Genomic DNA, 103,710 nt, shown 5'->3' on the forward strand with positions numbered 1-103,710 from the left:
GTTCAAAACACAGCAGGGGGGATTTCCTCTATTTCCACAGTCTGAGGCCCCAAGGGGGAAAGCCCATGGACGATAAACGCACACGTGCCCTAAAGAGTAGCTTCATGAGACTTCCCTGGGGATCCAGGGGTTAAGACTCAGTGCTTCCACAGCAGGGGGCTCAGGTTCCATCTCTGGTCTGGGGATTAAGATCCTGCAAGCTGGTGGTTGGAGAAGGAAATGGCAACCCACTCCAGTACTCTTGCCTTGAGAATCCTATGGACAGAGCAGCCCAGGGGGTTGCAAAGAGTTGGACACAACTGAGCAATCAGCGCACAAGCCGGTGGTGCGTCTAATAAACACACAGAAGCATCAGACACGCAGCGGCAGCCTGTGCGGCAGCCTGTATTCTAAGACATCCCAGAGCCTCCCCCGGTCGGAGGTGCAGCGCGGTGGAAGAAGGCTGATCCTCTGAATTTTGGGGGTGTGAGGTTGGGGTGTTAGTCACTCAGTCGTGTCCAACTCTTTGCAACCCCATGGACTGTAGCGCGGCAGGCTCCTTTGTCCGTGGGATGGTCCAGGCAAGAATACAGAAAGGGGCTGCCATGCCCTCCTCCAGGGGATCTTCCTGGATCCAAGGATGGAACCCCAGTCTGCATTGCAGGTGGATTCTTTACCGACTGAGCCACCAGGTTAGGGTGAGGTAAAGCTGAGCGGCTGGCACGCACGTGCACACACACACACACACACACACACACACACCAGAAGTAGGTGTGAAGCTGTGGGCGCCGCCAGGCAGTCAGAACACCCCAGGGGCCTGCCCAATGGGGCGAGGGCCCCGGAGGTGCCCTGGTGGAGAAGAACAGGGGCCAGCAGGGCCAGGGCAGGACAGGAGCCAGCAAGTATGAGGGACAGGTGCGGCGCGGGTGGCCTGGGGTGGAACCGCGACAGGCAGACTCCCACCACGGAGTCTGTCACCGTCTAAGTTACTTCTCCCTCGTGTCCTGGTCTGCTGCGGGCCTCCCCAGACCCATGGGGGCATCCCACGCAGGACCCGGGAGACACGGGCCAGGCCTGAAGGAAGGTTAGTCAGGCTGGTCATCTCTGCAGATAACACACTGGTCAGAAGCGATCATGCCCATCGGGGTGAAAAACGCCGGCGCCTGGTGGGAAAGGATGCGCGGGAGGGATGTGAGGCTCCCGGGCGGGCCAGGACCGGCCCACGGAAGGCGGACAAGCTGCACATCCCGCCTCGGCCAGGGTCAACCGCAGCCGCAGCACGCACGCTTTCCCGGTGACAGGAGCCTGCTTCCTTGCCGGGTACCCGGTTAACTTTGCTCTCCTCTGCCCTCCTGCAGACAAAATGTCTTTCTTTCTTTCTTCCTTTCTCTTTTTCTTTCTTTCTCTCTCTCTTTCGCTCTTTTTATATGTCAATTTTAAAACTTGGAGGGTTTTCATTGATTTACAGTATTGTGTTGGTTTCGAGTGTACAGAAAATACCAGCGTCCCTGGTGGCTCAGCGGGGAAAAGAAAAAAGAAAAAAAAAACCCGCTTGCAATGCAGGAGATCTGGGTTTGATCCCTGGATCAGAAAGATCCCCTGGAGAAGGTAATGACAACCCGCTGCAATATTCTTGCCTGGAAACTTCCATGGACAGAGAAGCCTGGCAGGCTACAGTCCATGAGGTCGCAAAAGAGTAGGGCACAACTTAGAAGCTAAATAACAACATTCAGTTCAGTTCAGTCGCTGAGTTGTGTCCGACTCTGTGACCCAGTGAATCGCAGCACGCCAGGCCTTCCTGTCCATCACCATCTCCCGGAGTTCACTCAGATTCACGTCTATCGAGTCCGTGATGCCATCCAGCCATCTCATCCTCGGTTGTCCCCTTCTCCTCCTGCCCCCAATCCTTCCCAGCATTAGAGTCTTTTCCAACGAGTCAACTCTTCACATGAGGTGGCCGAAGTACTGGAGTTTCAGCTTTAGCATCAGTCCTTCCAAAGAAATCCCAGGGCTGATCTCCTTCAGAATGGACTAGTTGGATCTCCTGGCAGTCCAAGGGACTCTCAAGAGTCTTCTCCAACACCACAGTTCAAAAGCATCAATTCTTCGGTGCTCAGCCTTCTTCACAGTCCAACTCTCACATCCATACATGACCACTGGAAAAACCATAGCCTTGACTAGACAGACCTTTGTTGGCAAAGTAATGTCTCTGCTTTTCAATATGCTATCTAGGTTGGTCATAACTTATCTTCCAAGGAGTAAGCGTCTTTATACATATATATATATATGAATAAACATTTTGTATAGAGAAAGAAAAAAGTTCTTTTCCATTATAGGTTATGATAAGATGAATATGGTTCTCTCTGCTATACAGTAGATACATCGATCTCTCTCTTATGTGTAGTAGCTGGCATCTGTTAATCCCACGCTCCTAATTTACCCTTCCCTGCCCCTCCCTTTCCCCTTTAGTAACCACAGCTTGTTTTCAATGTCTGTGAGTCCGCCTCTGTTTTGTATATGGACTCATCTGTATTATCAGTAATTTTCAGAGTCCACACCGTGATGGCATATATGACTTCTTTTCCTCTGTATGAGTTCACTTAGTGCGATATTTCTAGGTCCGCCCACGTTGGCATTTTTCCCCTCTTCTTTATGGCTGAGTGACGCTCCATTGTATGCGTCCACCTCATCTTCTTAAACCAGCCCTCTGCTGACGGACGCTTGGGTTGCTTCCACATTTGGGCTATCGCATATGGTGCTGCTATGGACGCTGTGTGTGTGCTCAGTCAGGTCGACCCCGTGGACTGTGGCCCGCCAGGCTCCTCTGTCCCTGGGATTCTGCGGGCAGGAACACTGCCGCGAGTTGCCTTTTCCTTCTCCAGGGCATCTTCCTGACCCAGGAACGGAACCCTCATCTCTTGCGTCTCCTGCATTTGCAGGCAGATGCTTTTCCACTAGCACCACCTGTGGACACTGGGGTGCATGAATCTTTTTGAATTAGAGTTGCCATGTTTAGTGTGTATCTGCCCAGGAGCCGGAGTCCATGGGGTCACGAAGAGTCAGACATGACTGAGCGACTTCGCTTTCACTTTTCACTTTCATGCATTGGAGAAGGCAATGGCAACCCACTCCAGTGTTCTTGCCTGGAGAATCCCAGGGACGGGGGAGCCTGGTGGGCTGCCGTCTATGGGGTCCCACAGAGTCGGACACGACTGAAGCGACTTAGCAGCAGCAGCAGCAGGACAGCTCCATTTTCGGTTTTTGAGGAACCTCCACACTGTTCTCCATAGTGGCTGCACCAGTTTACATCCCCACCAACAGTGTAGGAGGGCTCCCTTCTCTCCACAGCCTCTCCAGCATTTATTGTTTACAGACTTTTTGACGATGGCCATTCTGGCTGGTGTGTGGTTTGCCATGAAGCTGTGAACCTCACTGTGGCTTTGGTTTCCGTTTCTCTGATAATCAGTAACGCTGAGCATCTTTTCCTGTGCCTGCTGGCCGTCTGTATGTCTTCCTTACAGAAATGTCAGTTTAGGGCTTTTGCCCTTTTTTTTGGATTGGGGTTTTTTTTTTTTATATTGAATTGTATGAGCTGTTTGTGGGTAAGATTTCTTGAGACACCCAATCACAGGGTTTCCTCGGCTTCCTGACAACACCCAAATCCAGGGCAAGCTCTCTTCCTCTGACCCTGGTCAAAGTGAGCCAGTAAATCCAAAGCCAGTTGTAGCCTCTTTCTCACACCCTCTGCCTCATTTCCTGGCCACCGTGGCAAAGAACCACAGACTCAGGCACTTCAACAACAGAAGTTTATTTCCTGACCGTCCTGGAGGCTGAAAGTCTTCGACCAAGGTCCCGGCCCGTTTAGTGTCTTCTGAGACTCCTCTCCTTGGCCTCCAAGCGCCCTCCTCCTCACTGTGTCCCCAGATGGCCCTCTGTTGTGCGTGTGTCCTAATCTCCTCTTCTAGTGAGGGCAGCAGTCATATCCCACTAGGGCCCCCCTCTAATGACCTCATATTAACTTCATTACCTGGTCAGAGGCCCGTTCTCCAACTGTAGTCACATCCAAGGTGCTGAGGATGAAGACTTCAATGTGTGAATTTGGCGGGGACCCTGGGCAGCCCGTGGACTTCCCTGGTAAAGAATCCACCACCTGTTCGATCATTGGATTGGGACTCTCCTGGAAGAGGAAATGGCAACCCACCCCAGTGTTCTTGCCTGGGAAATCCCGTGGACAGAGGAGCCTGGTGGGTTGCAGTCCATGGGGTTGCAGAGAGTCGGACGCAACTGAGCGCTCACAGTGCAGTTCGCAGCACCCTGTCCCTTGGTCTGTGAATTTGGTGGGGACCCTGGGCAGCCCATGGACTTCCCTGGTAAAGAGTCGCCTCTCAACCCATGGTTCTCTCCCACTGTGATGAGTAGCAAACCCAGCTCATTCAACTGCGAGCAAACGTGTTCCTGGCAGTCTTTGGCTGGAGAGCATCATTAACAGCAGAAATCTGGTGCTGAGGAAGGGCAGCAGGAATTCTTGGTGGGCTTGAGGGAAGGAGGGAGGGGGATTCCCGTGAGACAGAGAGACATCAGCTGAACGCCTGGCACAACACAGGAAGAAGCATCTGTCTCAGACCTGGACAAAGAGGGCGAGGTAAGCAGGCAAACCAGCCATAGGCCGGCCCCCTTACCCCCATCTTAGCTCAAGCCTCCCCTTGGAAAACAGGGAGTGACCGAGCTGGATGCTAAGGGGACATTCTGATATTAAGTCAGGCTGGACGGTTGACCCCTTGAAATCAGGACAGGTGGAAAACCCCCAGATGGCAAGAAAAATGTAGAGTATCTGCTCCTCATATAGCGACGGGGGAGGAAAAGGGGACTCAGGCAGATGGAGTGTGAAGGCAGACAGAGAAGGAATGGAGCTGCTTCCTGTTCGCACCAAAGCCTAGACTTTTTTTTTTTTTTACTCTATCATTAAAAAAAAAAAAAAATGGGATTGCTTTATTTAAGTCCATCTTTTATTTTAGAACAGTTTTGCACTTCCAGAAAAGTTTGCAAGGATGGTACAGAGAGCTCCTATCCACCCTTGGCCCCCGTTGCCCCCACCGCTAAGATCTGACGTGGCGTGGCTATGGCACCCCCGTCACAGCGAGTGAGCCTTGGTTCAGGCACGGTTGTTGCCCAAGGCCCACGCTTCACCTCGAGCGCCGCGGTTTCCACCTCATGTCCTTCTGTTCCAGGCCCCCATCCAGGAGACCACGTGGCATGTAAGTCACAGAGTCTCCCGAGGCTGCCCTGGGCTCCAGTGCTTTCTCCCCTCTTCCTTGTTTTTGGATACATGTTGAAGGGGACCTGTCCAGTGTTTTGTAGGATGCTCCTCCCCCTTGGGGTTTTTTTTAAGTAACTTTATTGATTCCTTTGTGGCTGTTGGTGGGTCTTTGTTGCTGCGTGAGCTGTTCTCCAGTGGCAAAGGGCTACTTCTTACTTGCAGTGCGTGGGCGTCTCACCGCGGTGGCGTCTCTTATTGCAGAGCTCGGCTCTAGGCCACGTGCCTTCGGTTGCAGCTCTCGGGCTCCAGAGCGCAGGCTCAGTGGCTGTGGTGCTCGGGCTGAGTTGCTCCTCAGCACGTGGGATCTTCCTGGATCAGGGGTCCATGGAAAGTTTCAAATGGTCTCCTGCATGGGCAGGCAGACCCTTTACCACGAAGCCACCAGGGAAGTCCCTCCCTTGGGGTGTGACTGATGCTTTCCTCATGATTAGCCTGGGGTCCAGGTCTGGGGGAGGAAAACCACGGAAGTGTGAAGTGCCAGTCTCCTTACCCCCCATCAAGGCTACATGCTATCAACAGGACTGTGGATGCTGACCTTGAATTCCTGGCTGAGGCAGGGCTTGTGAGGTTTCTTGACTACAAACTTACTCTTTTTCTCTCACTTTTGTGCTGTTCCTTTTAGAAGGATGTCATCTCGCTGAACCCACACTTAAGGAGTAGGGAGTTATGGTCCACCCTTGAGGGTAGAGATTCCACATCAATTATCTGGGATTATTCTGCGCAGGGAATTTGCCCCGTCTCTCTCATCTATACATTACTTTATTCGATCAATTGTTTACAGCCATTTATTTCTTATTTGGGTTATAATCCAATAGTACTTTTTTGTGTTGCTGTAATTACAGCCCTGGGCTTCTCAGGTGGCGAAGCATTAAAGAATCCACTTGCCTGTGCAGGAGGCATGGGTTCGCTCCCTGGGTTGGGAAGATCCCCTGGAGGAAGGCATGGCAATCCACTCCAGTATTCTGGCCTGGAGAATCCCATGGGCAGAGGAGCCTGGTGGGCTAAAGTCCATGAGGTCGCAAAGATTCAAACAGGACTGAGCGACTACGCATAATTATGGCCTTGCCCTTTTTTTTTCCGCAACATTTTATCATGAAAAGTTTCAAATAGACAAAAAGGTTGAAAGAATGTTACATTGGGAAACACACACACACACACACACACACACACACACACACACACAAATAATCTACCTTCCATGGGATTCTCAAGGCAAGAGTACTGGAGTGGGTTGCCATTTCCTTCTCCAGGGGATCTTCCCAACCCAGGGATGGAACCCAGGTCTCCCGCATTGTAGACAGACGCTTTAACCTCTGAGCCACCAGGGAAGCCCAAATATTTCTTTGAGCCACTTTTTTTGGGGGGGGGGTGGAGAGGGATGGCGGAAAGAATACTGGAGTGAGTTACCATTCCCTTCTCCAGGAGATCTCCCCAACCCAGGGATTAAACCCAGGTCTCCCGCATTGTAGGCAGACACTTTACCATCTGAACCACCAGGGAAGTTATAAATTGAGCAAAGGACCTGAACAGACAAGGTTCCAAAGAACCCTACACAGTGTTACATATCAACAATATATCAATAAAGATGAAACACTAAAGAACGTTACACTGAATAGATAGACACCCACTACCTAGATGCTACCATGAGTATTTTGCTTTATTACCTATCTATCCCCCTGTCAATCCACCTTATTTACTTTTTGATCCATTTCTGACCCATTTCAGGCTTCCCTGGTGGCTCAGAAGGTAAAGAATCTGCCTGCAGTGCAGGAGACCTGGGTTCAATCCCTGGGTTGGGAAGATCCTCTGGAGAAGGAAATGGAAACCCACTCTAGTACTCTTGCCTGGAGAATCCCACAGACAGAGGAGCCTGGCAGCCAGGTGGTCGCGGAGAGTCAGACATGACTGAGTGACTAACATGCACTCTGATCCATTTCAAAGGAAACTGTAGACACCGCTAAACTTGCCCCCATACTTAAACATGCATATCATTAAATGGTTCTTTTTTTTTTCTTGGGGTAAAATTTGCAGCGAAATGCAAAATTTGCACAAATTTCAAGTGTGCTGCAGAAGAGAAGCCACCCTGTGCAACTCGAAACCTTATCAAGCTATAGAGAAATGACACATTCTCAGAAACCCCGCTCCACCCTCCTACCCGTCAGCCCTGTCCCCACCTCTACAGGCAACCGCTGTTCTGACGGCTGTTGCCCCCAAAGCTTAAGTCTGCCTGTTCTTGAGCATCATCTAAATGGACTCGTAACCATATGTACTCACAATCAGTCCATGAAACAGAAGAGTCTCCCAGAGTTTAAGTCACAGAGAGCACAGGCTAAACTCTTTAGCCAGGACCTGTCCTTGCCTTTCATCAAGACAGGCTGATCAGGAGGCCTTCCTGGAGGAGATGGCATTGCTGTCTCCCCAGGCTTCCTGCCTGCCTCTCTGAACTGCTCCTTCTCAGCCTCTTTGCAGGCCCATTTCTCTCCGCTTGCCCCTTCCACAGAGATGATGCTCAGCGTCTGGCTAGACCAGAGCTTACAAAAACCAGCCAGCTCCAACCCACGGACAGGTTTTATTTGGCCCACACAGTATTTTTTTGTATTTGAATTAGCTTTAACATTTAAAAGCTGAGGGATTTTGCTTTTAAAAATATCCGTGTTTCTGTCGTCTCTTGAAAATTTGGAACATCTGGCGGTGCGGTGTCCCACTCCCTACACGGCAAGAATTGGCTGGAACAAAGTAGCAACGACCTATGCTCTGAACACTCCCCCCATGGCGGGTCGGGGGCGGAGGCAGTCCTTACGCACCCAGGCCCTGAATCAGATGCCTGTAGAGTCTGAGATGGTACTGGGATGCTTTTTCAGCCTAGGAATGCTCGGGGACCACCCTGGAATAACCATAGTCTTTCCCAGGAGAAGCAGACCTGGAGAGCAATGGCAGGAGAAGGTCAAGGGGAACAAGTCAGAGGGCATCTCAAATTGCCCATTCATCAGCGTGTTCACCGTCCTCACCTTCATCACCACCATCTTCATCACCACCTTCGTCATTATCCTCGCCATCACCCTCATCCTCACCATCTTCATTCTCACCATTATCACCACCCTCATCCTCACCATCTTCATCCTCACCCTCACCCTCATCACCACCTTCATCACCACCCTCATCCTCACCATCCTCACCCTCACCCTCACCCTCACCCTCACCACCACCTTCATCACCACCCTCATCCTCACCATCCTCACCCTCACCCTCACCTTCACCACCACCTTCATCACCACCCTCATCCTCACCATCCTCACCCTCACCCTCACCCTCACCATCATCACCACCCTCATCCTCACCATCTTCATCCTCATCCTCACCCTCACCCTCACCATCACCATCATCACCACGTTCATCACCACCCTCATCCTCACCATCCTCACCCTCACCCTCACCCTCACCCTCACCACCACCTTCATCACCACCCTCATCCTCACCATCCTCACCCTCACCCTCACCCTCACCACCACCTTCATCACCACCCTCATCCTCACCATCCTCACCCTCACCCTCACCACCACCTTCATCACCACCCTCATCCTCACCACCCTCACCCTCACCCTCACCCTCACCATCATCACCACCCTCATCCTCACCATCTTCATCCTCATCCTCACCCTCACCCTCACCATCACCATCATCACCACGTTCATCACCACCCTCATCCTCACCATCCTCACCATCTTCATCCTCACCCTCACCATCACCATCATCACCACCCTCATCCTCACCATCCTCACCCTCACCCTCACCCTCATCACCACCTTCATCACCACCCTCATCCTCACCACCCTCATCCTCACCATCCTCACCCTCACCCTCACCACCACCTTCATCACCACCCTCATCCTCACCATCCTCACCCTCACCCTCCCCATCATCAACAGTCACTATTAACCCCCCCCACCCTCACCGTCCTCACCACATCATCACCAGGGGCAGACCCGTAACTGTCACCGCAGTCATTACCTTCCTGACCGCCGCCCCCAGCCACCACCATCACCATCTCTGTTATTTTTCCTCCCTGGTCAGGAGATGGGCAACTGCCCCCCAGGCCTTTCTCACCAATCCACAGCAAAATATTGGGGCCATGTGGGTGGGGCACCACCACCCCTTCCTCTGCCCCCCCCCAGCCCACCTCATCTCAGTACTTCAAGAGAGGCCAGGTATGGGACCCCAGGTAGCAAAATCTAGCCCAGCTCCAAAGGTGTAGGGGAACCCCTAGGACAGTTTCCTGGGAACCTAACTTCAGCAGTGACCGGCCGGGTAGTGGTGTTGAAGTGGCTGGGTCACCCCTGCTTCCGCCTGTATCAGTGTGACATCCGTGGTTTCCTGTTAAGACTCAGCAGACATAGTGGCTGGAAAAATACTTTATAAACTGTAAAATGAATGACAAGGGTCAAGGTGATCCTCACACACATGGAAGCAATGATTAATCAGTTTAGAGAGGTTCTTTAACACATGGGAGGCATCCTTATAAAGATGGGAAAGTGAAAGTGAAGTCACTCAGTCGTGTCCGACTCTTTGCGACCCTGTGGACTGTGGCCTACCAGGCTCCTCTGTCCATGGGATTCTCCAGGCAAGAATACTGGAGTGGGTTGCCATTTCCTGATCGAACCCAGGTCTCCTGCATTGGAGGCAGATGCTTTAACTTCTGAGCCACCAGGAAAGCCTGTAAAGATGGGAGGGGTCCCCAAATAGATGAGCAGGGTTGTTGTTCAAGTGGGAAGAATCCTTCTACGCTTACAAAGACATGCGGGTACACACTCCACTGTCGTCTGTACACAGTCATGCGGGTACACACTCCACTGTGGTCTGTACACAGTCATGCGGGCACGCACTCCGGAGTGGTCTGTACACAGTCATGCGGGTACACACTCCACTGTGGTCTGTACACAGTCATGCGGGTACACACGCCACTGTGGTCTGTACACAGTCATGCGGGTACGCACTCCGGAGTGGTCTGTACACAGACCTGTGGGTACGCACTCCGGAGTGGTCTATACACGTAGGGAGGTTTGTGTAGAGAAGCTGTGTCCTTATACTGACTTGAGTGGGAGGTTTTTCACCCAAATGGGTTACAGGTGAGAATTCGCTCATAGCAGTGATGAATTTTACCGATGCAACAGACCACTCTTGGTAACTGATCTTTATTTGTAAAACGCTGTGCAAATACTGGCGACCTAGATACGAAGGTTCTTCCTGAAGATAAAAGGATCGTGGAGCTGTAGGGTGATGCGACCGTACGCGCGGCCCTCTGCTGATGTCGCTGTTCAGCCCAGCCCCGCCGGGCGCCTCCGGGAGCGAGGCGGTGCCGAGCGCGGGCCGCAGGTGGCGGCGGCGCCCGAGGGCGGGGGGCGCGGGGCGCCGGGCTCGAGCTGCCGCAGTGCGCCCCGCGGCCGCCAGGGGCAGCACCGGGCCCGCCCGGCCGCGCCGCCCCCTCCTCCCCCAATCTCCGCCCCCCACCCCCTCCCTCCCCCCGCGCGCTCCCCCGAGCCCCGAGCCCCGCCAGACCCCGCTCAGCCCGCGCCCGGCTCCGCAGCCCAGGCGCCCGCAGCCCCGGCGTCGGCCCCGCGGAGCCTTCCCCCGGGGGCCATGGGGGCGCCCCCGGGCTACCGACCCTCGGCTTGGGTCCATTTGCTCCATCAGCTGCCCCGCGCCGACTTCCAGCTCCGACCGGTGCCCAGCGCCTTCGCGCCCCAAGAGCGAGAATACCAGCAGGTGGGAGCGGCCAGGGGATCTGTGGGGCGGGGGCTCCAAAGCTGCTGGGTCCCGCGGGAGAAGGGGCTGGGGAACGATTCCTATGTTCTCTGGGGGTGGGGGCCGGGCCCGGACTTTGGGGTACCCGAGGGAGCAGGAGCGTGGTTACCCGTAGCTGGAGGTTCCCCTGGGATGGGCGCAGGGAGCCAGACCCCCTAGCTCCTTAAATAAGGTGGGGGCTGGGGCCTGGGCCCCAGGGTCCCAGAGGAGGGAGGGGACGGGGGGGCTCGTGGATTCCCGGGTCTCAGAGAGGATGCCCGGGAAGCTGGCCTCCTGGGTCGTCATCAGAGGGGTCCACCGCGTCCTAAAGGATGACCCTTCCCTCCTGGCATCGGGGCAGTCCAGTTAAACACGTCCCAGTTCAGGCGGGACCCAGGAGACAGGCGCTGGCATGGTGGAGGGGAAGAGGCTGAGGGTTGCCGCGCTTCTGGGACCGAATCGAAGCCTGAAATGGGGCAGAGGGTGTGAGGGGTCTTAGGGCCAGAGCTGGAAAAACCACTTGGAGGTGCTGGGAGAGGAGACCTCCAGCCAGTCCCGGGACGGGAGGGGCGGGAAAGGGGGGCTGGGGACGAGGTTCGGTTTGGGGGCCAGAGGGTGGGGCCGGTTTGGAGGCTTCAGGAAACCAGGGTCACTGAGGAAGGGGGCCCAGCCTGGGTCACGCTCCACTCGGGGCGAAAGAACGGGGTCCCCTGACCCAGTTTAATTCAAGTCCTTGACTTTGAGATTAATGAGCAAGGCTTGGCTGAGCTGGGGGCGGGGCGGGGGTGGGGAGGATGGTGGAGCCTCGGGTGGGTCCCAGGCTCTGCCTGTGAGGTCTGGACCTCTCCGATCGGTCCTGGGAAGCTCCCAGGACAGGGGGCTGGGGCTTGGCAGCCTTCGGAAGGGGGGTGGGGGTCCCAGGAAAGCCGAGCGGGGATGAGTGCTGTGTTCTAAGCTATTTGGGTCATGGCTGGACTGAGCTGGCGGTAAGCAGCTCCTCCCCGCCGGCTCCCCGCCACCCTCTCCCCAGCACGCGGCGACGGCCGGCCACGCGCCCACGGCCTCTGGCTTGCCCAGCCTGGTCCATGGACACCTGCTTACGATCAAGCAGACCTGCCCACGCCGGTGCCCACGCCGGTGCCCACTTGGCCACCGCCAGAGGCACTCGGGGAGACCCACTGCACCCCGTTGTCGACATTCAGGGTGACAGCGCTGGGACCCACAGGCAGGAGGGGACATCGCCCCCTAGGGAGAGCATCCTGAGGGCACAGCTGGGAAGATAATCAGGGGCTGGGCGCCACTGTGCTGGGGGGACACACTCACACCCAGCCAGACACACATTCGCACACATGCATTCACACACAAACACACTCACATATGCACACATATACACCCATATTCAGGCCTCCCAGGTGGCGCCAGTGGTAAAAGAGCCACCTGCAATGCCGGAGACGTGAGACAGGGGCTCAGTCCCTGGGTCAGGAAGATCCCCTGGAGGAGGGCATGGCAATCCCCTCCAGGATTCTTGCTGGAGAATCCCACGGATGGAGGAGCCTGGCGGGCTACGGTCCATGGGGTCACACAGAGCTGGACACAACTGAGCAATTTAGCAAGCAAGCAAGCACACCCGTATACAGACACACGTTCTTTCAAGAGTCACACATGCACACATGTATATCACTCACATATGCACACACTCAGACACCCCTCTCTCTCTCACACACACACACCCTACCACCGCCAGAGACTGCTCACAGATTCAAGGACTTGTGCTCAGAACCACACAAGTGCACACAGATCACCCCCTCACGCCTGCAGAAGCAGGCGCTCCCACAGAGACACACATGCACACTCACCTACACGCCCAGCACGCACACCCCAGTGTGAGGACAAGGCAGAGCCAGGACTCAGCACTTGTGAGTCCAGAAGTCTGGGTGTGCTGCGGCTGCGGCCCCCCCATGTGCTGTGTGGCTGAAGGGAAAGCGCAGACCCTCTCTGGGCTTCTGGGCAGAGCCCAGAACGGCGCCCCGTTGTTGCGCAAGGCTCTTTGGGCTGCAGGCACGGCTCCTCTCCCCACCTCTGTCCTCCCACCTTTGATTCTGTCTCCATCTCTCTCTTTCCTCTGAGTCGCTCCTTCCTCCACCCCGCCCCATCCTGAGTCTCCCCCACCCTGCCTTTCTCTCCCCCCCACCTGCTCGGCCCTCACACTCTCAGCCTCCCCGTCCCCATCTCTGAGTCGTGTGCACACTGTCAGGGAGGCTGTCACGCTCTCCCCCCTGAGGCCCTGGGTGACAGACTCACTGCAGTGGGTGTGCAGAGCTCAGCCTTGGGGGAGAGTGAGCAAGCAGGGAGTGGGGAGGGCCAGCGGGAGGAGGGAGGAGGAAGCCTGCCACCCCCAGCCTCAGACACACCACCAGGAGCCCACACCCCCCCATACCAGCCCCCTGATCCCCCACGGTTCCAGGGTCCAGGTCTCTCCATGTCCTCGGATGGGGCTTCGTCCCAACTACCTGGTTTCTCTGGGGAGGAAACCGAGCCTCAGAGAGGGGATGGGCCCTCTGAAGGTCACACAGCCTTTGGAGGGCAGAGCGGAACTGGAACCCAAGACCCGGGCCTCTCAACTGGAAGTGCCCTCCAACCTTAAGTTGCACAGCCCCAGCACAGACCTGAAAACCACGGGGTGGGCTTGCCACTCATGTCGCCAGGATGCCCGCCACCTGCACTGAGATCTCGGACCCAGCGCATCCGGCCATTTGGGGAGGGTGCACAGAGCCCCTCTGACGCCCTGTCACCCCCTCCTTCCCCAGGCCCTGCTGCTGGTGGTGGCCTTGGCAGGCCTGGGCTTGGGCCTGAGCCTCATTTTCATTGCTGTCTACCTCATCCGCTTCTGCTGCTGCCGGCCCCCTGAGCCTCCCGGGGCCAAGAGCCCCCCGCCCGGGGGAGGGTGTGTCACCTGGAACTGCATCGCTGCCCTTCTCGTCGGCTGGTAATGGGGCCCCAGGGTGGGTGGGAAGGGGGACAGGGCTCCCCAAGCTCTCTATCAGCAGCCTTCCTGGTGGTATCCCAGCAGGGAGACTTGCTCTCCCATTCGATGGATGGAGAAACTGAGGCTGGGACAGGAGACATGACTTCCCTGGCAGGATGGGGTAGGGGCTGAAGGCTGGGCAGTCAGACTGCTGGGGTTGCTGTCTCTGAGTGGAATAGCGGTGTGACCTGCGGGAGTGGTATAACTCCTCCAGGCCTCAGTTTCCACATCTCTAGAATGGGCACTGTTGACACACCCACCTCCCAGTTGTGGTGAGAGTGAGTGAAATGTTCAGTGCCTGGTCCCCAGCTGGGATTGGTAAACGTGAACTAGTGATGTCATTCGTTAACTCATTGATGCATTCATTCAGCAGTTATTTCCTGAGTATCTACAACAGTACCAGGGGAGCCTGACAGAGCCAGACAGGAGCCCTGCCCTCATGGAGCCAGGGAGGGCCCCGTCAGGGACGGTAGAGGGATGTCTGTGATCCCGGAGCAGACCCAAGCTGGCCTGACTCCTTCCCACAGTGACCTCGCTGGACTCGAGTTGTCACGACCAGTTCTGAAGAGGGAGGCTCAGAGAGAAGCAACTTCTCAAGGCCGCCTGGGCCGCGTGGCAGGGTGCAGATTCAGACCAAAAGCCCCTAGGAGCGCAGGGCCGCCTCCCGGGGCACCAGCAGAGCAGAGAGGGACAGGACACCTGAGGAGACACTCTGTGCCCAGGGCTAGCTCTGAGCACGGCCCCTCCCGCAGGGCACCCCCTCCACCCAGGACAGACCAGGGAGCTCAAGATCTGCCCCTGGAGTGGGGGCTGGGGGCGGGCAAGGCGGCCTCGGCCAGAAAGATGGTTCTGCCACCCTGCAGGGAGCCCCCCACCCCTCGCCCCGTGCAGGGCTTTGGGGTGTGGGCAGGGGCGAGGGCTTCCTCCTCGGGCCCTGCAGAGTCAGGGTAGACAGGGGAGGTGGACAAAGGCCCCGCGGGGGAGCGGCACGGTGGCCCTGCGGCCTGGGAACAAGAGCAGCTTTGTGGGACCGTGGACAATGGGTAGTGGCCGGTGTCCGATCCCAGGGCTGGGGGCGGGGCGCTGGGAGCCGTGAGGGCGTCTGGGCGTCCGGGCCTCCTCCGCCCCAGTGCGGCCCTGGCTCCCCTCCGCAAAGGGCCACAGTGCGTTGGGGGTGGGGGGAGATTGGAGACCGTATTCAGGCCCCACAATGGAGCTCTGTCTGCTGGCAACTGAGGTGAAGGGGGGCGCCCTGCTTCTGGCCCATCGGCCCACATTCCCTTGCTTCCCTCCCAGCTGTCCAGACACTTGGGTCCCCAGGGGAGGGGGAAGGCTGGGAGCTCCAGGCTCCGGGACCCCCAGGAGGTGGTGGCTCCGTGGAACCCCCAGGAGGCAGAGCAGAGGATGGCTGGAGCCTGAAGGGACGGGTGCTGAGGACCCTGGATGTTTGGGGCAAAGAATAGAGGGGCTGCGGGTGGAGGTGGCAGACCCCAGAGGTGAGAACTCCCCACTCTGGGGCCGGGCACAACAGGGGTTCACTCCGGGGAGGTGCGAGTTAAATCTGGGGGCCCCCTCCCCGCCACCTCTCCACCCACCATTAGCATCACAATGACGTCCCTGGGCCGGGGGAGTGAGACCTTCTCGGTTACCTTGGCAACCGGTGGGGGCCAGGCTGGAGACGTTGCTTTCCCACGAAGGGCTGAACCAGTGGGATGGGGTGGGAGATGCGATTGGGTGTGTGAGGCGGGGAACAGCCCCCAGGGTCCCAGGACCGTTTGTGATTTCCCGTCCCTCCTCCTCTTAGCGCTGGCATTGGCGTCGGTTTCTATGGCAACAGTGAGACCAGCGATGGGGTGTCCCAGCTCAGCTCTGCACTACTGCGTGCCAACCACACGCTCACCGCCATCGACCACCTGGTGAGGAGACCAGACACAGGCCAGACCCCAGGCACACACCTGGCCAAAAGAACCCCCGTCCCCGCCCCCAGGAAACAGGGTCTGAACTCAGAGCTGAGAACCCAGGTTCAGAATGTCAGGTTCCAACATGCAGATCTCAGACTGCCCCCCCCCCCCCGCCAACGCTGACAGCCAGTCAGGGCTCCACGCATGGCAGCCTCAGAACCTCAGCCCAGATCTGGGACTAGAGACTCAAACCCAGACCCCCAGACTCACTGCATCCCCAGCCCTGGGCTTCAATGCACAGCCCAGACCATTCAGACACTAAACACCAAGACCCTGCCCTCAGGGCAGATCCAGGCCAAGTGCGAGGCGGGAGGCCTGAACGCTGAGATCCAGGACTCAGCCAGGAAGCCTCGCCCTGACCCCCACAACTCCAGGCGCGAGCCCGAGACCCAGCCCGACCTCATACCTTAGACTTCATGTCCAGTTGCAGCCCTGGGCCGCAGAACCCAGACTTGTGACCCCAGGCTCAGTCCTAGGATGCCAGCTTCATCGCAGCCCTGGGGCTCACCCGCTCACCTCTCTGCCTCCTGAAAGAAGCCACAGAAGCACGCACGCCAGACCACAGGCTCCTCCTTCACTTCCCGCATCCTCAGATGCCCTAGCGCCCAATCCCGGACAGCCAGCCCTGCTCACTCCTGCTTCACCCCCGCCACCCTGGCCCCTGCCCTCCCTCCCAGAGGACACCCTCCCCTGACTCCAGATGCCTCCCTTCTGCCCCTGTGCCCAGGTGCTAGAGATGGTGGAGAGGCTGGACGAGGCCGTGAGGACGGAGCTGACCACGCTGGAGGAGGTGCTGACGCAGCGCACAGAGCTGGTGGCCGCCGCCCGGGGCGCCCGGCGGCAGGCGGAAACCGTGGCCCAGCAGCTCCAGGGGCTGGCCTTCTGGCGGGGGGTGCCCCTGAGCCCCCTGCAGGTGGCCGAGAATGTGTCCTTCGTAGAGGAGTACAGGTGGGTGGCCTCTTTCCTGTCCTGGGTGGAGAAAATTAGGCAGGAGATGAGAACAGCAGGGGCTGGGGACAGAGGCTGGCAGTTTTTGGGGTGGGGGACGGTCATTCCAGGAAGGCCACATGGAGAAGGTAACATTTGAAGGAGGAGAGAGAACCAGTTATTAGGGTATCAGGCAGCCACTCATCCCAGCGGCCAGCACGGTGGAGTCCTCATCGCTTCGTCCACTAGGAATGATTTCTTTGGTTCATCCAACACCTGGGGCCCCGACCAGACGTCGGGGCAGAGAGACAGGGAAGAATTTGTCCTGGATTCTGTGCTCCAGAGGGAGGCAGACCTGGGTTGAAGCAGCCCATAATTTGGATGCCCACTGTGGGCATCAGACAAGCCTAGGTCCCAGTGAATTCAAGTTCTGGGTTGTGACCAAGTCCAGGGGCCACAGCTCCATTTCAGGGGGCTGGGGGTAGGAGTGTAGACTTTGCCAGGGTGAGACAGACCCACCATCTACAAGAAATAGCTGTTGGATACCCCCAAGAATCTACCTGCAACGCTGGAGGAGAAGGAGACGTGGGTTTGATCCCTGAGTAGGGAAGATTTCCTGGAGGAGGGCATGGCAACCCACTCCAGTATTTGTGCCTGGAGGATCCTTTGCACAGAGGAACCTGGGGGCTACAGTCCATGGGGTCACAAAGAGTCGGACACGACTGAGCAACTGCGCATGCGTGCACGTGTGGTCATGCATGCATATAAGACTGTCTGGCACTCGGGAGTCCTCCAGGGGACTTGGCTGGTTCTCCCAGAGGGAAAAGTTGGCTGTTCATGGAGGGTAAGGACAGAAGTGCCGCCTGTCCTGTACCAAAACCAGAGTGAGGCTGGAGCACGTGAGCTGTCAGTGGCCACATAGGGAACCTGGAGGTCAGCTGGAGCCACTGGGCCCAGCTTCCCCTTCCTGGAGACAGCCTGACCCTCCCACGGTCCGGGAAAGGAGTGCACAGTCAGTCCCCACGGAGGTCCGAGCAGAGGCTGCCGCGGAGAAGGTGGCGGTTCCCTTGCCACTCTGCCCACGTGGGGACCTCTGAGAACGCTGCTATTTATTGAGCGTCTCCCCTGGGCCAGCACTGCGCTGTAGCTTCACCGGCTTTATCCTCTGCAGTGTCCATCATTAACTAACACTGAATTTGTTTAGGTGCGCCCACGTGCTCGGCATGCTCCTCGGTGCTTTATGGGTTCTCTCAGCCTTATGACAGCCTTAGGAAGTAGGTGCTGCTCTTCTCCCCGAGAGTTACCAGTGGGGAAACCGAGGCCCAGAAGCTGTGGGCGGGCAGGAAGCGGAGGGGCTGGCGTTGCGACCCAGCCCATCTGCCTGCAGACACTGAGCCCTTGGGTTGTGCCCTGTGATGCTGGATGCAGGCCTGGGAACAAGTCCCGCTAAGACGCTGCAGCCTGGGGTGGAGAGGCTGGGGCTCCAAGAGGCCAAATCTCTGAGAGTGCCAGTCACAGGGCTCGTGCGTGGCATGGTGCGGGTGTGGTTACGGCGATCTGCCTGAGGCCCTGTGCTCTAAACAGTGATAGTGACCGGCCCCCTATGCACCCGTTTCAGAGATGAGCTTGGCTGAGGCCTGGAGACTGGGCATCAGGGAGAGCGCAGAGATCCAGGCAGAGGCGGCCCTCGTGGGGGTGCTGTCACCTTCTGCTGTGTCCCAGTCCGGGAGCCTGGACACCCGAAAGGCTGGGTTGACTGCTTCCGCCTCACCCCTGTTGCCCCCTCCCCAGGTGGCTGGCCTACGTCCTCCTGCTGCTCCTGGAGCTGCTGGTCTGTCTCTTCACCCTCCTGGGCCTGGCGAGGCAGAGCAAGTGGCTGGTGATCGTGTAAGTCCGGGTGGCCTTCCTGGCGGTGGGGAACATCCCAGGGCGAGATCCCACGGCGCTCTTGTGAGAAGGGCCGCCGTCTTTCCAAGGCTCACGCAGGTTTCATTCCCTTGTCCCACAAACCTCCAGAGAGTTCCTGGGGTGGGCGGGCACGTAGGGACACAGAGCGGCCCAGGAGGGGCTGGGGCAGCAGACTGTCCTTGTCGCAGGGAGTGCAAGAAAGTCCCAGAAAAGAAATAACAGTAATCATGCTTGTGCTGAGGACGGGGGTGATCACTGCCCCCTTTGGTTGCCATGACAACACCGAGACCCGAGGTGCTGTCAGAGGTCTGTCTGGCAGGCAGATGAGGGCAGAAGGCCCTTACGTGGTGCGTGGAATTAAGGACCACACTCTTACTGAAAGGTTCATTCTGTATGCCTGATACTCTTCTGGAACACTCGCGTTGACCTTACGAAGAGGTCCTTCCTGTCTCCCCATTTAACAGAAAGGGAGACTGGTGATCAGAGAGGTTGTTAGGTCACTTGCCCAGGGTTGCACAGCCAGAAAGTGCTGGAGCTGAGATTCCACCCAGGCCAGCCTATCCCACTCAGAGGAGCCCTTGTATCCTCTCTGGCCCTGAGGGGGGCCTCGCTGGCGCCCACCACCATCCCCACGCTCCCCTCTGGGGTGAGCAGGCCTGCTATTCCATCCAGGCTCTCCTCTGAAGTTTGGAGATGGTAAACATGGCGGGCAGTCTGGGACTTGGGGCCGGGCCTTCAATGTGACCCCCTGCAGGCACCCTTCTCGCTCGCGGACCACCCTCCAATGATGATCCATCCCCCCGCAAAGAGAAAAAACAGGAGGCGATTTCAGCCCTGGAGCTGAGTCCACTCCTGGGCTGAGCTGGAGGCTGACCAATGGGTGAAGCTGAGAGCGAGCTCCTGCGGAATTCAGAGCTGGGAATTGGGGCCCCAGGCCGGGCAGTCACCTTCCCACGGTCCCACAGTTCGGAGCAAGGCGGGGGCAGACCTGGGCAGGAGCTGCCCGCACAGGGCCCTCTCACTGCCAACCCCCTGCCCCCCACCCCCCAGCAGGGCCAGATGTTCAGTTTGACGTCACCACCTACAGGCCCACCCTCTCCCTGCCCACTGCTCTGCCCCTAACTGTTATCCTTTTGGCTCCAGAGGTTGGCGGGGGAGGGGTGGGGCTGTGAAATGATCTGGGATGGGAAGCGGTGAGGTGGGAGATTAGGAACCCCAGAACTCCAATCCCACCCCTCCTCCCCCACTACAGGATGACGGTGATGAGTCTCCTGGTTCTGGTCCTGAGCTGGGGCTCCATGGGCCTGGAGGCAGCCACAGCCGTGGTGAGCACCAGGGGTGGGGTGGGGTGGGGACAGGCACCTGGGCTCCAAGACTCCAGGGGCTGAAGGCCCCTGACTTCCAGACCTGGGGAAGAGGGGAACAGAGACCTCAGATCCTGAGAGACAAGACTTGGGAGACAGGCTCACAGGTTCTGCGGTTTGAAGCCAGTGTCCTAGGTGCTGAGGGGCGGGGGGCCTGGACCCCGGGGTCTGAGGAGGGAGGTCTGGGGGCCTGGACCCCCAGGTCTGAGGGGGGAGGAGGGGCTGGGAGCCTGGACCCCTGGGTCTGAGGAAGGGGCGGGGGCCTGGACCCCCGGGTCTGAGGGGGGAGGAGGGGCTAGGAGCCTGGACCCCCGGGTCTGAGGAAGGGGGCGGGGGCCTGGACCCCCGGGTCTGAGGAGGAGGGGCTGGGGGCCTGGACCCCCAGGTCTGAGGAGGAGGGGCTGGGGGCCTGGACCCCCAGGTCTGAGGAGGAGGGGCTGGGGGCCTGGACCCCCGGGTCTGAAGGGGGAGGAGAGGCGAGGGCCTGGACCCCCGGGTCTGAGGAAGGGGCGGGGGCCTGGACCCCCGGGTCTGAGGAGGAGGGGCTGGGGGCCTGGACCCCCGGGTCTGAGGGGGGAGGAGGGGCGAGGGCCTGGACCCCCGGGTCTGAGGGGGAGGAGGGGCGGGGGCCTGGACCCCCGGGTCTGAGGAAGGGGGCGGGGGCCTGGACCCCGGGGTCTGAGGAGGAGGGGCTGGGGGCCTGGACCCCCGGGTCTGAGGGGGGAGGAGGGGCGAGGGCCTGGACCCCCGGGTCTGAGGGGGGAGGAGGGGCGGGGGCCTGGACCCCCGCGTCTGAGGAGGAGGGGCTGGGGGCCTGGACCCCCGGGTCTGAGCGGGGAAGAGGGGCTGGGAGCCTGGACCCCCGGGTCTGAGGGGGGAGGAGGGGCTGGGAGCCTGGACCCCCGGGTCTGAGGGGGGAGGAGGGGCCGGGGCCTGGACCCGCCGGTCTGAGGAAGGGGGCGGGGCCTGGACCCTGAGGCACGTGAGGCGGGGGCGTGTCGGTCCGAGCCCCCTCTGTGCTGCTCTCAGGGCCTCAGTGACTTCTGCTCCAGTCCAGACAGCTACATCCTGAACCTGACCCAGGAGGAGACCGGCCTTGGCTCAGGTGATCACACCTCTGGGCGCACGCCCTGCATCCTCAGGCATCTACGCCTGGGGTGGGGTGGGGGTGCCAGCCCTGCCCAGTTCTGCCCAGCAGAAGCTCTCAGCACCTGCCCTGGCGAACTGGAAAAGAGGGAAGGGATAAAGACGCTGAGACAAGGGGTCAGGGAGAGGGGCGGGCTGGGCCACTTGGAGAAAGTGGGGAGCCCAGTTGGGTCAGGGCAGGTGCAGAAGCAGCGCTGTGGGGTGTTCAGAGCAGCGCGTTCCGGCTGTGGCTGCAGCAGAAGGGAGTCCGCTGGAGCAGAGGGAGTGGGGCCTCGGAGGGCTGGAGGGCTCGGAGGGCGAGGCCAGCGGGACCACAGGCGGGCCCTGAGCGGGGAGGATGGAAAGTGTGGCCCTGCCCCGTCGCCTGTCCGCGGGAAGGATCCCGGGGCTCACGGCCTCCCCGGTCTTCCCTCCCGCTTCAGACATCCTGAACTACTATTTCCTCTGCAACCAGGCCGTCTCCAACCCCTTTCAACAGGTGAGGGATGCGGGCGAGGGAGCCGGGGGAGGAGGGTGCGCCCGGGGCCTGGATCTAGGGACCCCGGGGTGGGAGGAGAGGGGGGGGCGGTCAACCGCTGGGCCCTCCTCCCTCCCTCCTTCTCGCAGAGGCTGACTCTGTCCCAGCGAGCTCTGGCCAACATCCACTCCCAGCTGCAGGGCCTGGAGCGGGAAGCTGTGCCCCAGTTCCCTTCTGCGCAGGTCGGCGGGCCGGGGGCTCCCCCTGCACCCCAACTCCCAGGCGGGGAAGGGGGCGGGGGCCTGGAGCGGTGGGCGGGGTCTTAGAAAGAGGCGGGTCACCGGTTGTGGGCGGGGCCTGCCTAAGGGGAAGGCCGAGGGCTGTGGGTGGGGCCCCGGGGCGTGGGGGCGGGGCCTGGATGTATGGGTGGAGTCTTAGGAAGGGGCGGGTCGGCGATGCGGGCGGGGCCCAGGGCGTGGGGCGGGCAGAGGGGCGAGGCCTGGTGCGGTGGGCGGAGCCCGGAGAGTTCTGGGATAACAACCCCATTCCCACCGCAGAAGCCTGTGCTGTCCTTGGAGGAGACGCTGAATGTAACAGAAGGGAGCTTCCACCAGTTGGTGGCACTGCTACATTGTCGTGGCCTGCACAAGGTGACCCCTGTCCCCTTCCCTAAGTTCTGCTCCCAGGGGAGCCTCTGCCTGGACCTGGAAACCTAGGCCTCTCCATGTGGCTTCCTGTCCCTACCCTCCACAACCCTTCCTCCAGCAAGTCCTTCTGGACTCCAAGCACAGCTCACGCTAGCACCTCTGCTCCCGACGGCGGCAGAGCCTCTTCCCGCTCCCCACAGCAGCCCGCAGCCTAGCGAGCCTTTTAAACGCAATCTGATCTTCTTCCTCCGCTTAGAAACCTCCAGCAGTTCCCCCAGCCTGCGGATTAAAGTCCTGGCTTCTCGCCTGACCTCCAGGGGTGCCTGTGGTTACCCCTGGCTGGTTTCCGGCCTCAGCCCTTTGCACCCCCATCCTCCCCGTCCCCCTCCCCTTCAGGGAGCGGTCATGGACCTCCCATCGCAGCGTTCCTTCCTTCCTGTACCATCTCTGCTGTAGCGGGGAGGGGAGGGGCGCCCAGTACTGCTTTTCAAACCACCGCTCTCATCTCCTCATCTCCTCGTGGTCTGAAGTGACCTCCTGGGGCTTGGTTACCGAAGTTGCCCCGGCGCTTGGAGCAGCGCCTGGCACTGAGCAGGCCGTCTGTCATTCAGGCCAGTTCCTGCTGAATGACTGAGAGTCCGGCAATCAGGAATCGCTGGTTTCTAGCGATGACAGCTGTGCCAACCAGTGTTTCCTGACCAGGCATTACCGTGCAGGGGGGGCAGGTCTACGCCAGTTGTTTTGCTAAAGCCTTCTTTTCAGTGTTGTTCTAAGCCAGGGATTTTTGCCCCGGGGGACAGTTAGCAGTGTGTGGAGGCATCCTTGGGGGTCTCAGGCCCGGGAGAGAGTGCTGTGGGCAGAGGCCAGGGGTGCACCCCCACCCCCCAACACACACACACACTGTGGAAACTCCGGGACGAGCAGTCTGGCACCCAATAAGGGCCAAGCAGCAGCAGCCCTTAGCTGTAGCAGTGCCGGGCGTGCATGGGGTGGTGGGTTCTCAGTGATGGACAGGAAGTCGTGACTTGGGGTTGTGCCTGCGGGTGTGATAAATGACAGTGACCTCAGCACCTACTGTGCACTGAGCGCTTTCCGTGACAGGGGAGGAAGCTGTGGCACAGAGGCGCTGCGGGATTTTCTCAGTGAGGCACAGCCGGGTGGATGGTCTGGGCCGTGGGCCCTGCCCACTAACCCCTCCCGTCTCTCCCGCCCCAGGATTATGGCTCAGCCCTGCGCGGCCTGTGTGAAGACACCCTGGAAGGACTGCTCTTTCTGCTTCTCTTCTCCCTTCTGTCTGCTGGGGCCCTGGCCACCGTCCTCTGCAGCCTGCCCCGAGCTTGGGCCCTCTTCCCACCCAGGTCAGGAGGGGAGGGGCTGAAGTCCTGGGGGAGGGGATGGGGAGCACCATTGAGCCACTGCTGGGGACCGCGCCCTCACGGGTCCCCCTTCCTGCTTCTCTGCTACTCCCCTTGTTGCACCCCAGTGACGACTACGAGGACACAGACGATGATGACCCTTTCAACCCTCAGGTACCGGACCCCTGGGTCTGAGGGAGGAGGGGCTGGGGGCCTCGACCCCCTGGTCTGACGGGAGGAGGGGCTGGGGGCCTGGAGTCCTGGTCTGAGGGCACACATCGCCAAGCCCAGCTCCCTAATCATGCCCTCCCCTGCCCACGTCTCCCTGGCAGGAATCCAAGCGCTTCGTGCAGTGGCAGTCATCAATCTGAGCCCTTTCTCCAGTCCAGACTGGAGCCTGGTCTCCGTCTCTGGTGAGTGTCTAGACTGACACCCCAGCTCCCAAGCCGGCCTCCAGCCCCTGACCACACCTCCCTCCCACCTCCATCTGGTCCGTTTTTGCCTCTCTCTGCAGTTCCTTCCCCGGCTGCCGGAGAAGACCCCACTAACCCAGCCTTACTGGGCTCCCACCACTAACAACGCCCTGGCCACGGACACCTTAAACAGGACTGCCTCCCTGCCCTGCCCTTCTCCGTGTCCTTAGCCCTGGAAGTAAGCCTGGGGAGCAGGCCAGGGTCTGGGGGCCTGGTGGGGAGAGGGGAGAAAGCCAGCCCCGCCACCCCTCATCCCTGGAGGGATGAGAGTGCCCTCCGGCCTGTGCCACACCCCAGAGGACTTAGGGCCCCTGCTCTCCACTTGCAGCACCCAACCTGGGAATGGGCTGATTTGAAATAAAAGGGAAGACTTTATTTTACAAGCAGCTGGGTCCTTATTTCTCCCTGATCTGGCCTCACAGTTGGGGGTGGGGGTGGGCAGAGAGCCCATCACCTCTGCTCCCACCTGGCTTCCTGGCTCCCAGGTGCTTTTGCTCCCGTCTCGATGCTGCACCAAAAACAACAACAACAACAACAACAATCCCCCCTCCCCGGCCCCCTATCTAAAGCAGCACAAGTGTCCTGATACAGAAAGAGACGCAGATCCCTGGAACAGAAGACAGTCTAGAAATAGATCTGAGTGTGTGTGTGTGTGTGTGACAGAAGACAGATCTCAAGTCAGGGCAAAAGGGACTGGTTTCAAAGGAATGCTGATATGATTAGCTTTCCATCTGGAAGGAAACAGTCTGCATACAATACAGGCAAAAAAAACCAAATGCAGACGAGTAAGGGGCTTCCCTGGTGGCTCAGATGGTGAAGAATCTGCCTGCAGTGTGGGAGACCTGAGTTCCATCCTTGGATCTGGAAGATCCCCTGGAGGAGGGCATGGCAGCCCGCTCCAGTGTTCCTGCCTGGGAGAATCCCATGGACGGGGGAGGAGCCTGGCGGGCTACAGTCCATGGGGTTGCAGAGTCAGGCACGACTGAGTGACTAAGCATAGCACAGCACAAGGGGACAGAAGTATTTCAAGAGAAAGGAGGAGACTCTTGTATCTTAGTTGTAGAGGGAGGGTGTTCAGTGAGATATCCTGAAGACAGAAACAAAAAAGTAACTTATTTGACAAATTGTGGAATGAGAAAAATACCATAAAGTCCAGAGGCAGATTGACAGTCTGGGGAAAATTTTTTAAGAAACAGTGAAATAGATAATTCTTCATACATATAAGCTGCAAAGTTATATCCTCAAATCAAGAAAAAGACCACCCAACATAAAAATAAGCAAGGGAGAAGACCATTTAACAAAATGGAAATCCCAACACCAGGGGACAGACTAAAAGGCATTCAAACCCTGATGATTAGGAAGTGCACTTTAAAACTTTGGGCGTCTCCGGTGGCTCAGTGGTAAAGAATCTGCCTGCAGTGCAGGAGACCTGGGTTCGATCCCTGTGTCAGGAAGATCCCCTGGAGAAGGGAATGGCAACCTGCTCCAGTATTCTTGCCTGGAGACTCTCATGGACAGAGAAGCCTGGTGGACTATACAGTCCATGGGGTCACAAGAGAGTTGAACACAGCTGAGCAACTAAACAAGTTGCTGGTCTGGTGTGAATGTCCATCTGTGTCTCTGGGAACACTGATGGGGTTACTCCCAATGCTGAGTAGAGTACTAAGGGTCATGTCCTCTGTGGAAAATAAACCAAATGTTCCCTCTTGAAAAAAGCCCCAAGGGTTTCAAGTCAAGGCCTGTTGGCCCAGAGCCCCAGATGCCCGATGTGGGGCCTGCCATGGGGGGACTGCTCCATGCTTGCTAATCATTTCCATCTTGAGCACTGCAAGGAATGTTCAAGAAAGCCCCTGATGTGTGGGCCTGAAGCTGGGAAAGAGAAATGGACCATGGTTTCCAAAGAGGGACACTGCGGCAACCCGCAGGTCGCTCGTGACTGTGAGCTGTTTGGTGCCCTGTTGAGGGGATGGCCTGGAGGCTCTTCTAGCCGCTTTGCTCTCAAATGCTGCCCTCTAGTGCCTCTGAGTCTGTGTTCAGAAGCCGATGCCGCTGGATGTGTTGGACCCTCACAGAGTACTCTGGGAGTCACGCTGCCAGATTTTCCGGGAGTCATCATTAACTGGGAAGCCTGGTGCCTCTGATGCCTAAGAGATTCCCTGTAATGCAGGAGACCCAGGTTCCATCCCCCCTGGAGAAGAGAACGGCTACTCACTCCGGTATTTGTGCCTGGAGAATTCCATGGACAGAGAAGCCTGGCAGGCTACAGTCCTAATCAAGGAAAAAAACCCATTTTGGTCTAACTTTAACAAAAGTGAAATCTATTTTCATTTCCTGGGCAAAGTGGTGAAATTCAAACAAAGTCTGCAGTTAACAATATTGTGTCAACGTTGATGTCTTAGTTTTAATCTTAGTTTTAACAAACATACTACAGCGTTGCAGGGAAACTAGGTGTAGGATAGGCAGGACTCTGAATTATCTTTGCAACATTTATTGTAAGCCTAAAATTGCTCTAAAACGAAAAGTTAATTTTAAAAGTGAAGGGATGAAAAAAAAAACGATAAACTGTGCTAATACTAACAAAATGACATGCATTATCCACAGAAAAGTTTTTAATAATAGGGAATCGGAAAGAAATCGCTGCTTCTTAACCACCACCTACTGCAACTCCAGTGGCCCACCCGTGAACTGCAGTGGATAATTCTATCATTCAGAATTGTGGGTGGGAAGAGGATTACTGAAAAGATTACTTGCAAGGAATCTACAGACAGGCCTTTTTAAATGGTGCGTGTGTGTGTCAAGTCGTGTCAGTCGTATCCGACTCTTTGAAACAGTCTACTATGGACTGCGCAGCTGTCTAGCGTCCTCTGTCCATGGGATTCTCCAGGCAAGAACACTGGAGTGGGTTGCCATGCCTTCCTCCAGCGGATCTTCCCTGACCCAGGAATCAAACCTGTGTCTCCTGGGTCTCCTGCATTGGCAGGCAGGTTCTTTACCACTAGCGCCCCCGGGGAAGCCCTTTTTTAAACGGGAGGGTCCCAATTCTTCAGGCGGACAAGGATGGCTTTTCAGGACCTGCTACCTGCAAGCATCCACAGACCTATCTCTTGACGCCAGGACCCCTCACTTCTGTTCCACCAGAGCCACCCCCGCAATCCCCAAGCTACGCCCGCTTCCCGCCCCTGTGTGTTTGCACACTTCCAGTTTCATTTCCTAGGGAAGTTCCCCTTTCCGGCCGGAGGCTGTTCTCAGGCCTTCTTTGGGTCCATCGTCCCACATCACTGCACGGTGGGGACTCTCAGAACTACTCAGCCCTACACCGATTTATACCTAGAAATAGTAATGGCTGCCACCAGCTGGACCAAAACAAGGATGCCTGGGAGGGCGCAGGGCCCGAGCGCTCTACCGGGCGTGTCCCCTCAGGGCCACCGTCCGCAGTCCAGTTTCCGCCTTGTCTTAAAACGTCCACCCCGTGGTTGCGTCACAGGAGGACGGGTTCTAACCAAGTTTGCGGCGTCTATTGGCTGCCCGCGGTGACGGGAGGCGGGGCGAAGCATCGGCGTGACGTCAAGACGCCGCGGTCCGGACGTCGAAACTTAAAGACAGGAGCCAGCCGGGTCAAGAGCACTCGCGGAGCCCTGTTGCCGTCGCTTGGAGCCGCCGCTGACGAGTCCCGGGGTCGTACGGCCGAGGTGGGTGTGGCGAGCGGGGGTGGCCGGGCGGGCGGGCGGAGACGGCGTTTCCTTCTGGCCTTCCGCCCGCGGCCCCCGAGGCCTTGGCGGCCGTCGCACCAACGGACACCGCGCGCGAGCGACGACAGGGTGTGGCGGGGACGCGGACCAGTGCGCCTGCGCGCGGGGAGCGGGACGGGCGGCCGCGCACCGTCGCGCCTGCGCTGTCGGGCGCCGCTCCCCGCCCCCGCGCTCGGAATTCCTGGGCCCCGAGCACCCCTTTCTTCAGCTCCCATTGACCCGGCGGTTCCACCGGAGGACCGCGTTGCCCCGGGCGACGGGCCCCCTTGCTCTTTCTTCGCCGCCTCGCCCGGCTCCCCGGGACGTGGTGTGCAGGCCTGGCGCGCCGCGGCCGGGGCGGTGGCTCCGGCGCCGATGGCTAGGATCGGGATCCGGGCAGGCTGTTCCTCCCCCCGGCGTCCTTGTTTGCTTTCCTTGGGCTCGCGGGACGGCCAGGTGCTCCGCTCGCATCCGCGTCTCCTTCCTCCCCCTCAGACCTGCCCGGAAACCTCCCTTCCGAGTTGCGCCAGACCTTACCCTAAGTCTTCCTGTCCTGGGCTCCCCCTCAATGCCCCCAATCTCTCGGGACCGCAGACCTCTGCGCCCCTACTCTTTCGCTCACCCCCATTCCGTCTCTTCCCTGAGGCCCTTTCTTCTTTCAGACTCCTGTTCCTGTCGCCCCACTTGTAGGACTTCCGGGTTCCCCAGCGGGACAGGCTTTTGGACATACCCATCCTTCTCAGTTACCCCTTCGAGTCCTGGTCCCTCCCACCCAGTCTTCGCCCCCAGGGCGCTCCTTCACTTTCTTGCAGTCCTCTCCCTCCCGCTCCTAAGTCCCTAACGATATTAGGGGTCTTTTCAGGCACCCGCAAAACTTTCTGTCCAGACCCCCAGCCAAGAGGATTTGATGCCTCTTCTCCTGGACCTACTGTTGTTTCTAGGAACCTCCGTGTAAGAGTTTTCTCTGTCCTTAGGGGATCTTCCGGAAATTAGGCTGTTTAAGAGTTTTCTAAGAACTCCTTTCCTTACTTCAGGGCTCTTCTCTTTGCCTTCTTCCGGCTCCAGGAGTAACTTCTGGAAATTCTCATTTCTTCCCAGGTTTCTCTGTTCTCCAGTGTTTTCTCCTCTCCTTTCAAGACTCCTTCAAACATGTCCTTCTTTACAGGCTTTCCTTCAGAAGTCTTTCCCAGCCTCCCAGCCTTAAACTTCACGCAGACCTTGTTCATTAGCGCTTCCTCCCTACCCCTTGCCTGAGGTCCCCCCACCTGCCCTCTGCCCCTCCTGCAATCGGTCTCAGGGTTTCCCTTGAACGTTTCCCTTTCTTCATTTGGGTTTCAGATCATTCTTTTTCTCTTTGGGAAATTCCTTTCAACTTTTTTGCTTTCAAATCCTTCATTTTCCATCTAGAGCGCTGCAGGGGGCGGCCAGGGTCTTTCCCTGGGGCTGTAGCCCATTTATTTATTCTCTTCAGGCTGTTTACCCTATTGACGCCTTCCTCCTCTGGCTTCTTGTGAGTCATCTGCTTCCCTTCGCTGGTTTGTGACATGTTTCTTGCTCCTTCTTGATTCTCCTTAATTCGTTTTTTGCCTTACAGACAGTGAAAAAGCATTCTGGCTCCCGAGGTCCACCCCTTACACCCCAGGGTGCAGATGGCGGCCAACGTGGGTGATCAGCGCAGCACAGATTGGTTAGTGGGGCTGGAGGGATGGCATGGGGGTGGGGGGCGGTGAGAGGAAGCAAGGCCCAGTGTTGGGCTCTGGGTGGGCCCTCACGCAGCATGGGGGTCATGATGCTGTCGTCCCTGTGCTTGGGCTGGGGGTGAGGCGCTTGTGTGAGCTTTCATCATTCACAGTACAGTGCTTGAGTCACAAAACTCTGATGACTCGGTTCATCAACTGTGATTAAAGGGGCAACCTCTAACACTTCATACTCAATGTTTTTTTTTTTAGTTCCTTATTTTTTCCAAAACAGTGTGGTGATTAACTGTCTGACTGAGGTGGCATCAGACAGAATTTGTGGATTCTTAAAACAGTTAGGCCTGCTCGGCCCCAGGTCTTAAGTTCTGTGGTTACTGGGCATCTTTTTGTTTGACTTTTAACAGCTGTACGTAGCAGGCATCTGGTGAAGCACCTTAGGTAGGCAGTGGCGTTCACGGCTCACGGAGAGCTGTGAGCAGGAGCTGTCAGCACGCCTCAGGTCAGATGCGGAGGCTGTGGGGCTCCAGTCCTGGCGTTTGCCGGCCTGCACCCTGCCCGCCGCCTGTGGTGGGAGCGGGGGCTGACTCCACGTGCTCCTCCCGCAGGCCCTCTCAGTACAGTATGGTGGCCGGGACAGGCAGAGAGAACGGGATGGAGACTCCCATGCACGAGAATCCGGAGTGGGAGAAGGCCCGCCAGGCCCTGGCCAGCATCAGCAAAGCAGGGGCCGCCGGCAGCTCCGCCAAGGCCAGCAGCAACGGGCCTGTGGCCAGTGCACAAGTGAGAGAAGTCCCCGAGGGACTGGGAACCCTGAGCGGGGCGGGGAGCACAGTGGTGTCCTCTGGGATCTCCAGGGCAGGGCGCTCTGAAGATGCTCCCAGAGCCCTTGAGTGGGGATGCCTGGTCTGTCTCCTTGAGGAGTCTAAGGCCAGGTGATCCTCACCTCGGGGAGTCCAGCCTGAGGAGGGAGAGGTGCCTGGGTGGGATGGCAGAGGGGGTGGCTCTCCATGGAGAGGTGGCAGACCCGGCTCCGTCCCGGAGCAGTTAACTCCTAGGAAATGGGGCTCCCGCCTGTAGCCCTCAGGCCCGCCACCCTCTGTCCACAGTACGTGTCGCAGGCAGAGGCCTCAGCTCTGCAGCAGCAGCAGTACTACCAGTGGTACCAGCAGTACAACTACACCTACCCCTACAGCTACTACTACCCGGTGGTGAGTGCCCAGCGGGGGCGGGCTCCAGGGCAGCTGACGGATGGACCACAGCAGGGGCGGCTGCAGGAAGGCCCTCCCCGGCTTGGGGCCTTCCGCGGTGCACCCCAGGCCCACTCCTGCTCCCCACTCCCTGCCCTCCTTGTCCCTACGCTCCTTGCAGAGGGCTGCCTGGAACAGGCTTCCTTGGAGCGGCAGGCCCGCCGCCCACCCTGCCGGCCACTTGGCTTCTCTGCCTGGCCTTCCTTCTTCACTCACTGGGGGAAGTGTTAGGTGTCTGCAGCTGGCTTCATCGGCACTGGGTTCTGTGTGCACAGTTATTCTGTTGTAGTGTTTAGACGGGGTAGTGCTCAGTAGATGGCTGTTGAACACGGTGAAACGTGGGACAGAGAGAGGTTTTCATCTTATCTTGTAACCTATAGCATGAGCCAGTTTGGTGCGTTTATGTGGTGAAGGGAGGGGTGAGAGATCAGTGGCAGATTGCTGCTGAGGTCTGGGAAAGGGCAGGGCCAGCCCCCCCGCCCCGGAAGAAGTGGGCCTGCGGCTGACCCCTTCCTTCCTTGCCCCCAGCAGAGCGTGTACCAGAGCTACGGCTCCCCCTCCCAGTACGGCATGGCCAGCTCCTACGGCTCAGCCGCGCCCCAGCACCAAGGGCCTCTGAACCAGGTAACGCCCATGCCCAGCCCTGTGGCCCGTCCAGGCAGGGGTATGGTGGGAGGCGAGGAGGAGCCTGGGCCCCCTGGAGGTCAGCAGGGTGGCTGTGGTAGCTGAGTCTGCACCCAAGGGTCGCTCTGAGGTCGGGGTGGGGAGAGCTGCACGCTGAGGGATGTGACGGTGAAAACTGGAGCAAGGACCAGCCCGGAACGCCCGATCCGCCCTCAGCACCCATTTCCCCCACAGCCCCCCGTCCCGGGCATGGATGAAGGCATGCCCTACCAGGCGCCCCCTCAGCAGCTGCCCGCGGCCCAGCCCCCCCAGGCCGCCAACCCCCCGCATGGGGCCCATCCTCTGAGCAGCGGCCCCCAGCCTGGGACAGCCCCTGCCACCCAGCACAGCCAGGCAGGACCCGCGTCAGGCCAGGCCTACGGGCAGCACACCTACCCTGAGCCGGTCAAGCCCAAGAAGGGCCAGCAGCTGTGGAATCGCATGAAGCGTGAGCGCCTCGGGGTGGGGAGTGGGGGCGCGGGGCGGGGTCCTCACTGGTGGGAGGCATTTGGGAGCTCTGACCTCGCTTCCAGTGTTGGGACCAACCAGGCTGTGGGTGTTGCTGCTCGGGAAGGGGACGGGATTCCCAGCTCAGGTGTCCGATTCTGAGGGGTGGGGCCAGCTGACCCCAGCTTTTCATGCCCTCACAGCAGCCCCTGGGACTGGGGGACTCAAGTTCAACATCCAGAAACGGCCCTTTCCCGTCACAAACCAGAACTTCAGCTCCACCACGGAGGGCCAGCACAGCGGCTTCGGCCCACAGCCCAACCCCGAGAAAGTCCAGAACCACAGGTGACTGCCCGTGCCATCCCTGAGAAAGCAGACGGTGCTCTCTCCCTCCTGTGGGCTCCCTGGGTGTTACAAGGGGGCTGACGAGGGTCCTGGCCCAGGTGTGGGGGCTGCTCCCCAACCGGCTGTACACGCCCGCCCTCCCCCAGGGGGAACCTGTCTGGGAAGCCGGACGACTGGCCGCAGGACATGAAGGAGTACGTGGAGCGCTGCTTCACGGCCTGCGAGTCGGAGGAGGACAAGGACCGCACGGAGAAGCTGCTCAAGGAGGTGCTGCAGGCGCGGCTGCAGGACGGCTCGGCCTACACCATCGACTGGAGCCGCGAGCCCCTGCCCGGGTGAGTCGAGGGGAACACACGGGGAGCCCCACCGAGAGGCGGGCAGGAGGGTTGGGTCCTGGAGCGGGAGTTGGCTGGGCTGGAATTCTGGGGCATGCGAGCTGGGGGGCGTGTTACTCATCGGCTCGGAGCACCTCTCCTTTCTGCACCGTGTTAGCTGCATGTGAAGCCTGGGGGGTGCCCTTCCTCTTGAGCGCATCCTCAGGGCGGGGAACAGGAGGCACCAGACGGTGATGCTCTGCTCTGCCGTATCCTCAGGCTGACTCGGGAGCCTGTGGCCGAGAGCCCCAAGAAGAAGCGGTGGGAGGCACCCAGCACCCTCCATCCTCCCAGGGGGGCAGCCTCCACGACCAGGGGCGGGGGTGCCCAGTCCCAGCGAGGGACACCGGGGGCTGGGGGCGCCGGCCGAGCCCGGGGCAGCAGCTTCGCCAAGTTCGGCAACCGCAACGTCTTCATGAAGGACCACAGCTCCTCCTCCAGCACCGACTCCCGCTCTCGCTCCTCCTCCCGCTCCCCCACCCGCCACTTCCGCCGCAGGTGCTGGGCCCCCCCGGGCGGGTGGCAGGGGCCCCCAGAGGGGCCAGGCCCAGCCTCACCTTCCCGCCCCTCCCTCCGGCAGTGACTCGCACTCGGACTCCGAGAGTTCCTGCTCAGGCAACGAGTGTCACCCTGTGGGCCGCAGGAACCCACCCCCCAAGGGCCGGGGAGGCCGGGGGGCCCATATGGACCGGGGCCGGGGCCGGGCACAGCGGGGCAAGAGGTGAGCCTTGGGCTGACGGCAGGAGGGGTTGGTTTGGGGGTCCTGGGAGGAAGAGGGAGGTGTCTCGGGAGCGTTGGAGAGGGCAGTGCCACGCCCCCCGCACCCCTTCACGCCCCCCACCCCCTCCCCCAGGCACGACCTGGCACCCACCAAGCGCAGCCGAAAGAAGATGGCAGCCCTGGAGTGTGAGGAGCCAGAGCGCGAGCTGAAGAAGCAGAAGCGGGCAGCGCGCTTCCAGCATGGACACTCGCGCCGCCTGCGCCTGGAGCCCCTGGTGCTGCAGGTGGGCAGCCTGGAGGGCAGCACGGCCGACCCTGACTGGCAGGAGCTGCAGATCGTGGGCACTTGCCTGGACATCACCAAGCACTACCTACGCCTCACCTGTGCTCCTGACCCATCCACAGTGCGCCCTGTGCCGGTGAGTGCCCAGCGTGAGGGCAGCGCCTCCGTGCCTGGGAGGCCAGGCCAGGGCGGGGCGGTGATGGGCTGGGGGTTGGTGCACCCAGGGGTACTGACCTAGAGCTTGCACTCGGGAGACGAGTCCAGGAGGTGGGGCCGGCCTCGGACCTCCATCCCTACTGAGGAGGCCGGTGCCTGCGAGACCTGGTGCATCCCCAAGGCCCGAGCTGGGCGCACGGGTGCAGGAGGCTGAGGCTGGGAGTGCGCTCTTACTGTTTGCGGTGCTCGTTTCTAATGCTGACACGCAGTCACTGAGGGTCTGATGCTGGAGCCCCCACTTTGGGACTCTAGTCCGTGGGCCCCTGGCGGATTTTAGCCCTTTGGGCAGGTGCTGCCCGGGCCACACTGAGCCTTACTTCACCTGCCCCAGGTTCTGAAGAAGTCGCTGGGCATGGTCAAGTCCCACTGGAAGGAGAAGCAGGACTACGCCTTCGCCTGTGAGCAGATGAAGTCCATCCGGCAGGACCTCACGGTGAGGCGGGTGCCGGCGAGGGGCCGGGGCAGGGCCGACGGGGGAGGCCGGCTCTGCTGTGACAGCCGCTGTCCTCCCACCAGGTGCAGGGTGTGCGCACCGAGTTCACGGTGGAGGTGTACGAGACGCACGCGCGCATCGCCTTGGAGAAGGTGAGGGCGGGCAGGGCCCCGCCCCGCCCCACCCCACCCCACCCCACCCCACCCCAGGCTTTCAGCCGTCCCCCCACCCAGCCGTGTGGGCCTCACTCTGCCCCCTCACGCTCTGCCCTCCAGGGGGACCATGAAGAGTTCAACCAGTGCCAGACGCAGCTCAAGTCGCTGTACGCCGAGAACCTGCCGGGCAACGTGGGCGAGTTCACCGCCTACCGAATCCTCTATTACATCTTCACCAAGAACTCGGGAGGTGAGGCGCAGGACCGTGGCCCTGGGCCCCTGACTCGGCCCCCCGAGCCCCCTGACCCCGAGTCTCTGGCCACAGACATCACCACGGAGCTGGCGTACCTGACTCGGGAGCTGAAGGCGGACCCTTGCGTGGCCCACGCCCTGGCGCTCAGGGCCGCCTGGGCTCTGGGCAACTACCACCGCTTCTTCCGGCTCTACTCTCACGCTCCCTGCATGTCTGGCTACCTCGTGGACAAGTTTGCAGACCGGGAGCGCAAGGCTGCGCTCAAGGCAATGATCAAAACGTATGTAAAGCTGAGCTCCACCCCGCCCAGGCCGCGGGCCGCCCTGTCTCCTCCCCCTACCTGTGCGCTCCTCCTCATCTGGACCCGCCCTTCTCTGCACAGCCCCCCGCCCCTCCCCTCTCTCCTGCTGCTCTCTGCTCAGGGCAGCCTGGAACCCCCCGACATCATCCCCTATGTCCAGGCCCCCTTCATCCAAAATCTCCCGCTTCCCCGACTCTCGAGGCCGAACCGCGCCCCGAGGCTGAGCGCCCCCGTGGGGCAGCCCGCAGAGCCGGCCCCGCCCTCGGCAGCTGTGAGCTCAGCGACCGGGCCTTGCGCCCTCGTGAGGGCTCAGATGAGTTTAGGGCCGAGTGCAGGCAAGCGAGGCCGACAGCCTCCAAAGAGGGTGCCCTCTGCCCTGGGCAACATTGTGTTCGCATCTGTTAGGAGGGAGGCGCGCCAGGTGGGCTAAGGACACCCCTTTTGTCACGGCCGGAGTCGTCCCGGCTTCTAGGGCTAGAGGCCGGGGATGCGCTGAGCGTCCCATGGTGCCCAGGTCGCCCCCACCAGGGCCAGCTCCTGAGGTGACAGGCTGCCAAGCACTGCTCAGAGGTCCCAGGGGCCTTGGGAGCCACGGGGCTCGGTCTGGGTGGGGGTGAACACCCACTGAAGGTTAGGAGGCTCCTTGTGGGCTCCAGTGTGGGATGAGAACGTTTAAGGGTGAGGTAGAGGGCAGGGCCAGGGAAAGACAGGCAGTGAGGCGGGCTCAGCAGACAGGGCAGGGCGCGGGCTGTTTCCTGCCCAGAGTGCCGAGGGGCCTGTGTCTGAAGGGGCCCGCATCTTCAGCAGAAACTGCCCCCTGTCCCAGGGCCAGTCCCACAGACGGCCAGGGTTCGAGGCAAGAGGGGTCCCATGTCCCCCACTAGTGTGAGCTCAGTGGCTGTGCCCCTGGAGCCCTGCTCCTGGGTGCGTACAGCTGGGTGGGCCCGCTGCTGGGAGGGCGCACGCACAGAGCTGCTGGCCGGCACCGGCCCACCTCCTCTTAGCTGGGTGCTCAGCCTCCTCTGACCAGGGCGAGGCAAGCAGGAGGGGTGGTCCCCAGATAGGATCAGCCCCCTCCAGCCCCCGCCCCTCGCATCGATCCCCGCCCCCCCGGCCTCGGTGGGCCCTCTTGTGAGGGTCTGCGCAGGCACCCAGCCAGCAGAGGAGCCAGCTGGCCCTTCCCTCCCATCCCCTCCTCCTGTCCCCTGCTCAGGTAAGTGAGGGCGAAGGGGGGCGCAGCCGGGGCCGGGGTCCGACCCCACCCCGGGCCCCCCTGAGCCGCTGAGGTGGGGAGGCTGCGGGTGGGAGCAGGGCTGGCAACTAATGGGCTGAGGAAGCCTCTCGGGCACCCGAACGGGGGCGCCCCCTCCCTGCCCGTGGGGCCTTCCCGCGTCTACCGCCGCCTCATCACCTTCTCCTCTTGTCTCCGTAGCTTCCGCCCAGCGCTGCCCGTCTCCTACCTGCAGGCCGAGCTGGCCTTCGAGGGCGAGGCCGCCTGCCGGGCCTTCTTGGAGCCCCTGGGCCTGGCCTACACGGGCCCGGACAACTCCAGCATCGACTGCCGCCTCAGCCTGGCGCAGCTGCCGGCCTTCTGAGCACCAGCGCCGCGGGGGCGGGGGGCTGGGCTGCAGATCTTGTCTTTGAGCCATGGACTTGGGGTGTAAATTAATTCGTGGGGAGAGGGCTCCTGGAAGAGCCCTCGTCCCTGCCCCCGTTTTCCCACCGGGGAGTCTGTACAGAGATTTTTCTACGTTTTTATTTTTGGCCTGAGAGGGTCGGGCTGGGGAAGGGGGGGGACGGGCAGCGTAGGGCCGGGGGCGAGGTCTATAGGCTGGTCTGTCTGTCTGGCCCTCCACTAATGCTGTCTCAGTGTTTTTTCTCTCTCTCTCTCGAGCTCGTACTCCGGTACCGACCCAGCACCCTGGCCCGTCCCATGCCGGGGGGCAGGGCAAGAAGACAGGCCGCTCCGCCCGCGCCCGCCCACGGCGGGGGCACGCCCACCGCCCGCCTCCCGCCTGCTGCTCCACAGACTCTTGTTGCCAGCCCTCCGGGGCCTCAGTGTTTGGGGCGAGGGGAGCCGCCTAGAGACTGTGCCCTGCCCTCGGCCCCCGAGCCCAGAAGCCGCCGCCGCCGCCACCCGCCACGCCACCGCCACACTGAGGATTCCGGAGGCCGCCGCGGGACCTCGCCGGCCGGGCCGCCTCGTCTGCAGTTGTATTGAGTTGTCTCCGTGTCCCCCCTCCCCCGTGTCTCCCCTGCCCCGTCCTCCCCCTCCTCGCACTCTTCCCTCGGTTCAGCACAGGTAAAGCGGTTACCCTCCCTCCCCGCCTCATGGATCACCAGCTCACGTCATGTTTCCTTCTCTTTTCTTTTTGTGTGTGTTTATTTAAGTTATTTTTCTTCCTCCCCTTTTCTTTTCCGTCTCCCTCCCTCTTCTGCCATGTAACTGGAGGGTGCGATGAGTTGCAAACAGCTGGACTGTCAGGCTGCTTCTCTTCAGATGTCCTCCTCTGCCTCCCCTCTCCCCCTTCTCCCCTCCCCTTTCCTTCCTTCATTCTTTCCTTGGAGCACTGAGCACCACTTGGAAGCTTGAGAGAAACCAAAATTAAAGAGAGAGAGAGAAGCCGCGTGCGCGCTTTGTCCTTGTCTGGGGCCCGGCCCTTATTTTGGAGGTTGACCTCCCAGGGGGAGTTCGGCCACCGCCTGGTAGGTGGCCCCGGCCCTGCCCACGCGGCACAGCCAGAGTGTCCCCAGGGGCTGGCTCCCCAGCTCCTGCCGCGGGCTGACCTCGGGGAGGCAGACTTGGGCGCCCTGGGGCACCTTGGCCAGGGTGAGGTGGGGGCGTATCCCCCCGAGAGGCTGCAGCACTCTCAGCCCCTTGGCCTCCAGCCTCTGGCTCAGCCTCTGGGCCAGGCTCTCCAAGGGTGGGGACGGGGGAGCACAGAGCACGTGGGAGCCCAGGCGTACCAGGCGACCGAACCTCAGCCTCAGAGGGACCTCAAGCCCGGGGTCCGAGAGCGCGTGTCTGAGCGCGGTGACAGCCGCCGCCGCCTCCCCGGGGCCCGCCAGCCTCAGCAGGGCTAGGGTCAGGTGGAGGGCTTCAGCCGGCACCATGAAGGCCGCGCAAGCTGCTGCATCTCCTACCAAGTCTTCCTGGACCTTGGCCACCTTGGCCCGCAGCTCAGGCTCCGTCACCATGAGCGCCACGAAGTGCGTGGGGCGGGGCTGGCGAGAGCCCACGGCCCCGGCCGCTCCTGGGTCTACAGGCCAGATCCCGGGACCCCACTCCATTCCCGTCTCACAGAGGCTGTCCGAGGGCTTCCTGCCACGGGTCTTCATGGCCCTGGCGGCGGTGGGGGCAGTTGGCTGCAGCGCCTTTCCTGGCGCCATCCACGGGGAAGCTTGGCCTCCAGGGTCGGCCGACTCCCACTCCTGGGTCCTCGTTAATGCGCCTGCCAGCGTCAGGCACCCAGCTTCGGGGCTTCCCCCGTCCGAGGCCAAGGCTGCCCGGAGTCGGGGCTGGGCTGGCTGTACGGGGTCCCCCGCATCCGTGCCAAGGCGGGTGGCAGCTACGCTGTCCAGTGCGCCTCCGGTCCCGTCCGTATCCTCACCGCCGAGCGCATCTCCGACTGAGCTGGCATCCTCCCCGTCACTCGTATCGCCGTTCCCGTGCGCGTCCCCGCTCCGGTCTCCACCGTCGTGCACGTCCCCGGGCCGGTGCGCGTTCACGCCGCCGCTCTCAGCTCCGGCTCCGTGCGCGTCCTCGCCGTCGAGCGCGTCCAGGATGGTGGGCCCACGGCCGGCCGCCAAGCCGGAGCCAAAGACGAGGTCGGTGCGCGAGGCGCGGTCCCATACCAGGCGGCCGCGGAAGCGGAAGTAGCGCACCCGGTGCTGCGGCACGGCCAAAACGCCCGGCGCAAGCGCCGCTAGCGGCTCGTCCCAGCAAAGGAAAGGAAGGGCTCCTCGCGCACGCCCAAGAAGCGGTCGACATAGCCCACAGAGAAGTCGGCCGGGTCGAGGCGCGGGTCCCAGCGGATGCGCTGGATGACGGCGTCAGCCGTACGCAGCGGCGGCTTCTTGGCTTTGGCCTGGTCTTCGGCCTCGCCTCTAGGCTGCGGCGGCGCCGGCGCCCCGGGGTGGGGCTGGCGGCAGCGGGCGCCGAAGCGGCAGCGGCCCTCCAGGAAGAAGCGGCAGGCCGGCGGGGCCGCGGGTTCCGCGACCGAGACCCCCGCGGGCGGCTCCGGCCCTCCGGCCGCCGCCATAGGCGGAGCGTACGGAGGGCGCGCTCGCCCGGCACAGGCCGCTCCTCGCGGGGTCAGCCCTGCCCGGCCCGCCGTGACATCACGGGCGCGGCTCCCGCCCCTGCCCAGCCTGGAAAGCGCCACCGCCCCGCGCCGAGCCCGGGGAAGCCGGACACCTACGGGCGATCTCGTTCTGTTGTGGCCCCGCCCCTGCCCACGCCCCCATCGCGTGTGGCCCCGCCCCTCCCGGGCGCGTAGCCCGCCCCGCTCCGCTCCCCTAGGGCGCGGGTCGGCTCCCCTAGGGTTCGCTAGCGCGGCTCGCCACTCGTGCGCCCCGGAGAACCTGGATGCCCCCGCCCCCCTAAGGATCTGCACTGCTGCCACGCCCCTCCGGGCCCCCCTCGGGCCTCGCCCTCCGCGGGAGAACCGGACGCCTGCGGGCTCAGCATGAACTTCGCAGCCCGGATTTCGGGCACCCCTGTCGGCCTCGGGGCGTTCCTTTCCTAGGGGACCACGCCTCCTCCCGGCCACTTTCCCTGCGCGTCCGCTCCCGGGATAAAGGGCATCCTTCCTGGGCGGGATCCACCGGCGGCGCGGAGCTCCCTGGGTCACAGCCCTTCGCCGATCGCCGGGAGGCGTCCGGCCGGCAGCGGCGCGCGGCCCGCTTTGCTGAAAGAACTGTGCAGTGGGAGCGACCATGTCGGGGGCCACGCCCCTGTCCCTCTTAAAGGGGCCGCATCCCATTACACCAGGACCATCGAATTTCTACCACCATCCAACCGGCGGGAACCAGAACCCCCTGCAACACACGTGGCTCTTAGGGGTGCCGGGACCCTGTCACCCCGTCTCGTTACCGCTCTCCACGTGAAAAGTGAACAGACGAAACCCGGGACACAGACCTTGTCGGTTTATGTAGAAAGAAGTGGGGCGCTGGGCGGTAAGAGCGCAGGGAATGGGGGTGCCTACAGGCCGATGACGTCGTCCGGCTCGAGGTCCGCGTTGGCAAGGCAGCGGGCCCGGGGGTGCTGCGCCTCGGGGCCGGGGTCCACGTCCGGCTTGGCGGCAGCGGCGCCCGGGCGCTCCGCGTCCATCACGCCCAGCACCGCGTCCAGCATGGAGGGGCCCAAATCCAGGTGGAAGGACAGCAGCGGGTCGGCGGGCGCGGGCGCACGGAGGGCGGGCGGCGAAGCCTGCGGCACGGCGGGCGGCGGAGCAGTGCGCGGGGCCCCCGCGGGCGGCGCCCTGGGCTCAGGGGGTGGCCCGCCGCCGTGGCGGCTCAGGAACGAGGTGTCCCCGAAGGCGTCGCCGCCGCGCCCCACGTGCAGCGTGTGCCGGAAGTCGCCGAGCGGCGCGGAGATGGACAAGGCGCCGCGCTCCGGCCGCTTCTTGGGCTGCGCGGGGCCCAATTGCTTCAGCACCGGCATCTGCGGGGTAGGGGCGGGTTAGCACGGCCTCCCCCAGGGGCGCTGCCGAGGCCTGCCTGCCGAGTTCCCAGCCCTGGCCTAGCCCGCGGTGCAAAGAATGCTCCGGACACGCACAGCACGACCGTGGTGGGGGTACGGGGGTTACTTCCATTTTACAGCTGGGGAAACTGAGGCCCGAGATCACAGCTGCTTGATTAAAAACTCAGACTCAAATTTAGGTCTGCCTGTATGTTAACTGCACTCACAACTAACGTTTGAGGATTTCATACCGCAGAGAACCAGCAAAACACGCTTCACCAAGCCTGCGGACAAGTTTCTTCCCAAACTTGGCAGAAACTCCACCCTGAAGACGGGCTCCCCTAGTGGCTCAGACGGTAAAGAATCTGCCTGCAATGCAGCAGACCCGCGCTCGATCCCTGGGCCTGGAAGTCCCCTGGAGAAGGGACTGGCAACCCACTCCAGTACTCTTGCCTAGAGGATTCCCTGGACAGACGAGCCTGGCAGGCTAAGGTCCATGGGGTCACAAAGAGTTGGACACGACTGAACGACTATCACTCATTCCACTCTTAAGGCAGAGCTGCCCCTGTCCTTTAGGGGAAGATGCGGTGCCCAGAGCCTGCCACACTTCTAGAGGCCTGCACAGTTTTAAACGTTTTAATTTATTATTATTACCTTTCTGAGCCTCGGTCCTTAACTGAGGCCGCTGGCCGCCAGCTCACGCAGGGCGGGGACAGGCACAGGTCTTCCTCTCCGGCACCACCTTCCAGGCCCACAGAGCTCACGCAGCCCAGAGGAGGGCAGAGGAGACCCTCTCAGACGAGGGGAGCCCCCCACCCTGTCAATACACAAGGTACAGAAGCCCTTTCTGAGCCGAGGGATGCTGTGTTTTGATTTATTTCAAAATGTCTGGATTATGTTTGTCTTTATACCAACGTGGTCGTAAAATATAATTATAACATATGTAATTATGTCCATGAAAGCTTTGCCTGGGACACACAAAAGTCACAATGTAGGCTGGCCTGAGGATTCTAATTTGGGAGGTTTAGGGTGGGCCTGGGAATCTATATACTTGCACATGTATGTGTGCGTGCGTGTGAGTCCGCATGCACACTCAGCCGTGTCCGACTCTTTACAACCCCATGGACTGCAGTCAGCCAGGCTCCTCTGTCCATGGGGTTCTCCAGGCCAGAACACTGGAGTGGGCTGCCATTTCCTCCTCCAGGGGATCCTCCCCACCCAGGGATCCAACATGCATCTCCTGTATTTGTAGGTGGACTCTACCACTGAAACCATCCCCTCCCCACCATCAACAGCGTTTAACACAGTGTTTTACAATTTCAAATTATCTGGTTTTGAAACAAGCAACATAATATCTTACTTCTTGCTAAGGGTAACAGTAGTAAGAATGCAAATTTTCCTATGTTAAAACATGGCAAGAATGGCCTAAATTCCAATCTGGCAGCTCATGAACTATAAACCAGGTGCCCTATGGCCACATGACTTCATGACTTGATGGTAAATAGATACGTCCACCAACCTTTGCCCATATCCTGGAACTTGGCTGTTTTTATGGAACTTCTGGGAGGGACTTTGACGACCTTGTACTTTTGTTTTAACAGTCACTGTTGTAATAATAATAATAAACATTCTTTCTATTTGAATTGAAGCCCCCGCTTTGCCACCTGTATGAACTGAGATAATTGATGTGATCGCTTGGCTTGTTTTCTATCTGAAAATAGGTAAAATAACACTACCTTCCTTGTAGGACACACAGAAACACTCAAAGAAAACTATATTTGTAACACCACCAGTCAATTGATAGTGATAGCATTGGGGATGGGGGGGGAGATGTGTCCCCAAACAAAACTGTGGAACAAAATTTAGATTTCATAAAATCCTCTGAAGCAGGCAAAGCATTGTCCTTTTAGTAACCACCACCCTGGGAAATACCATCTTTTATGTGGAGAAAAATTAAAGCCAGAGGATTTGAAATAAGTATAGATGGCTGTGGTCTGAGGGCTGTCCACTCCCCTACTCAAACACACATACACACATCACATTTATTTCTCTTGAAAAACCAGTCTTGCTTGACCACCTCTATAGCGCTTCTCAAAATTCCCTAACCTCCACCCAGGTGAATAAATACATTTTACTGCAATCTGGAACACAATCACCATTCCTTCCCCACCCCACCCAGTGTATAAGGGAAACAACATTTATGAAATGAGACTGCTCAGCACATGCTAGGCACTTGGATAGTTTCAATTCTAATCTACATTATTATTTTGGCCGTGCTATGCAGGACCTTAGTTCCCCAACCAGGCATCGAACCCACAGCCCCTGCGGTGGAAGCCCAGAGTCCTAACCACTGGACCACCTGGGATTCCCTGTTAGTCTTTTTTAACGCTGACCTCTTCTCATTAACAAATCTCAATCTACAGTTTAAAAAAAAAAAAAAAAGTCTCAGAGCTAGCAGTGCCCCGTCTCACTGAGCCGTGGATTATAGGTGAAAAAAAGCAGAACTCAGGAAGGCAGCTGCCCAGACTTGGATTTGACTATGCACATTGCTGGGTTGCTTTGGGCAAATTACTTACCCTTTCTGACCTCACTTCCTCATCTCAGAAATGGAATGTTACTCATAGGATAATTCTTAGTCTCTTTGCAAGAAATAGTGAGCGGGAATTCCCTGGCAGTCCGCGTGGTGAGGACTATAGCTTTCACTGCAAAGGGCACTGGTTCAATCCCTGTTTAGGGAACTAAGACCCTACCCTGTTAGCCAACCAGTGCTACCAAACAAAAAAAAACCAGAATTGGTGAGATATTGCCCCACGGAGAGTCTTGGCATGGTAGCCAGCACACAGAAAATGCTGTGTGCTCCGTGGCCAAACCTTGGATCATCCTCGCCGGTCCCAGAGAAGGAAACAGATGCTGAGAGAGGGCACGTGACTTGCCCGAGGTCACAAAGCAGCTCTGCAGGCTTCCAGAACCCAGAGTCATGCCTTCAGCTGCCAGCTGCCCCATGCGTTGGCCCCCGCTGGACGGCTCTCCGCCACTGCTTCCTCTCCTGCCCACCCTCCACCTTGCCCTCATCCCATCCTCCCACCACCCTACAGGGTGATAGTCCTGCCATTTCCCAACACTTAGCAGCTCCTTAAGATCTTGGTCTCTCACAAGCCATGCAGACAGAAGGAGGGAAAAAAAAACCAAACAGCCAGAACTCACTCTCTCAACCTCGCACCTCAGTTTGCTCCTCTGAAAACTGGGAAGTTGAAATGCCTATTTGCAAGGGGCTGTCCTAGAGTGTACTCATGGTGCTGACATTGTTTCCCAAGCACTCACCCTGGGCCAGGCAGGGGTCTAAGCACCTCAGGCACATGAAGGAACTCCCGCGGCCCTCCTAACAGTCCCCTGTGAGGGGAGAACCCTGCTACTATGTTCGTTTTAGAGATGTGGGTGACAGCTTGAGGCACAGAGAGGTGAGGTAACTGGCCCTGGGTCACACAGCAGCAAATACTGCCTGAACCTGGAGCGCAGGCAGACGAACTCCGGAGTTGGAAGGCTGTTATATCGCTCATGGTCCCAAAAGGGTAGGGCGTGCAGACCCGTGGGAAAATAAATAATGCTTTCATATCAAGGCCAGGGACCTACACCCTTGACCCTGTTTGTTTGCCTTTTTTTTTTTTTTTTTCCATTCCAGGTAAGAACAACGAGTTAGAAATTGTTTTTGAAAGCCACCGCTTCTCCTGGGTAGTTCTGAGAACTCGGGGTGACCGGGGGAGGGGAGGGGTGGGGTGGAGGGGGTGCGGGGTGCAGTCCGTCCACTTCTCAGAGCCTCGGTGTCCCCTGAAATAGAAGGCTCGAGTCTCCTAGTGTGCCTGATGCAATGAGGTCATGCTCGGAAAGAGCCAGTGGCGGGGCCAACTCTGCACAGAGGAGCTGTTGTGTGTGACGACCTCGGGCCGGGCAGAGAGCAGGAGCCGCGACCCTGGGCCCGCGCGCCCCTCCTCCCGCCTCCGCGCGCCCCACCTTTCCTGCCGAGGCTCCAGCTGCGGGGTGGGGGGGGGACGCACAGCTGGCTCTGCTCCGTCCTCTCCGGGCCCCAGCCCGCCCCACATCCAGCCTGGCTGGTTCTCAGCCCCGTGGGAGAGGCGACCAGGCGGGCGGCACGCGGACGGCGCAGGGGGACCGGGGACCGGGACCCCACCCCGACCCCCTTGGGGCTCCAGAGCGCGCTTCCTGAGGCCACGTGGCTGCGGCCCCGGCTTCAGCGGCCGCTGTCCCTTCGGCCGTCTGTCTGCCCCTCTCCCCTCTGGACTTGCCTGGGGACCCCGGGCCCGCCAGTGCCCCCTTACCTCGCGGTCCTTGCCGAACCGGGCGGGCGCGCTCTCAGGCTCCGGCTCCGCCCGGGACCCACTCCTCTCGGTTCGGGGCCCGCCTCCGCCTCCTGGTCCCAGGCCCGCGCCTCCCTCCGCCTTCCTCCGGGCGGGATCTCACCTGCGAAGGGCCCATCAAGCGGAACCTGGAGGGGCACTCACGACCCGGGTGGCCGGCCCGCAGAGCCCCCTCCTTCTCTCCTGGGTCCCGGGAGCCCTGACTCAGTTCCTCCTCGGCCTCAGGACGCGAGGGGGGTCCCAGACCACCCCCCGGCCTCCCCTCCACCAGCTCCGGGAGTCTGAGCCTCACCCCCGCCCCCAGAGCCTGTCACCCGGTCCCCTCTTTACCTGCACCGGGAACGGAAGCGTCAGCCCCTCTCGGGGGCCATGATGGGAGCCCAGAGGGGCGCAGAGTTCCCGCCCAGTCCAGCTCGGCCCGTCTGGGGCCGAGAGGGTTAAGGCAGTAGGCCCCTCCCAGGCCTCCCTTATCCCCCCCCCGCCCCCCCTCCAAAAGTTGGCCTCTAGGATTTAAGGACTAAGAAGCCGCGGCGGAAAAGCGGAGGCCCCTCCAGGCTGAGTGTGGGGGCGGGAAGTGGCCGGGACTGGATGTGCGGGTGGAAGGACCGCGGAGGGGGTGGGGGATTGGATGGACGGGGCGGCCCCCCAGCCCGGCCCCTCCCCTGCCAGCCTGGAATTTCCTGCAACTGGGGAAGTCTGGCTGTTTGGAAAGAGTAATTTCTTCCAGATTGCAGCGGTTGGGGGAGCGAGTGTGGGGCCTGGAAGAGAGAGAGAAGCCGACAAGATCAGGCAGTGAGACCGGCGGTACGAGCGGGTGGAGGTGGCCGCGGAGGGCAGTCCTCTGCCTGCGGTGGAGAGTTGAAGGTCCGGGCCTGGGCGTCAGCTCGCTAGGGGCCCGCGCCGAGCGGTACGAGAAGACTCAGGGTGGAGGGGAGGACGATCCCCAAGGGGATGAGGGCGGGAAGAGCCCCACCTCGGAGAGGAGGCCGGCTCGGTTGTGAGCTGGGATGGAGGGGCTGGAGAGGAGGGAAAGAAAGAGAAGGCGCTCAGTCGTATCCGACTCCCATGGAGTGGGGCCCACCCGGCTCCTCTGTCCTTGGGGATTCTCCAGGCAAGCATACTGGAGAGGGATCTTCCCCACCCAGGACTCGAACTCAGGTCACCGACATTGCAGGCAGACACTTCACCGTCTGAGCCACCTTTGCGGCCAAGAGCAGGGAGGGTCCTGGATAAGGAGGAGGTGTGGCTTGACCTGAATCTTCCGAAGCGGGAGGAGTACATGTTTACAGGGCCGAGGACCGGAGGGAGCGGGCCAGGCCGCCAGGTGGAGCCCAGGGCCCTGAGGCCCCGGGTGGAGCCTGGTTTGCCTGGAGAGAAAGCCACGGGGAGCTTCTGATTTGTCCTGACTCGGGCATTAAGCGGGAAAAACAGGGTCAGAACTTGAAGGGGCAGAGAGTCCACGTCACAGTCCAGAAGGGGGATGGGCTGGAACAGTGGCTCAGATGGTAAAGAATCCGCCTGCGATGCAGGGGACCCGGATTCCATCCCCGAGCGGGGAAGATCCCCTGGAGGAGGGCACGGCAGCCCACTCCAGTATTCTTGCCTGGAGAATCCTACGGAGAAAGGAGCTTGGCCGGCTAGGGTCCACGGAGTCGCAAAGAGGCGGACACGACTGAACGGCTAACACTTTTTTCTTTCACATTCAAGGCAAAGTTTAAGGTGGGGGTGGCAGAACGGTCACCCAAGATAAACGTTTCAATAACAACAGCATTGTAGTTAGTCATTTTCTGTTGATGTTTGGATTCACATTACAGTGCATCATTTTAAAGGGATTTAGTATATTCTCAATGTCGTACAACCGCCACCTCTCTCTGATTCCAAAACACTCATCACCTCAAGCAGACAAACAAAAGACAAACTCCCCCACCTGGTCGGGTCTGCACCTGGTCTGCTGCGACAGGCTGCCTGGGTCCCTCTGCGGCATTCACTCCGTCTCTCCACCTGAGTCCCCCTTAGGCTTCACACTCCCTGGTTTGCAGGCCTGCTCCACTGTCCTGCCTCTGGCCAGAGAAGGTCCTGGTTATGTGAGGCCCACCTGGGTGGCAGCCATGGCGATGGCTAGATCTAATGCGTTACTCCGTAATCAGCACAAGTCACATGCTGCTGAGGTGGCTGTGCCTTCCCAGTGGCTCAGTGGTTAGGAACCCGCCTGCCAATGCAGGGGACCTGGGTTCAGTCCCTGATCCCAGAAGATCCCGTGTGCCGCAGAGCGACTAAGCCTGGAGCCGCGCCTGTGGTTCAAGCCACAGGCACTGCGCCCTCACACGGCAACCACTGGAGACCACGAGCCGAAGCCTAGGCTCTGCAAAAGCACCCACCGCAGCGGGAGGCCTGCCACCTGAGTCAGACAGTAGCCCCACTCACAGAAACCAGGGAAAGTCCACATGCTGCCACAAAGGCCTCACATAGCTAAAAAAGAACCAAGAACCCAGCTGCAGTGCAGGAGACACAGGAGACCCTGGTTCATCCCTGGGTTGGGAAGATCCCCTGGAGGAGGACATTGCAACCCACTCCAGTATTCTTACCTGGGAAATCTAATGGACAGAGGAGCCGGGCGGGCTGCAGTCCATGGGGTTGCAAAGAGTCGGACACAACTGAGCGACTTAGCACACACACAACCTAGTCATAGGTTCCAGGGGTTCGTGCCTGGACATCTTTAGACGTGCGTTCTGTCTACCCCAAGGACCTTCGGAGGGCAGTCCTGGGGGATCCTGGGGGACTGCCAAGCTGGAGAGCCTGGGAGGAGGGGCAGGAGGACAAGAGACCCCGGAGACCCTGACCCAGAGCAGAGGGAAGGGCAGTGAGCCCCACCAGAGCACAGGGGGCGCCTGCAGGGTCCCTGGGGGCCATGCCCAGCAGGGCCCTGTACTCGTTTAATGGTTTGCTCTATCTTGAACTATTAGTCCTTTTGAACAAGCGACCCCGCATCTTCCTTTGCCATGCACCCTGAAAACTATGTAGCTGGTTCTGATTGAAGTGGGAAGAACAGAGGCCCGAGATGAATCGGCTGCAAAGGGTGACACTGAGAGAGAAAAGGGGAGGAACTTGGACCAGAGCCCAGCAGCAACAGAGAATGAAACATGAGGAGTCTGTGTCCACACAGAGGAGGACACATATGTCCCCTCACTGCAGGCTCAGAAGCAGACCAAGGCTGATTTAAAAAAAAAAAAAAAATTCCACTGGATTTGGTAACAAGCCAGAGGCCATCGATGGTGGCCTGAGTGAGAACCGCCTGTGGGGGCTGAGTGGGTGGGAGCCAGCTTGCTGTGGGGGAGGGGAGGGAGACGGGGAGGAGGATTCGGGAATCCGAGGAAGGAAAGGGAAGGAAACAGGGTATCCAGAGGAAGAGGTGGGGGGTCAGAGAAGGAATTTTTTTTCTTTGCTTGGATGCATTTGCTGCTATTTCGTTTCTTTTTTCAAAAAAGTAATTTTTGGTCACATAAAGGGTACCTGAACACATCCTCCTTGAAAAAGAGAGAAGAACGCTAGCTAGTAAGGTTTTGAGAAGGAAATGGCAACCCACTCCACTCTTCTTGCCTGGAGAATCCCAGGGACAGAGGAGCCTAGTGAGCTGCCGTCTATGGGGATGCACAGAGTCAGACACGACTGAAGCGACTTAGCAGCAGCAGCAGTAAGGTTTTGAGAGAAGGCAATGGCACCCCACTCCAGTACTCTTGCCTGGAAAATCCCATGGATGGAGGAGCCTGGTAGGCTGCAGTCCATGGGGTCGCTAAGAGTCGGACATGACTGAGCAACTTCACTTTCACTTTTCCCTTCCATGCATTGGAGAAGGAAATGGCAACCCACTCCAGTGTTCTTGTCTGGAGAATCCCAGGGACGGGGTGGGGGTGGGGGGGCCTGGTGGGCTGCTGTCTATGGGGTCACACAGAGTCGGACACGACTGAAGTGACTTAGCGGCAGCAGCGGCAGCAGTAAGGTTTTGAGAAAGAAATGGCAACCCACTCCACTCTTCTTGCCTGCATGATCTTGTCCAGTCCAAGGCCATGAAATTAGTTTGAAGTATATACCTTCCAGGGGCTTCCGCGGTGGCTCAGATGGCAGAGTCTGCATGCAGTGAGAGAGACCCCTGGGTTTGATCCCTGGGTCAGGAAGATCCCCCTGGAGGAGGAAATGGCAATCCATTCCAGTCTTCTTGCCTAGAAAATCCCATGGATGGAGGAGCCTGGCAGGCTACAATCCATGGGGTGGCAACGAGTCAGACACGGCTGAGTGACTTCACTTTATACACCTTTCAAGGGGCTTCCCTGTTGGCTTAGTGGTAAAGAACCCACCTGCCAATTCAGGAGATGCAGGTTCGATCCCTGGGTCTGGAAGCTCCCCTGGAGAAGGAAACTGCAACCCACTCCAGTAGTCTTGCCTGGGAAATCGAAGGGTCAGACGAGCCTGGCGGGCCACAGTCCATGGGGTGGCAAAGAGTCGCCCACGACTGAGCGAGTAAACAACAACAACGCGCCATTCAGCTGGGTTGAGCTCCTGCGCATAGACCCATGGTTCGCAGTGGGAGCTACTGGCGTGTGGGCCTGGGCCATTGCTTGTGGTGGGGGCGGCCTGTGCACTGGGGGATGCTCGGCAGGGTCCCAGGGCTCCACCGCCGATGCTAGCAGCTCTCCCTCCCTGTGATTTAGACTCGTCACTGTTTCCAAATGGCCCCTGGGAGGAGGATAAAGGCTCTGCTTGAGAACAGCCAATCAACGTGGTGGTCTAAGTAAACACATTTTAAATACACAAAGGAGGGGCTTCCCTGGTGGTCCAGGGGCTAAGACTCCGTGCTCCCAATGCAGGGGGCCCCAGGTTCAATTCCTGGTCAGGGAACTAGATCGCACATGCTACAACCAAGACCCTGTGCAGCCAGAGACACAGCTGTAAACACACGCAAAGGGACTCTCACCAGGTGGCTCTGGGCCACCACTTCTTCCCCCACTTGGCAGTTTCTTTTGGAACTCATTCATGCAGATTTTATAAAGGGGTGGAACTTGTTTCAGCATCTTGAAGTACGTAACAACAACAAGAATAGCAGCTAATGCTCATGGAAGGGTTGGAATCGTTTAGGAGCAGTTCTAAGCTCTCTCCTTACATAATCTTAATCTTCGGAATAACTCTATGGGTGAGAGGAGGGTGGTATTACTATTCCCATTGGGTTTTCCGCTTTGTTTTGCCTTAGGAAACTTAGCTCATGCAGCTGTAAAGCTGTGTGGGTGGGATTTGAACTCAGGCAGGCTGACCCTGAGGAGAGACGGAAAATACAGGAGAGGAAGGTTCTATGATGGACAGGACCTCGGAGCTGGGGCGGGGGGCGGGGGCAGGGTGGGCAAAGATCTGTCCCACAGAACCTTCAGCACAAGCTGGACTCCAGGTGGCCAGGAGAAATACCAATAACCTCAGAGATGCAGATGACACCACCCTTATGGCAGAAAGTGAAGAGGAACTAAAGAGCCTCTTGATGAAAGTGAAAGAGGAGAGTGAAAAACTTGGCTTAAAACTCATCATTCAGAAAACTAAGATGGCATCTGGTCCCATCACATCATGGCAAATAGATGGGGAAATGGTGGAAACAGTGGCTGACTTTATTTTGGGGGGCTCTAAAATCACTGCAGATGGTGATTTCGGCCATGAAATTAGAAGACGCTTGCTTCTTGGAAGAAAAGCTATGACCAACCTAAACAGCATATTAAAAAGCAGAGACATTACTTTGCCAACAAACGTCCGTCTAGTCAAGTCTATGGTTTTGCCAGTGGTCATGTATGGATGTGAGAGTTGGACTGTGAAGAAAGCTGAGCACCGAAGCATTGATGCTTTTGAACTGTGGCGTTGGAGAAGACTCTTGAGAGTCCATTGGACTGCAAGGAGATCCAACCAGTCCATCCTAAAGGAAATCAGTCCTAGGTGTTCATTGGAAGGACTGATGCTGAAGCTGAAACTCCAATACTTTGGCCACCTGATGCGAAGAGCTGACTCATTTGAAAAGACCCTGATGTTGGAAAGATTGAAGGCAGGAGGAGAAGGGGATGACAGAGGATGAGATGGTTGGATGGCATCACCGACTCAATGGACATGAGTTTGGGTGGACTCTGGGAGTTGGTGATGGACAAGGAGGCCTGGCATGCTGCAGTTCAGGGGTCACAAAGAGTCGGACACAGCTGAGTGGCTGAACTGAACTGAACCTTCTGGAACGATGGGCATGTCCGGTACAGTAACCACATGTGGCTGTCAGCACTTGAACTGTAGCTAGTGGGGCCAGAACTAAAATTTTAATGGTATTTCATATTGATTCTACAAGGAAATCGCCACTGGGCCAGTGGTCCAGGTGTCAGGTAGTCCCGTCTAGGCACCTGAGGAGGGTTTAGCTCCCCAGCGGGGGCTCTGCTTGGAAAGCAGGAGGGAGGGTGGAGGGGCGGCTGCAGCCTGGACTAGTAGGCGGGGGGTGCTCGTGGGGCTCTGCCCTGCTGGTCCCAGCCTGGGTGCCGAGGTTCAGCTGTGCTGGGAAGGGAAGGTAAGCTGGTTCAGATCTGAAAGTGTCAGTCGCCCAGTCGTGTCCAACTCTTTTCCACCCCCGTGGACTGTAGCACGCCAGGCTCCTCTGTCCGTGGGATTCTCCAGGCAGGAACACTGGAGGGGGTAGTCATTCCCTTCTCCAGGGGATCTTCCCGACCCAGGGGTCGATCTGCAGGACATCTACAGAACACTTTGCTGTGCGCAGGCTCTGTCCCAAGCCTGCTCCCATGCTCTCTCATTTAGGCCTTGAACCAACCTACAAGGCAGGTGCTGTGCATTAGGTCCACTGAACAGACGAGGAAACTGAGTCAGCCTGGCAGCGCCCCTACCAAGGCCGGCAGCGCGGTGACCTACACCGGAAGTGCGGTGACCTACCCCGGAAGTGCGGAATTTCCCCTGGTGCTCAAGGATGCGAGCAGAGGATGCTGATGATCTGGGGAGTGACCCAGGTTTCGCGTTTTGCCATCAGGAAGTATTTCCAAGAACCAAAACGACTTTGAAAGAGCCTCCTTCTAGAAGCAGAGCGGGAATGGAGGGAGCCAGGGAGGGTAGGTGAGACTGAGCAAGGGAGGGAGGGAGAGACAGAAAGAGAAATCCGGACAGAGGCGGAAGAGGGAGACAGGATCGCGTCCACTGTCCGCAGGTGGAGCCCTAGGGCTGAGGCCAGCCTCCGGAGCTCCCCACTCCTTCCAGCTGCGTGCCCTCAGGGCCGCCTGCAATCCCCCAACACCCCTCCCCCCTCCCTACAGTTTAGAAGCTGTTTTGTTTCTTTGGTTTGGATACACCCGCTGCTATTTTTGTTTCCTTTTTGTAAATGTACTTTTCAGTTACATAAATGATACTCCCTCCTTATAAAGACAGAAAGGAAGGATTCTGGGGTGGTGGTGGAGAATCCGCACCACACAGATTGTGAGACCTTAGTTCCCCCAGCAGGGACTGAACCTAGACCCTCGGCAGTGACAGCGCAGAGCCCTAACTAGTGGACCGCTTGGGAATCCCCTGTCCCTGTAAAGGTAGAAAGGAAAAATAACCCTAAGCAATAAGGTTTTGATGACCTCATCCAATCCAATTCTCATGAAACTGGTGTGGGGTATACACCTTCCAGGTTTGTGTTGGTCTCTTACAAACACACAGACCAGCCTTTCCACACCCGGAGCTATTGGCATTTGGGGCCGGGTCATTCTTCGTGGGGTGTAGGGTCCTGTGCACTGTGGGACGCTCAGCTCAGCCCTAGGGCTCCGCCCACTGGATGCCAGAGCTCCTCCTCCCCGTGGTTTGGATAAGACAATATTTCCAAATGACTGTCTGCAGTTCCCGCCTCCTGGCTGCAATGCCAGCAGGAAAAGCTCCTAGGATCCACTGCAGGGTCCATGAAGGAAAGGAGTATCTGGGCACAATTGGCAAAGGTGAGAAAATAGAGAAGGGCTGAGAGGTAATTTGTGCAAACCTCTGGTCAAACTGCCATGAGCCCTGGTCTTCCATCTGGGGTGGGGGTGGGGGATTCCTAAGGTTCTTCCTGCCTTGCTGCTAAATGTGGGCAGGTGGGACCACACATTGGTGTCAGACGGCCTTGATCGGAGCCCCAGTTTCCTAGGCAAGTCACTTTTCAGCTTGTAGCTTTAGTTTCTTCATCAGTTTCAGAGGTCTAAGGACACTCACAGAAACCCTAAGAATAATTCGTAAAAGCAGCACTCATTACCAAGCAGAAGTAGTTTTTCAGACTGTGTCTAGGTGCTTGGTGATGACGGTGATGGTAATAGCAGTGATAACAGCCCACTTTCTTGAATGCATGTTAAGTACGTGCCAGTCATTTCACTCCACGCATCACATGTAAAGCATTTAGTTTCTCACGGAAGCCCTACAGAGCAGGTCCTGGCATTATCTTCACTTGACAGGTGACAAACTAGTGGCATGACTGTGTCTAAGTCACAAAGTTAATAAAAGGCAGTTGTTGTTCAGTTGCTAAGTCGTTTCTGACTCTTTGTGACCCCCATGGACTGCAGCACGCCAGGCCTCCCTGTCCATCACTAACTCCCGGGGTTTACTCAAACTCATGTCCATCGAGTCGGTGACGCCATCCAACTATTTCATCCTCTGTCACCCCCTTCTCCTCCTGCCTTCAATCTTTCCCAGCATCAGGGTCTTTTCCAGTGAGTCAGCTCTTTGCATCAGGCGGTCAAAGTATTGGAGCTTCAGCATCAGTCAGAATTCTGATACGATCCCAGGACGCCTTCCTCCAGATCCTGCCTCTTAGCTAAACTGCCTGCCTCCTATGAGAGAATATAATAGTCTCTGACCATCTGCTTCCCATTAAGCAGACACCGTTGTTACTGCCATTTCACAGGAAAGCAAAGTGAGCCTCAGGGAAGCACAAAGACATTCCCAAGGACTAGAGCTAGCAAGAGGCAGAGCTAGGTTTTGAAACCTACTTTGGTGTGAGCCCAGTCTGTTATCTTTGGGCCACCCCTAGATATCTGGTATGCTGACCCTGGTCTGGTAGAAGACAGTTCTGAGGGGGTAGAGGAAAACGAACATCACACGACCCTCTGGCTGCTCAGCGGTGGTGACGCTGAGCGCGGCGCCAGCGCCATGAGCTTCTGCACTGTACTCCTCTTCGGGGTGCACGATCATGAAAGGAATTTGAGTCACTGTCGACTACTAATACCCTCCTGGTGTTTGTCCAGTTTACCCGCATGCTCTGGTTGGGTGCTCTGTTTAACTCCTGCGTGGAGACCACACAAGAGGACCACGGATGGGGCTCAGCTGATGAAAACTGGCCGACCGAGACAGCAGGAAATGGTGGAGGCTGCCTTGCCTTCATTGACTCTGACCGTGGTGCTGAAACAGGACTCAACCGTCGAATCCCGGTCAGCACCGCGGACAGCAGCCGCAGAGCCTGCCTTCCCTGGGGCTGGGTCCTGGCTGGTCAAAGAGGGAGGGTGTCCAGATACAGGTAGGGGGGTATGCGGGCCACCCAGAGGAGGCGCCAGAACTGTTCAGGAGGGAGGGAAGCTCAATAACGCAGAACATGAGGAGCAGACTGACCACATAGTACTGCCATCAGAAGGCAACTCCTTGGACTTCCTGCTGGTCCCGTGGATAAGAATCCGCCTGCCAGTGCGGGGGACGTGGGCTCGGTCCCTGGCCCCGGGGGAGATTCTACCTGCCCCGGGGGAGATTCTACCTGCCCCGGAGCAAATAAAGCCTGTACGCCACAACTACTGAGGCCACGCGCCCTAGAGCTTGTGCTCCACAACAAGAGAAGCCGCTGCAGTGAGAAGTCCACACAAGGCAATGAACAGCAGCCCCCACCTCCACGCCTGGCTCAGCTCCCTGAGCCTGGTCTCACCTGGACATCACGGGGGCCTGGACGCTGAGCCCCAGCATCAGTGGTGGGGGGCGCACAGATCCGACCTTGCTGGGCTGCTGGGAATGGGTTTCTGGAGACGGGGGAGACAAACCCCTTCAGGGGAACCTGTGTCTTGTCCCCCAGACAAGGGTCAGAATGTCCGGCTCCTCCAGGCCGAGTGCCCCCCGTGGTGAGGTCCACCCTTCACTGGGCGAGTCACAAAGTCCAGGGGACCCCTGACCAAGGCTGGATGGTGCCTCAGGGCACCTTTGGGGGGAGGCCATCCCAGTCCTGTGTGTGGTCAGCCCCCAGGGTGTCATGGAGTTGGGGTCCATTCAAGCACACTCTGACCCCCCACCCCCAGAGGAGGTCACCATGAAGAGTCTGGGCAGTGATGTGGGGCACAGCTCTGGGAGGTGCAGAGGGTGTGACCCCCACACGATGGAGCAGGGGGCTCCGCCTTGTCTGGCCCCAGCCCCTTTTCTCAGGAATCTCGGTGTTGTCCCGGGTTGAGTGAAGGCCATGAGTGGCCTGCGGTCGGATGCTCAGGATGGAGAGGCGCCAGGCTGAGTGGGACAGACCCTGGTCAGCCCCTACACAGCACCAGTCCTTCTCCTGTCCCCCCCCCCCGCCCCATCACAGGACCCCCTGGAGGCGTCAGCTCCCCCACCACTCAGTGCTGCTCCTCTGCTGGTGAGTAGCTGACCCCCGCCTGGAGGGGTGTCTGGGGGGCGGTCTGTGCTGGGATCAGGGCGCAGCCCTCTCCCGGTCTTGGCTCAGGGACTGTGAGAGCGCAGCACGGGGCTGGGAGCCTCAGGGCAGCGGGGTGTCTCTGACACTCATAAGGATCCCGGGAACAGCACCCACCTGGCTAGATGACCCTGCACCGGGCGCCTGATGGCAGTAATGCCAGGACGGCCCATTGTGGGCGGCCCTTCCCGGACCTTCTCAGAGCCTCCGCCCCTTTTCCTATGCAGAAAGGAGCTTACAGGTTCTCGTCCAAAAGGACAGGGATTGGAAGGGAGGAACCAGCCTAGGGCAGCCAGACTGGACCCCAGACTCAGGGGTTTGGCCGCAGCTCCGCACCGCCCCCTTGTGGTCAGGGTCACGGCGGGCCCGGCTCCGCGCTGAGAGAGGGACGGGGAGCTGGCACAGGAGAGGGAAGGGACCGCTGATGGTTATGCCTGAGCAGCCTAGAAGGGAAGCCACTCTTGCAGAAGCCTAAAGTGGATTTTGAGAGGGTTTCCCTGTGGAATCATTCCTTTCTGGAAAGTCATTTAGTCAATTCTGCCACAGGCAAGAACTAGAGTCCTGAGACCCGCCATCAACTTCTAGGAGATTCAGTATCCATGTGGTCCCTCCCACAGTCAACTAGCTCCTTGGAGAGAAGGCGTAGCACCTGTTTCCAGAGACGCAGCTTTGGTGCTTGGCTGTTTCCCGAGACCCAGTTATGTTGTTACAGTTGCTCAGCTGATTTCAGGCGTGTTCTGTGAATCCTCCACTGCCCGCAGAGATGCGTTTTCATTGTCTTCTGAGCTGACTCTGCAAACCTTCCTAGAGTGCGGGTGGTGATCTTGAATCTGGGCTGCATGCATGCAGCTCATAGCTGACACCCAGTTTTCTGGATCACACTCCACCTTGTTCATCAGTCAGTGTTCTCACAGGTCCAAGAGCGTCAGCCCCGCATGTGGCGCTGGGTACACAGGCTCTAGGTCCCAGTCTCTGCTCCACCGTCCCCCAAAACTCAGTGAGGGAAACAAGACAAAAACAAGACAGTCAGTGTTTTCTGACCCCAGAGTGTCTGAGGGGACTTGTGTCTGGGTGAAGGCGCAGAGCTGCCCGGCCTGCACACAGCTCCCATCCCCCACACGCACAGGCCATGAAGGCACGCACACACACACAGACTTACACACGTGCACACACTGTGCACACGCATACACGCATGCAGACACCCACACGCGTGGGCACGGTGGCCTGGCCGAGGGAGTTGGTGAGGCCATGACTGCACAGGGAGGGCCCCTCGGGCTTTAGGTCCACCCCGAGGAACCGGCAGGCCCCCGTCTCCCATCCCACCCCAGTTCATCCCCACTGGACGCCATGCATTCCCCAGGCACGAGAGGGCCCAGCAGCTGTAGGACACTGTCCTTGACCTGACCGTCACCCCTCACTGGGCTAATGCCCGTCAGATTTGGGATTGGAGGCCATTCATCCCAACAAGCGTACAGCTGCTGCTGTAACAAATTACCACTCACATAGCAGCACCAAACAGCACAGCTTATTTCCCTACAGTTCAGGAAGCCAGACGTCAGATCAGTTACCCGGGGCTGAAACCCGGGGTGGGCAGGGCTGTGTTCCTTCTGGAGGCTCCACGGGAGGCTCCGTTCCTTTACCTTGTGCAGCGTCTGGGCCCATTTGCACTCCTTGGCTCGCGGCCCCTTCCTCCACCTTCGGATCCTGCCTCTACCTTGTGCAGCGTCTGGGGGCCATCCTCACTCCTTAGCTCGTGGCCCCTTCCTCCAGCTTCGGATCCTCCCTCTGACTAGGACTCCTGCTTCTGCGGTCACGTCTCACCTCCTCACTCTCTGACCCACCTGCTTCTCTTATAAGAACTCTGGTGATTACACTGGGTCCACCTAGATATCCAAGCTCATCTCCCCTTTGCAAGAGCCTTAACAGCCACACCTGCAAAGACCCCTTTTGCACCTAAGGTAACACAGCAGCTGGTTCCTGTCTACCTGAGTGGGTGTCCATCTGCAGCACCACCTCCGTTCGTGGGCTCCTCTGGGCTTGAATGCCTCACTCTGAATCCTACGCACCTCCTTGCAGGGCTGTTTCCTTCTGTCTCCACTAGCTGGCGAAATAACGAATTCTTCAGAGTCTATTTCCTGTGTCCTAGAACCTCTGTGTCAGAGGAGGTCGGGTAGGAAGCAGTGGAGACTAGAAACACCCCCACCGTGTGACCCCCAGGTGCCCACAGGGACAGGTGGCCCCTGTGCGACAGGACTGTGGCTGCCCACAGCACCGTGTCCTCCCTTCCTGGGCTCCCAGTGAGATGATCTCCCAGCCTCCTTGCAGTTATGCGTGTCCTGGGATGGCGTTCACAGTGAGCAGGATGCATGGAGCTGCTTCCAGGCCTGGGCCCAAACCCTCCCTCACAAGATCCCCTCTGTTGGTCATTCTGCCGATGGGTGCGGATGCCCTGGGCGACCTTGGTGGCACACACTGAGCGTGGCGCCTGGCTGCTGGGATGACAGAGGAGTAGAGCTCCCGGTGCCTCTTGTATTAGTCCCGTTTCAGGTTTCTGTAAAGTTGATGCTTTAACATGTGTGATACCTGTACAGTAAAAATGAATTGAAAATGGAGTTGGGAAGCCCCGAGGTGGCGCTCTTTCACCATGGCTCTCTGCTGCAGCTTACCTTACATTGCTGGGTAGAAGGATGGTTACTTTACAATCCAGCAGAAAAACGAAGATTTTTTTTCCTTCTTGTCCAGCAACAGCCACCAATGAGAACGAGTCACAGCACAGCCAATGAAAAATAGGCCGGCCTGGCCAACGAGAAGCAGTTCAGCCAATGGGAAACAGCCACAGCCCAGCCAATGAGAAACAGGGAATTTCAGCCTATGAGACACAGTGACTGTCCAGCCAATGAGAAACAGCCACAGATGAGCTAATAAGAAACAGCCGTCCCAGCCCAGCCAATGAAAAAGAGGGAAATTTCAGCCAATGAGACATGGTGAATGTCCCACCAATGAGAAACATCCACCGTTCAGTTCAGTTGCTCAGTCTAGCCGACTCTTTGCGACCCTATGGACTACAGCATGCCAGGCCCCCCTGTCCATCACCAACTCTCAGAGCTTGCTCAAAACTCATGTCCGTCCAGTCGGTGATGCCATCCAACCATCTCATCCTCTGTTGTCACCTTCTCCTGCCTTCAATCTTTCAATCTTCAATCAGCAACAGGGTCTTTTCAAATGAGTCAGTTCTTCGCAGCAGTTGGCCAAAGTATTGGAGTTTCAGCTTCAGCATCAGTCATTCCAATGAACATTCAGGACTGATTTCCTTTAGGATGGACTGGTTGGATCTCTTTGCAGTCCAGGGGACTCTCAAGACACCGCAGTTCAAAAGCATAAATTCTTCAGCACTCAGCTTTCTTTATAGTCCAACTCTCACATCCATATATGACTACTGGAAAAGCCATAACTTTGACTAGACAGACCTTTGATAGCAAAGTAATGTCTCTGCTTTTTAATATGCTGTCTAGATTAGTCAAAACTTTTCTTCCAAGGAGCAAGCGTCTTAATTTCATGGCTGCAATCACCATCTACAGTGATTTTGGAGCCCCCCCCAAATAAAGTCTCTCACTGTTTCCATTGTTTCCACATCTATTTGCCATGAAGTGATGGGACCAGATGCCATGATCTAAGTTTTTTGAATGTTGAGTTTTAAGCCAATTTTTTTTCACTCTCCACTTTCACCAGGAGGCTCTTTAGTTCTTCTTCGCTTTCTACCATAAGGGTGGTGTCATCTGCATATCTGAGGTTATTGATATTTCTCCCAGCAATCTTGATTCCAGCTTGTGCTTCTTCCAGCCAAGCATTTTGCGTGATGTACTCTGCATATAAGTTAAATAAGCAGGGTGGCAATATACAGACTTGAAGTACTCCTTTCCCAATTTGGAAACAGCCACAGCCCAGGCAATAAGAAACAGTGAAAATTCAGCTAATAAGAAATAGCCACAGATGAGCCAATCAGAAGCAGCAAAAGTTTAGCCAATGAGAAACAGCACAATCCAGCCAATGAGATACAGGCACAGACCAGACAGTGAGAAAGCCACAGATGAGCCAATCAGAAATAGCAAAATTTTAGCCAATGAGAAACAGCCACAGGCCAGCCAATCAGAAACAGTCACAGATGAGCCAATCAGAAACAGCAAAATTTTAGCCAATGAGAAACAGCCACAGGCCAGCCAATCAGAAACAGTCACAGATGAGCCAGTCAGAAACAGCAAAATTTTAGCCAGTGAGTAACATCCACAGTTCAGCCAATGAGATACAGCCACAGACCAGCCAGTCAGAAACAGCCGCAGCTGAGCCAATCAGAAGCAGCAAAATTGTAGCCAGTGAGAAACAGCTACAGATGAGCCAATCAGAAATACTGAAATTTTAGCCAATCAGCAATGGCCACAGTCCAGCCAATGAGAAACAGTCACAGACGAGCCAATCAGAAGCAGCCAAATTTTAGCCAATGAGAAAGTCACAGACGAGCCAATCAGAAACAGCAAAATTTTAGCCAATGAGAAACAGGCACAGGCCAGCCAATCAGAAATAGTCACAGATGAGCCAGTCAGAAGCAGCAAAATTGCAGCCAATGAGAATCAGCCACAGTACAGCCAATGAGACACAGCCACAGATGAGCCAATCAGAAACAGCAAAATTTTAGTCAGTGAGTAACATCCACAGTTCAGCCAATGAGATACAGCCACAGACCAGCCAGTCAGAAACAGCCACAGCTGAGCCAATCAGAAGCAGCAAAATTGTAGCCAATGAGAAACAGCTACAGATGAGCCAATCAGAAACACTGAAATTTTAGCCAATCAGCAACAGCCACAGTCCAGCCAATGAGAAATCATCCCACCTGCAAAGCTTGCTTTTCTCTAACAGATTTGCATTTAAAGCACATCCCTTCAAGGATCTTCATTTTTTCTGTATAAAGCAACATTCCTCTCCATTGCTCTCTGGACTTGACGCTGGTTTGCCACAGGTTGAATGTCCTGAATTGCAATTCCTCGGCCGCTCCTAAACTCATTTTGCCCGCAAATAACTGGACCTTTAATTTTAGGGTTCAAACTGGACACACCTTTTTCTGGATGAGCCAATAATATGTCCGAGTCACTTGCTCTGGCCTCCTGCCTCCCTCTTCCTCCCCCGCCCGCTACCCCCCACCCGCTTCTTAGCAGGAATCCGCTTCCTGGTGCTCTTATCAGACTGTTGTCGTTTAGTTGCAAAGTCGTGTTAGACTCTTTCGCAGCTCCATGGGATGTAGCCCGCCAGGTCCCTCTGTCCATGGGATTTCCCTGGCAGGAATACTGGAGTGACTTGACATTGCCTTCTCCAGGGGACCTTGCCAGCCCAAGAATTGAACCCGAGTCTCCTGCATTGGCAGAGAGATTCTTTACCACCGAGCCAAGCAATTATCCAACACAAAACAGACAATCCAGAGTCCACACCCCCATCACCTCTTTTATGGGCCTCCACAGTCTGGGCCACTATCCACCTGCCCTTGACACTTGGGGGCCAGGTACAGGCCAACGAGGGACACCTCCTCCACCCTACAACCCGCTGAAATCATTAAACCAGCCAATCCCAAGCTGCTTACCTTTTTTTGTCCATTCCTTCTTGTGGCAACCACAATAAAGTCTCTTGCCCACATTCCCCTCTCACTCCATCTCCTTTCTGTCCCTGGAGCATCCTCACTTGACCCTGGTGGGTGGCATCCATGCCCCCTCTTCTTGGGAACTGTGAGTTACAAAATACCTTTTCAACAGCCAGGCATCTCCTGATGGCTCCCTCACTATCCCTCACGTTTAAAAAATACACAGCATTTTAAATCATCACCGTGCTGAGCTGGAATCAGCTTCACCTGTTTACTGGGAGAGGAACTAATTCCTATCAAGAGGCCTTAGACTTTGGGGGTCTATTGGCTGTAATAATTACACAGCTGAAACACACATTCCGACCGTGAGAACGGGTAAGGGGTGACCTGGCCTTGGGTGTGCAGAAAGCAGACCCCCGTCTCTGCCCGAGTCAGAGCTTCATCTTCCGTTCCCCGTGCACGATGTCAGCCCGCCCAGCGCTCTCTGAATCCCCCACCTGGGAACTTCATACCTTTCTCCCTGAACCCTACTCCCACCCACACTGCCATCACAGACACATGGACGGACCTCGCGTCCGTGTTCCAGGAACAGACCCCCTCCTTCCTCTCCTGGGTCTCCGTGCTCTTTCCTAACATCACTTCCCACAGATTCAGGTCCGGCCACAATTGCCCACTTGATCACTTCGCATCACTGCTGAAGTAACAGGGCTTCTAGACGAGGCGGCTCCATGCTGTCTCAACAAAGAAACACTTGGGGTCCACACGACCACGGCCCTGGAGTGGGACCAGCGGTGCCGCCAAGGATGCAGGGTCACTGGCAGCCCCTCGCCCGGAGACCTCCGATCCCACGCGTGGTCACTGTCCTGCTTATTGTGCAGTCAGACCTGCGGTTCCCACTCAGTGCCAATGGGAACATCACCCCCAAAGCCCCCTAGGGCCCAGCAGAGTTCAGTTCGCAATTTTTGTGTCTTTTATTATTTTTAATAGATACATAAATAATCCAGCCTACCAATGCAGGAGGCTCAGGAGACTCCCATTGGATCCCTGGGAGGGAAAGATCCCCTGGAGGAGGGCATAGCAACCCACTCCGGTATTCTTGCCTGGAAAAATCCACAGAAAGAGGAGCTTGGGGGATACTGTCCATGGGGTCGCAGAGTCGGACATGAATGAACACACACGAGAAACCAGCGTGCCTGTTGCAGATCTGGTATTTTTAAATGTCCTTATACGTCTGAAGCATATTTTAATAATTCATCCTAGATTCAGCAAGCTCCTACGATGGCTATGTTAGTTCTGCACAAACATTGGCACATTTAACCCTGGCAGGAACCCTCCACAGAATGTCCTACCCTCTTCTCCCCTTTTCTGCAAGAACCAGGGACTGAAGCGTTAGATGACTTGCCCAAGGTCGGCCAGCTCTGAGTGTCGGGGCCACAGACCCACAAGGACACCTGACGCCCTGCCCTGACCTCAGGGCGGGCTGTGTCTCACCAGCCAGGAGGTTACTGTCCTGGCTCGAGGAGGGTGCCCAGCCCCCAAATCATTATTAGTCCTGATCTTTCATTTCTTATTTACACTCGAGGTTAGTTCCTGCCGAGACCTGCGTCCTAACTCGGTCGTCTTCATCTTCGTTTCCTCCGGTTCCATTCTTCCGCTCGGTTTCTCTGTTTTATTCTCCGTCTGCCTCTCTCTGTGTTCCTCTCTGTCTCTGTCTGTTATTTTCCCAGTATTACCGTATTATTCAGGACTCTCTGGGATGTTCAGGTCATCACACGGTTGTATGGGGATTTCTGAGAGGAGGCCATCACGGCAACAGACTGTCTGGGTTCAGGAGGTGGAGAGTCTGCCCCAGGACCTGCTGCAAACCCAGGAGAGTGGCTGACAGCATCAGCGTGGGAGTGTGACAGCATCAGTGTGAGTGTGTGACTGTGTCAGTGTGCGTGTGTGACAGCATCAGCATGCATGTGTGACAGCCTCAGTGTGTGTGTGTGTGACAGCGTCAGCGTGCGTGTGATAGCATCAGCGTGGGTGTGTGACAGCGTCAGTGTGCGTGCATTACAGCATCAGCGTGCGTGTGTGACAGCATCACCGTGTGTGACAGCATCAGCGTGGGTGTGTGACAGCGTCAGCGTGAGTGTGATAGCATCAGCGTGGGTGTGTGACAGCAGCTGTGTGTGTGTGTGTGACAGCGTCAGCGTGCGTGTGTGACAGCCTCAGTGTGTGTGTGTGTGTGTGACAGCGTTAGCGTGCGTGTGTGACAGCGTCAGCGTGAGTGTGATAGCATCAGCGTGGGTGTGTGACAGCAGCTGTGTGTGTGTGTGTGTGACAGCATCAGCATGCGTGTGTGACAGCCTCAGTGTGTGTGTGTGTGTGACAGCGTCAGCGTGCGTGTGTGACAGCCTCAGTGTGTGTGTGTGTGTGACAGCGTCAGCGTGCGTGTGATAGCATCAGCGTGGGTGTGTGACAGCGTCAGTGTGCGTGCATTACAGCATCAGCGTGGGTGTGTGACAGCATCAGTGTGGGTGTGAAGGCCGAGACTGGGAGGGCGGCGGTGTCAGTCCCAGCCTGGGGCTTGGGAGGCGGGAACCAGGGGCTCTGAGTCTGAGGGCTGAGGATGCCCACATTGTGAGGGTGGACCCCTTCTCTCAGCCACTAAACCCAGCTCATCTCTTCCAGAGTGTCCTTCGCAGACACGCCCAGAAACACTGTTTTACCAGCTCTCAGCCCAGGCAGGTTGACACATAAATTAACGATCACAGTTAGAATGGTGCATTTCCCCCAAAACCTGGCCTGACCCTGACCCCAGGCGGACAGGCGGACAGGTGGGCACTTAGCAGAGGGAAGCGTGGAGGGCTGGCATTCCTGGAGGCGTTCCTGAACAGTCTATGCTCATGGGCTGGGAAATTAATATTGTTGAAATGCCTATATTACCCAAGGCAATCTGCAGATTCAGTGCAATCCCTATTGAAATACCAATGGGATTTTTCACAAATGAGATGAACAATTCTAACATGTCTATGGAAACACACAAGACCCCTAATGGTGAAAAAAAAAAAACAACACAATAACTGAGAAAGAAGACTAGCACTGGGGGGACTGTACACTCTGATTTAAACTATACTACAAAGCTGCGGTGACTGGATCAGTATGGTAGTGGCACAAAAACATACCACAGCCACAAGTCACTGCGGTGCATGAAAATGTGCCCCGTCGGGGGGATGTAACCTGGGACAGCCACTGTGGAAAGCAGCACGGAGGCTCCTCGAAGTATTAACATAGAGCTGCCACGTGACCCAGTCAAGGCCCATTCTGGCATTTACCCAAAGAAAACAAAAACACTAATTCACAAGGATATATGCATGGCGAAGCTCAATGCGTCATTATTTCAATAGTCAGGATATGAAAACAGCTAACTGAGCATTCAGCAGACGAATGGACGCAGGAGATGCGGTGCGTGTCTGAGGCTCTTGCGCTCGTTTCCTGTGAGAAATGACCCTTTATCCCCATATAGTCCTTGTTTTCTATAACTGGCGTTTCTCTGGTGGCTCAGCTGGTAAAGAATCAGCCTGGAATGTGGGAGACCTGCTTTGATCCCAGGATTGGGAAGATCCCCTGGAGAAGGGAACAGCTATCCACTTCAGTATTCTGGCCTGGAGAATTCCATGGACTACAGTCCATGGGGTCGCAGAGAGTCGCACACGGCTGAGCAACTACGCACAAACTCTGGTATCAGCTTCATGTTATTCCATCAGGAGGAGCTCAGACAGGTTCTTCCACTGTTTCTATGACCAAGTAACAATCTTTTATACATGTGTGTGTGTGCGTGTGTAAATCTTGGCATTTGTAACATTCGTGGACCTAGAGGGCATTACGCTAAGGGAAATAAGTCAGACAGAAAAACAAATTACTGTATGATCTCATATATGGAGTCTAAAACACAAAACAAAGAAAACAGTCTGAGAGAGACTCATAGAAACAGAGAGCGAGTGGGCGGCTGCGGGAAGGAAGGGGACTGGAGGGGCGAAACACTGAGGGGACAAACGTCCGGTTATCAATAAGTCACAAGCCCATGACCACAGCATGAGGAACGGGCCGGCAATGTAATAAGTCTGTGTGGGGCGGATGGTCACCAGACTCACGGCGCTCACCATTTCAGACCACATGCAAGTGCAGAATCCTTGCAAGCTGGACCTGAAACTAGCATAACTTGCGCACCAGATATATTTCAATAAGATAAGAGAAACGAGGAGACTTCCTGGAGGTCCAGTGGTTACAGCTCTGCGCTTCCACTTCCGGGGGGGGCGGAGCTTTGGCTCTCTGGTTGGGGAACTAAGATCCCCACACGCCATGTGGCCGAAAAAGAGTGAACCTCCACTAGAACATGAATATTCACAACAAACACATCTGACAAAAAAGTCACATGCCTAATAAGAAAAAGAGAAAGCGTCCAGTTACTTAGTAAAAAAAAAAAATAATGATAATAATAAAGTTAGTTAGCCCCAGTTTTTAAATGAGAAAATGATTCAAATAGACATTTCACAAAAATAAAATTAATAGACAAATGGCCAAGGACGGATGGAAATTTTCACAAGTTCATTAGTTACCAGAGACATGCAAAGTAAAACCACAAAGGTACCACCACCCCTCACAGCGAGGCAAAAATAAGAAGGTGGGAAAGCAGAGGGGCGGGTGAGGATGTGGGGTAACTAGAATGCTCAGAGTGTGAACTGACGCCATCACTTCGAAACATATTCAGAAGTACCTACTAGGACTGAATAAATGCACGGCACAACACACAGCAATTACACCCCGAGGTTTATTCCAACAGAAAGGCACATATACGCTCATCACTGGACATGAATTAAGACAGTCAAAGCAACACTTTCCATCCTAACGTAAACTGGAAGCTAAGCAAATGCCTCTTTACACTAGGGGGGATGTGCACATGGTAGTGATTCACACAATAAAATACTCCACAGCACCCAGAGTGTCAGACAAATCTTAAAATATTCGGTTGAGCAGAGGAAGACACACACACACACACACACACACACACACACACACACACACAAACAGGCTGCAGAGACTATTCGCTTTATGCCAACGGTTCCTCGTATTGAAAATGGAAAACCCTGAAATCCTCCTCTGAGTGTTTAATATTGCGATGTATGTTACATTCCCTGGAGGTGTCAAGTGCATTAAAAATACCTTATCCCATGGGTTCTCTGCCCCTTTCCCCGGGGGCGCAGAGATAAAGAGATAAAGAACCAAAACACGCAAATTTAACCCATGCTGTTGAAGTCAGCAAAGTCATTACCATTGGACAGAAGTTTCTGGAAAACGTGAGTGCTCAATTTGTGAAAATTCACCAAACTGTGCATTCAACATGTGCAATAAAAGTCAACACACACAGAGAAACACATCAGCGAAAAACTGCTGAAAAGCCCAAAGACAGAATCTTAAGAGCAGGGAAAGACATGTAATTTTCAGAGGAGCAGCAAGAGGAGGCTCAGTTTATCTGAACAGAAGCAATTATGCCGTATTTAATGTGCTGAAAAAGCTAACTGCCAACCTAGAACTCCAGGACACAGGAAACATCCATCCTTCAAAACTGGAACTGAAATGAAGACATTTCGGTGGGCAGTGAGAAACTATCCATCGCCAACAGACGGCCAGGCTTTCTCAGCCCCAAACCACATCCTCTCCACTCCCCTTCCCCATCCAGGGTTGGAACACAGCCCCTTGGATAGAATGAGGCTTCTGTTAATAGGAAGACTGAGCACCGGCTGCTGTGTAGCCCGCCATCACAGTCTGGCAGAGCTCCTCCCGGGAGAAGCAGCTGTTCCCTGGCCTCGGGGACAGAGGACAAGGGGTTCCACGACAGGGCTCCTGTCCTGCAGGCTCCATGTGCACACACGCCCTCCCACCCCCCAGCCCTGCTCTCATTTCAGCTCCCAGCTGGGGGCCCCACCGGGTCCCAAGCCCAGGCCCAGGTCCCAAGGTCTGTCTCCCCATCACTCAGCTCTGGGATTTTGTGTGTGCTCCCCGGCCAGCCCCGCCTCCCCCGGTTCCAGCGCCCCCGGGGAAAGGGGCAGAGAACCCATGGGATAAGGTATTTTTAATGCACTTGACACCTCCAGGGAATGTAACATACATCGCAATATTAAACACTCAGAGGAGGATTTCAGGGTTTTCCATTTTCAATACGAGGAACCGTTGGCATAAAGCGATGTAACTCCTTGCTGAAGAACAGAGTTGGGACTGACGGTCAAGTCGGTGTTCTGGGCGGAGAATGGGGCTCCCCCCTCGGGGTGCACCCAGAGAGCAGTGGGAGCCCAGGGGGAGGAACAGCTGGGAGCCGGCCCTGCGGGCGGGAGGGCACTCTTCCCCTTTGTGTGAGGCTGTTGGTTGGAAACTGCCCCATAAAGGCCCGGGGCACATCCCTTCTCCCGCGCGGGCTGCAGGCTCCATCCCTCAGTACCGACTCCAGGGCGTGCTGGGACAGGGCTGGGCCATGACGCCCGGACCCTCCACTCTCCTGAGCCTGGGTGAGTCTGGGGGTGCCGGGCCGGATTCCAGGGGCAGAGGGGCTCTGCTCAGCCCTGACTCCAGCCCAGGAGACCCCGGAGTCCTGGGGGTGCAACGTGGTTCCCTCTCCATCCCCGGGGCTGCGCCCTCAGCTTTGGCCCAGACCCAAGTGATGGGGAAGGTTCGGTCCTGGACGAGGGCTGGGTGTGGGGTGCGTGCAGACTGAGTTGGGCCGGCCTGGAGGAGAGGGTAGGGTTGTCTGAGATTACTTCAGAGCGAGGAGAGAGCTTGCACTCAGATGTAATACTGGGGGACTTGAGGAGGAGTTTGGGAAATCATGGGAAGACACCTGCCCACCCCACGGCTCCTCGAGGGCCCCGGGACTGCAGCCCGTGAGGATACCGTCAGGCGGGTGTCTTCTTACTAGAGCTTCTCTTCCAGCACTCTGTCTGGCCCAGAGGGCCTGCACCCAGCAGGGTGAGTCTCCCCCAAACCCCCATCTCCCCAAGACGGACCTCGATGAGAGCAGAGCGGACCCGGGGGCCTTATACCTCGGGCCTATAAGCCAGGGCCTATACCCCGAGCTGCTAACAGCCCCAGTGCGGGACCCAGGCCCGGGTCTCCCCTGTCCCCCCTCTGCCCTCGATGACCCCGCGGGGACAACCTGACCCTCAGGACCGGGCTGAGCCCACCAGCTCGCACCCCCATGAGCCCAGACCGCCCCCCGCAGCCGTGCAGAGAACAGCGCTTGCTGAGGACCAGGCCGGCTGTCTCCTCCAGCCTCCCCTGCACACTCCCCTGTGAAGCGGCCGGCCGCTCCCTGGGTTTTCTTTCACTTTCTGAATCTCGACACCTAGCCCGGCCCTCCCCACCGTGACTCCTGAGCCCTGCCCCTCAGCCTGGGGAGCATCCTCCTTGTCTGCTCTCAGCTCAGGAACCCCCTCCCTCTGACCCCCAGAGGGCAGCTCGGCCTCCCGCTGTCCCCCTCCCCGAGATTCCCACGCTCACCCCGAGGGCGCGCGTCACCGCCCATACCCGGGCATTCGCACAACTGTCTGTGAATGTGTGTCGTCCCTCTGGACTGTCAGCCCCAAGGGGCAGGCGCCGGGGTGTTTCCCGTATTTGTGGAGCCAGAGGCACATGGAGGCCTCAGTAAATGGATGGACGGGACCTAGATGTGGTGGAAAGAAAGAGGGAGGGGGTGAGGGGGTGAGGGGGTGAGTGAGGAGTGAGCTCTGCCTGCCCCTGCCTCTGTGGGGACTTCGCTAACTGAGGCCAACTTCCTGCTTCAGGGCTGCAATCCCTCCTGACCCCCCAAACCCCCCAGAGCGCCCCTGCCTAGTTGAGACACGTGGGGTTTCCAGAAGCCTCAGTGACAAGGACACGGAAATACACTGGGATGGAGGAAGAGAATACTGAGAAAACCCAGGGATGGTCTCTGCAGACTCACCCTGGACACAGCGACCCTCACCCGCCAGGGAATGCGGGACCAGACCTGTGCTCCCGCTCCTCCACAAACACACACACACACTCATACACATACATACGCACACACACGTGCACACGTGCACACACACACCCACATATACACATGCACATACACACATACCCACACACCCCTGCACACACACACACACACACACTCATGCACAGACACGCACACACATACACACACATACCTGCCCACATACACACACACCCACACATATACACATGCACATACACACACACCCCTGCACACACACACACTCATACACATACATACGCACACACACGTGCACATGTGCACACACACCCACATATACACATGCACATACACACACACCCCTGCACACACACACACTCATACACATACATACGCACACACACATGTGCACACGTGCACACACACCCACATATACACATGCACATACACACATACCCACACACCCCTGCACACACATGCACCCATGCACATACACATGTGCACACAAATATACAGACACACCTGCACACACACACCTGCACACACACACCCCTGCACACACACACACACTCATACACACACATGCACCCACATTTACACATGCACACCACACACACACCTACATACACACCCACCCAAATACACACACACATATACACATACACACCTGCCTACATACACGCAGACACATGTGCACACATGTGCGCGCGCACCCACACACACACCCCTGCACACACATGCACCCATGCATATACACACATACACATGTGCACACACATATACAGACACACCCACATATACACCTGCACACACACACCTGCACACACACACCTGCACACACACACACCTGCCCACATACACACACACATGCACCCACATATACACATACACAATACACATGTGCACACACATATATAGACACACCCACATATACACCTGCACACACACACCTGCACACACACACCCACCCAAATACACACACACACACATACACATACACACCTGCCTACATACATGCACACACATGTGCACACATGTGCGTGCACACCCACACACACACCCCTGCACACACACACACACTCATGCACAGACACGCACACACATACACACACATACCTGCCCACATACACACACACCCACACATGTATATACCTGCACACACACACGTATGCACACACCCCCACATACGCACACACATGTACACACCCCCACACACACACCTGCACATACACCTACCCCCCACACACAACCTCTCCCAGCACAGGCAGCGGACCTTCCCTCCAGACCCAGCGCAGGTCACTCCCCCCACTCAGAGCCCTGCTTTCCTTGTCCCAGGAACGACCCGGGCATCCCCCACTGTGTCCGCCTGCCCCTCTCTCTGGAGTGGCCGTGGGCAGGGAGGGAGCCGCCCCCAGCTTCTCTGTCACCTCGGTGTCATCCTGAGCAAGCTGTGACCGAGCCTCAGGGTCCTTACGTCAGTGGGGAGGCTAACTGCAGGGGCGGGGATTCAGCTGCCCCTGGGACGGGTGGGGCTTGGGGATGTCCACTGTGGGGGCGATGGGGGCGTCCCAAACTGGATGGGGCCAGGGCTGCACAACATTGCAAGTTTCCAAAAAGAAAAAGAAGCGAGAGAGTGGCGCTGTGTGGTGATTCTCCACTGCTGCTGCGGCTGCTAAGTCGCTTCAGTCGTGTCCGACTCTGTGCGACCTCACAGACGGCAGCCCACCAGGCGCCCCCGTCCCTGGGATTCTCCAGGCAAGAGTACCGGAGCGGGGTGCCGTTGCCTTCTCCGGATTCTCCAAAATGTGAGAATTGTGTTGTGTCGTGATTCTCCGCTAAGATGAGAGCCGGGACCTGGGGGGGGGACGCCTGGCCCATTTCCTTCCAGGGACCCTCCCCAAACGCACCATCTGGGCTGAGCCAGCCTCTGTGGTCCCCTGGGGGAGCCCCGTGACCATCTGGTGCCGGGGGACCCTGGAGGCCCAGGAGTTCCATCTGGATAAAGAGGGAACCTCAGTCCCCTGGGACAGACAGAAACCCCCGGGGCCCGGGGACAAGGCCAGGTTCTCCATCCAACACATGGGACAGGACCACGAAGGGAGCTATCGGTGCTACTACGGAACCCCCACTAACTGGTCAGAGTGCAGTGACCCCCTGGAGCTGGTGGTGACAGGTGAGGGACACTCGGGGGCATCGGGCTCTGCCCTCGGGAGGGGGTCTGCTCTCAGGGGGTGTCCCTCTCCCAGCCCAGCCCTGGGGGGGAGGGGGGAGCCCCACGGACCCAGCTGCCTCCTTCTCTCCTAGGACCCTCTGGCAAACCCAGCCTCTCAGCCCTGCCGAGCCCTGTGGTGACCTCGGGAGGGAACGTGACCCTCCAGTGTGGCTCTCGTCAGGGATTTAACAGATTCCTCCTGACCAAGGAAGGAGAAGACGAGGTCTCTTGGACCCTGGATGGAGAGCGACGCCCCGACGGGCAGACCCAGGCCCTGTTCCCCGTGGGCCCCGTGAACCCCGGACATGGGTGGACGTTCAGATGCTACAGCTTTTACAGGGACAGCCCCTGGATGTGGTTGGCCCCCAGCAACCCCCTGGAGCTCCTGGTCCCAGGTGAGGAAGTCCCGTCCTGACCGCATGCATTTGAGCAGACAAGACAACGTACTGGGGTCTCTGCTCCCAGGGGAGCTGCTGTGAGAGGGTGGGGGGAGGAGCGTGGGGCTCACAGGACAGACACACAGAGTGAGAGACAGCAAGGCCTGAGGGTGGGCCGGGAGAGGGGGGTCCACGTGGGAAGCGCTCCCTACAACCCAGGGGATGTCTCTCCCCAGGGCTGTCTGGGAAGCCCTCCCTCCTGACCCCGCAGGGCCCTGTTGTCACCTCTGGACAGAACCTGACCCTCCAGTGTTGCTCTGACATCAGCTATGCCAGATTCGCTCTGTCCAAGAAGGGGGGACAGGACCTCCCCCAGCGCCCTGCCCGGAGGCCCCAGGCAGGGCTCTCTCAGGCTGACTTCCCCCTGGGCCCTGTGGGCACCATCCACGGGGGCCGGTACAGATGCTACGGTGGACATGGCCTCTCCTCCGAGTGGTCGGCCCCCAGCGAGCCCCTGGAGCTGCTGGTGGCAGGTGAGGGGCCAGCGGGTCAGTCGGGGACCAGACTCTACACAGGCCCCACTGGGGAGCCCCAGGGGTGATGCTGGGACCAGGGGGAGGGGTCACAGGGAGGGACAGAGAGACAGGGTGGGGGAGGGGAGAGACTTGGAGAGACAGAGACAGTGCTGAGGGGCCAGAGAGGCCCGCGGAGTCTCGCTCAGAACCCGCCCGGTGCCCGCACCCCCTTGCCCTCTGCAGGACCGCTCAGAGACAGTCCCTCCCTCTCGGTGCAGCCCGGCCCCAAGGTGGCCCCGGGGGAGAGCGTGACCCTGCTGTGTCAGTCAGGAGATAGGACGGACACTTTCCTTCTGTCCAAGGAGGGGGCAGCCCATCGCCCCCTGCGTCTGCGCTCCCAGGACCAAGACGGGCAGTACCAGGCCGAGTTCTCCTTGAGCCCTGTGACCTCAGCCCACGGGGGCACCTACAGGTGCTACCGCTCACTCAGCACAGATCCCTACCTGCTGTCCCAGCCCAGTGAGCCCCTGGCCCTCCTGGTCTCAGGTGAGGCCCAGTCTGTCCTTCTGACTCAGCAGCTCGGGGCTCTGTGCCCTGGGAACCCCAGGTGGTCGTGGTCTCAGGTGAGGCCCAGTGGTCCGCTCTGAAGGAGCCCCCCTTTCTAGGGTGGGAGTTGGGGGCTCCACAGAGAGTCAAGGAGGGTCACACAGATGGGGACCCAGGCTTCAGAGGGACGGAGGGAAACACTCCCCCACACCCTTTCCCACATCCTGTCACCGGACTTCTTGGGGGGTGGGGGGAGAAGGCAGAGAGCCAGGGGCAGCCGCGGGGCCGTTTCGGAGACACGCTGAGCAGAGTGGGTTCCAGGCAGCTGCAGCCCCTCCCCAGGCACAGGGGTCATCCAGAATCCTCTGGGGACGCCAGCCCCCTGACAGGGGCTAAACGTAACAGCTCCTGAAACAAGGGGGTCTCTGTAAAGTGAGTGGACACCTGGCCCCAGGCCTGCCCCTGGGTCCTTGGCTGATCTGATGGACTCTGCTTCTAGTACCAGCTCACCTGGTGTCCTGGAGCCAGTCTGGAAGTTGGGCAGAGAAGCGGGGCAATTGCAGCCTCCAGGGGCTCTGAGGCTAATGGATGAAGGGTCAGGGGTCATGGGGTGCGAGATGCTGGGGCTCAGCCTGGTGTGGGGAGCAGCAGGGTTGAGGAGGGGAGAAGCAGCCCCACCCTCACCCCCTTCCTGATTCCGCAGTAGGTTCAGAGGATCAGCCCGCACCTCAGTGGAGTCAAAACTGCAAGGTAAGAGTGAGGCTCTTGAGGAGGTGGTGGCGGGTCCGGGGCGGAGCAGGGATGGATATGCCCCTGGTTCAGGCACCTCTGGAGACTCTGATGTGGACTCCCTCACCCTCACCACACCCCTGTGCAGGCCTCAGTTTCTCCCAGTGTAAAAGGAGAGACCCGTGGCCCAGATCTTAGGTTTCTTCAGTTCTGACATGGGTGTGACCCCCATCGGGTGAGGAGCACAGGGAGCCCAAGTGACTGTGGGGCCTGTCGCCTCCGCTGCAGCATGGAGGGGGCCGGGGGGGAGGACCCAGAGGCCTCTCCACCAGCCCGCCCCTCCCCCCACCCCCGCTGAGGTGGGGGAGGGGAGGGGACAAGGGAGGACCCTCAGCTCCAGCTGAGACCCTCGGACAGCCCCCTGCAGGTGAGGGGCCTCAGGAGCAGGAAGCTGCTGTCCTCCTGGGGGCCAGCTCAGGAGGAGCTCGGGGCGCCCATGGCCCTGGTTCCAGTCCTGGCTCCACCCGCTCCAGGCTGGGCGACTTGGGGGCCCGTGATCTCCCCCTCTGGGCCTCAGGCTCCTCGTCTGTAAACGGGTGGGATGGGCTGGAGATGGACGCACAGACCCCAGCACGAGTGCTCACACAGCAGGTGCCCGGTTAAGCGGCACCCCTGGCTCACTTGGGCGTCTCTGGTGCCCCAGGCCTCACGTGGTACCTGAGTGTCCTCATCGGGGTCTCGGTGACCTTCGTCCTGCTGCTCCTCGTCCTCCTCTTCCTCTTCCTCCGACACCGGGGTCAGGACAGACGCAGGAAGTCAGGTGAGTAGGGAACGGGGTGACTGGGTCCCTGGAGGCCGGGGTCTTCAGGCTCCACTCAAACGAAACCTAACAGATGGGAAGGTCAGCTTAGAAAACATTGTCCAGAGACTGATACTCGAAAACTCAGAAAGGAAACACCCACTGTCAGCTCACGTGCACTCATTTAAGCCATTTCCCTCCTCAGTGTCTCGAACACAAAACACGCACCACGAGCCCAGGCTGCCTTCTCTCCTCCTGAATCCCACGTGGAGGGCGGGGGTCACCACATCCCCGGGGCCGAGCCTCTGTCCCTCTGAGGCTCTCGGAACCCCGCCCAGCGGTGCCCCTGCTCTGCCGCAGATGCTGCCGTGAGCGACGCCCACTCTGAGGTGGGGCTGCAGCTGGACCATCGGGTGAGACCCCTGCTCCCGTCTGGCCACCACAGACCTCCTGTTGCCGATCTCAGCCCAGCTCCCACGTCGCTGTGCTCACGCCCGCAGCTCCAGCCACACCCACCCCACTCCTTCCCGGCTCCTGGGTCCTGCTGTGACCCCTCCCTCCCCTTGCCCTGTGACCTCACGGCCCCTCCTTCAGGGCGCCTTTCCCAGCTCTGTGGCCTCTGGCTGACCTTCTGGTGTGGGGGTGCAGCCCCAGGTCTCATGAGGACGCGTGCATCAGTGGATGGCCCACACGCTCCAAGACCCCTCCTTCACCCCCCAGCAAAGGGCGCGGGAGAGCGGGCGCCACCCCCCAGGCCCTGCAGGGACAGCAGGCGCTCACCTCGCAGTGAGAGGGGCCCCACGCCAACAAGCAGGCAGAGTCCCAGAATGCAAGGTGCTGACGAGGAAAGTAAATCAAGAGACGGGACTGGGCACACGGGGCTGGCACACTCGGTAGGAAGGTCCTGAGGCAGGAGGGATGTGCTTTAGCAGGAAGACGGACGTGTGCCAGGCCAGATGAGCAAGAGGTCAGGGCTCAGACAGAAATCAGGGCCGCACAAAGCACCCGGAGGCTCCCGGGCATCAGGAGGCCCCTGGAGTTTCCATCAGAAGAGAGAGCTGAACTGACCCGAGGTCCCAAGCCTCATCTGGGCACAGCAGGGAGCTGGCTGGACAAGGGCAGCAGACCCAGGAGGCGCCTGTCCTGCTTCACGGTCTCCCTCCAGCAGAACAGGCGAGACGCAGACTCCCAGGAAGGGACAGGCGCCTGTGAGCCCCTGAGATTGAGACGAAGGCGGGAGGCAGACCCCCAGGAGGGGAAAGACACCCTGTGAGCCCCTGAGATTGAGACGAAGGCGGGAGGCAGACCCCCAGGAGGGGAAAGACACCCTGTGAGCCCCCGAGATCGAGAGGAAGGCGGGAGGTGCCCCCCTGTCCTCCCGGTGGGGGGGATTCTGGGAAGGATGTACAGACGCGTAGCAGATGGGTCCCTCTTCTCTGGGCCCCCAGGCGCCCCATCTCACACACCTCCCCCTCGCAGGCTGCCACGTCCGAAGCCCCCCAGGATGTGACCTATGCCCAGCTGAACCACTCGACCCTCAGAAGGGGGACGGTCACACCCCCCGGCCACCCGTTGGGGAGCCCCCAGCAGAGCCCAGTAAGCACGTGGCTCTCGCCATTCGCTAGCCCAGGAAGGACCCAGACCCCGGGCTCCAGGGACCAGATCTCAAGGACCCCAGGAGGCACGGGAGCTGCCAGCAGTGGACACCACCTAGCCACCAGCAGCCAGTCCCTGGGCTCCTAATAGACCACCAGGAGCCCCTGGGACCCTTTCAGGTCAACTGGTTGTGCACTCAAAGATAACCAGTACCCTGACATTCGTGAGGTAATGCCACATACTTGTCTAAAATCAGTGTGTGGATGAAAAGTAAACTGGCTCCAAGCTCTACTCCCTCCTGGAGGCTGAAGGGGGCAGTCTCACTGAGTTTCTTGGAATAATAGAACTTATCATGCTGGTGGGAATCAGGCTCCCTGTCGGCGAGGGTCCTGCCCAGCTTCCAGCAGCTGTCCCAGTCCCTGCCTTGTGGGTCCACGCTTCGCCTTTGAAGCCCAAACGGAAGACGAGACTTGCTGCCTCTCTCTGACCACGTCTGCGGCTTTCCTCTCCGGCTGCTGAGGACGCGGGTAACTCTGCAGACCCCCCCACCTCATTTAGGACCATGCCCCGTTCTCCTCTCAGCCGCAGCCGCGTGATCCTTCTTGCCATGTCAGGTAAATGCCACAGGCTTGGGGGGTAGGAAAGTAGGCATCTTTCTGGGGGGTCTTTATTCTGCCCATCACACGTTGTACGTGTGTGCACCATTCAATGGCGACTAGTAACCGTATACAGTTGTGCAGCCATCACACAAACCAGTCATAGAACACATCTCACCATCCCTCAAACTCTGCTTGCCTGACTGCAGGGGCGCTCTGATCTCTGCCCTAGGTGGCCACTGAATGCTTTTTGTGTTTATAAACTTGCTTTTTAGGATATTTCATATAAAAAGATTTAAAATATTTAGTCTTTCATTCAGGCTGTTTTCCTAAATTTAGCATAATTTCTTTTTTATTTTTTTCCGTGTTTAGCATTGACCTATAGTTTCCTCTTTTACTGTTGACTATATTCCATGGATTGTATGTACTGCGTTTTGTTTATTCATTTACCAATTAATAAACATTCGAATTGCATCCAGTTGTTGACTATGATGAATAAGCTTGCAAAAAATGTTCCTCCTATGTCTGTGCGTATACAAAGATAAATGTGTGTATTGAGAACCGAAACCAGAAGCAAACCGTAACGAACAACAAGACAACACAGACGTTGGAAACTGTATTCAATAAATGATAATGTAAATAATATGCATCAAATGTACGAATTTAAAACACCAATATGTGCAGGAAAAAGATGATGAATTTAGAAAATTTAGAACCATGAATGAATATATTACAAAAGCCTAAAAAAATCAACGATCTCACCACTCACACCAAGAATTTAGGAAGAGATAGTAAATTATTTCACTTGAAGGTAGAAGGTGGGAATAATAAGGACAAGGGTAGCTAATGATGAAGACAGTTGAGAAGTAGAGAAAATCAATTAAGGCGAAAAAACCGCACTCATTCTTGGCAATAGTCATAAATCCTAACCACCACAACCCAGGTAAAAAGAGAGAAACCATATTTTTTAACATCATGAACAGACTCGCAGGCTGCAGCACAAATCCTACAGAATTTATTTGGTGACAGAACATGAAACATTTGATACCAGCATCCAGAAAATGAAGAGAAAATGGAAATATTCAAGTGCACAATTTACTAAATGGACTTAGGATTGAATGGAATATTGACCACTTTATTCACTGACTCGGTAATCAAATGCCCACGGTTGAACTATGTAGACTCTAAAACAGTCAAAAGGAGAGACAAGGAAGGCAGAATGGTGGTCGCTAGGCTTGGTGTGAGGGGGAGGGGAGATACTTTGGTCAAAGGGCACAAACTTGTGGTTATAAGCTGAGTAAGGTCTGGGCATTCCACGTACAGCAGGGTGATGATAGCTAGTAACACTGTATCACATTTCGAGTTTTGTGAAGAGAGTAGATATTAACCACAAAAAAGGAAACAGTAGCTGTGAGGATATGGGGCGGTTAAGTGAAGCTGTGGTGGTAACTAATTCCGCATGTGTATCAGTTCGGGTTGCCTTGCTGGAGATTATGTATTCCTTTTCTTAATTTAACAAATAACTGACAGTCTTTATCCAACTGTGCTGGGTCTGAGGTGGGGCCCGCGGGATCCAGCAAGCGGGACATGCAGTTGGGCATGGAGGGGTCCCGGGAGCCCCTACTCTTCCCCCCTGCCTCTGAGGAGGAGCCCCCTCCCTGAGGACCGGCTCCTCCCTCTCCCCCGTCCCCACCAGGGGCAGGGGGTCCCTCTTCTCTGACCACTGTGGTGTGCACACTGACACAGCCTTGCAGTGTGAGCTCCTGGATTTCAAGGAGAAATTGGCTCCGTTACTGGAGTCCTGTGGGGCCCATTTCCAAGGGTCCGGAGACACCCCTGACACAGAGGGTCACAGGGCTCCCCTTGGTGACCGTGGCCCTGGGTCAGCCCAGATGGAGGGTGTCGGGGGATTCCTGGGAAGGACGCAGAGCTGAAGGGTCGGGTGCCCTTCTGCCCTCGGTTCCTCCAGATGTCACTGCAAGGCTGTCCCCAGACCAGTCACCATCTGTCCACACGCACTGCACTCCCCGCCGATGGCAGGGCTGGGGCCTGTCGTGGGGCTGAAGCAGGGGCTCAGGGGAGAACTCACCCACCTTGATCTGGTCCCATAGGCCCCGACAGGGCCCTGGAAGTGTGGGGATAATAGACATAACCACCCCAAAATAAAGGGGGTGAGAACAGTGCTCCCTATAGATGTATAAGGTCTCTACATTTCCTGCGAGGAGGTGAAATTCTCTTTCCGTGTAAAGCTGGGTATGCGCCTGATAATCTCTAGGGCCGCCGCTTAAACAGCAAAGACGTACAGTTACGGCACCAATGGAAAAATTAAAACGGAATGCTGAAAACATTTTTAAATCCGAGGAAAAGCAGGAAAGGGTAAATAGAAGAACAAGAAAGGAGAGGAAGAACATTGTAAAAGATGAGATGGTAAACCCAAACGACAATCTTACCAGTAATAACATTATATGAGGATGGCCCAAAGACAGCAACTCAAGGACAGAGATTGTCAGACTGGTTTGAGAAAGGACCACCGCCACCAAGAGCCTACACTAGGAAGTTTAGAAAAAGCTCACTCCAAACACAACATATGAAAGATATGAAGGGACCTGGGAAACACCACTCCATGTGACGTCAGCCTGACACGAGGTAGCTCCTGTTGGATGATTCCCTGATGTGAACCGCTGGGAACAGGCAGATCCCTACAGGCAGGAACTGGAACAGAGCCGACCAGGGCCTGGTTCTAAGAGGACCTAAGGGATTCTCGCTTCGCGGGTACAGAGCTTCTGTTTGGGATTACCAAAATGTTCTGGAAGATGGACGGTGGCCATGAATGCCGGCACGGTAAATGTGCTTAAGGCTGCTGAACTACACGCTTTAATCATGTTTCAACAGTGGAAAATATCAGTGTGTAGGTTTTATACCGTTAAAAAAAAGGAGAAGGGTTAAAAATGTACTATGCACACTCTAACCAGAAGAAAACTTAAGCGGTTGTATTGGTTGCCGTTTACCACAAATGGCCACAGACTTGGCGAATTGAAAGACTTACATGGCCCTACAGCTCCAGAGGTCAGGAGCATGGAATCGGGCTCACTGGCGTGAAGTCAAGAAACAAGAAGTTTCATTTAGTTCATCTCAGCCCAGGACCGGAATTCCGGAAGGCAGCTGAATTCTAAATATTGATCATGTGTCCAGCAATGTTGGAAAACCACTTTGAAACCTTTTTTCTTTCTTTCTTTCACTGTGCCAGGTCTTTGGTGCGGCCTGTGGGATCCAGTCCCCCGACCAGGGATCAAACCTGGGCCTCCTTGCCCTGGGAGTGTGGAGTCTCAGCCGCTGCACCAGCAGGGAACTCCCAGAGAACTCCTTCCCAACTAGAGCAGAGCATCTTTGGGCTACTTTGTTTTACATGCACACAGGGGCGCAGTCTCTTCGTAACACAGTCTGGTTCTCGCCCTCCAGAGCCGCCCGCTCTGGCTGGCCTCACTTCCTTGGTTCGTGCCGCCCGTGCGCGGGTGAGGGCCGTGGTCATGGGCACGTACGTGGATCCTTGCCAGGCACAGAGGAGAGGACCCCCGTCCTCACCTTTACAAGTGGCGTCTAGGGCTGGTTAAACACGCCTTCACCGATGGAAGGAAATCCCCTTTTACTTCTGATGTGTTTTTATTTCCACCAGAAACCGTTAGCATATTGTACCAAAGGCTTTGCCTGCGTGTGTTGAGGTGATTATTCTTTCTCTTGTGGTATCGATATATTGCATGATGTGATAGATCCTTAAAAATTTAAGTTACTCTGTCCATCCAAAAACAAACCAACCAACCCACAGTACAGGCATGAGTAACGTCCCTTGAACATGTCACTGAATCTGACTTGCGTACCCTGTTCATGGATTCACATCCAAGCCCATGGAGAGGTCATCCTTTCCCTTTAATGTTTAAAATTCCCTTCTCAGATTTTGGTGAATACATCCTTCTGGCCTGATAAACGTGTTGACGTGTTGAGGTATATGCCTTCTTTTTCTGTTTGAAAGAAAAGTTTATGCAGTTACAGAGTGTGTGTGCTTAATAAGCACATAACTGTTTGGGACTTCCCTGGTGGGCCAGTGACTAAGGCTCGTCGCCCCCAGTGCGGGGGCCCAGGTTCCATCCCTGGTCAGGGAGCGAGATGCCGCTTGTCACACGAAGGATCCGCAAACCGCAGCTGAAGACCCCAGACTCTTCGCTCTCCGCCGTGAGGACCCAGCGCAGCCAGCTAAAGCACACAGGGAAAAATTTCAGTTTTTCTTTAATTAGTACTTAAGTGATTGGAAGAACTCCCCAGGGAAGCTTCCTGAACTGACCCACGCATCAGAAAACGGTTACCACATAGCTTTACTTAAGGCCTCTGGCTCGTCACTTGGTTGCCATTTCTTCGTGATGAGAACGTTTAAAAATCCACTCTCTTCACAAGACTCAAAATGCAATACAGTGTTACCAGCTCTAACTGCCTGCCGCTGTATATCTGATGCCCAGAACTTACTCACCTTGTAACTGGGAGACTGTGACCTTGACCAGAACGTCCCCCTCTTTCTCGCGCACTCCAGCCCCGGGAACCAGCATTCTACCCCGTTCGCCTCAGTCTGACTTCTGTAGACTCTACGTACCGCAGTCGCGGGCGTTTGACTAGAGGCAATGCGTGAGGGGACAGGAGATCCGGTCAGCCTTACGTTCGCAGCTTACCATCTGACATTGCACACGTGAAGGTGACCATCTCATCTGTATCTTCTCTGTCGGCATGTCTCGAAATGTTTCATAATGTTCTGCCACTATCTTTATAAGGTCTATAGAATCTGTGGTAGTCCTGGCAATTTCTTCCATAATATGGGAAATGTGTGGCTTCTCTCTTTTTTACCTTGGGCCTGGTGGCCAGGGTTTATGAACGTTGTCAAGGAGTTTCTTTTTGCATTAGCTGATTTTTTCTACTCTGTGGTTGCCTTCGTTTTTAGCTACCTTTGTCACTGTTATTCCCGAATTGCACCTTCATTTGAAATTTTTTCCACTTTCCCCTAAATTCTTGGTGTGATAAACCGGGCCATCGGGCTTCTTTTAGGCTTCTCTGATATATTCATTCACGGTCCTCGATTTTCTCAATTCGTAGGTTCCGTATGTGTTCTGTACTTTATCATTCATCAAAAATATTTTCTATCGTCTCTTTTGTTTGGATTTTTGGTTTTGGTTTTCAAATAACACATTGATTTTGAGATGTCTGTTTCATCACTTTCCAAGTATGAGGATATTAGGTATCCTTCAGGGTAGAATTAGGTGATTCCCAAAGGGTCCCAGGGGCTCCTGGTGGTCTGTTAGGACTGGCTGCTGGTGGCTAGGTGGTGTCCGCTGCTGGCAGCTCCCGTGCCTCCTGGGGTCTGAGATCTGGTCCCTGGAGCCCAGGGTCTGGGTCCTTCCTGGGCTAGCGAATGGCGAGAGCCGCGTGCTCACTGGGGTCTGCTGGGGGCTCCCCACTGGGGGGCCGGCGGGTGCGGCCGTCCCCCTTCTGAGGGTTGAGTGGTTCAGCTGGGCGTAGGTCACATCCTGGGGGGCTTCGGACGTGGCAGCCTGTGGGGGGAGGGAAGGTGTGTGAGATGGAGCGCCTGGGGGCCCGGAGAGGAGGGACCCATCTACTGATGGTGTGACCAACCATCTGTCTGCCCTCTTCCCCTCTCTGTCCTTCAAGTCCAGCAATCCCCCCGACAGGGAGGAAGGAAGAAGGGGAGCACCTCCCCACCTTAGTGTCAATCTCGGGGGTTCACCAAAGTGTCCGTCCCCTCCTGGGGGTCTGCAGCCCGCCTGTCTGCTGGAGGGAGACAGAGACGCAAGAGGGGCCTCCTGGATCCACCGTTCCCTCCTCTGGTCAGCTCTCCTCTGTGTTCCCAGATGTTTGTTCAGCTGCTCAGGTGTGTCTCACTCTGCAGCCGCGTGGACTGCAGCACGCCAGGCTTCCCTGTCCTTCACTATCTCCTGGAGCTTGCTCAGACTCATGTCCACTGAATTGGCAATGCCATCCAACCACCTCATTATCTGCCGTCCCCTTCTCTTCTTGCCTTCAACCCTTCCCAGCTACAGGGTTTTTCCAGTGAGTCAGCTCTTCACATCAGGTGGCCCAAGTACTGGCGTTTCAGCTCTAGCATCAGTCCTTACAACGAATATTCAAGGTTGATTTCCTTTAGGGTTGACTGGTTGGATCTCCTTGCTGTCCAAGGGACTCTCGAGAGCTGTCTCCAACACCACAGTTCAAGAGCATCAGTTCTTTGGCGCTCAGCCTTCTTTATGGTTCAGCTCTCGCATCTGTATGTCACTACTGGAAAAACCATAGCTTTGCTAGGTGGACCTTTTAATACGCTGTCTAGGTTTGTCCTGGCTTTGCTTCCAAGGAGTATGGCTGCAGTCGCTGTCCACAGTGATTTTAGAGCCGAGAAAATAAAGGCTGTCACTGTTTTCATTGTCTCCCCATCTATTTTGCCATGAAGTGATGGGACCAGATGCCATGATCTTCGTTTTTGGGATGCTGATTTTTAAGCCAGCTTTTTCACTCTCCTCTTTCACCTTCATCAAGAGGCTCTTTAGTTCCTCTTCGCTTTCTGTCATTAGGGTGGTGTCATCTGCGTATCTCAGGTTGTTGATATTTCTCCTGGCAATTCTGATTCCAGCTTGAGCTTCATCCAGCCCAGCATTTTGCATGTACTCTGCATATAAGTTAATAAGCAGGGTGACAATATACATACAACCTTGACGTACTCCTTTCCCAACTTGGAACCTGTCCTTCGTTCCACATCCCGTTCTAACTGTTGCTTCTTGACCTGAATACACATTTTTCAGGAAACAAGGCAGTCTGGTGTTCCCACCTCTTTAAGAATATTCCAGTGTGTGGTGATCCACACAGTCAATGGCTCTAGCGTAGTCAACGAAGCAGATGTTTTCCTGGAGCCTCCTTGCTTTCTCTATCATCCAACCACTGCTGGCACTCTGATTGCCAACTGCCAGCGCTCTGCGAGCATTCTTCATCTTGCTCACTGAGGTCTTCAGCTCCACCGGAAAGTTTCCTTTTCTTTAGAATCAGTCTCCTTGGGGTCTTCAGCTCCACCGTCCCGTTTCCTTTTGTTCAGAATCCCAGTCTCCTTGGTGATGCGCTATTTCGGGGCATTCCTCACTGCCCTGAGCTCGCTGAGCGGCCTTGCTGAGCTTCCGTACACCTGACCTTCCTCACGGCAGCTCCTCGGAAGTCCCCACCAGATCGGAACGCTCCGCGGCCTTCGGCTCCTTTCTTGGGGACTGTCATTATTCTGTTTGTGGCAGAAATTCCTCTTCCCGCGGCCGCCTCCAGCGGCTCCTGTCCTGGGGCCCCTTTCTGCTTGATTCAAGGACGCGACACCGTGGAAACCGGAGCACTTGCCTCTCTTTTCCAGTAGGTGGCAGAGACGCAGCGCAGGTCTGGGGTTTCTCCGCCCGAGTCGCCCGAAAGTGCTTGAGAACGGGTGCCTCCCACACTCCAGTGCCTCTGTCGGAGGTCCCACCTCTGACACTAAGCTGGTGGCCCCAGGGTCGTCGGCGCCTGCGTCCCCAGGACGGCGGGCTCCTCCCCCGGCTTGGGGCCTCGGAGCCGCAGGGTCTGTCACCGGAGTGAGGCGGGGAGACGTGCGCAGTGCCCAGAGCCGTCGGGGTTGCGGGCTCCCCAGCTGCGGATGGGGAAGTCCCGGGAATCTCCGCGCCTGGTGGGACATGGCCCCAGGCACGTGGCTGGCTCCCCGTGGTCGTGGGGGCCTATGAGGACAGGAGGCCCAGGGTTGGTGCGCCGCCTCCCCGCTGCTGCTGGGTCCTCTGGGGCTGCAGGACCCGCGGCTGCGGCCAGAGGGTGGGGATCACGGGCGCCTGCCCAGCTGGGACCCTCCCGAGGCGTCCTGTGCGCCTCCCTTCTCACCCAGCACCCCCGCGTGCGCCCCTCGGTTGAGCTGCGGGTACTTCCCCGGTTACAGACGGAAGCGGAGAGGCAAAGGGCGCATGTCCACCCGCCACGCGGGGGTCCCTCTGCTGCACACTGTCTGATGTCCACCCCAGTGTCATCGATGATTGCATTTGAGGCCCACGTGGGAAGCAGCTGTCCAAGTCAGCATCTGCCCACAGACTCATCCAGATGGGTTTGGAAAGACCATAACCCTCCCCGGCAGTGCAAGACTCTTGCGCTGTGGTGACGCCACAGCGGCGCTCCGTGTGGGGTTCTTCCTTCTGTCTCCCGGGGCGCGGTGAGCGCCTCCTTTTCATTTCTCAGACCCCCAGATGCCTCCTCCCAAACGACTGCGTTTGTTCCTCCCTGATTCGGGCAAAGTGAACCCTTACAACACGTGTGGGGGTGGGGCTGTCATTTCAGAGCAATGGAGTGAGGAAAGGGAGGAAGCGGCCTTCGTCACCTCGGAAGCGGTGGCCCCACACCTTGCCTTACAGCGTGTGACTCTGCGTGTGTGTGTGCACATGTGTGTGTGTGTGTGTGTGTGTGTGTGTGTGTGTGTGTGTGGTTTAATGCCTTCCAACATTTGGGCCTGAATCCTGAAAGGTCTCCACAGTCTGGCGTGAAGGGTGACACCCAGCTTTCAAGGGGGCGCTAAAGAAACAGAAATACGTCAAGTGATTTCTCCAAGCAGATGGAGGGACCAGCCCGCTGGGCAGGAACTGTGCGAAGTAAAGCCTGGCTCCCAGGCCCAGGAGGAAGGGCTGTCTTCCCGGGTGAGCGGAAGAGCAGCGCACCACCCCGACTTGGGGCCTGCTCCCCCCGCCCCGGGGCTCACCAGGTCACCGGCTGCCTCACCCACACTCCTGGGTCTGGGCTCCCGACCCGAGGCCACCCTCCACACAGCACCTTGCTACCTGCCCCTTCAGAACCGTGTCCCACTCAAACTGCTCACCAGTTTCAGGGCAAGCTCCAAACTCTTCTAAGTGGACTCAAGGCTGTTTGTCATGCCGCAGAGGAGGCCCCCCAGCCTCAGCTCTCACTTCTGTTTTGCTCCAAACCTGAAGGCTGCAGTCACACCACAAACACACATACACACACACACACTCAGACGACTTCACACAATGGTGAGCCGTTTAACACACGTGTGCTTTCCCATATCTGCTTTTTTTAGGGTCTCTAGACCTGGCAGACCCGTTCCCATGCCTCCAGCTGAAACTCCATGGCGAGAGTAAAACCGCGGTTACTGCTGCGTCTTTTCTGAATCTTCGTGACTGCTGCGGGGTACGGGGTACGCCAGGGACGCACCGTGATTCACATGAGCGTTTCTCTTCCGGTGTTTTATGCGCTGCTGGAGTTCAGGTGCTGCCGAGTGTCTAATTCACACACTGGCTTTCTCTAGCCTATCTGCAATACAGTGGCACGCATGACGCTCATGAAGCAATCGGAGCCTCAGGGTCCAGCGTGTCTCTGCCCTAATCCAGGGCCCCTGAGCCTGGGGCAGCAGCACATAACCGCCCCCGCCTCCCCACCCCCCCACCCCCGCCCACACAGCCCTTGTGTCTCTAGGGCTCTCTGGAACGTTCCTTCCTCTCTGGAACGGTCTCACTCTCACCCCAGGTCTCCACCTCCTCAGAAAGCCACTCTCTAACTCACAGTCCACTCTGGCCTCAGAGGCCTCCCGCCCCCGCCATTGCCTTTCCTCTCGCCTGGGGTCCTGAGGGGGCAGGCGGCCAATGGGAGGGTCTCGGGAGGAGTGAGGTGGGGACCCTGGGTCAGCCCAGTGCAGCCCCTCCGGGCTCATCCCCAGGACACTCTCAGGGCCCGGCCCCCAGCCCCAAGGATCCGATTCAACAACTGGGGAGTCTGGTCCTCTATGCTCAGGGAGATCCCAGGCCACCGGGGCAGCTTCAGAGTCTCTCAGGGGAGCCAGGGCCCCTCAGATACCTGAGGACAGGCTGGTCTCCCAGGGGAAGAGAGCTCTCGGCTGGCCTGCGGAGGATACAGACTCCACCCCACGAAGAGGCCCCCCAGTCATTCGAGTTGAGGTCCCCAAAGCCTCTGATGGTTGGTAAAGGGGAGTGGCAGTGACGGGGTGCACTCAGCTCTTGCTCAGGACAGGCTGGGGCACACAGCGCCAAGGGGACAGGCCACGCCCATCAACAAGGAGCCCCCAAGCCCCACGCCAGTGTCCACCAGGGGCACAGTCCTGGCTCCACTTCCACGATGTCCCTCTCTGAACCTCAGTGCGCTGCTCTGCACAGTGGGTGGAGCCGGGCGGCAGGCTCCCATCGTCTGTCTGCTGGGAGAGTTGGTGGAGGTGGACCCTGGGACCGCTGCATGGCTTCAAGGGGGGGGGGGGCATTCAGCAGGTTAGGGCCTTGGAAAGCACCAGAACGTTCTGACCCGTAGCTCGGTGCCCTTCGTCCCCTGCTCCCCCCCGCCCCCCTCCTCTGACGCGAACCCCACAGCAAATGCAGCAAGTCGGGGGAGCGGGGGATGGGGAGGCCTGGCGCCAGAGACCCAGCAGGGGGTCTTCCGGAGCCCCGCACCAAGGAAAGGGGCCTGCGTTCGGTTCTGAGCGCCCTACCCATTAAACAGTCTAAAGTTCCTAGAACGCTCCTTCCACCCCCACTCATTCCCTGATCCTCTGGACAGAGATCCGGGATTCCCGGGAGAGGGAAAGTGGGGAAGGCGCTCCCGCATGGAGATGGCAGGGGGCTGGATGGCACCCGAGGGGCCGCCCCGGGGACGGCAGGGGCGCCCCGGGAGGGTGCCAGGGCTCAGCGGGAGCGGAGCAGCAGGAGCGGGCGCAGGGGTGAGGAGCGGCGGCGGGATAAGGGGGTCGGTGGCTTTGAGCGAGAACGTGAGTAGCCGGCTTCCAAGGAGCCGAGTTTCGCAACGGCTGTGAGGAAATCCTCAGACTTGCTAATGCAGTTAGCAAAGAAGGCTCGGAGGGGGCCTACCGGATTTCGAAATGTCAGTGCAACCTCATTTTTAACAGATGACTTCAATGGATGACTGTAACACAGAGAATCAGTGGCAGATGTAGACCACAGACAGCGGTTACCGGCGGGGAGAGGGGAGCGGGGGATTCAGAGGCGTGAAGCGCGGGAGCCCTGAGCTGAGACAGCAGGAGAGGCGCCCGAGGGAGAGGTCGGCCGGGAAGCCTGGGGCGGAGGCGCCCGCCCTCGAGCCTGTCTGCCCGGCTTCCCCACGCCGGGCTACGGGAAGATGAAAGAGACTCCGCAAGCCTAGCCTGAGCCTCCTGGACCCGGCACAGCCCCGCTTGTCCAGGCCCAGGCGGCCCCCAACCCCCCAAAGAAGGAAAGAAAGAAAGTGAAGTCGCTCAGTCGTGTCCGACTCTTTGCGACCCCGTGGACTGTGGCCTGCCAGGCTCCTCCGACCATGGGATTCTCCAGGCAACAGTACTGGAGTGGGTTGCCACTTCCTCCTCCAGGGGCTCTTCCCAACCCAGGGGTCGAACTCAGGTCTCCCGCATTGTGGGCAAACTCTTTGCCTTCAGAGCCACAAGAGAATCTCCCAAACCCGGACTCAAATCAGGTGGAGGGTTTGGGCTGGACACTGGGTCAGGGACCACAGTGCCCCCCGGATGCCTCCCTGTCCCTCGGGCCGCTTTTGACGCCTCAGCTCATGAAGAAGGGGACGAGGAAGGTGAAGATGAGGCGGGGAAGCGGCAGGTTGGAGGCCACCCCAACACTGGGCTCAGCTCGGGGTGTCCCGGCAGCCTTGCCCTCCCCGCCCTACTCATCGGAAAACCTGTTCACAGCGCCCACCTCGCAGAGCTGTGAGAGTCTTCTGGATGCTGCTGTACTCAGAGAAGCACCTCGCTGACACCCCGCTGCAAGCTTTGGGGCGCCCCCAGGGCCAGCGGGGAACCTCATGCACCCCAAGAGCCACCTTTCACCCTGGGGAGGGGCTGCGACGCCACAGGCTCCCTCCCCCTGCTGTCGTTTGACTTCCCCATGGGGACCACCTCCCTGGCCAGGTCCGCTAGGTACTCTCGTGGCTGAGGAGGGCGTGACAGGGTCTCCACCAGGGCCCTCTGGGGGCCCTGGGGAGAAAGGTTGATTAAACTGGACTCCAACGTCTCCTCTGGGCCCTGACCCGGGTCTCGTCTCCTGGACTCTGCCCAGCGGCTTTGGAGGAATCACCTGGGCCCCAAGGAGAGTGAAGTCTGGCACGCCCTGAGGCCAGCATCCTCATCAGCAGCGCATGAAGGGCCGGGGACCGCGTGGCCCAGGAGCTCTTCCAGGCCCAGACGTGGGAGCTGCAGGAGAGGCCGAGCAGCCTGGGGGAAGCTGGGCAGGACAGCGCCCCGCGGGAGGACCCTGTCTCCTGTGTGCAGAGCATCTCAGATGAATTCCTTCAGACAGGTGGCAGCCTTGTCCCCCTCAGCACCGGTGAGGGCGAGGAGGAACCGAAGGACATTTTCCTGCCAGAATTGTCTGCACCTTCCAGGAAGGGCCTGGGGCGGCGGTGGAGCCAGCCATACCTGCGGATGCCAGGCAATGCTGGGCTGAGGGGCTTCCTGTCACCCATAAAGGCATGTGCCCACCACAGGTGACTCGGGGACTCTGTCCCTGGACAGAACTGGCTCAGCAACCCGGTGGCGGACGTGGGTGGAGACTTGGCGATGGACACAGTCCCTGAAAAGTGCACTTCTCCAGCGGTTTCTTCTATGATGAACTCCGTGCCACGGCTCATGACGGGGTGAAAGGGCGGGCCGAAAACGGGGACAGCTTCGGCAGGGAGCTACTGCTAGCCCCGTGGGCCCTCATCTCTGCTGACGTCAGGCGGCGCACCTGTTCTGACTCGCAGCGCGCCCTGCACCGCCGCTGCCCTCAGCCTATGGCCAGGAATCTGCAGGCAGAGGCCGGGAAGGCACACCGGCTGGACTTCCAGCAGGGCTGAAAGGCTCCTTCAACATGAATGTGGCCGGCAGAACAACGCCAGCAACTGCGGCGCCTCTGTGCCGCAGGACTGCCCACACCTGGCCCTGTCTCGGCCGCTCAGCTCCGCTCAGCAGGACGCGCCTGAGCTTCGGCAGCCATCTAGGAGGAGCTGTGTCCGCAGACTCGGGGCCCGCCTCAGGGCCCAGGCCTCAGGCCTGTCGTTAGTGGGCAGCGGAACGTGGGAGACCCTTCCCGAGCAGCTCCACTTCTTTGGTCTCTAGCCTCTTTCCCCCCAGTTCCCTTTGGTTTTCCATATCTAAATGCTTTAACGGATTTCTGTATTTTTGTTTTCTTTGAGAGAATACTTGCTGATCTCTGATGTTCAAGGGGTGGCCATGGAAAAATCCCCAGTTTCCCGCTGTCTGCAGGGGAGTATGGCCTTGTGGCCTGGGTGGGGCAGTGACCTGCCTTCCATGTGCAGGGCAGGCGGTGGGGGGCAGAAAAATCTGGGCATGGTGGGCGGGCAATGGGGTTACTGCCTGCCAAATCTTCAAACATCATATATTATTTATATATATATATATATATATATATATATAAACGCCATGGTCCTGCCCTGTCAACAAAGGATCCTTGGGAGATAAAAAATAAATTAACAAGTCACAAGGATATCTCATATAGCATAGGGAATATAGCCAATATTTTATAACTCTGGAGTATAATCTATAGCAAAAATTGAATCACTGTGTATAATATATACACTGTATATAATACTGTATGTTAATTAAATCAACTATGTTTAATTAATATACATTATGTGTCTATAATATGGACATATGTTACACGTACCTTGATTGACATGGAAACTGTTACAGGCGTAAGTGTTTGTTAGGCTTGCCTGGTGGCTCAGACAGTCAAGAATCTGTCTGCCATGGGAGAGACCCAGGTTCAATCCCTGGGTCGGGAAGATCTCCTGGAGAAGGGAAGGGCCACCCACTCCAGTATTCTTGCCTGGGAAATCCCATGGACAGAGGAGCCCGGCGGACCACAAGCGTGCCTGCTAACTCACTTCAGTTGTGTCCGACTGTTTGCAACTCTGTGGCCTGTAGCCTGTTCATAGTAATATATGCAAATGAATGAATAAATAAATCACTACATGGGAGAAAGAGAAAACAAGTGTAGAATGCCAACTTATCAATACAGAGGGAGGGGTAGAAAGAGATCACCATTATTTAGTTCCCCTCATGTCAGGGGAGACTCACCCACAATTACTAACAACGGCAATTGTGTGTCTGCCAGACGTATGTTGTACGTCTCCCAGTACTGGACGAGAACCCAGCATCTATCCCGACGCCGACCGAATTCCAAGGGAGAACTGGGGACTTCGCCATGAGAGCCCGGGCAGATGCCTGCTTGACGTGACCAGGCGAAGAGCACGCGTGGCCAGGGTGGGGAAGGGGGCCCACCTGGGCTCCTGACACCATGGAGACGGCCACAGCCTCTTTTCCGGGTGTCCGCCCAACAGTGCATGACCTGGGTCAGCTCATCCGTCCACACTCCTGGCACAGGTTGAGGGTCATCTACAAATCCTGTACCCCTGAAGACGGTCTGGGGCCCAAGGCACCAAGACTGGGGGGTCGTGCAGATTCTGGGGGACGACAAAATAGGACAACCACTGGCAACATATGCTTCCGGGTGAAACCCTGGACCCAAAGGGAAAACTGAGGCTGTCCGGCAGGTGAGTAAACGTGAACTGGGACTGAGGACTTGCTGAAATCCACATCAGTAAAGACCTCCAAATGGGCAGATTCAGGGTCACGGAGACGAGTGATCGTGTCTATGGGAGGCACACACTGGTGCATTTACGGTAACGGTGCTTTATCTCGGGGCTTCCCAGGTGGTGCAGTGGTAAAGAATCTGCCTGCCAGTGCAGGAGATGGAGGAGATGTGGGTTCAATCCCTGAGTCGGGGGTGGTGGTTTAGTCACCAAGTCGTGTCCTCGTGTCCGGCTCTTGCGACCCCGTGGATTGTAGCCCGCCAGTCCATGGGATTCTCCCAGCAAGAATACTGGAGTGGGTTGCAATTTCCTTCTCCAGGGGATCTTCCTGACCCAGGAATCAAACCCGGGTCTCCTGCCCTGCAGGCAGATTCCTTACCGACTGAGCTATGAGGGAAGCCTAGGGTTGGGAAGATCCCCTAGGAAATGGCAACCCTCTCCAGTATTCTTGCCTGGAGAATTCCCACGGACTGAGGGGCCTGGTGGGCTACAGTCCATGGGGTCGACAAGAGCTGGACACAGCTGAGCAACTGAGTACATACGTGTTTTATATCAGAAAGCATCTGCGTGTCTACATGTTTCTGCGTGTCTACACATGTGTAGCAGACTCACTCTCCCGCCGCGTCCCTCCCTGCCCACGTCATTCTCTTCCGACGGCTCTCTCTCTGTACATCTGTTTTTGTGTCTATCTCTATCTCAATTGGGTAAAATGTTACTCAACTGGGAATGTAGGTCAAGATGATGTGGGAAAAAAGGCAATTCTTGTAAGTTTCCCTGTAAAACAATAAGATCACTTCGAATGAAGAGATTTAATAAGAGAGTAAGGTTTTGAAAATGTTCTGGGGGGTGGGGGGCATTAATGCATTTTTTTTAAACCTCTGTGCAGGTTACGTGTCCTGCAGGTTGCTCCTGTTTTCCTTGAAGCCCACGTGGGCAGAGCTGGGGGCGACTATGACCTTGTCAGGGCTGAGATCCTCTGAGATCTTAGCGCAGCCTGAGCGCTGGGTCTGGGATATTGTGGAAGCCAATTTCTAACATTATGCAGGTGCTCTATTCGGACTCTGAAGCTAAGATGAGAGCCCCCAGAGAAAGGCCATTTCTCCCCAAGCCTTACCCGCTCCCCTGCCTCTGCCCAGGAGGTGAACAAGTGTAACTGGAGAGGATGCAGGTCCTGGGTCCTGGCAGGAGGACTGGCTGGGGAGGGTCTGGGCTTCTCTGTGATCCCAGACACAGCCCTGCCCCGTGCTGGGCCCGGTCTCCCCAGGTAAGACGAGAAGAGTGTGCAGGGCTGCGTGGTTTCAGGAATCTCGGCACGAGAGGGAGTTTATCACTCCCCAGACGCAGCCGTGCGCGATTCACTGTCTAAGGAGGGCAAACAGCTGGGCAGCCCAGTGAGTCCCGGCTCGCCATGGGGGCCCCACACGGCCTTGCTTGGTTCGGCATGTGGGCTCTGAGGTCCCCGGCCAGGGGTCAACACTGCTGCCCCCTGAAGCGGAAGCCCTGAGTCTTAGCAACTAAAACCAGGGGAGGGAGGGGGAAGGGAGGGGAACTTCCCCTCCTGTCACTCAACTCCCAGCAGCACCTGACCTCAGCCCTCCTCTTGACATAGGACACCCCCGGGCTGCTGGGATGCCGCTCCTCAGGGGGGCCCTCCTGACGCCAAGTGGGCCCCGCCTTCCTGGTCCTCCTACCGTGGTTCCTTTGAATTGGTGGTGTGCCCACGTCTCAGATGGAACTGCTGCCAGGGATGGCTGCATGCTGTGTGCGCTGCACGAGGGAGTCCCGGGGTCTGAGATGCTTGCCCATTCTTATTCACACAGAAACCGCTGTAGGCTAGCCTGGCCCTCGCCTGGGATCCTCTGTCTCCCCTTCACTCCATTTCCTCTTCCCTCTGGCCCTGTGGACTCAGATGCGGTGGAACCACCCAACAGTGTGCCTTGGGGGGTACCTGTAGGCACTGGGCACCTCCTCTCACAGGAAGCGCACCCCAGCCATTGCGTCAACACGTGAGACCAGCCTGTATTTTAGGTTGTCATACCCCAGGGTACAGCTGCACCCTCTGTACACTCATCATTCACAAGTATTTCCTACCCTGCCTCCCTACTGAGAGCCAGCCGTATGTAATCAGCGGCCCATGAGCCGCCTGCCCGGTCCGCCCAGCAGGCAGCTCAGCAGCACACGGACAACTCGCAGACGTCTCGCAAAGGCCTACTACGCTTCAGGGCTCATCACTCCCAAACACCCGAACGATGCTCTCAGCCCTTTCCCGTGTCATCGCAGCGTCTGGAGACACTGATTGGCTGGGGCGGTGGGCTGACTCACACATGCACGTGTTTACGTGTGGCTGTGTCTCACTGCCCCGCGCTGCAGCACGCGGATCTTGCGCTGCAGGCACCACCGCTCCAGCTGCGGTCTGTGGCCTCAGCAGTCGCAGCACGTGGGCCCGGGTGCTCCACGGCGCGTGGGGTCTTAGCTCCCCAGCCAGGGATCGAACCCGTGCCCCCTGCCTTGCAAAGCAGATCCTTAGCCATCGGACCACCAGGGAAGTCCTTGTTTATTCCTATTGAGGTGTCGCTGATATGCGATATTACAGTCGTTTCAGGTGTACAATCTAGTGATCCAAAATGCTTAAGATTATACTCAAAATGTTACGGACTATAGCTAAAGTTATTATAAAATACTGGCCATACTCTGGACTTACAGCCACTATCCTAGAGTAAACACATTGCCACACACGTCCATAGGCTACCGTGAATACCATGGATATCTGACAAGGCTGTTTCAAGAGAGGAAAACTCGAATCTCAGGCCCCCACATCAACCTAGATGGAAAAGAACTTTTAAAAATTTGGGGTGGGTGGAGTCCGATTGTAACCTGATTGCTCAGTTCACACAAGCAGTGGGTGATTAACACATATCTAAATAAATATCACTGCAGACAGTGACTGCAGCCACGAAATTAAATGATGGTTGGTCTCTGAAAGAAAAGCTATGACAAACCTAGACAGCATATTAAAAAGCAGAGACATCTCTCAGCCAACAAAGGTCCGTCTAGTCAAGGCTATGGTTTTCCCAGTAGTCATGTATGGATGTGAAAGCTGGACCATAAAGAAAGCTGAATATCAAAGAACTGGTCTGTTTTGAACTGTGGTGTTGGAGAAGACTCTTGAGAGTCTCTTGGACTGCAAGGAGATCCAACCAGCCCATCCTAAAGGAAATCAACCCTGAATATGCATTGGAAGCACTGATGCTGAAGGTGAAGCTCCAATATTTTGGTCACCTGATGTGAAGAGGACTCACTGGAAAACACCCTGATGCTGGGAAAGATTGAAGGCGGGAGGAGAAGGGGATGGCAGAGGATGAGATGGTTGGATGGCATCGCTGACTCAATGAACATGAGTTTGAGTAAACTCTGGGAGATAGTGAAGGACAGGGAGGCCTGGAGTGGTGCAGTCCATGGGGTCGAAAAGAGTCAGACACAACTTAGCAACTCAACAAGTAAATATCAATTTCTCCAGATAACTCAGAGATCTAACTCAGCTTACTGCCATAGAAGTTTTAGACAAAAACCACAGAATGAAGAAGAAAGCCCTGCCCAAGGATCGTGGAGCCCCGAGGAGACAGGAAGGACCCAGGGGCTACTTCCCAGGAGGGCAGAGGACAGCAATACGAGAAGAAGACAGGGCCCTGAAGGGGGGTGTGATGGGGGAAACCCACACTCCAGGGCAGGGGAGGAGTCAGTTTCCCTCCTTATTCCCCGAGCATCTCCTCTGGGCTCTCGGCCACGCGGACACCACTGAGCCCAGGGAGACGCTGACCGTGTGTCCCTCATAAAGAGCAGCTTTGTGGACACAGAGGGGAAGGAGAGGGTGGGACGAACAGAGAGTATCATGGAAACGCGCACAGCAGCTCGTGTAAAACAGACCGCGGGGGAATGTGCCCTGTGACTCGGGGAGCTCACACAGGGCTCTGCACAACCTAGAGGGGAGGGATGGGGCGGGAGGGCCTGTGACACATACGGCCGATCCATGCTGATGTGTGGCAGAAACCAGCACCACACTGTAAAGTAACCATCCTCCAATTTAAAAACAGCACCTGTCTCTGGGGATCTGAGCCCTCCCCGAAGCATCTCCAGGGCCTCATGACCCCAGCCACGGTGAGGACCCCACGGGGACCTGCTGATGGGCGGGCGGAGGAGGAAGTAGACCCCGAGGCGAGGCGAGGCTCGCAGAGGGAAGCAGCCTGGCCTTCCTCATCTGGAAGGGGCGTCTCAGGAAGTCACGGGGCTGGCTTCCTGCTCTGCCATGGAGACAAATGCCAGGCTTCCTGGGAGGGACAGTTCTCCTTTCTGTGGGGACACTGATGTGACGCCCTTGATGAGAAAAACCCGCCTCAGACTGCCAACACCCTGTGGTCTGTCTGTCCGGAGGGCACCCAGGTCTCCTCCATCCCCACAGCCTGGACCGCAGGGAGGAGACGCCATGGCCCCCACCCTCCCCGCCCTGCTCTGCCTCGGTGAGATGGGAGGGGCAGGGGAGCCCTGGTCTGGAGGGACCCCCCAGCCAGCCTGCTCCGTCAGGGGACCCCAGGGCCCCAAGGCTCCCGGGAGGAGAGGCGCTGCTCAGGGCTGAGGGCACACCTCTCACAGGGCGCTCTCTTCCAGGGCTGAGTGTTGGCCTGAGGACCCAGGTGCAGGCCGGTGAGTCTGTCCCAGGGCCCAGCTCCCTCCTCTCCTGGCGACAAGGGTCACCCCCAGGCCATGGGGGAGGGAGGGCAGCTGGGGCTCATGGAGGGGTCTCTGGGAGGTCTGGGCTGTGAGCTGGGGCCTGAGGGCAGGACACCTGGTGAGCCCGCCTCTGATTTCCTTCCAGGAACCCTCCGCAAACCCACCATCTGGGCTGAGCCGGGCTCTGTGGTCACCCGGGGGAGCCCCGTGACCATCTGGTGTCAAGGGCCCCCGAATGCCGACAGCTTCAGTCTGAACAAAGAGGGCACCTCAGCCCCCTGGAACGCACAGCCCCCAGCGGAGCCCTGGGACAGGGCCAACTTCTTCATCAAGCGCGTCACAGAGCAGCAGGCAGGGAGGTACCACTGCTCCCACTTCATCGGAGTTAACTGGTCAGAGCCCAGCGAGCCCCTGGAGCTGCTGGTGGCAGGTGAGGGGCCAGCGGGTCAGTCGGGGACCAGACTCTGCACAGGCCCCACCGGGGAGCCCCAGGGGTGATGCTGGGACCAGGGGGAGGGGTCCCAGGGAGGGACAGAGAGACGGGGTGGGGGAGGGGAGAGACTCGGAGAGACAGAGACAGCGCTGAGGGGCCAGAGAGGCCCGGGAGTCTCGCTCAGAACCCGCCCGGTGCCCGCACCCCCTCCCCCTCTGCAGGACGGCTCAGAGACAGCCCCTCCCTCTCGGTGCAGCCCGGCCCCTCGGTGACCTCAGGGGAGAATGTGACCCTGCTGTGTCAGTCAGAAAACAGGACGGACACTTTCCTTCTGTCCAAGGAGGGGGCAGCCCAGCGCCCCCTGCGTCTGCGCTCCCAGGACCAAGACGGGCGGTACCAGGCCGAGTTCTCCTTGAGCCCTGTGACCTCAGCCCACGGGGGCACCTACAGGTGCTACCGCTCACTCAGCACAGACCCCTACCTGCTGTCCCAGCCCAGTGAGCCCTTGGCCCTCCTGGTCTCAGGTGAGGCCCAGCCTGTCCTTCTGACTCAGCAGCTCGGGGCTCTGAGCCCCAGGAGCACCGAGTGGTTGTGGAGGAGGGGGCACTGAGGAAGGGGCCCCTTCCTCCTGCACTGGGGTCCTGGAGGGGCAGGTGGGCAGTGGGAGGGTCTTGGGGAGGCCACAGGGCCGTGCAGGGCAGAGGGGAGTGAGGTGGGGACCCCAGGTCGGCCCAGCACCCCCTCCTGGGCTCATTCCCAGGACCCATTCTCCCAGCCACAGACCCAGATCCGAACCTGGGGAGACTCGAGGCTCTGTGCTCAGGGGAGACAGCCCACCCCAGGGCACTTTGAGATTCTCTGGGAGGACAAGGCCCCTCAGATCGTCAAGGGCCGGCGGGGAGTCAGGCAGAGATGGCGCGGGAACCACAGGCTGCAGGGGCCTGAGGCTGCTGGATGGGGGTCAGTCTGGGAGGAGCAGGCCCGCCCCACCCCATCCTGCCCCCAGAGGCTGCAGGGATCGCCCCCTGCCCCAGGCAGAGTCAAGCCGGCAGACGCAGAGGGCTGAGCAAGTGCCTGTGGGGGGCGGTGGTGGGTCTGTGGGACCCCGCAGGCCACGCTCAGGGGTGGGGGCAGGGGCGGGGGTGGGGGCGGGGGTGGGGGCTGGGGTGGGCCCACCCTGTGTTGTCTGAACTCCGGCAGCTCAGGGTCTTGAGCAGGAACGTCTGAGACAGTAAGATAGAGAGGCCCTGGGAAGCTCCTGAGGAGGACACGGCCCACCCACAGCCTCCCTTCAGGACCCTCAGGCCCCGCTGACACCCTCCCCCATCACCGCGGTCAGACCCGCGAGTGGGAACGAGGACAGCGTCCCTGTCAGGGGCTGGGCTCGGGGCCAGTCATCTCCCGGGAGGCGGGTGCCCTGGGGTGCACACCCTGGTGCGGGTGACGGGGCCGGGCTGACCTGTGTGCCCTCACCCCAGACTACACGGTGCAGAATCTCATCCGGATGGGCCTCGCAGCCTCGGTCCTGCTGCTCCTCGGGATCCTGCTCTGCCAGGCTCGGCATGACCACGGAGGAGCCCGAGACAAGGCCCGGAGCTGAGCACCGGGACCCCGCACCGCCCACAGCGTGGAGCCCAGGACGAGAGCTTCCGGCCCGGAAGCTTCTGGAAGAGCCTTTGACCTGGGGGGAGATGTACGCTGGGCGGGAGGAGGCCCGGGAATCCCTGGTGGGGGGAGTAGGGGGGGCGCTGGAGGCTCGGCTCACGGGGGCCCCCTCCCTCCCCCCCAGGGAGGATGCGCCGACTCCTGTCTCCGCTCACACACCACCACCCCCCCCCCACCCCTCCGGCTCAAGGCGCATCCCAGTGCCAGGGGCGGGTCCTCGCCCTGCACGCCTGCAGGCTCTGTCCACTCAAGGGAGACTGAGCTTCATTGTTAATGCCAGCCACCTCTGGTGTGCACAAAGACCTCCATCCCTTCGCTCAGAAACAGACTGAGGTAGACTCCTCCCAGGCTCCAGAGGTTAAAACTCCGCCTGCCAGCGCAGGAGCTCGGGTCTCAGCCCCCGTTCCAGATGATCCCAGCTAACCCTGTGTGCCCCCAACCTCTGAGCCCGCGTGCCGGCGGACTCCGCAGGAGGGGAAGCCCTGGGCTGCCACTGGAGAGTAACCGCCACTCTTCACAACCAGAGAAAAGCCCAGAGCAGCAGCAGTGAAGACCCAGCACAGCCAAAAACAAATACTCAAATAAACACTTGTTTATAGAAAACAGATTGTCACGTAAGAAACTGAATAAATGGGTGAAAGTGGGCCCCATTGGGAAAACATGGATCCAGAACTCTTCCCTGAGCCCCCCAGACCCCTCACGCCCTGCTCTCCTCATCAGATGACACCCGGTGCCGTTTCTGCAGATGCCATCGCTGCGAGGGGACACCCTGACGTTTGAAGTGACAGCCAGGTGCCGTGCTGGTAAACGGCTAAGGAATACAACATTTTATAAAGAGCCCAGGTGTGTGAACTGTGTGTCTCCTTTGGTGCAAACGCTCTCCGTGGCCAACCTCAAGGAGCCTGGGTGAACGCGCCAAAGGCCGGGTGGGAAGGAAGGAGCAGGCTGGCTTTCCCACAGGAGGGAGTCTGGTCCAGCCAGCCCCCATGATGGCCCCACATGCACAGATGTGTCCTTTGCATTACACAGCACGGTTAGATCATTTCCATGTCAGTTTCAAGCCCCACTTTCCACGAATTCAGATGCCCAAACCTTAGTCCATTCAGACGAGAGGGAAAGAGGAAACAGTGCAAGCACCAATTGGGGGAGAAAACTCGGAGCACTTTGGCTCCAATACCTCACAGCTTGGAGTGCAAATCGCCTCAGTAATTTGGGGAGGAAATAACAACCGTCAGCTAACAGGGAGAGACACACAGCCCCCACCCAGAGTTATGTAACCGAGCGGGAAATTGTGCAGAACCACCGGTACACACGCAGGAGAGCAAGGACAGAGGGCCGCTCGTATCAGACAGGTCTCGGAAAACAACTCTCAAACAGGAACGCTTTGGCGTAGACATGCCATGGGGCTTTTTTTGAGTTAAGAGAAGACTGTAGTGACACGCTAAGAGTTAACAAAAAGTTAAGACAAAACTCCTCGGAAACCATTGGCTAGTGATTCTCCCTTGCAATATAAATTAACACCAGTCTAGAATGATCTGCAACCTGTTGCTAGTGTTAGCTTTCCAAAACTGCTGGGAAACTGCGAATCAGGTGCTGCGCTTGGAAACCTCTGGTCTGCCAGGCATGCCCCTCCCTTCCTCCCTCACCTTCCCCCAAACCACCACGGTTTCCCAGGGGTGTGGGGGGTCCTTCCCCGACCCGCTGGTCTGAACGTTGACGGGCGCCGGGTCACTGCGCTGGGTCAGCAAGGAACTCAGGCTTCCCAGGGCGACAGCATGTCCACCTCTGTTCCCTCTCTCAACGGAGCAGACAGACAGCCGTAGTTGAGAGGAGCTTGAAGGGGCACACACGAGTGATCCGGCTTTTCTTTTTTTGTGTAAACACAAACCAAGCCAGCGCTTGGCAACGGCCCCAAGCTCTGGTCCTCCCCCGAAGGTTCCTCTAATGAAACCTCGAAGCCCAGCGCCCTCTTACTCAGATCAGAATTTGAGTGCAAACAGAAACAAGGACCCTCTTTAGTGCCGTATATATACATGCACACACACACATATATAAACACACACATACATATATGCACATACATATAACACACATATACACATACACATTGATACATATATACATACATATAACACACAAATACACACATATCTATACACATAACACACACATACACACATACATATACACATATACATATAACACACACATCACACACATATACACACATACACACATATATACGTACACACATATCTGTACACACATATATACACACACATAACACACATATACACACATACACATATATACATACACATATCTATACACACACATAACACACATATATATACACACACATACGTATAAACACACACACAGAGACACACATATACACATACATATATACACACACATATCACACACATACACACATAAATATATATACATACACACATATCTATACACACAAATATATACACATACACATACATATAACACACACAGACACATATGACATACACATACATATATATACATACATATACACACATACATATATATACACACACACATACACACACACATAACACACACATACACACAAATACATACACAGATATCTATACACACATACATATATACACACACATATACACATATATACATACACACATACATATATACACACACACACAAATACACACATTCATATATACACATACACACACATACATACACACATGTATACACACATACATACATATATATACATACACACGTATCTATACACACAGACACACACACATATACACACATGCATATACAGACATGCACACATATATACACACACAGAAATACACACATTCATACCCACACATACACATACACACATACACACACATACACATATATACACATATACACACATACACACACATATATATTATACACATATATATACATATATATTATACACACACATATACACATACACATACATATATATTATACACACACATATATTATACACACACATATATACACACATATACACATATGTATATATGTCCGTGTAAGCTTGTGTGTCACTCTTGCAACCCCATGGACTGCAGCCCACCAGGCTCCTCTGTTCATGGGATTTCCCAGGCAAGAATATTGGGGCGGGTTGCCATTTCCTCCTCCAGGGGATCTTCCTGACTCAGGGACTGAACCCGTGTCTCCTATGGGTCCTGACAGGCAGATTCTTTCCCCTTGTGCCATCTGGGATATATATATATGTGTATATCTATATGTATAATCTTCTGAAGAAAAAGACAGACTGGCCACTTCTTCCCATCCATTACAAAAGCAAAGCGAAAAACAGAACAGGGTTGAAATCCCAACTCAATATGCCCTGTGATGCGGCTCAGGAAGGAAACGCTGCCGGACAGGGACCCCGGCCAGATGTATGAGCAGCGCCCACCACACACAGCAACAAATGAGCAAGTGCTACTTCCACCTCTCGGGAAACATGAGGGCCAGCTCTGCGCATCCGTCCAGCTCTTCCCGAAGGCGGTCACACCTGCACACGTGCATGCACGCGCACACACACACGCTTTTACACACAAGCCACTTGGCATCAGAAGCACCAAGGAAAACACGCAACAACGCAAGAAGGCAGTGGCTGGAGTGAGGTGTGCACAGAGTCAGACTCCGGGGCTCTCGTAGCTGGGTCTGGAGCCCTGGCAGCAGGGCCGTCGTGAGCCCGAGGCAGGGGCGCCCTGAGGGCCGGGAGGGGACGGCACTGGCCGGGCAGCAGGACTTGGAGCTCACCACTGCGGGGGCGAGGCAGCGCAGGGGAGCCCCCTGGTCACAGCGGGGCTGTCGGGGGACAGGATGGGGCGCGGTGCGCTGGCCTCCCTGCCTCTCCTGCTGGGATGCTGGAGGGCACGTTCTCCCCTCCCCTGCCCACCTTCTGGCCCTCGGATCTGCCGGGACAGGATGGAGTGCGGTGCGCTGGCCTCCCTGCCTCTCCTGCTGGGACGCTGGAGGGCACGTTCTCCCCTCCCCTGCCCACCTTCTGGCCCTCGGGTCTGCCGGGGTGGGGGGCCCCATTGCTGCTGCAGCCAGCACAGCCACCCCCTGGAAGAGCCAGAAGCTGCAGGTGGACGCCCCTCAGCCAGGTCCTGGGGGTGCATCTGTCCCCAAAGGCACGCTGCTGAAATCGCCTTGGCTACGCACACCATCTCTTCCTGTTTGGCCTGGAGGCTGAGAGACGGAGGGGACGGGAGTTCCGGTGGGCCCACCCCCAGAAACCGGAGCCCACCGTGATCCTGTACTCCCACTTCTCGGCATCGAAGACCAGTGACCCACTAGCCAGGCTCCTCTCGGCCCCAAGTCAGCAGCGGGGACTCTGTGGCTGGTCTGAACGGCCGGCAGAGCCCTGGGACTCAGCCGTGTGTCGGGCTGGCAGCACTGGCCTTTCTGAGGGCGCTCCGCCAGCTGGACCACTCCAACCTGGCCCACTTCCCAGGTGGTACACGGACACAGCCTCTTGGCTGGGAGAGAGCACCTGGCGCCCAGAGGTGGGGTGACTGCAGGGGAGGACGGGAGGACTGCAGGGGCGGACGGGAGGACTGCAGAAGCACTGCACCCCGGGCGGAGTTCCGGAGGGGAGACCTCCTTCCAGCAACCGCCCACCGCCCGGGTGTCTGGGGCAGTTTGCGAGGCCACCATTAGGACTAAGGCAGTCCTTGCAGAGGCGGGCAGAAAGGACGGCAGTGGAAGGACACCCTCCCCCCCCCCCCGGCCTGTCCCCCAGACTCAGGAGCTTCAGGCGGAACAGTTCTGGGACGCTCCCCGCCCCCCGCCGGGTGCATTCAGGGTCATCACCTGCGGACTGCAGCTGCTGACCCGAATCAGGGTGAGATGGCCCCCACGCCCACTCACCAGGGCTCCTGAGTCTGACTGCCACCCCGTCCTCTGCGTGAAGCCCTCAACTGTCAGGAGGTGGGGCCGGGCCAGGACGGGGAACAGTGCCACCCTTGCGGGCTCAGGCGATGCTCTGAGGGGGACCTCTCACCAGCATGGCCCATTCCCGCTCCCCTGCCCGCTTCCACACACCGAGCAGAGCCCTCCCTGGAGCGGCCCCCAGGCCTTGCCTCCCCCCAGCCTTAAGTACCCCTTCTCTTCTGGCTGCTGGGCAGTCAAGCTGACCTGGAGAAGCCCCCTGCTCTAACACCCCTGCCCAAGGGACACTGGGAGGCAAGCTGACCACCGCGGTCATCATAGACCCCGGAGGCGGTTCAAATAGCGAACACGGTGGGG

The 103,710-nt window shown here is 57.6% G+C and overlaps 6 protein-coding genes and 1 pseudogene across 15 annotated transcripts; 5 read left to right on the forward strand and 2 right to left on the reverse strand.

The window, feature by feature from the left end:
- TTYH1 (tweety family member 1) lies at positions 10,811-24,720 on the forward strand. Of its 3 annotated transcripts, XM_018063123.1 has the most exons (14): positions 10,811-11,056; positions 13,882-14,060; positions 15,904-16,015; positions 16,788-17,008; positions 18,779-18,874; positions 20,148-20,220; positions 21,289-21,364; positions 21,828-21,883; positions 22,012-22,104; positions 22,420-22,512; positions 23,725-23,867; positions 23,993-24,038; positions 24,197-24,277; positions 24,379-24,720. In XM_018063123.1, exons 1-13 carry the CDS (start codon positions 10,931-10,933, stop codon positions 24,233-24,235), a joined length of 1,353 nt encoding a protein of 450 aa, XP_017918612.1. In that variant the 5' UTR covers positions 10,811-10,930; the 3' UTR covers positions 24,236-24,277; positions 24,379-24,720. The 3 variants fall into 3 exon arrangements, with proteins under 3 accessions (XP_017918612.1, XP_017918614.1, XP_017918613.1); XM_018063125.1 differs by lacking the exon at positions 23,993-24,038 and having other exon boundaries at positions 24,379-24,717; XM_018063124.1 differs by lacking the exons at positions 10,811-11,056; positions 13,882-14,060 and adding an exon at positions 14,092-15,595 and having other exon boundaries at positions 24,379-24,717.
- On the forward strand, positions 27,885-37,822 carry LENG8 (leukocyte receptor cluster member 8). 6 transcript variants are annotated; one of them, XM_018063134.1, is made up of 16 exons: positions 27,887-28,026; positions 29,660-29,752; positions 30,368-30,542; positions 30,869-30,970; positions 31,538-31,633; positions 31,868-32,120; positions 32,323-32,464; positions 32,611-32,799; positions 33,058-33,336; positions 33,419-33,559; positions 33,692-33,977; positions 34,389-34,490; positions 34,574-34,642; positions 34,766-34,895; positions 34,971-35,178; positions 36,632-37,822. In XM_018063134.1, the coding sequence occupies exons 2-16, from the start codon at positions 29,715-29,717 to the stop codon at positions 36,792-36,794; spliced, it is 2,373 nt and encodes a 790-aa protein (XP_017918623.1). In that variant the 5' UTR covers positions 27,887-28,026; positions 29,660-29,714; the 3' UTR covers positions 36,795-37,822. The 6 variants fall into 6 exon arrangements, with proteins under 6 accessions (XP_017918621.1, XP_017918622.1, XP_017918619.1 ...); XM_018063135.1 differs by having other exon boundaries at positions 27,888-28,026; positions 31,541-31,633; XM_018063132.1 differs by having other exon boundaries at positions 27,885-28,026; positions 32,326-32,464; positions 34,971-37,822.
- On the reverse strand, positions 37,626-39,558 carry LENG9 (leukocyte receptor cluster member 9). The gene is given in 2 exon segments (XM_018063136.1): positions 37,626-39,146; positions 39,149-39,558. Coding segments are annotated over 2 exon segments (1,599 nt in total). The 5' UTR covers positions 39,462-39,558; the 3' UTR covers positions 37,626-37,860.
- On the reverse strand, positions 40,327-46,271 carry CDC42EP5 (CDC42 effector protein 5). Of its 2 annotated transcripts, XM_018063138.1 has the most exons (4): positions 45,586-46,271; positions 45,217-45,358; positions 41,537-41,699; positions 40,327-40,864 (listed from the first exon to the last, which is right to left on the reverse strand). In XM_018063138.1, exon 4 carries the CDS (start codon positions 40,862-40,864, stop codon positions 40,403-40,405), a length of 462 nt encoding a protein of 153 aa, XP_017918627.1. In that variant the 5' UTR covers positions 41,537-41,699; positions 45,217-45,358; positions 45,586-46,271; the 3' UTR covers positions 40,327-40,402. The 2 variants fall into 2 exon arrangements, with proteins under 2 accessions (XP_017918627.1, XP_017918626.1); XM_018063137.1 differs by lacking the exon at positions 41,537-41,699.
- LOC102179663 (leukocyte immunoglobulin-like receptor subfamily A member 6) lies at positions 51,509-74,781 on the forward strand. Its single transcript, XM_018063243.1, has 10 exons — positions 51,509-51,526; positions 52,072-52,210; positions 54,299-54,432; positions 54,513-54,695; positions 68,588-68,690; positions 71,432-71,716; positions 71,848-72,150; positions 72,369-72,665; positions 72,891-73,193; positions 74,626-74,781. Exons 1-10 carry the CDS (start codon positions 51,509-51,511, stop codon positions 74,748-74,750), a joined length of 1,890 nt encoding a protein of 629 aa, XP_017918732.1. The 3' UTR covers positions 74,751-74,781.
- LOC102175121 lies at positions 85,217-90,081 on the forward strand (annotated as a pseudogene).
- Positions 95,910-99,227, forward strand: LOC102174835 (leukocyte immunoglobulin-like receptor subfamily A member 5). 2 transcript variants are annotated; one of them, XM_018063487.1, is made up of 5 exons: positions 95,910-96,091; positions 96,240-96,275; positions 96,448-96,747; positions 96,957-97,259; positions 98,214-98,998. In XM_018063487.1, the coding sequence occupies exons 1-5, from the start codon at positions 95,953-95,955 to the stop codon at positions 98,333-98,335; spliced, it is 900 nt and encodes a 299-aa protein (XP_017918976.1). In that variant the 5' UTR covers positions 95,910-95,952; the 3' UTR covers positions 98,336-98,998. The 2 variants fall into 2 exon arrangements, with proteins under 2 accessions (XP_017918976.1, XP_017918977.1); XM_018063488.1 differs by having other exon boundaries at positions 95,911-96,091; positions 96,448-96,732; positions 98,214-99,227.

The sequence above is a fragment of the Capra hircus genome, chromosome 18 (assembly GCF_001704415.2).
Source record: "Capra hircus breed San Clemente chromosome 18, ASM170441v1, whole genome shotgun sequence".
In the NCBI taxonomy this organism is placed as follows: domain Eukaryota; kingdom Metazoa; phylum Chordata; class Mammalia; order Artiodactyla; family Bovidae; genus Capra; species Capra hircus.

Excerpts from the sequence above, each read along its gene's own strand:
- LENG8 (XM_018063130.1), top strand. The coding sequence starts at position 29,715 with ATGGCGGCCAACGTGGGTGATCAGCGCAGCACAGATTG. Across the intron at positions 29,753-30,367 it reads GATCAGCGCAGCACAGATTG|GCCCTCTCAGTACAGTATGG; the intron begins GTTAGTGGGGCT and ends CTCCTCCCGCAG. Across the intron at positions 34,643-34,765 it reads CGCGCATCGCCTTGGAGAAG|GGGGACCATGAAGAGTTCAA; the intron begins GTGAGGGCGGGC and ends TCTGCCCTCCAG.
- LOC102179663 (XM_018063243.1), top strand. Across the intron at positions 54,433-54,512 it reads GCGCCATGAGCTTCTGCACT|TTTACCCGCATGCTCTGGTT; the intron begins GTACTCCTCTTC and ends GTGTTTGTCCAG. Across the intron at positions 54,696-68,587 it reads GACTCAACCGTCGAATCCCG|ACGGACCTCGATGAGAGCAG; the intron begins GTCAGCACCGCG and ends CATCTCCCCAAG.
- CDC42EP5 (XM_018063137.1), bottom strand. The coding sequence starts at position 40,864 with ATGCCGGTGCTGAAGCAATTGGGCCCCGCGCAGCCCAAGAAGCGGCCG.
- TTYH1 (XM_018063125.1), top strand. The coding sequence starts at position 10,931 with ATGGGGGCGCCCCCGGGCTACCGACCCTCGGCTTGGGTCCATTTGCTC. Across the intron at positions 17,009-18,778 it reads TCCTTCGTAGAGGAGTACAG|GTGGCTGGCCTACGTCCTCC; the intron begins GTGGGTGGCCTC and ends CCCCCTCCCCAG. Across the intron at positions 22,513-23,724 it reads ATTGTCGTGGCCTGCACAAG|GATTATGGCTCAGCCCTGCG; the intron begins GTGACCCCTGTC and ends CTCCCGCCCCAG.
- LOC102174835 (XM_018063487.1), top strand. The coding sequence starts at position 95,953 with ATGAGAAAAACCCGCCTCAGACTGCCAACACCCTGTGGTCTGTCTGTC. Across the intron at positions 96,092-96,239 it reads CCCCGCCCTGCTCTGCCTCG|GGCTGAGTGTTGGCCTGAGG; the intron begins GTGAGATGGGAG and ends GCTCTCTTCCAG. Across the intron at positions 97,260-98,213 it reads CTTGGCCCTCCTGGTCTCAG|ACTACACGGTGCAGAATCTC; the intron begins GTGAGGCCCAGC and ends CCCTCACCCCAG.